This window comes from Pristiophorus japonicus, chromosome 2 (genome assembly GCF_044704955.1).
Source record: "Pristiophorus japonicus isolate sPriJap1 chromosome 2, sPriJap1.hap1, whole genome shotgun sequence".
NCBI classification, from domain to species: Eukaryota; Metazoa; Chordata; class Chondrichthyes; family Pristiophoridae; genus Pristiophorus; species Pristiophorus japonicus.
In genome coordinates, this window is record NC_091978.1 from 371,141,012 (window position 1) to 371,275,435 (window position 134,424).

The 134,424-nt window shown below is 50.8% G+C and overlaps 1 protein-coding gene across 1 annotated transcript; it reads right to left on the reverse strand.

Annotated features, from left to right (window-relative positions):
• Positions 1-60,123: 60,123 nt before the first annotated feature.
• rchy1 (ring finger and CHY zinc finger domain containing 1) lies at positions 60,124-119,105 on the reverse strand. Its single transcript, XM_070873121.1, has 9 exons — positions 119,002-119,105; positions 97,600-97,719; positions 89,557-89,672; positions 85,711-85,789; positions 75,972-76,016; positions 72,328-72,386; positions 67,194-67,223; positions 65,234-65,354; positions 60,124-61,578 (listed from the first exon to the last, which is right to left on the reverse strand). The coding sequence occupies exons 1-9, from the start codon at positions 119,074-119,076 to the stop codon at positions 61,450-61,452; spliced, it is 774 nt and encodes a 257-aa protein (XP_070729222.1). The 5' UTR covers positions 119,077-119,105; the 3' UTR covers positions 60,124-61,449.
• Positions 119,106-134,424: the final 15,319 nt, after the last annotated feature.

The window sequence follows — 134,424 nt, forward strand, 5'->3', positions numbered from 1 at the left end:
GCTCTGTGAGGTTATTGATACTGCCTGCCATGTTCCCTACTCTATCACCGATCAGCTTCCCTCTGAGGTTTTACATCCTCGTTGAATAATAGGCATCAAAACTTATTCAGACCAGTGAGGGAATGTTTGGGGAAAAATGGAACATTGTTGTAAATTCATTACTTTCTTTCATCCGCTGCTGAAGCCCTCACCCGTGCGATCGTTACCTCTAGACCCAACTCCAACACTCTCCTGGCCAGCTTCTCACCTTCCACCCTCTGTAAACTTCAGCTCATCCAAAACTCATCTACCCATGCCCTAACGCGCACCAAATCCCGCTCACCCATCACCCCCTGAGTCTGCTGCCCCGTGTCCTAACTCGCACCAAATCCTGCTCACCCATCACCCCCTGAGTCTGCTGCCCCGTGTCCTAACTCGCACCAAATCCTGCTCACCCATCACCCCCTGAGTCTGCTGCCCCGTGTCCTAACTCGCACCAAATCCTGCTCACCCATTGCCCCCTGTGCTCACTGCCCCGTGTCCGAACTCGCACCAAATCCTGCTCACCCATTGCCCCCTGTGCTCACTGCCCCGTGTCCTAACTAGCACCTGGTCCTGTTCACCCATCAACCCCTGTGCTCACTGCCCCGTGTCCTAACTCGCACCGAGTCCCACTCACCCATCACCCCCTGTGCTCACTGCCCCGTGTCCTAACTCGCACCGAGTCCTATTCACCCATCAACCCCTGTGCTCACTGCCCCGTGTCCTAACTCGCACCGAGTCCCGCTCACCCATCACCCCCTGTGCTCACTGCCCGTGTCCTAACTCGCACCGAGTCCTGTTCACCCATCACCCCCTGTGCTCACTGCCCGTGTCTTAACTCGCACCGAGTCCTGTTCACCCATCACCCCCTGTGCTCACTGCCCCGTGTCCTAACTCACACCGAGTCCTGTTCACCCATCACCTCCTGTGCTCACTGCCCCGTGTCCTAACTCGTACTGAGTCCCGCTCACCCATCACCCCCTGTGCTCACTGCCCATGTCCTAACTCGCACCGAGTCCTGTTCACCCATCAACCCCTGTGCTCACTGTTCGTGTCCTAACTCGCACCGAGTCCTGTTCATCCATCAACCCCTGTGCTCACTGCCCCGTGTCCTAACTCGTACTGAGTCCCGCTCACCCATCACCCCCTGTGTCTGCTGCCCATGTCCTAACTCGCACCAAATCCCGCTCACCCATCGCCCCCTGTGCTCACTGACCCGTGTCCTAACTCACACCCAGTCCCGCTCACCCATCGCCCCCTGTGCTCACTGCCCCGTGTCCTAACTCACACCCAGTCCCGCTCACCCATCGCCCCCTGTGCTCACTGCCCCGTGTCCTAACTCGCACCAAGTCCCGCTCACCCATCACCCCCTGTGCTCACTGACCCGTGTCCTAATTCGCACCGAGTCCCGCTCACCCATCGCCCCCTGTGCTCACTGCCCCGTGTCCTAACTCGCACCCAGTCCCGCTCACCCATCAGCCCCTGTGCTCGCTGACTTACATTGGCTCCCGGTCAAAGCCTCGATTTCAAAATTCTCATTCTTGTTTTCAAATCCCTCCCTATCTCTGTAATCTCCTCCAACCCCACAACCCTCTGAGATCTCTGCGCTCCTCCAATTCTGCCCTCTTCAGCATCCCCGATTTCCATCGCTCCACCATCGGTGGCCGTGCCTTCAGCTGTCTGGGCCCCAAGCTCTGCAACTCTCTCCCTAAAAACTTCTCCACCTCTGACTCCTCCTTTAAGACCCTCCTTAAAAACCGAACTCTTTGGCTCAGTGTCAAATTCTGTTTGATAATCGTGCCTGTGATGCGCCTTGGGGGATAGAAACATAGAAACATAGAAAATAGGTGCAGGAGTAGGCCATTCGGCCCTTCGAGCCTGCACCACCATTCAATATGATCATGGTTGATCATGCAACTTCAGTACCCCACTCCTGCTTTCTCTCCATACCCCTTGATCCCTTTAGCCATAAGGGCCACATCTAACTCCCTTTTTGAATATATCTAACGAATTGGCCTCAACAACTTTCTGTGGTAGAGAATTCCACAGGTTCACCACTCTCTGGGTGAAGAAGTTTCTCCTCATCTCGGTCCTAAATGGCTTACCCCTTATCCTTAGACTGTGACCCCTGGTTCTGGACTTCCCCAACATTGGGAACATTCTTCCTGCATCTAACCTGAGTTATCCCGTCAGAATTTTATATAATTCTATGAGATCTCCTCTCATTCTTCTAAACTCCAGTGAATATAAGCCAAGTCGATCCAGTCTTTCTTCATATGTCAGTTCTGCCATCCTGGGAATCAGTCTGGTGAACCTTCGCTGCACTTCCTTAATAGCAAGAATGTCCTTCCTCAGATTAGGAGACCAAAACTGCCCACTCACTAACCTGTCCAAGTCACCCTGCAGCCTCTTAGCATCCTCTTTACAGCTCACACTGCCACCCAGCTTAATGTCATCGGCAAACTTGGAGAGATTACATTCAACTCCTTCATCCAAATCATTAATGTATATTGTAAATAGCTGGGGTCCCAGCACTGAACCCTGCGGTACCCCACAAGTCACTGCCTGCCATTCTAAAAAGGACCCGTTTATTCCCACTCTTTGTCTGCCAATCAGTTCTCTATCCATATCAATACATTTCCCCAATACCATGTGCCTTAATTTTGCACACTAATCTCTTGTGTGGGAACTTGTCAAAAGCCTTTTGAAAGGCCAAACACACCACATCCACTGGTTCTCCCTTGTCCACTCTGCTAGTTACATCCTCAAAAAATCTAGAAGATTTGTCAAGCATGATTTCCCTTTCATAAATCCATGCTGACTTGGACCGATCCGGTCATTGCTTTTCAAATGCGCTGCTATTACATCTTTAATAATTGATTCCAACATTTTCCCCACTACCGATGTCAGGCTAATGGTCTATAATTCCCTGTTTTCTCTCTCCCTCCTTTTTTAAAAAGTGGTGTTACATTAGCTACCCTCCAATCCATAGGAACTGATTCAGAGCCCATGGATTGTTGGAAAATGACCATCAATGCATCTACTATTTCTAGGGCCACTTCCTTAAGTACTCTGGGATGCAGACTATCAGGCCCTGTGGATTTATCGGCCTTCAATCCCATCAATTTCCCTAACACAATTTCCCGCCTAATAAGGATTTCCCTCAGTTCCCTCTTCTCGCTAAACCCTCGGTCCCCTAGTATTTTCGGGAAGTTATTCATGTCTTACTTAGTGAAGACAGAACCAAAGTATTTGTTCAATTGGTCTGCCATTTCTTTGTTCCCCATTATGAATTCACCTGATTCTGACTGCAAGGGACCTACATTAGTCTTCACTAATCTTTTTCTCTTCACATATCTATAGAAGTTTTTGCAGTCAGTTTTTATGTTCCCTGCAAGCTTACTCACATACTCTATTTTCTCCCTCCTAATTAAACCCTTTGTCCTCCTCTGCTGAATTCTAAATTTCTCCCAGTCCTCAGGTTTGCTGCTTTTTCTGGCCACTTTATATGCCTCTTCCTTGGATTTAACACTATCCTTAATTTCCCTTGTTAGCCACGGTTGAGCCACCTTCCCCGTTTTATTTTTTACGTGACAGGGATGTACAATTGTTGAAGTTCATTCATGTGATCTTTAAATGTTTGCCATTGCTTATCCACCGTCAACCCTTTAAGTATCATTTGCCAGTCTATTCTAGCCAATTCACGTCTCATACCATCGAAGTTACCTTTCTTTAAGTTCAGGACCCTAGTCTCTGAATTAATTGTGTCACTCTCCATCTTAATAAGGAATTCTACCATATTATGGTCACTCTTCCCCAAGGGGCCTCGCACAACAAGATTGCTAATTAGTTCTTTCTCATTACACATCACCCAGTCTAGGATGGCCAGCCCTCTAGTTAGTTCCTCGACATACTGGTCTAGAAAACCATCCCTAATACACTCCGGGAAATCCTCCTCCACAGTATTGCTACCAGTTTGGTTAGCCCGATCTATATGTAGATTAAAGTCGCCCATGATAACTGCTGTACCTTTATTGCACGCATCCCTAATTTCATGAGCGTTTTCTGCCCTTTGGTGTTTCGCAGCTTTACCCATACAGATTCCATCTCATCCAAGCTAATGTTCTTCCTTACTATTGTGTTAATCTCCTCTTTAACCAGTAACGTTATCCCATCTCCTTTTCCTTTCTGTCTATCCTTCCTGAATATTGAATACTCCTGGATGTTGAGTTCCCAGCCTTGGTTACCCTGGAGCCATGTCTCCGTAATCCCAATGACATCATATCCGTTAACAGCTATCTGCGCAGTTAATTCATCCACCTTATTATGAATGGTCTTCGCATTGAGACTCAGAGCCTTCAGGCCTGTTTTTTTTAACACTCTTTGTCCTTTTAGAATTATGTTGTAATGTGGCCCTTTTTGATTTTTGCCCTTGATTTCTCTGCCCTCCACTCTTACTTTTCCCCTTCCTACCTTTTGCTTCTGCCCCCATTTTACTTCCCTCTGTCTCCCTGCATTGATTCCCATCCCCCTGCCATATTAGTTTAAACCCTCCCCAACAGCACTAGCAAACCTAGGACATCGATTCCGGTCCTGCCCAGGTGCAGACCGTCTGGTTTGTACTGGTCTCACCTCCCCCAGAACCGGTTCCAATGTCCCAGGAATTTGAATCCCTCCCCCTTGCATCTTTCATCAAGCCACGTATTCATCTGAACTATCCTGCTATTCCTACTCCCACTAGCACGTGGCACTGGTAGCAATCCTGAGATTACTACCTTTGAGGTCCTACTTTTTAATTTAACTCCTAGCTCCCTAAATTCAGCTTGTAGAACCTCATCCCATTGTTTACCTCTATCGTTGGTACCTATATGTACCACGACAGCTGGCTGTTCACCCTCCCCCTCCAGAATGCGCTGCAGCCGCTCCGAGACATCCTTGACCCTTGCACCAGGGAGGCAACATACCATCCTGGAGTCTCGGTTGCAGCCGCAGAAACATCTATCTAATCCCCTTACAATTGAATCCCCTATCACTATAACTTTCCCACTCTTTTTCCTGCCCTCCTGTGCAGCAGAGCCACACACGGTGCCATGATCTTGGCTGCTGCTGCCTTCCCCTGATGAGCCACCTCTCCCAACAGTATCCATAACGGTATATCGGTTTTGGAGGGAGGTGATCGCAGGGGACCCCTGCACTACCTTCCTTCCTCTGCTCTTCCTGATGATCACCCATTCCCTATCTGCATGTGTAACCTTTACCAGCGGTGTGACCAACTCACTAAACATGCTATCCATGACGTCCTCAGCATCGCAGATCCTCCAGAGTGAATCCATGCACAGCTCCAGTGCCGCAATGCGGTCTGACAGAAGCTGCAGCTGGACACACTTCCCGCACACATAGTAGCCTGTCCCACATAACACAGGAGGAGCATAACAAGGGTCTGGGCTCTCCTGCCATGACTTAACCCTTAGATTAACTTAATTTGGCAACAATGCCAAAAGTTTCCTACTGAAAAGAAAAGAAAAAGAAGAAGAAAAAATACGCACCAATCAACCAGCCAATCACTTACCTGCTTGGCTGTGCCGTCAAACTTCGATTTCTTTTTACTTCTATTTCACTTTTTGCTTTTTGACCCTGCACCAGCTGGCTCCTCCCGACTGCTGGGCCCTTTTATGGGCCTTGCTGCTCCCGTCCTGGATGTTTTACTACGTTAAAGGCTCTATAGAAATGCAAGTTGTTGTTGTATAAAATATTCCCGTGCTTCCTCCATGTAAACTCATCATCATCATCATCATCATAGGCAGTCCCTCGGAATCGAGGAAGACTTGCTTCCACTCTAAAAGTGAATCCTTAGGTGGCTGAACAGTCCAATACGAGAGCCACAGTCCCTGTCACAGGTGGGACAGACAGTGGTTGAGGGAAGGGGAGGGTGGGACTGGTTTGCCGCACGCTCCTTCCGCTGCCTGCGCTTGCTTTCTGCATGCTCTCGGCGATGAGACTCGAGGTGCTCAGCGCCCTCCCGGATGCACTTCCTCCACTTAGGGCGGTCTTTGGCCAGGGACTCCCAGGTGTCGGTGGGGATGTTGCACTTTATCAGGGAGGCTTTGAGGGTGTCCCTGTAACGTTTCCTCTGCCCACCTTTGGCTCGTTTGCCGCGAAGGAGTTCCGAGTAGAGCGCTTGCTTTGGGAGTCTTGTGTCTGGCATGCGGACAATGTGGCCTGCCCAACGGAGCTGATCGAGTGTGGTCAGTGCTTCGATGTTGGGGATGTTGGCCTGGTCAAGGATGCTAATGTTGGTGCGTCTGTCCTCCCAGGGGATTTGCAGGATCTTGCGGAGGTGGTATTTCTCCATCTGAACTGTTCCTACCCTGAATCACAGCCTGTTCCCCGGGTGCTTTTGCTTAAACTGTGACTGACAGTTTTAAAACGGTGAGGACGTGTATGTTATAAGATAATTGTGAGTCACTGTTAGCATAAGAATTAGGAGCAGGAGTCGGCCATTCGGCCCCTCGAGCCTGCTATGCCATTCAATGAGATCATGGCTGATCTTTGACCTCAACTCCACTTTCCTGCACTATCTCCATATCAATTCCCTTAATATCCAAACATCTATCGATCTGTGTCTTGAATATACTCAATGACTGAGCCTCCACAGCTCTCTGGGGCAGACAATTCCAAAGATTCACCACCCTCTGAGGGAAGAAATTCCTCCTCATCTCAGTCCTAAATGTTTCGCATTTCACGACCTCAGGATGTCCCAGAATGTTTTACAGCCAGTGAAATGCTTTTGGAGTGTAGTCACTGCTGTAATGTGGGAAACGTGGCAGCCAAATTGCGCACAGCAAGCTCCCACACACAATGTGATAATGACCAGATAATCTGTTGTAGTGCTGCTGGTTGAGGGATAAATATTGGGTCCAGGACACCAAGTGTCAGCTGTGGCTCAGTGGGCAGCACACTCGACTCTGAGTCAGAAGGTTGTGGGTTCAAGTCCCACTCCAGAGACTTGAACACATAAAACTAGGCTGAGAGTGCGCTGCACTGTAGGAGGGCAGTGCTGAGGGTGTGCCGCACTGTCGGAGAGGCAGTACTGAGGGAGTGCCGCACTGTCGGAGGGGCAGTGCTGAGGGAGTGCCGCACTGTCGGAGGGTCAGTGCTGAGGGAGTGCCACACTGTCGGAGGGGCAGTGCTGAGGGAGTGCCGCACTGTCGGAGGGTCAGTGCTGAGGGAGTGCCACACTGTCGGAGGGGCAGTACTGAGGGAGTGCCGCACTGTCGGAGGGGCAGTACTGAGGGAGCGCCGCACTGTCGAAGGGGCAGTACTGAGGGAGCGCTGCACTGTCGGAGGGGCAGCACTGAGGGAGCGCTGCACTGTCGGAGGGGCAGTACTGAGGGAGCGCTGCACTGTCGGAGGGGCAGTACTGAGGGAGCATTGCACTGTCGGAGGGGCAGTACTGAGGGAGCACCGCACTGTCGGAGGGGCAGTACTGAGGGAGTGCCGCACTGTCGGAGGGGCAGTACTGAGGGAGTGCCGCACTGTCGGAGGGGCAGTACTGAGGGAGTGCCGCACTGTCGGAGGGGCAGTACTGAGGGAGTGCCGCACTGTCGGAGGGGTAGTACTGAGGGAGCGCCGCACTGTCGGAGGGGCAGTACTGAGGGAGCGCTGCACTGTCGGAGGGGCAGTACTGAGGGAGCATTGCACTGTCGGAGGGGCAGTACTGAGGGAGTGCCGCACTGTCGGAGGGGCAGTACTGAGGGAGTGCCGCACTGTCGGAGGGGCAGTACTGAGGGAGCATTGCACTGTCGGAGGGGCAGTACTGAGGGAGTGCCGCACTGTCGGAGGGGCAGTACTGAGGGAGTGCCGCACTGTCGGAGGGGCAGTACTGAGGGAGCATTGCACTGTCGGAGGGGCTATCGTTTGGATGAACCTTGACCCCGTCTGCTCGCTCAGGTGGACATAAAACATCCCATTGCCAGTATGTTGAAGATCCCCATAATGCACCGGGAGCTTCCGTGCAGTGAGTTAACCCCACGTGACACATCGGGAACGGACACAGGACGGGTGGCCCTGGTGTAACAAGCAACGCTCAACCCTTTCCACCTTGTCCGCCTCTTTCCCACATCACGTCTGCCCCCACTTAGAACCCTAGAAAAGACGCAGGGCGACTTCTGGCCAAGTTTGGTCTTCAGTAAAGGAGCATGAGACCGCGTCAAAATCACCATGCTAAGTCTTTGAGCGTTGGCCTATACTTCTCTGACCAATCAAACATCTCCTCTTCACTTTTCAATTGGAAATATTCCTGCATCTGGTATTAAATTAAAATCAACTGCCCAACACTGCCAAGCACGCTGTTACTATTTATCATAGATGTACAAGAGGTCAGCCACATAGCCCTTCTAATCTTTGAACATTCTAATTTGATGCTTAACACGAACAAAATCCAGGTTTGCCGCCATTGATAAGGCCTCAACATTTCTCCAAAGGAAAATTCAGACCGTTGTGTGATCTAGCAGCAATTTATCGTATTTGAATAACCGTTTAGGGCGGATGAAGGAGCGGGGGGGACATTTTGTCTCCTCCTGTCTGTAACTAAGCGACCTGAGAATGTTAAGCCAGCCGAACCACATGTTCCGCCACTCAAGCTGCAATACGCACTGATTTACTCATAAACCCCTCATACATCTTTAACCTTTCTCGATCAGGCACTAAACCCGTCACCGCAAGGTGACATTTCAGTTCCCAGTAGCATGATCAGTTGCCATGGAAACCTATCTACCCTCGCACTGCACAGAATGACAGCGCCGTTCCACGGCCAATTCAAGGGGTGATGATCAGATTGGAAAATTCCAACAGCATGAAAGGGTGTTTTATCTGCGTGAGGAATAAATTAAACCAGAGCATCAGTCAAAAGTTCCATCAACACAGATTTGGAACAGGATAAGTCCAATACAGTCACAATTTTTTTCAGTCATAGAATCACAGAAATTTACAGCACGGAAGGAGGCCATTCGGCCCATCGTGTCCATGCGGAGCTATCCAGCCTAATCCCACTTTCCAGCTCTGGGTCCGTAGCCCTGTAGGTTACGGCACTTCAAGTGCAATCCAGGTACTTTTTAAATGTGGTGAGGGTTTCTGCCTCTACCACCCTTTCAGGCCGTGAGTTCCAGACCCCCACCACCCTCTGGGTGAAAAGATTTCCCTCAAATCCCCCCTAAACCTCCCCCCAATTACTTTAAATCTATGCCCCCTGGTTGTTGACCCCTTTGCCGAGGGAATCAGGTCCTTCCTATCCACTCTATCCAGGCCCCTCATAATTTTATACACCTCAATCAGGTCTCCCCTCAGCCTCCTCTGTTCCAAAGAAAACAACCCCAGCCTACCCAATCTTTCCTCATAACTAAAATTCTCCAGTCCAGGTAACATCCTCGTAAATCTCCTCTGTACCCTCTCCAGTGCAATCACATCTTTCCTGTAATGTGGTGACCAGAACTGCACGCAGTACTCCAGTTGTGGCCTAACTAGTGTTTTATACAGTTCAAGCATAACCCCCCTGCTCTTATATTCTATGCCTCGGACAATAAAGGCAAGCATTCCGTATGCCTTCTTAACCACCTTATCCACCTGGCCTGCTACCTTCAGGGATCTGTGGACCTGCACTCCCAGGTCCCTGTGTTCCTCTACACTTCTCAGTGTCCTACCATTTAATGTGTATTCCCTTTCTTTGTTAGCCCTCCCCAAATGTATTCCCTCACACTTCTCTGGATTGAATTCCATTTGCCACTGTTCTGCCCACCTGACCAGTTCATTGATATCTTCCTGCAGTCTACAGCTTTCTTCTTCATTATCAACCACACGGCCGATTTTAGTATCATCTGCAAACTTCTTAATCATACCCCCCCTATATTCAAGTCTAGGTCATTGATGTATATCACAAAAAGCAAGGGACCCAGTACTGAGCCCTGTGGAACCCCACTGGAAACATCCTTCCACTCACAAAAACACCCATCAACCATCACCCTTTGCTTCCTGCCACTGAGCCAATTCTGGATCCAACTTGCCCCTTTGCCCTGGATCCCATGGGCTTTTACTTTCTTGACCAGTCTGCCATGTGGGACCTTATCAAAACCCTTGCTAAAATCCATATACACCACATCATACGCACTGTCCTCATCAACCCTCCTGGTTACCTCCTCAAAAAATTCGATCAAGTTAGTCAGACACGACCTTCCCTTAACAAATCCATGCTGACTGTCGTTGATTAATCCATGTCTTTCTAAATGAAAATTTATCCTGTCCTTCAGAATTGTTTCCAATAATCTTCACAGCTCCAAGGTTAGGCTGACTAGCCTGTAATTACTCAGTCTACCCCTTTCTCCCTTTTTAAGCAACGTTTAAAAAGTTGTTCAACTTTAATTGGACTCTTGGGGATCCAAGACTCATTCCAGGATTTGAATATCTGATCTAAGCTATCACTCCAGTGCAGTGCTGAGGGAGAGCCGCACTGTCGGAGGGGCAGTACTGAGGGAGCACTGCACTGTCGGAGGGGCAGTACTGAGGGAGTGCCGCACTGTCGGAGGGGCAGTGCTGAGGGAGCGCCGCACTGCCGGAGGGGCAGTACTGAGGGAGCGCGCACTGTCGGAGGGGCAGTACTGAGGGAGTGCCGCACTGTTGGAGGGGCAGTACTGAGGGAGCGCCGCACTGTCGGAGGGGCAGTGCTGAGGGAGCGCCGCACTGTCGGAGGGGCGGTACTGAGGGAGTGCTGCACTGTCGGAGGGGCAGTACTGAGGGAGTGCCGCACTGTCGGAGGGGCAGTGCTGAGGGAGTGCCGCACTGTCGGAGGGGCAGTACTGAGGGAGCGCTGCACTGTCGGAGGGGCAGTACTGAGGGAGCGCTGCACTGTCGGAGGGGCAGTACTGAGGGAGCGCGTCCTGGCCGACATTTATCACTAAAACAGATTATCTGGTCATTATCTCATTGCTGTTTTTGGGAGCATGATGTGCGCAAATGAGCCCTTTTCATGAAGTTAACGGTGATGCGATGCAATTTGGACAGCAATGTTTGGATTTCCACGTTTAACACACATCGGGCCCCAGGCTGAAGCTGCTGTACCGTTTGTGAGTAATAACGGCAAGAGCCATTAGCCCCACCGCCATTTTGGACAGAAAAATCTGGGCCAACGCACTCAGACATTTCATGGCTGTGGGTCTGACGATATCATTCGCATTTACTTCATTTAAACAGGATACCATGATCATTCGTTCATTTAACGGAATCCTACAATATCATCATCGCTGAGCCGATAGGATCAGCACCCTGCAATATCGTACCGACATTTGTAAATAACGGGCAAGGCAAAGACCCACTGGTACATCGAACCCACCTCACGGCATGATGGCCGGAGCATTGTGGCCGGACATGTATCCCCCCATCCCCCCTTCTAACCCACCCTCCCCCCCACCTCCAACCCCTCCCCCACCTCCTCCCCCCTTCCTCCTACCCCCCTCCCCCTGTCCTCCACCTCCCTCTCCCACCTCTTCCCCCACCTTCTCCCCCTCTCGCCGAAGCCCCTCATTATCAAATAAGATTACCCTCTCATTCTTCTGAATTCCAATGTGTACAGGCCCAACCTACTCAACCTTTCTTCATAAGTCAACCTCCTCATCTCAGGAATCAACCGAGTGAACCTTCTCTGAACAGCCTCCAATGCAAGTATATCCTTCCTTAAATACGGAGACCAAAACAGCACGCAGTACTCCAGGTGTGGCCTCACCAATACCCTGTACAGTTGTAGCAGGACTTCTCTGCTTTTATACTCTATCCCCCTTGCACTAAAGGCCAACATTCCATTTGCACTTGCTGTACCTGCATACTAACTTTTTGTGTTTCATGCACAAGGACCCCCAGGTCCCTCTGTACTGCAACAATTTTGCAATTTTTCTCCATTTAAATTATAATTTGCTTTTTTATTTTTTCTGCCAAAGTGGATAACCTCACAGTTTCCCACATTATACTCCATCTGCCAAATGTTTGCCCACTCACTGAGCCTGTCTATATCCCTTTGCAGTTTTTTTGTGTGCTCCTCAAAACTTGCTTTCCCACCCATCTTTGTATCATCAGCAAACTTGGTTACATTACACTCGGTCCCTTCATCCAAGTCATTAGTATAGATGGACTAAAAAGTTTTCATTCTAAATATCAGAAAGAACACTCTGAAATCAAAAGCTATCTGTTCGAGCTGTCAAGGATAGTCTGCAGTTATGCACCTGTCTCATTACACATTGTGCCTTGTGAATCTGATTATAGTCATGTGTACTGGATTGATGTGAGTACCTTCATCATTTCAGCACCTTCCAGCTGTAGTCCATACAATCACAACGTTTCCTAGGCTGATTTGATAAGCGACAAGAAGTTACAGCGGGCATTAAAATCCAGTGTGTTTGAATGGAATGGAGGTCTACCGTGCTGATATATATTCATCATCATCATAGGGGCTCCCTCGGAATCGAGGAAGACTTGCTTCCACTCTTAAAATGAGTTTTCAGGTGACTGAACAGTCCAATATGAGAACCACAGTCCCTGTCACAGGTGGGACAGACAGTGGTTGAGGGAAGGGGAGGGTGGGACTGGTTTGCCGCACGCTCCTTCCGCTGCCTGCGCTTGGTTTCTGCATGCTCTCGGCGACGAGACTCGAGGTGCTCAGCGCCCTCCCGGATGCTCTTCCTCCACTTAGGGCGGTCTTTGGCCAGGGACTCCCAGGTGTTGGTGGGGATGTTGCATTTTATCAGGGAGGCTTAGAGGGTGTCCTTGTAACGTTTCCTCTGCCCACCTGGGGATCGCTTGCCGTGAAGGAGTTCCGAGTGGAGCGCTTGCTTTGGGAGTCTCGTGTCTGGCATGTATAGTCACCTCTTATGCAGTCAGGCAGAGGGAGCGGAAACTGGGGGGTGGGGCAGACCTGTTTAAAAAAAAAAAGGTGTCGAAATTCGGTTTCTTATGCCGCCCGTTACCACTGGAGAGTGACGGCTAACGGGCAGCTAAGTCCTTACCGTCAGCGGCGACCAGTTCCTGGACCGACGGTAAATGTAGTTGGGCAGTGGGGGCGGAACCAAGACTTCCTGCCGCGTGCTCGGTCGCCACCCACGTGGTGATGTCATCGAGCGGGCAACGCCCCCTTGCCGCCGCCGTGATATTCGGTGAGTGGGGTGACCTTACCGGCCAGCGTCCGTACAGCCGGAGATAGGTGGCGGGACATCAGGGGCCCCAGGGCCGGGGCGTAGGGGGTCCCGGGGCCGGATGCGGTGGTCCTGGGGCAGGGCATCGGGTGTTCCAGAGAGGGACGTCGGGGGTCCCGGGCTGGGACTTCGCGGTCCCAGGACAGGACTTTGTGGGTCCTGAGGGGGGGGGGGAAGGGGGGGCATCGGGTGTACCAGGGCGGAACATCGGGGGTCCCAAGGTGTCAGGGGTCCCGGGGCAGGGTGTCCAGGGATCAAGGTAAGTGCTTATGTTTATTTTTTTTAACATTTGGCTATTAACGGAAGCAGCGGGGAAGCGTGGCTGGGCCTCTGGCGTGCCGGCAGGTGACCGTGGGGAAATTGGGTGGTCCTGCCGAGCTCCCGCTCCGTGGGGCCCCCCGCGGGTGACACCACTTTTAGCGCTGTTCCCTCATCTTTGGGCGGTGAAACTGATTCTTGCCAGTTGAGGCAGCACCTACCGCCCGCCGGTAAAATCCGCGCTCAGCCGGTGTCACCGCCTCACAAACAGCGGGATTGAATTTCCACCCTAAATATAGATATATTTAGAACCTGAAAATTTTCTGTCTCTAAGCCTAGTAATTCTTTTCCAACATGAAGGAATACCTAATCAGAACACACTTCCTCCCACTCCCACTCTTCCTTAATTAAAGATGAAGAGAGGAATATCAGATTTGGAACTACACATAACTGCAGTATAAGTAGACTCTCTCTTCTTCCATACAGTAGCAGTGAATCAAATCAAACGTCAATATCTCAGTCGGATATCCAGAGCCAAAGCTCCCGGTGTAACAGCGTGGATATCCTGCAGGCTGCTTGTGAATTCCCTCTGAGGGCAATGCTCGATGATGTACTCCAGGGTCTGATTAGGAGCTCCACAGTCACAGGACGGGACATATCCCCTGAGTGTTATCGGCTGTGGCTCACGCAGAGTACGCTTGACCTAACCTGACCACAACCTGTTTCCCTGCACCCACCGGGATCTGCACTTGGTCAAAGGGCACAGAAATCCAATCACAGTCACCTTCAAAGGAAAGAAAGACTTCTATTTCTATAGCGCCTTTCACAATCACTGGAGCGCTTTACAGCCAATTAAGTACTTTTGGAGTGTAGTCACTGTTGTAATGTGGGAAACGCGGCAGCCAACCAGCGCACAGCAAGCTCCCACACACAGCAATTTGGTAATGATCAGATAATCTGTTTTTGTGATGTTAATTGAGGGATAAATATTGGCCCCAGGACACCGGGGAGAACTCCCCTGCTCTTCTTCAAAATAGTGCCGTGGGATCTTTTACGTCCACCTGAGAGAGTAGACGGGGCCTCGGTTTAACATCTCGTCCGACAGACGGCACCTCCGACAGTGTGGCACTCCCTCAGTACTGCCCCTCCGACAGTGTGGCGCTCCCTCAGTACTGCCCCTCCGACAGTGCGGCGCTCCCTCAGTACTGCCCCTCCGACAGTGCGGCGCTCCCTCAGTACTGCCCCTCCGACAGTGCGGCGCTCCCTCAGTACTGCCCCTCCGACAGTGCAGCGCTCCCACAGTACTGCCTCTCCGACAGTGCGGCGCTCCCTCAGTACTGCCCCTCCGACAGTGCGGCGCTCCCTCAGTACTGCCCCTCCGACAGTGCGGCGCTCCCTCAGTACTGCCCCTCCGACAGTGCGGCGCTCCACAGTACTGCCTCTCCGACAGTGCGGTGCTCCCACAGTATTGCCTCTCCGACAGTGCGGTGCTCCCTCAGTACTGCCCCTCCGACAGTGTGGCACTCCCTCAGTACTGCCCCTCCGACAGTGTGGCACTCCCTCAGTACTGCCCCTCCGACAGTGCGGCGCTCCCTCAGTACTGCCCCTCCGACAGTGCGGCGCTCCCTCAGTACTGCCCCTCCGACAGTGCGGCGCTCCCTCAGTACTGCCCCTCCGACAGTGCGGTGCTCCCACAGTACTGCCCCTCCGACAGTGTGGCGCTCCCACAGTACTGCCTCTCCGACAGTGCGGCGCTCCCTCAGTACTGCCCCTCCGACAGTGCGGCGCTCCCTCAGTACTGCCCCTCCGACAGTGCGGCGCTCCCTCAGTACTGCCCCTCCGACAGTGCGGTGCTCCCACAGTACTGCCTCTCCGACAGTGCGGCGCTCCCTCAGTTCTGCCTCTCCGACAGTGCGGTGCTCCCTCAGTACTGCCCCTCCGACAGTGCGGCGCTCCCTCAGTACTGCACTGGGAGTTTCATCCTGGATTTCGTGCTCAAATCCCTGGAGTGGGACTTGAACCCACGACCTTCTGCCCCACAGGTGAGAGTGCTGCCACATCTGACACTTTCCCACATTACAACAGTGACTACAATTCAAAAATTACTTCATTGGCTATAAAGCACTTTGGGACATCCTGAGGACGTGAAAGGCGCTATATGAATGCAGGACTTTCTTTCATTTCTCAGTGGCCTAGTTGTTATGGACCTGGACTAACAACTCTGAGGTGATGAGTTCAAATCTCAGTGTGGCAAAATATGATATTGAATTCAATAATTCTGGTAATTGCAGGATTGCTGTGAGAGCTCGGCTGGTTCTCTCGTGCCCCTCAGGGAAGGGACCTGCCCCCTATCTGCCAATTGGCTGCGAGCTTAAGGCCTCAACCCACAACCTGTTATTGAAATGGTGAGAGATTAGAAAATGTTGGTGTCCAGAGGGACCTTGTACACCAATCACTGAAAGTTAACCTGCAGGTACAGCAAGCAATTAAAGCAAATGGTATGTTGGCCTTTATTACAAGAAAATCTGGGTATGAGAGTAAAGGGGGGGGGAAATGACCCTTTAAGCGATGGCCGTTAAGAGGTGTTAACGGGGCACGAAATAGATTTTGGCCGGGCACGGCACAAGAAGCGTCCGGCGTGGAATTGGGCAGTTGTTTTGCGGCAGGGCAAGGAGGTAGCGCCGTGCTCCTGGTGTGAGCTCCCTGCTCCTGGTGTGAGCTCCCTGCTCCTGGTGTGAGCTCCCTGCTCCTAGTGTGAGCCGCACTCCTGGTGTGAGCTCCTTGCTCCTAGTGTGAGCCCCGCTCCTGGTGTGAGCTCCCCGCTCCTGGTGTGAGCCTCGCTCCTGGTGTGAGCCCCGCTCCTGGTGTGAACTCCCCGCTCCTGGTGTGAGCCCCGCTCCTGGTGTGAGCTGCTTGCTCCTAGTGTGAGCCCCGCTCCTGGTGTGAGCCCCGCTCCTGGTGTGAACTCCCCGCTCCTGGTGTGAGCCCCGCTCCTGGTGTGAGCCCCGCTCCTGGTGTGAGCTGCTTGCTCCTAGTGTGAGCCCCGCTCCTGGTGTGAGCTCCCCGCTCCTGGTGTGAGCTCCCTGCTCCTGGTGTGAGCTCCACTCGTGGTGTGAGCTCCCTGCTCCTGGTGTGAGTCCCACTCGTGGTGTGAGCTCCCCGCTCCTGGTGAGAGCACCGTGCTCCTGGTGTGAGCCCCACTCCTGGTGTGAGCACCGCTCCTGGTGAGAGCCCCGCTCCTGGTATGAGCTTCCTGCTCCTGGTGTGAGCTCCCCGCTCCTGGTGTGAACTCCTTGCTCCTGGTGTGAGCCCCACTCGTGATGTGAGCTCCCCGCTCCTGGTGAGAGCACCGTGCTCCTGGTGTGAGCGCCGTGCTCCTGGTGTGAGCCCTGCTCCTGGTGTGAGCACCGTGCTCCTGGTGAGAGCCCTGCTCCTGGTGTGAGCGCCGTGATCCTGGTGTGAGCGCCGTGCTCCTGGTGTGAGCCCTGCTCCTGGTGTGAGCGCCGTGCTCCTGGTGTGAGCGCCGTGCTCCTGGTGTGAGCGCCGTGCTCCTGGTGTGAGCGCCGTGCTCCTGGTGTGAGCGCCGTGCTCCTGGTGTGAGCCGTGCTCCTGGTGTGAGCCGTGCTCCTGGTGTGAGCGACGTGCTCCTGGTGAGAGCCCTGCTCCTGGTGTTAGCGCCTCATGCGGCAATGTGTGGTGATGATGTCATCGCTGTGCGCATCGCCCCCATAGCGCCCCGGATGTGAAATTGTCCTGCACAGCCTAGCTTAGCATTGGGAACCGGATGCACCAGCGCTATTTAATGGCAGGCACCATCTTGCCCTCGACCACCGGCTCCGATTTCACCATCACAGGATGTTTCGTCGATGACAAGGGCGCGGCTAATTACATGGAGAGAAAGGTGTCGAGAGGGGAGAGTGACTGGGTATGACTAAGAGAGGGAGCTTCCCCATGAGGATTGGCTAACTAACAGAAAACAGAGAGTCGGGATCAATGGTTCATTCTCGGGTTGGTAACCAGTAACTAGTGGGGTGCCGCAGGGATCAGTGCTGGGACCCCAACTATTTACAATCTATATTAACGACTTGGAAGAAGGGACTGAGTGTAACGTAGCCAAGTTTGCCGATAATATAAAGATGGGAGGAAAAGCAATGTGTGAGGAGGACACAAAAAAATCTGCAAAAGGACATAGACAGGCTGAGTGAGTGGGCAAAAATTTGGCAGATGGGGTATAATGTTGGAAAGTGTGAGGTCATGCACTTTGGCAGAAAAAAAATCAAAGAGCAAGTTATTATTTAAATGGAGAAAGATTGCAAAGTGCTGCTGTACAGCGGGACCTGGGGGTACTTGTACATGAAACACAAAAGGTTAGTATGCAGGTACAGCAAGTGATCAGGAAGGCCAATGGTATCTTGGCCTTTATTGCAAAGGGGATGGAGTATAAAAGCAGGGAAGTCTTGCTACAGTTAAACAGGGTATTGGTGAGGCCACACCTGGAATACTGCGTACAGTTTTGGTTTCCATATTTACGAAAGGATATACTTGCTTTGGAGGCAGTTCAGAGAAGGTTCACTCGGTTGATTCCGGAGATGAGGGGGTTGACTTATGAGGAAAGGTTGAGTAGGTTGGACCTCTACTCATTGGAATTGAGAAGAATGAGAGGTGATCTTATCGAAACGTATAAGATCATGAGGGGGCTTGACAAGGTGGATGCAGAGAGGATGTTTCCACTGATAGGGGAGACTAGAACTAGAGGGCATGATCTTAGAATAAGGGGCCGCCCATTTAAAACTGAGATGAGGAGGAATTTCTTCTCTCAGAGGGTTGTGGATCTGTGGAATTCGCTGCCTCAGAGAGCTGTGGAAGCTGGGACACTGAATATATCTTAAACAATAAAGGAATAAGGGGTTGTGGGGAGCGGGCAGGGAAGTAGACCTGAGTCCATGATCAGATCAGCCATGATCTTATTAAATGGCGGAGCAGGCTCGAGGGGCCGTATGGCCTACTCCTATTTCTTATGTTCTGATGGTGTAGAGTGCCATCGACTGCACCCATGTTGCTTTGCGGGCACCACATCACAGTTGTGAAATCTTCCGCTCCCACTCACACGCAGAACAATGTCCGTCAATGCCCGCTATTCTGGCACCAGCCACGATGCCTTCATCCTGTGCCAGACCGGTGTGCCAGCTCTCTTCCAGCCCCCAAATAAAGCTCGCGGCTGGCTGCTCGGTGACAAGGGCTACCCGCTATGCACCTGGCTCATGACTCCCCTCCGCAACCCCAACACTCCTGCCCAGTATTCGTACAATGTTTGACAGGGTAGATGCAGGGAGGATGTTTCCCCCGGGCTGGGGAGTCTAGAACCAGGGGTCACAGTCTCAGGATAAGGGGTCGGCCATTTAGGACTGAGATGAGGAGGAATTTCTTCACTCAGAGGGTGGTGAATCTTTGGAATTCTCTGCCCCAGAGGGCTGTGGAGGCTCAGTCTTTGAGTATATTCAAGGTTGAGATCGATAGATTTTTGGACTCTCGGGAAATCGAGGGATATGGGGATCGGGCGGGAAAGTGGAGTTGAGGTCGAAGATCAGCCGTGATCTCATTGAATGGTGGAGCAGGCTCGAGGGGCCGAATGGCCGACTCCTGCTCCTAATTCTTATGTTCATAAGTTGTTATTGATTTGGAGGCGAGACAAAGAGGTCAAACAGATACATGTCGATACATAAACAGGTACAGCAGTATTTCGCTTTTGTGGGAATCTTGAAGGTTGCTGAGAAAGTTAAATCCAAAAACATGAGATTCAACTTGTCCAAGACATGCGGATGTGGAGATCTCCTTGTCAATTTAGCCACGCACGGAGCTAATCGCAATTAAAGTAATTGATCTGCAGAGCACTGGAGCAAACGAGAGCTGGAGGTGTCGGGGTCACGGTCTGAAACAGCTGAGCACTTCTGCAAATTACAAGAACGCTCGCGGAATAAAACATCGAAACACGGGTTGAGTTCAGTGTCGTTTTTCCCCATTGCCTGCTGTAACTTGTACAAAGCTCTGCTCAGTCGCCGGCCAGAGTCACTGCGTCCAGTTCTGGGCCCCGCCCCTCAGGGAGGATATATCGGCCTCCGGGGCAGGGGGGGGGTGGGCAGCGCAGATTCACCAGAATGGTACCCGGGACTAAAGGGTTAAATCCCGAGGACAGGTCGCACAGACTGGGCTTGTATTCCTTGAGTATCATCATCATATGCAGTCCCTCGGAATCGAGGAAGACTTGCTTCCACTCTTAAAATGAGTCCTTGGGTGACTGAACAGTCCAATACGAGAACCACAGTCCCTGTCACAGGTGGGACAGACAGTGGTTGAGGGAAGGGGAGGGTGGGACAGGTTTGCCGCACGCTCCTTCCGCTGCCTGCGTTTGGTTCCTGCATGCTCTCGGCGACGAGACTCGAGGTGCTCAGCGCCCTCCCGGATGCACTTCCTCCACTTAGGGCGGTCTTTGGCCAGGGACTCCCAGGTGTCAGTGGGGGATGTTGCACTTTATCAGGGAGGCTTTGAGGGTGTCCTTGTAACGTTTCCTCTGCCCACCTGGGGCTCGCTTGTTGTGAAGGAGTTCCGAGTAGAGCGCTTGCTTTGGGAGTCTTGTGTCACCAAAATGATACCTGGGGGCTCAAAGGGTTAAACCTCGAGGACAGACTGGGCTCTGTTCCCTCGAGTGTAGAAGATTAAGGGCGATCTAATCGAGGTGTTTACGATGATTAAAGGAGTTGATGGGGTCGATCGAGAGAAACTATTCCCTCTGGTGGGGGGAGTCCAGAACAAGGGGGGCGTCACCTTAAAATTAGAGCCAGGCCGTTCAGGGTGATGTCAGGGAGCACTTCTTCACACAAAGGGTGCTGGGAATCTGGAACTCTCCCCCCCAAAACGCTGCTGGGGCTGGGGGGGGGAATTGAAAATGTCAGAACTGAGATTGATAGGTTTTTGTTAAACAGGTTTATTGAGGGTTACAGAACCAAGGCGGGTCAATGGAGCTTGGGCTCTGTCCTTGTCACCTTCTCAGTTGAGCAAGTTAAAGTCCCAAATGGAGAGCTCTCAGCCTCTCCAGGAAGGGTAAACTACATCGAGTGTACAGCCCAGACACAGGCCATTGGGCCCAAGCGGTCCGTACCGGTGTTTATGCTCCACACCAGCCCCCTCCCACCCCTCTTCATAAGAACATAAGAATTAGAAGCAGGAGTCGGCCATTCGGCCCCTCGAGCCTGCTCCACCATTCAATGAGATCATGGCTGATCCGATCATGGACTCAGCTCCACTTCCCTGCCCGCTCCCCATAACGCTTGACCCCCATATCGCTCAAAAATCTGTCTATCTCCGCCTTAAATATATTCAATGACCCAGCCTCCACAGCTCTCTGGGGCAGAGAATTCCACAGATTTACAACCCTCCAGGAGAAGAAATTCCTCCTCATCTCAGTTTTGAATGGGTGGCCCCTTATTCTGAGACTATGTCCCCTAGTTTTAGTTTCTCCTATGAATGGAAATATCCTCTCTGCATCCACCTTTTCGAGCCCCTTCATTAGCTTACACGTTTCAATAAGATCACCTCTCATTCTTCTGAACTCCAATGAGTAGAGGCCCAACCTACTCAACCTTTCCTCATAAGACAACCCCCTCATCCCCGGAATCAACCGAGTGAACCTTCAGGGCCTTTAGTCCCATTATTTTACCGAGTATTACTTCTTCAGTGATAGTGATTGTATTAAATTCCTCCCTCCCTATAGCCCCTTGATTATCCACTATTGGGATGTTTTTAGTGTCTTCTACCGTGAAGACCAATACAAAATATTTGTTCAATGTCTCTGCCATTTCCCTGTTCCCCATTATTAATTCCTCAGTCTCATCCTCCAGGGGACCTACATTTACTTTAGCCACTCTTTTCCTTTTTATGTACCTGTAGAAACTCTTACTATCTGTTTTTATATTTCGTGCTAGTTTACTCTCATAAACTATCTTCCCTCTCTTTCTTATTTTTTTAGTCATTCTTTGCTGGCTTTTAAAAGTTTCCCAATCCTCTGGCCTCCCATTAGTCTTGTTTAACTGCCCTCCCCCCCTCCACATCCCCCCCCCCCCCAGTTTCCGCTCGTTGGCCCCCCCAAGTATTTAAAAGCCGTTGACATATGTTGCAGGATTTGCTGGGTCCATTTACAGTGCCAAATGATTTATTTGATATCTTTGCAATCTATTTTCTGGGAGTGCGATAAAAATCTATTTGCCTTTTTAATGCCAAATGTGAGGACTCAGAACAGAGCCTCCTGTTGTAGTGAAGTTCTCCATTTTCCTAATGACTGAATTATGGGAGGTTGTTGAGCGGACTCTGTTCATTGTGTTCTGCCGTTTGACCTACAGCTTGCTTTACATCAGTGGGCCAGCAATGGGGGCCATTGTCTTAGCGAGACTCGAACTGTAGACTGGTTTCACTGGGACAGAAGTCCATTCAATGGTCAGTGAAGCAAATGAATTTTATTCAGATGAGGCACTGATTTACTATTTACAGTCCGTACCGTGTGTGCGGATTCTGCAGAAGAACATACGAAATAGGAGCAGGAGTCGGCCATTCGGCCCCTCAAGCCTGCTCCGCCATTCAATAAGATCACGGCTGATCTTCGACCTCAACTCCACTTTCCCGCCCGATCCCCATATCCCTCGATTCCCCTAGAGTCCAAAAATCTAGCGATCTCAGCCTTGAATATACTCAACGACTGAGCCTCCACAGCCCTCTGGGGCAGAGAATTCCAGAGATTCACCACCCTCTGAGTGAAGAAATTCCTCCTCATCTCAGTCCTAAATGGCCGACCCCTTATCCTGAGACTGTGACCCCTGGTTCTAGACTCCCCAGCCTGGGGGAAACATCCTCCCTGCATCTACCCTGTCAAGCCCCCTCAGAATCTGGTATGTTTCAATGAGATCACCTCTCATTCTTATAAACTCCAGAGAATATCAGCCCATTCTACACAATCTCTCAGAAGCCGTCCATTCAACAACTTGTATTTACATCGCATATTTAACGCAGTAAAACGTCCCAAGGTGCTTCTCAGGAGTGATTATCCAGCAATATTTGAATCTGAGCCACATAAGGAGATATTAGGACAGGTGATCAAAAGCTTGGTCAAAGAGGGAGGTTTTAAGGAGAGTCTTAAAAGGAGAAGAGAGAGGTTTCGGGAGGGAGTTCCAGAGCTTGGGGCCCAGGCAACAGAAGGCAAGATCGTTGATTGTCAGGGCAAAGAAACCCAGGGATACGCAAGAGGCCAGAATTGGAGGAGTGCAGAGATAGGGAGGGTTGTAATGACTGGAGGAGGTTACAGAGATAGGGAGTGGTGTAGGGGCTGGAGGAGGTTACAGAGATAGGGAGGGTTGTAGGGCTGGAGGAAGTTACAGAGATAGGGAGGGGTGTAGGGGCTGGAGGAGGTTACAGAGATAGGGAGGGGTTTAGGGGCTGGAGGAGGTTACAGAGATAGGGAGGGGTTGTGGGGCTGGAGGAGGTTACAGAGATAGGGAGGAGTTGTGGGGCTGGAGGAGGTTACAGAGATAGGGAGGGGTGTAGGGGCTGGAGGAGGTTACAGAGATAGGGAGGGGTGTAGGGGCTGGAGGAGGTTACAGAGATAGGGAGGGGTTGTGGGGCTGGAGGAGGTTACAGAGATAGGGAGGGGTGTAGGGGCTGGAGGAGGTTACAGAGATAGGGAGGGGTGTAGGGGCTGGAGGAGGTTACAGAGATAGGGAGGGGTGTAGGGGCTGGAGGAGGTTACAGAGATAGGGAGGGGTTGTGGGGCTGGAGGAGGTTACAGAGATAGGGAGGGGTTGTGGGGCTGGAGGAGGTTACAGAGATAGGGAGGGGTTGTGGGCTGGAGGAGGTTACGGAGATAGGGAGGGGTTGTGGGGCTGGAGGAGGTTACAGAGATAGGGAGGGTGTAGGGGCTGGAGAGATATGAAGACAACATCTGAAGATGAGGAGACCATTCAGCCACTCGAACCTTTTCCGCCATTAATTTGGATCATGGCTGATCTGTATCTGTAACTCCATTTACCCGCCTTGGTTCCGTAGCCCTTAATACTCTTGCCGAACAAAAATCTTATCAATCTCAGTATTGAAATGTTTAATTAACCCCCGGCCCCAGCAGCTTTTGGGGGAGAGAGTTCCAGATTCCCAGCACCCTTTGTGTGAAGAAGTGCTCCCTGACATCACCCTGAACGGCCTGGCTCTAATTTTAAGGTGACGCCCCCTTGTTCTGGACTCCCCCCACCAGAGGAAAGGGTTTTTCTCTCTGTCTACCCAATGAATCCTTTAATCACACAAGGATGAGAATTTTAAATTCGATGCATTGCCAGACCAGGAGCCACAGTAGGTTCATTCCTCATAAGGCACCATCGGGGCAGGCCGGGGAGCGGAAGGAGCAGTGTGGCGGTGTACCACTCCAGGGAGCAGCCCGTGCTGGAGCAGGAGAGCAACGGCAGTGAAAAGGGACATCACCAAGATCCAGGTCGGTGATTGGAGCGTGGTCAGGTACAGCAGGAGCGGCGAGGTCGGGGCGAAGGAGCGGTGAGAGATTGTCGAGGGACGTGATCGGGGGCCCAGGAGAGGTGCGAGTTCGGGGCCCAGGAGAGGCGAGGGCCCAGGGGCAGCACGGGCCCAGCCCACACTGCGATATGTGAGCGCACTGGGTCCGTGCAGCAGAGCCGGTCTCCAGTCGTCCTGGTTAACCCTTGTCACTGGACCAAGACCTTGCTCTGTCAAGCCCCGTGTGGTGGCTGGTGTGCAACGGTCACCCCACGTTAAAACAATCCACCCACAGGCATCTTCCACCCTTCAGGATGTAGTTCGGGATCTGGAATATCAGGTCCTTCATTGAAACACTTGTGAACTTTTTGACGTGGAAGCAAGTCATCCTCGACTCGAGGGACTGCCTACGATGATGATGGGTTAATGGGACTTGGTGTGAGTTAGGACAGCAGAGATTTCGATGACTTCAAGTTTATGGAGGGTAGAACGTGGGAGGCCAGCTAGGAGTTTTGTTGGAATGGTTAAGTCTCGAGGTGGCAAAGGCACGGATGAGGGTTTCACCAGCAGGTGACAACAGATAAGGGCCAGAAGAACATCTCGCAGGATGTCGATGGAGAATTAACCTCTCAATCTCCTGAAGTAGAAGAATTGCCATTTCTGAGTTTTGAGTCTGCAGCACAGAACCAGTCCATTCGGCCCAACTAGTCGGTGCCAGTGCTTATGGTCCACACCAGCCTCCTCCCACCCTACTTCATCTTCCTCGCTGCAATGCTCCATCTCACCCTCAGTAAGCTCCCCACTGGACTGGAGCTAATCTACAGAACAAACAGGAAACTGTTCAATCTCCGCTGCCTCCAGACCAGATCCAAGGTCGTCCCATCCTCCGTCATCGAACTACAGTACGCGGACAACGCTTGCGTCTGCGCACAGAGGCCGAACTCCAAGCCATTGTCAACACCTTCACCTAAGCGTATGAGAGCAATGGGCCTTACACTAAACATCCATAAGACAACCTGCCCCCGTCACACAGTACTGTCCCCGATGATCAAAATCCACGATGAGGCCTTGGACAATGTGGAGCATTTTCCATACCGCGGGAGTCTACTGTCAACAAGAGCAGACATTGACGACGAGGTCCAACATCGCCTCCAGTGCGCCAGTGCAGCCTTCGGTCGCCTGAGGAAGAGGGTGTTTGAAGAGCAGGACCTCAAACCCGGCACCAAGCTTGTGGTTGACAGAGCAGTAGTGATATCCTGCCCTCTTAAAAGCTTCGGAGACATGGACTATGTACAGCAGGCACCTCAAAATGCTGGAGAAATACCACCAACGCTGCAAGTGCAAGTTCCTGCAAACTTATCTGCGTTCTCTCTCAGGCCAACATCCCCAGCATCGAAGCACTGACCACGTTCGATCAGCTCCGTTGGACGGGCCACATCGTCTGCAGGCCAGACACGAGACTCCCAAAACAAGCGCTCTACTCAGAGCTCCAACACGGCAAGTGAGCCCCAGGTGGGCAGAGGAAACGCTTCAAGGACACCCTCAAAGCCTCCTTGAAAAAGTGCAACATCCCCACCGACACCTGGGAGTCCCTGGCCCAAGACTGCTCAAAATGGAGGAGAAGCATCCGGGAAGGTGCTGAACACCTTGAGCCTCTTTGCCGAGAGCAAGCTGAAGCCAAGTGTTGACAGCGGAAGGAGCGTGCGGCAACCCAGACTCCCCACCCACCCGCCCCTTCAACCACTGTCTGTCCCACCTGTGACAGATACTGGAGGTCCCGCATTGGACTGTTCAGTCACCTGAGAACACATGTCAGTGTGGGCACAGGTCATCCTCAGCTCCGGTGGACTGCCTAAGAGAAGAAGATTTCATCTCACCCGAGGTAGAATGGGACATGATAGGAGGGGTAGATCAAGCCGTGTGAGAGGGGAGGTAGGTGTGTGAGGAGAGGTAGAATGGAACCAGTTATAACACATTGGTTACGCCACTGCTGGAGTATTGTGTCCAATTTCTGGGCACCATAGTTTAGAAAGGATGTCAAGGCCTTGGAGAGGAGGTTTACTAGAATGGTACAAGATATGAGGACTAGAGAAACTGGGATTGTTCTCCTTTACACAGTTTTCCACATTACAACAGTGACTACACTCCAAAAGTACTTCATTGGCTGTAAAGCGCTTTGGGATGTCCGATGGTCATGAAAGGCGCTATATAAATGCAAGTTTTTCTTTGGCGCAGAGAAGGTTAAGAGGCAATTTAATAGGAGTGTTCAAAATCATAAAAGGTTTGGATATATTAAAAAGGGAACAGGTGTTTCCAGTGGCAGGAGGGTCGGTAACCAGAGGGACACAGATTGACGATAATCGGCGATTGAACCAGAGGGGGAGATGAGGAGAATGTGTTTACGCAGTGAGTTGTTGTGATCGGGAATGCGCTGCCTGAAAGGGCGGTGGGAGCAGATTCAATAGTAACTTTCAAACCGGGAATTGGATAAATACTTGAAGGAGAAAAAGTTGCCGGGCTGAGGGGAAAGAGCTGGGGGAGTGGGACTGATTGGATCGCTCTGTCACAGAGCCGGCACAGGCTCGATGGGCCGAGCGGCCTCCCTCTGTGCTGTAATACTCTGTGATTCTCTGTGAGAAGGGGTAGACTGGGACATATGAGGAGAGGTGTACTTCTAATTCAGGTTGTGTGAATTTCTATCTGCAAAGCTTGTATTTTAATATTAATAAAAGCAATTAGTTAGAAAAGTTTAAAGCCTGATTGATTCTCTGGATTACCCTTGAGAGCAAAGAGAATTAAAAAGCACTGCATCATCAGTGAACAAGTGGGAAACAGATTCTATATTCCTGCAGTAACCTAAGATGCCTTGCAGATAGCATTCAACAATCTACAGCAATGCATATTGATACTAAAACAGCACCAGTGATTACACAATAAATAGAGGTTATGAGTTATGGAAAAATATCTGTTGTTGGCTGTAACGTGAGCACCTGTGAGCATTCATTACATTGCGCAAATACTGAAATCACTCTTGCATGGCACAGCATCAATTGCAGGTCTGTCTGAAAAGTTAATGGCCCTGAAATTCCGGTCGGAGGCTTGTTTTGGACGAACGCCTGCGATCCAAGAACTTTTTGCGATAGTACCCGGTGGTTCCGGAGGTGGCTGCGTTTGCGGTCGTAGGCCTTCTATTCGCGTGCATCGCAGCACGCCCCTGTCTTCCAGGTACGCGCGGAGATGCAGGAGTCACGTATCCTGGGCAACCAATCACAGTACAGTATTCTCATTGATAGCGATGGGGACACCGTAACTCCCGAATGCACATCGCTATCAGAGAAAAAAACCCAAAACACCCAAACACAACACAACAAATAACACCTCATATTCTAAAACCAATTGAAATTAAAGTTAATCAAACATTTTATTAAAAAATATATATATTGGGGATTTATGTTTTATGTCTTTCAATAGGGTCCAAAAATAAACTTACCTTAATGGACAGGGTCCCCACTCTAAAAATGTGTGCTTAAATTTTATTTTTATGTGTTTTAAAACTCTTACGCTGGTAACATTAAGCTATGCGCCTGCTTTTACCAGGTGTAGAAGTTTGAAGGACATTTGCTGGGCTTGAATTGGGCAAACAGGACAATCTCTCCCGCGCAGATGTCCTTCTCCCGGGGATTCGGAGGATCTGTCAAGAGAAATGTTGACGGATCGGAAAAGCCAGTTTTCAGCGTGTGTACCTCAGCCCCGAGAACCGGCTTTTGCAAGGCCTGCCGGGTCCTTACGCATTCTGTACACACCCGGCAAGGCCGGAATTTTAGCCCCGTTGATTAAAGAGCAAAGAGCTGATTTTACAAAGTCACACTCTAGGGACAGAGCCTTAATTACTTTGTTTTATTAGTTCCTGGGATATTGGCGTTGCAGGCAAGGCCGGCATTTATTGCCCATCCCTAATTGCCCCTTGAGAAGGTGGTGGTGAGCCGCCTTCTTGAACCGCTGCAGTCCGTGTGGTGAAGGTGCTCCCACAGTGCTGTTAGGGAGGGAGTTCCAGGATTGTGACCCAGCGACGATGAAGGAACGGCCGATATATTTCCAAGTCAGGATGGTGTGTGACTGGGAGGGGAACGTGGAGGTGGTGGTGGTCTTGTCCTTCTAGGCGGTAGAGGTCGCGGGTTTGGGAGGTGCTGCCGAAGAAGCCTTGGCGAGTTGCTGCAGTGCATCTTGTAGATGGTGCACACTGCAGCCACGGTGCGCCGGTGGTGGAGGGAGTGAATGTTAACCTACCGACAGGAGCACACGGTGCACCTTGGATTACCAATCAACAGAAGTGTGGAATTTGATCAATCTTAGCTTCACACATGCCTATCAGTTCAGAATCTCATAGAATTATAGAACAGTACAGCATAGGAAGAGTCCATTCGGCCCATCGAGTCTGCACCGGCTCTTTCGAAGACCAATCCCATCAGTCCCACTCTCCTGCTCTTTCCCCAAATCCCTCCAATTTTTTTCTCCTTCGATGTACTTATTCAATTCCCTTTTGAAAGCCACGATTGAGTCTGCCTCCACCACCCTCTCAGGCAGCGCATTCCAGATCCTAACCACTCGCTGCGTAAAAACGTTTTCCCTCGTGTCGCCTTTGGTTCTTCTGCCAATCGCCTTAAATCTGTGTCCTCTGGTTCCCGACCCTTCTACCAATGGGAACAGTTTCTCTCGATCTACTCTGTCCAGACGCCTCATGATTTTGAACACCTTGATCAAATCTCCTCTCAACCTTCTCTGCTCCAAGGAGAACAACCCCAGCTTCTCCAGTCTATCCCCGTCACTGAAGTCCCTCATCCCTGGAACCATTCTCGTAAATCTCCTCTGTACCCTCGCTAAGGCCTTCACATCCTTCCTAAAGTGTGGTGCCCAGAATTGGACACAATACTCCAGCTGGGGCCGAACTAGTGTTTTGTACAGGTTCATCATAACTTCCTGCTTTTGGACTCCGCCTCTATTTGTAAAGCCCAGGGTCCTGTGTGCTTTATTAATTGCTTTGTTAACTTGTCCCACCATCTCAAAGATTTGCACACAAACCCCCCGAGGTCTCTCTGTTCTCGCACGCCTTTTAAACAGACATAACCTCATCATAGGCAGTTCCTTGGAATCGAGGAAGACTTGCTTTCACTCTAAAAGTGAGTCCTTAGGTGACTGAACAGTCCAATACGAGAACCACAGTCTCTGTCACAGGTGGGACAGACAGTAGTTGAGGGAAGGGGAGGGTGGGACAGGTTTGCCGCACGCTCCTTCTGCTGCCTGCGCTTGGTTTCTGCATGCTCTCAGCGATGAGACTCGAGGTGCTCAGTGCCCTCCCGGATGCACTTCCTCCACTTAGGGCGGTCTTTGGCCAGGGATTCCCAGGTGTCGGTGGGGATGTTGCATTTTATCAGGGAGGCTTTGAGGGTGTCCCTGTAACGTTTCCTCTGCCCACCTGGGGCTCACTTGCCGTGTAGGAGTTCCGAGTAGAGCGCTTACTTTGGGAGTCTCATGTCAGGCGTGCGAACGATTGGCCTGCCCAGCGGAGCTGGTCGAGTGTGGTCAGTGCTTCGATGCTGGGGATATTGGCCTGAGCGAGAACTCTGACGTTGGTGCGTCTGTCCTCCCAGGGGATTTCGGCTGTCCCCAAAAGTCTGTCACCATCCTCCGCCTGCTCCACGACGACATGCAGGCCGTGATCCTTACCAACGGATCCACCACAGACCCAATCCACGTCCGGACCGGGGTCAAGCAGGGCTGCGTCATCGCCCCAACCCTCTTCTTGATCTTCCTCGCTGCAATGCTTCATCTCACTCTCAACAAACTCACCGCTGGAGAGGAACTAAACTATAGAACCATGGGAACCTGTTCAACCTTCGTCGCCTCCAGGCTAGATCCAAGGTCGTCGCATCCTCTGTCATCGAACTACAAACAGATATAAACGGATATAAGGCTACTACTGTGTAGCATTAAATCCACAATCCACACTCCACTTCATGAACAGCTCCCTGCTGGGAGAGCAGGATCGCTGGATTGACCCTTCAGCCCTTAGCAAAAGGGATTGCTGGTGTTCAGGAGAGCCCTATAATTAGACTTGCTCACTGCGCAAACTTGCAACCTTGGTGTCATATTTGACCCTGAAATTAGCTTCCGACCACATATCCGCAGCATAACTAAGACCGCCTATTTCCACCTCCATAATATCGCCCGTCTCCACCCTTGCCTCAGCTCATCCGTTGCAGAAGCTCTCATCCGTGCCTTTGTTATCTCTAGACTTGACTATTCCAACACACTCCTGGCCAGCCTCCCACATTCTACCCTACATAAACTAGAGGTGATCCAAAACTCGGCTGCCCCATGTCCTAACTCGCACCGAGTCCCGCTCACCCATCACACCCTGTGCTCGCTGCCCCGTGTCCTAACTCGCACCCAGTCCCGCTCACCCATCACCCCCTGTGCTCGCTGCCCCTTGTCCTAACTCGCACCAAGTCCCGCTCACCCATCACCCCCTGTGCTCACTGCCCCGTCTCCTAACTCACACCGAGTCCCGCTCACCCATCACCCCCTGTGCTCGCTGACCCGTGTCCTAACTCGCACCCAGTCCCACTCACCCATCACCCCCTGTGCTCGCTGACCTACATTGGCTCCCAATTAAGCAATGCCTCGATTTCACAATTCTCATCCTTGTTTTCAAATCTCTCCATGGCCCTCGCACCTCCCTATCTCTGTAATCTCCTCCAGCCCCACAACCCCCCGAGATATCTGCACTTCTCTAATTCTGCCCTCTTGAGCATCCCTGATTATAATCGCTCAACCATCGGTGGCCGTGCCTTCTGTTGCCTGGGCCCCAAGCTCTGGAACTCCCTCCCTAAACCCCTCCGCCTCTCTACCTCTCTTTCCTCCTTCAAGACGCTCCTTAAAACCTACCTCTTTGGCCAAGCTTTTGGTCACCTGCCCTAATTTCTCCTTATGCGGCTCAGTGTCAAATTTTATTGCATAATACTCCTGTGAAGCACCTTGGGACGTTTCACTACGTTAAAGGTGCTATATAAATACAAGTTGTTGTTGTGCTTAGAATTCTGTGATCAGTAATTTAGCGAAGTCACTTAACCGTACCACATCCATCCTGTAACATAAAATACATCCCATGCCACCAGCTTGATAGGTCGTCACACTGGTTCAAATATGCATTCAATAATTACAATTAACTCACTATCGAGCCACCAGGACTGGTTGAGGCAAGTTGCATAGATGCATTTATGGGGAAGCTAGATAAACACACGAGGGAGAAAGGGATATAAAATTATGCCCAGCTCCCCTTCCCGTGCAAGCCCAGGAGATGCAACACCTGCCCTTTTACCTCCTCCCTTCCCACTGTCCAGGGCCCCAAACACATGGTGAAACAGCGATTTACTTGTGCTTCTCTCAATTCAGTATACTGTATTCGCTGCTCACGATGTGGTCTCCTCTACATTGGGGAGACAAAGCGGAGATTGGGTGACCGCTTTGCGGAACACCTCCGTTCAGTCCGTAACCGTGACACCGAGCTTCCGATCTTTACAGCCTCAACATCGAGTTCAACAATTTCAAATCATAACCTCTGCACCTATTTTTTCGGATGGCAGCTGTCGATGATTCTGCCATCTCCATTTGCACCCCGTCTAGACCCAGCTTTTGTTCCTTTACTTGTCCCATTACCATCTCCTTTTGCCCCGCACCATCATCCCGTTTGCCTCTCTAATCTCTCCTGCCTATCACAGACCTACCCTTTACATCTTGTCTCCCCTCCCCCCTTTCCCTATCCCGTGCACTTGTGTAAAACCCTGTTACATCTCCAACTTGTTCCAGTTCTGACGAAGGGCCATCAGACCTGAAACGTTAACTCCGCTTCTCTCTCCGCAGACGCAGCCCGACCCACTGAGTATTTCCAGCATCGTCTGGTTTTATTCCAAACATGCTGGTGTTGCAATGTACGGACTCATCTTTGCCGGTATATTGAGAGAATAACTTCCAGCTCACTCAGAAATGAATCTCTCTTTCTAGCAAATCGAAAGTGTAACTGATATATCACGAACATGATAGCGTGATTCTGAAGGCAGGCTTGTTTATATGACAGCTGTGAATTCCCACACCAGCGACCTTGAGAGTTACAGGGAATTGAAGACCTCAGCCAATGCAATAGTAAACATCCCTGGCACCGTGCACGTTCCCATCTCTGCCAGGTTTTTTTTTGCAGGACTTCCCTCCTGATTTACAAGAACCTGTTAATTATGCAAAGAAAAAAGGCAATTAAACAGATTTAAAAGTGTAAAAATATCAGAAATGATGGAGCGTTTGAATTGGCCGCTTTACCTTCTCAGATTTGATGCAAAAAAAGTTTTAAAAAGATAAAGAAAAAAGACTTGCATTTCTATAGCGCCTTTCATGACCACCGTACGCCCCAAAGCGCTTCACAGCCGATGAAGTATTTTTGAAGTGTAGTCACTGTTGTAATGTAGAAAGCACAGCAGCCAATTTGCGCACAGCAAGCTCCCACAACCAGTGCTTTTAGTGATGTTGGTTGAGGGATAAATATTGATCCCAGTACAGCGGGGAGAACACCCCTGCTCTTCTTCGAAATAAGAATGTAAGAAACAGGAGCAGGAGTAGGCCATACGCCCCCTCGAGCCTGCTCCGTCATTTAATACGATCATGGTCTCAGCTCCACTTCCCCGCCCGCTCCCCATAATCCCTTATTCCCTTATCGTTTAAGAAACTGTCTATCTCTGCCTTAAATTTATTCAATGTCCCAGCTTCCACAGCTCTCTGAATTCCAAGATTTACAACCCTCAGAGAAGAAATTTCTTCTCATCTCAGTTTTAAATGGGCGGCCCCCTTATTCTAAGATTATGCCCTCTAATTCTAGTCTCCCCCATCAGTGGAAACATCCTCTCTGCATCCACCTTGTCAAGCCCCCTCATAATCTTATACGTTTCGATAAGATCGCCTCTCATTCTTCTGAAATAGTTCCATGGGATCTTTTACATCCACCTGAGAGGGCAGAAAGGTCCTCGGTTTAACGTCTCATCCGAAAGACGGCACCTCCGACAGTGCGGCGCTCCCTCAGCACTGCCCCTCCGACAGTGCGGCGCTCCCTCAGTACTGCCCCTCCGACAGTGCGGCACTCCCTCAGTACTGCCCCTCCGACAGTGCGGCGCTCCCTCAGCACTGCCCCTCCGACAGTGCGCCGCTCCCTCAGTACTGCCCCACCGACAGTGCGGCGCTCCCTCAGTACTGTCCCTCCGACAGTGCGGCGCTCCCTCAGTACTGTCCCTCCGACAGTGCGGCGCTCCCTCAGTACTGCCCCTCCGACAATGCGGCGCTCCCTCAGTACTGCCCCTCCAACAGTGCGCCGCTCCCTCAGTACTGCCCCCCCGACAGTGCGGCGCTCCCTCAGTACTGCCCCTCCGACAGTGCGGCGCTCCCTCAATACTGCCCCTCCGACAGTGCGGCGCTCCCTCAGTACTGCCCCTCCGAAAGTGCGGCGCTCCCTCAGTACTGCCCCTCCGACAGTGCGCCGCTCCCTCAGCACTGCTCTGGGAATGTCAGCCTGGATTTTTTGTGCTCGAGGCCCCAGAGTGGGTCTTGAACCCACAATCTTGTGACGCAGAGGCAAGTGTGCTGCCCACTGAGCCACAGCTGACACACACCAACAATTAAACAAGACCCAACCTTCCCCTTTGGGGAATATTTCCAATCATTGTGAATTATAACTGCCAGCGCACCGTGGAAGATTAATGTGCTTGTTAAATTACTTTCATTTTTAATATTTGATCGACTCTTACAAGCCCAAGTGGAGTACGTGGCATAGATGGTGACAGCCCAAGCATTTCAAATTCTATTTACTGCCTCGAGGGTTCCAATTAGTACAGCATCACACAGCCTCCTCACAACTCAATGTCAAATATTCCTGTACGACTGGCCAAGTGTGGAGAAATGTGAAGTAGATTTCATAACCCTTGCTCCCTGCAGCAGAAATCGCTTACTATTCAGAGAAAGGAGAGAATTGAGGCATAGAATACAAGAGCAGGGAGGTTATGCTTGAACTGTATAAAACACTAGTTAGGCCACAGCTGGAGTACTGCGTGCAGTTCTGGTCACCACATTACAGGAAAGATGTAAAAACAGAAAGTGCTGGAAATCTCAGCAGGTCAGACGGCATCTGTGGAGAGAAACAGAGTTAACGTTTCAGGTCTGTGGCCCTTTGTCACCCCAGGAAAGATGTAATTGCACGAGAGAGGGTGCAGAGGAGATTTAAGAGTCTATCACCAGGACTGGAGAGTTTTAGTTATGAGGAAAGATTGGATAGGCTGGGTTTGTTTTCTTTGGAACAGAGGAGGCTGAGGGAAGACCTGATTGAGGTGTATAAAATTATCATAGAGTGGATAGGAAGGACCTATTTCCCTTTGCAGAGCGGTCAACAACCAGGGGGCATAGATTTAAAGTAATTGGGGGGAGGTTTAGAGGGGATTTGAGGGGAAATGTCTTCACCCAGAGGGTGGTGGGGGTCTGGAACTCACTGCCTGAAAGGGTGGTAGAGGCAGAAACCCTCACCACATTTAAAAAGTACCTGGATGTGCACCTGAAGTGCCGTAACCTACAGGGCTACGGACCCAGAGCTGGAAAGTGGGATTAGGCTGGGTAGCTCTTTGTCGGCCGGCACGGACATGATGGGCCAAATGTCCTCCTTCCGTGCTGTAAATTTCTATGATTATAATCTTGAACGAGCTTTTAAAAGTTATTTTGCACAAGGATTCAGTTCTCTAAGACTCACTTGCTCCCATAAGTGCTCAAATTTTGAAGACTGCTACATTTCAAGCTTTTTCTAATGCCATTTCTCATCTAAACAACCTGACGAACTTTATGCAGCAGATGTCATAGAAAGAAAGACTTGCATTTCTCGACAACCGGACATCTCAAAGCACTTTACAGCCAATGAAGTACTTTTTGCATTGTACTCACTGTTGTAATGGGAAATGCGTCACCCAATTTGCGCACAGCCCTCTCATCCAAAAGACGGCATTCCCTTAGTACTGCCCCTCCAACAGTGCGGCGCTCCCTCAGTACTGCCCCTCTGACAGTGCGGCGCTCTCTCAGTACTGCCCCTCCGACAGTACGGCGCTCCTCAGTACTGCCCCTCCGACAGTGCGGCGCTCTCTCAGTAATGCCCCACCGACAGTGCTGCACTCCCTCAGTTCTGCCCCTCCAACAGTGCGGCACTCCCTCAGTACTGCCTCTCCGACAGTGCGGCGCTCCCTCAGTACTGCCCCTCCGACAGTGTGGCGCTCCCTCAGTACTGCCACTCCGACAGTGCGGCGCTCCCTCAGTACTGCCCCTCCGACAGTAAAGCAATCCCTCAGTACTGCCCCCTCTCAGTACTGCCCCTCCGACAGTGCGGCGCTCCCTCAGTACTGCCCCTCCGACAGTGCGGCGCTCCCTCAGTACTGCCCCTCCGACAGTGCATCGCTCCCTCAGTACTGCCCCTCCGACAGTGCGACGCTCCCTCAGCATTGCCCCTCCGACAGTGCAGCGCTCCCTCAGCACTGCCCCTCCGACAGTGCGACGCTCCCTCAGCATTGCCCCTCCGACAGTGCAGCGCTCCCTCAGCACTGCCCCTCCGACAGTGCGGCGCTCCCTCAGTACTGCCCCTCCGACAGTGCGGCGCTCCCTCAGTACTGCCCCTCCGACAGTGCGGCGCTCCCTCAGTACTGCCCCTCCGACAGTGCATCGCTCCCTCAGTACTGCCCCTCCGACAGTGCAGTGCTCCCTCAGCACTGCCCCTCCGACAGTGCGGCGCTCCCTCAGTACTGCCCCTCCGACAGTGCGGCGTTCCCTCAGTACTGCCCCTCCGACAGTGCGGCGCTCCCTCAGCACTGCCCCTCCGACAGTGCGGTGCTCCCTCAGTACTGCGCTGGGAGTGTCAGCCTAGATTTCTGTGCTCAACTCCCTGGAGTGGGACTTGAACCCGCGACCTCCTGACCCAGAGGTGTGCGTGCTGCCCTATGGATCACGGAAGATGATAGATGTAAAACGTCATGAGTCATGCCCTTGGAATTCCACTTTGGGCTGAATTTGCGCCACCATCCTGCACTGTTTTTTTGGCCGACGCTGGTTTTTTTTGGAGCAGACTAAAACCTGCAAGTTTGGCCAAAGTTTCTGAGCCATTCTAAAGTAAGTACGGCCGATTTTTTAAATTCCCAATTTTTTTACATCCTGGGGCCGGAACCTGACGTATGCGCCATTCCTGGCCATTTAAGCGAGCTTGGCCAAGTGCAGATACTTTCTAAAATGGCGCACTGCAGCCTTCTGAAAAACCTTCCCTACATTTAAGGAAATCGGCGCAGAGAAGATAACATCGGCGGAGAGGAGAGGCCGTTTTTTCAGCGGCACTGAAGATACAGCGTGGGGTGGGGGAGTGGGGTCCTATCGGCCTGGGATTGCAGCGGGCCGGTGGTGTGGGGGGGTTGGGAGGGGGGGGCTTTCAGCCCGGGATCGCAGCAGCACCGGCACCGTGGAGGTGAAAAATATCTATAAATGCTAAAAAGGAATAAAGGAATTTCAGGTGGTTTTGATATATTGCGACTTCTGCCTGTTGTCCCAAGTCTCACTCGGTGATCTATTTTACGAAGGGGAAATGCTTTATTTGAGCCCCAGCCCGTCAGTGTGTCCCTCGTTACCCTGGCAAGCTCAGTTTTTCGGCGCAGACCTTAAGCTCCGCCCACAGAGGTTAAGGACAACCTGCGCCGCTCTAAGATGAAAGGTTACGAGGGCGAAACTTGCAACTTTTGTTTTTTCTGCCGCTGTCAGGCCACGACAAAGCCAGGACGTGCCGCTCCATCTGCAGCACAAAAAAGCCCATGTGGAATTTTGGGCCCGAAATGCTGGGAGGTAAGATCACCAACATTCAGTAACGCTGGAGCAGACAGAAAGTGCACCGACTATCAGGGCAGTCTGTTTGTCAAAGATCACTTTACAGACGCTCCCTTTTCTGAGTCACTACTTTCACTTTACTAGGAAGGCAGACTTCCCTTTTCTGCAGAATACGAAACTCAGCGTGGGTGTAGTTGCTTCAACTTCCTGGTCCCACCCTGTTGGATTGCTCTTGTCACCATTGCCTGACCTCGCTGCCATCATTTCACAACTAAGACAAAGATATCAGGCAGAATTGCAGGGCAGGGCATGACACAGCGATCAATAATGTACCTTTACAATCTGTGTCACTAAGCAAACACCTTTCACCTTTTATCCCGGTTATACCACACGCCAGCAGCTGTGAAATCCTTCAGGGTCTGCTTACTAAAGGCTTGAGCACCAAAAAAAAATCTATGAAAGACTTGCATTTATGTAGCGCCTTTCACGGTCATCGGACGTCTCAATGCACTTTACAGCCAATGAAGCAGTGTGGGAAACACAGCAGCCAATTTGCGCACAGCAAGCTCCCACAAACAGCAATGTGATCATGACCAGATAATCTGTTTTTGTTATGTTGATTGAGGGATAAATATTGGCCCCAGGACACCGGGGAAAACTCCCCTGCTCTTCTTCAAAATAGTGCCGTGGGATCTTTTACGTCCAGCTGAGAGGGCAGACGGGGCCTCGGTTTTTGGAGTGTAGGCACTGTTGTAATGTGGGAAATGCGGCAGCCAATTTGCGCACAGCAAGCCCCCACAAACAGCAATCTGATAATGACCAGATAGAGCCACGGCTAACACTAAGGTCATCAGATAAATTCCCCCCTTTTTCCATCAGAGAATTCGACTGGAGATTTACTATTCATGGCTAAGTTTGTAAGATGCTTAAACGAGCTGAGTGTTCAATCATCTTGCACCACTGCAAATTATATGAACAGTTGCAAATTCCAGAGCAATCACCCCATGGATGGCGTGTGACACCGAGTGTCGGAGACATTAATGATAAACCTGAGACACAGAGATACATTAACTAGCAGTACTTTGAAACTAAGACAGCACATAAGTAATATAACGAGATTAAACATTGAGGAGCACATAATGTACTTGAGTGGATATAATTAACCGAAATCGTTACAGGCACGAAAATAGCTTAAGTGGCAGAGTCTCAGTATTCAGCGGGTTTGCTTTCTAACAACATTACAGAGTGACCTTCACTGTCTAGGACTGCACTGCAGCTTAGTAAGGCAACATTTCTAATATGTATTCAACTGCACGCTGACATGATTCTGCATTCAGTTATTCTTCTGAAATTTGAACATAAGACGCGAGTCTTTGTGATGTGGCATTGCGTTCCTCTGGGAAGCTCGTTTTCTCTTTGACGATTTGAGTATAAGAGCAAAGTGGTCTTACTGCAATTATATCGGGCCCTGGTGAGACCACACCTGGAGTATTGTGTACAGTGTCGGTCTCCTTACCTAAGGAAGGATATACTTGCCATAGAGGGAGTGCAACGAAGGTTCACCAGACTGATTCCTGGGATGGGGGGATTGTCCTATGAGGAGAGATTGAGTAGACTAGGCCGGTATTCTGTCGAGTTTAGAAGAATGAGAGGTGATCTCATTGAAACATACACAATTCTCACAGGGCTTGACAGGGTAGATGCAGGGAGGATGTTTCCCCCGGGCTGGGGAGTCTAGAACCAGGGGTCACAGTCTCAGGATAAGGGCTTGGCCATTTAGGACGGAGATGAGGAGGATTTTGTTCACTCAGAGGGTGGTGAATCTTTGGAATTCACTGTCGGAGGGGCAGTACTGAGGGAGCGCCGCACTGTCGGAGGGGCAGTACTGAGGGAGTGCCGCACTGTCAGAGGGGCAATACTGAGGGAGTGCCGCACTGTCGGAGGGGCAGTACTGAGGGAGCGCCGCACTGTCGGAGGGGCAGTACTGAGGGAGCGCTGCACTGTCGGAGGGGCTGTACTGAGGGAGTGCCGCACTGTCGGAGGGGCAGTACTGAGGGAGTGCCGCACTGTCGGAGGGGCTGTACTGAGGGAGTGCCGCACTGTCGGAGGGGCAGTGCACAAATTGGCTGCCATGTTTCCCACATTACAACAGTGACTACACTCCAAAAGTATTTAATTAGCTGTAAAGTGCTTTGGGACATCTGGTGATCGTGAAAGGCGCTATAGAAATGCAAGTCTTACTTTTCTTTAATATTTGTTTATATATTTAATGGACGTGCCACACACTGCAGTCGTACAATTAAAATGCTCACCGATTCCTTCCAATCCAGAATTACGAACTATGAACTTGGAACTTCTTCCCTCCCATTCTCTCCTCCACCTGGATCCTCTCAGCTGCCTTGAATATACTCAAAGACTGAGCCTCCACAGCCCTCTGGGGCAGAGAAGTCCAAAGATTCACCCCCCTCTGAGTGAAGAAATTCCTCCTCATCTCAGTCCTAAATGGTCGACCCCTTATCCTGAGACTGTGACCCCTGGTTCTAGACTCCCCAGCCCGGGGGAAACACCCTCCCCGCATCTACCCTGCCAATCCCCCTCAGAATCTGGTATGTTTTACCATGGAACAGCCCGACAAGATATGATTAGGAACGTAACAACAGGCACCTGTTAATTTGATCATGGCCTCTCTCAGACAAATGGCCTCTAGCCATGCTGTTCTAGTACAGCTCATCATCATAGGCAATCCCTCGGAATCGAGGAAGACTTGCTTCCACTCTTAAAATGAGTCCTCAGGTGGCTGAACAGTCCAATACGAGAACCACAGTCCCTGTCACAGGTGGGACAGACAGTGGTTGAGGGAAGGGGAGGGTGGGACTGGTTTGCCGCACACTCCTTCCGCTGCCTGCGCTTGATTTCTGCACGCTCTCGGCAACGAGACTCGAGGTGCTCAGCGCCCTCCCGGATGCACTTCCTCCACTTAGGCCGGTCTTTGGTCAGGGACTCCCAGGTGTCGGTGGGGATGTTGCACTTTATCAGGGAGGCTTTGAGGGTGTCCCTGTAACGTTTCCTCTGCCCACCTTTGGCTCGTTTTCCGTGAAAGTGGTCCAAGTAGTGCGCTTGCTTTGGGAGTCTCGTGTCGGGGCATGCGGACAATGTGGCCTGCCCAGTGGAGCTGATCGAGTGTGGTCAGTGCTTCAATGTTGGGGATGTTGGCCTGGTCGAGGACGCTGATGTTAGTGTGTCTGTCCTCCCAGGGGATTTGCAGGATCTTGCGGAGACATCGTTGGTGGTATTTCTCCAGCGACTTGAGGTGTCCAATGTACATAGTCCATGACTCTGACCCATACAGGAGGGCGAGTATTACGACAGCCATGTAGACCATAAGTTTAATGGCAGTTTTGAGGGCCTGGTCTTCAAACACTCTTTTCCTCAGGTGGCCGAAGGCTGCACTGGCGCACTGGAGGCGGTGATGAATCTCATCATCAATGACTGCTCTTGTTGATAAGAGGCTCCCGAGGTATGGGCAATGGTCCATGTTGTCCAGGGCCGGGCCGTGGATTTTGATGACTGGGGGACAGTGCTGTGCGGCGAGGACAGGCCGGTGGAGGACCTTTGTCTTACTGATGTTTAGTGTAAGGCCCATGCTTTCGTATGGCTTAGTAAATACATCGACATTGTCCTGGAGTTCAGCCTCTGAATGTGCGCAGATGCAGGCATCGTCCGCGTACTGTAGCTCAACGACAGAGGTTGGGGTTGTCTTGGACCTGGCCTGGAGCTGGTCCTGACCTGTTCCAGTTCAGCTACAACACTGGCATCTATCCAACAATGTGGAAACTGCCCAGGTATGTCATGCCCACAAAAAGCAGGACAAAGCCAATCCGGCCAATTATCGCCCCATCAGTCTACTCTCAATCATCAGCAAAGTCATGGAAGGTGTCGTCGACAGTGCTATCAAGTGGCACTTACTCACCAATAACCTGCTCACCGAGGCTCAGTTTGGGTTCCGTCAGGATCATTCGGCTCCAGACCTCATTACAGCCTTGGTCCAAACATGGACAAAAGAGCTGAATTCCAGAGGTGAGGGGAGAGTGACTCCCTGGACAGCAAGGCAGCATTTGACTCAGTGTGCCATCAAGGAGCCCGAGTAAAACCGACGGCAATGAGAATCAGGGGGAAACTCTCCACTGGCTGGAGTCATACCCAGCACAAAGGAAGATGGTTGTGGTGGTTGGAGGACATCGCTGCAGGAGTTCCTCAGGGCAGTGTCCTCGGCCCAACCATCTTCAGCTGCTTCATCAATGACCTTCCCTCCATCATAAGGTCAGAAGTGGGGATGTTCGCTGATGACTGCACAGGGTTCAGTTCCATTCACAACTCCTCAGATAATGGAGCAGTCCGTGCCCACAAGCAGCAAGACCTGGACAACATTCAGGCTTGGGCTGATAAGTGGCAAGTAACATTCGCACCACACAAGTGCCAGGCAATGACCATCTCCAACAAGCGAGAGTCTAACCACCTCCCCTTGACATTCAATGACATTCCCATCGCCGAATCCCCCACCATCAACATCCTGGGGGTCACCATTGACCAGAAACTTAATTGGACCAGCCACATAAATACTGTGACCACAAGAGCAGGTCAGAGGCTGGGTATTCTGTGGCAAGTGTCTCACCTCCTGACTCCCCAAAGCCTTCCCACCATTAACAAGGCACAAGTCAGGAGTGTGATGGAACACTCTCCACTTGCCTGGATGAGTGCAGCTCCAACAACACTTAAGAAGCTCGACACCATCCAAGACAAAGCAGCCACTTGATCAACACCCCATCCCCCACCTTCAACACTCACTCCCTCCACCACCGGCACACCATGGCTGCAGTGTGCACCATCTACAAGATGCATTGCAGCAACTCGCCAAGGCTTCTTCGGCAGCACCTCCCAAACCCACGACCTCTACCTTTTGACAAGGTCCCGCACAAGAGATTGGTGTGCAAAATCAAAGCGCATGGTATTGGGGGTAATGTACTGACATGGACAGAGAACTGGTTGGTAGACAGGAAGCAGAGAGTCGGGATAAACGGGTCCTTTTCAGAATGGCAGGCAGTGACCAGTGGGGTGCCGCAGGGCTCAGTGCTGGGACCCCAGCTCTTTACAATATACATTAACGATTTAGATGAAGGAATTGAGTGTAATATCTCCAAGTTTGTAGACGACACTAAACTAGGTGGCAGTGTGAGCTGTGAGGAGGACGGCTGCAGGGTGACTTGGACAGGTTAGGTGAATGGGAAAACACATGGCAGATGCAGTATAATGTGGATAAATGTGAGGTTATCCATTTTGGGGGCAAAAACACAAAGGCACAATATTATCTGAATGGCGGCAGATTAGAAAAAGGGGAGGTGCAACGAGACCTGGGTGTCATGGTTCATCAGTCATTGAAAGTTGGCATGCAGGTACAGCAGGCGGTGAAGAAGGCAAATGGTATGTTGGCCTTCATAGCCAGGGGATTTGAGTATAGGAGCAGGGAGGTCTTACTGCAGCTGTACAGGGCCTTGGTGAGGCCTCACCTGGAATATTGTGTTCAGTTTTGGTCTCCTAATCTGAGGAAGGACATTCTTGCTATTGAGGGAGTGCAGCGAAGGTTCACCAGACTGATTCCCGGGATGGCAGGACTGTCATATGAGGAGAGACTGGATCAACTGGGCCTTTATTCACTGGAGTTTAGAAGGATGAGAGGGGATCTCATAGAAACGTATAAGATTCTGACGGGACGGAACAGGTTAGATGCGGGAAGAATGTTCCCGATGTTGGGGAAGTCCAGAACCAGGGGACATAGTCTTAGGATAAGGGGTAGGCCATTTAGGACCGAGATGGGGAGAAACTTCTTCACTCATAGAGTTGTTAACCTGTGGAATTCCCTGCCGCAGAGAGTCGTTGATGCCAGTTCATTGGATATATTCAAGAGGGAGTTAGATATGGCCCTTACGGCTAAAGGGATCAAGGGGTATGGAGAGAAAGCAGGAAAGGGGTACTGAGGGAATGATCAGCCATGATCTTATTGAATGGTAGTGCAGGCTCGAAGGGCCAAATGGCCTACTCCTGCACCTATTTTCTATGTTTCTATGTTTCTAGAAGGACAAGGGCAGCAGGCGCATGGGAACACCACCACCTCCACGTTCCCCTCCCAGTCACACACCATCCCGACTTGGAAATATATCGGCCGTTCCTTCATCGTTGCTGGGTCACAATCCTGGAACTCCCTCCCTAACAGCACTGTGGGAGCACCTTCACCACACGGACTGCAGCGGTTCAAGAAGGTGGCTCACCACCACCTTCTCAAGGGGCAATTAGGGATGTCCACATCCCGTGAATGAATAATAAAATCAATTCCCTTGCCATCTTGGCTTTGTTCTTTTTCCATCCCAGAATTCCAACACGTTCTTGCAGCACGTGAAAGTAATTTGAAGCTTTCACATAAGGAAACAAAGACTTGGATTTATATAGGGCCTTTCATGACCACCGGATGTCTCAAAGCGCTTTACAGCCAATGAAGTACGTTTGGAGTGTAGTCACTGTTGTAATGTGGGAAACACGGCAGCCAATTTGCACACAGCAAGCTCCCACACAGCAATGTGATAATGACCAGATAATCTGTTTTTGTTATGTTGATTGAGGGATAAATATTGGCCCCAGGACACCGGGGAGAACTCCCCTGCTCTTCTTCAAAATAGTGCCATGGGATCTTTTACATCCACCTGAGAGAGCAGACGGGACCTCGGTTTAACGTTTCATCCGAAGGATTGTGTGATTATTACTCATTAGCTGCTCTCTAGCAGCACACAACGACCTTCCTGCCGGAGCTGTCACTGCCTCTAAACACGATGAACTGCTGTGTAAGGTCTCAGGGTTCCTGATAAAACACAAAGAATGGCTATGCCACTGAATGGGTGTTAATGAGACTTGGCTGAATGGGTCCAGCTGATCACCATAGCTGCAGGATCACTAACGCTGGCTTTATCAAGAATGCACTTTAAATGAGCGACTTGGAACTGACTAATGGCAATTTGTGAACTTTGCGGTGGATTCTGAACATAAGAATTAGGAGCAGGAGTCGGCCATTCGGCCCCTCGAGCCTGCTCCATCATTCAATAAGATCATGGCTGATCTTCTACCTCAACTCCACTTTCCTGCACTATCCCGTGATTACCGTAATATCCAATAAAGCCAGTCTTTTGGTAGACAATGACACGGTGGTCCAGCAGTAGGACCAATGAGTCTGAGCAGTCTCAAGACTTCATCATCATCATAGGCAGTCCCTCGAAGCGAGGATGACTTGCTTCCATGCCAAAAAGGGATGAGTTCACAGGTGTTTCAATGAAGGACCTAATATTCCAGATCCCGAACTACATCCTGAAGGGTGGAAGATGAACTGTGTGTGGATTTTTTTAACGTGGGGTGACCGTTGCACACCAGCCACCACACGGGCTTGACAGAGCGAGGTCTCGGTCCAGGGGCAAGGGTTAACCAGGACGACTGGAGACCAGCTCTGCTGCACGGACCCAGTGTGCGCTCACATATCGCAGTGTGGGCTGGTCCGTGCTGCCCCTGGGCCCTTGCCCCTTCTGGGTCCCAGACTCGCGTCTCTCCTGGGCCCCAGTCACTTCCATCTACGGACTCTTGCTGCTCCTTCGCCCCTCCTGCTGTGCCTGCCCGCACTGCACTCAGCGACCTGGCTTCGCAGCCGTCGCCCTCCTGCAGCAGCACGCGCTGCTCTCTCTGATGGCCCCGGCCTGTTCCTAATGGGCACACATCTATCATCACAAAAACCGTCTCTAATTTGGCAACAATTTCAATCTTGTTCAGAGAGACCATAAGATCACAGTTGTGGGAAATGAAAAAAAAATTCACACTTGAAGTGAGGGCGGCTCGTCTGAGATCGGCTTTGAGGCACGAGCTTTGCCTCCATCTGACCTCAACAGGTGAGAGAAGGCTGGGTAAACGTTGGCTTTTCGTCCTTGAGAGAGGCGTCTGTGAGACAACCCCATCGAAATATCCGAGACAGTAAACAGTATGCAAAAGGATCATTTTGGAACACCACTTAAAACTAAGCAATGGCCACAGGACAAGATTACACAGATTCTAACTAGCGAAAGGCAAGTGTAGGACTGAAAGCAGGAGATTTTGCCACGCAGAGAGTAACAAAGACATGGGCGGGCCTCCTGGACAGAGGAGTTTAAAAAAAATTAGTTCCTGGGATGTGGGCATCGCTGGCATCAGCAGCATTTATTGCCCATCCCTAATTGCCCCTCGAGAAGGTGGTGGTGAGCCGCTGCCTTGAACCGCTGCAGTCCGTGTGGTGAAGGTGCTCCCCCAGCGCTGACTTTGTCTCGCTGGGCCATTTCAGAGGCAGTTAAGGAGTCAACCACATTGCTGTGGGTCTGGAGTCACATATCAGCCAGACATGGTAAGAACGGCAGATTTTCCTTCCCTGAAGGACATTAGTGAACCAGGTGGGTTTTTACGACAATCCGGTAGTTTCAAGGTCACCATTACTGACACTGGCTTTTTAATTCCAAATTTATTTAATTAACTGAATTTATATTCCCCAGCTGCCGTGGTGGCATTTGAACCCACATCACTGGATCATTCATCCAGGCCTATGGATTACTGGTCCCGTAATAAAACCACTGTGCTACCATACCCTTCAGGGAGGGAGTTCCAGGATTTTGACCCAGCAATGTTGAAGGAACAGCCGACATATTTCCAAGTCAGGATGGTGTGTGACTTGGAGGGGAAACTGGAGTGGAGGCGAAAATCGCGGGGTGCTTTTAAGGACCAAATGGTTGCAGAAAATGGGAGGACTTTAAGGTCATTTAGGATGAACAAACCAAGACTGGCCGAATGGCCCCATCTCATCCATAACGATCTTGTAATCTCATGAAATGGATACGGAAATTATTAATGCAGTACACTCAACTTGCAACTCTGTTTAATCTAATAATACATCACTTTCAATTTTATTGCTCTAATGTATGCATTAATATTGTATTAATTGCAACTGACTCAGTCTTGTAATTTTTCTGAAAGCTGTTGGATTGAAACCAATTAGTTGCTTTGCCATCACCTTGCGGAGATGAGTTCTGGACCTGTCAGTGCCAACAGAGCCTGTTAGACACATCGCAGCACACATTTGCCAACAGAGCAGCATAAATTGCTCTAATTTAATTTGGTTAAAGGAATTAGAATCACAGAACGGTTACAACAGAGGAGGCTGCCATTCGGCCCGTCGAGCCCGTGCCGGCTCTCTGCAAGAGCACCTCAGCCAGTCGCACTCCCCCGCCCTTTCCCCAGAGTCCTGTAATGTTTTTCCTTCAGGTACTTATCCAACACCCTTTTGAAAGCCATGATTGAGTCTGCCTCCACCACCCTCTCAGGCAGCACATTCCAGATCCTAACCACTCGCTGCGTAAAAAGGTTTTCCCTCGTGTCGCCTTTGGTTCTTCTGCCAATCGCCTTAAATCTGTGTCCTCTGGTTCCCGACCCTTCCACCAATGGGAACAGTTTCTCTCGATCTACTCTGTCCAGACCCCTCATGATTTTGAGCACCTCGATCAAATCTCCTCTCAACCTTCTCTGCTCCAAGGAGAACAACCCCAGCTTCTCCAGTCTATCCCCGTCACTGAAGTCCCTCATCCCTGGAACCATTCTCGTAAATCTTTCCTGCTCCATCTCTAAGGCCTTCACATCCTTCCTAAAGTACGGTGCCCAGAATTGGACACAATACTCCAGCTGGGGCCAAACCCGTGTTTTATACAGGTTCATCATAACTTCCACTTTTGTACTCTATCACTCTATTTATGAAGCCCACGATCCCAGAAGCCTTTTTAACCGCTTTCTCAACCTGCCCTGCCACCTTCAGCGATGTGTGCCCATATACCCCCGGGTCTCTCTGTTCATGCACCCCCTTTAGGATCGTACCCTTTAGTTTATATGTTCTCTTCTCATTCTTTCGACCAAAATGTATCACTTCACCACCTTTCTGCGTTAAGTTTCATCTGCCCCGTGTCCACCCATTTCACCAGCCTGTCTATATCTTCCTGAAGTCTATCACTGTCCTCCTAATGTACCCTTTAGTAAAATAAAAACAGAAAATGCTGGAAATCTCAGCGGGTCAGGCAGCTTCTGTTAACAGAGTTAACGTTTCAGATCTGTGACCCTTCGTCAGAACGTGTTGATTGAGGGATAAATATTGACCAGGACACAGGGGAGAACTCCCCTGCTCTTCTTCAAAATAGTGCCGTGGGATCTTTTACATCCACCTGAGAGAGCAGACGGGACCTCGATTTAACGTCTCATCCGAAAGACTGCCCCTCCGACAGTGCGGCGCTCCCTCTGTACTGCCCCTCCGACAGTGCGGCGCTCCCTCAGTATTGCCCCTCCGACAGTGCGGCGCTCCCTCAGTACTGCCCCTCCGACAGTGCGGCGCTCCCTCTGTACTGCCCCTCCGACAGTGCGGCGCTCCCTCTGTACTGCCCCTCCGACAGTGCGGCGCTCCCTCTGTACTGCCCCTCCGACAGTGCGGCGCTCCCTCAGTACTGCCCCTCCGACAGTGCGGCACTCCCTCAGTACTGCCCCTCCGACAGTGCGGCGCTCCCTCAGTATTGCCCCTCTGACAGTGCGGCGCTCCCTCAGTACTGCCCCTCAGACGGTGCTGCACTCCCTCAACTCTGCACTGGGAGTGCCAGCCTAGATTGCTGTGCTTAAGTCTCTAGAGTGGGGCTTGAACCCCCAACCTTCTAATTCAGAGACGAGAGAGCGACCCACTGAGCCACGGCTGACAAGGGGCATTTAAAAAAAGGTTTTTTAAAAAACATTTCTTTGAAAGCTTCCAGTAGTTATAAAAATAACAGACCTGGGAACAAAAGGCTGTTTGACTGAGTCAAGAATCATCCAATCAGATAATGAAGAGTCTATTTGCTTTCCGATCGGTGTGGGAAGCAGAGCGCCCCAAGGATGGACATATCGGGTGCCCAATGGCGGGTGAGGGAGCGGGTGATCATGTGATGACACCTCCAGGGATATGTCCAACCAGAGTTGGCAACCCCTACCCAAAGCTCAATCAGCTAAAACACCAAAGCATGCTGGCACAGCACACGGAGAAAGCTTCCCATTGACATCAAAGCCACCCTCACTCACTGGGGCATTAGTTTGCAAAGCTATCCAAGCGCCGGTGAGGAAGACAGATCCATGAGGAAAAGGAGGAGGATGATGATCCCAATAAATGTCCTCAAGCGAAATTGCAGTCGTCGTCCTCCCAATGACAGGTCCCAGCAACGAGCTGGGCAAGCTGGTCAGTTATCAGCAGTGTCGTGGAGTGCTGGTCAAGCAGTCGGGCTCAGCTATCAAAGTCACGAGTCCGCCACAGTTCCAATCTTTTGTTGACAGGTATGTCAAGTTGGGTGTCAAGTTGACCTGTTCATACTAGCAAGACAGCACCTTGTGTAAAATTCGCTAAATGCTTTATAGGATATTAGCGCCATCGAGTGGCTGAATACGTCAATGGAAGTGCAACGCACACCGCTGTCACACCAGACACCTTTCACAAAGAAAAACTTGCATATATATAGCGCCTTTCACAATCACTGGATGTCTCAAAACACTTTACAGCCAATGAAATACTTTTGGACTGTAGTTACTGTTGTAATGTGGGAAATGCAGCAACCAATTTGCACACAGCAAACTCCCACAAACAGCAATGTGATAATGACCCAATCATCTGTACTGCCCCTCCGACAGTGCGGGCAGGCCCTCAGCACTGCACTGGAGTGTCAAGTCTCTTCGAGTGGGACTTGAACCCACAACCTTCTGACTCAGATGCAAGTGCTACCCACTGAGCCACTACTGACACTGTTCCCCCTTTGTACAAGCCCTTGTACAAAAGAGGGCCCTGCTTATAATATCCACTGAAGTGAGATGAAAGTGCTAAACAAACTGTTCGCAACATTAAACGACGCTGTGCACCAATTCCTCAGTGGCTCCTCAACTGCGCAAAGAATAATTGAAGGACAGCTACCAATTGGCAAGCAAAGATAAGAACATAAGAACTAGGAGCAGGAGTTGGCCATTTGGCCCCTTGAGCTTGATCCGCTATTCAATAATATCACGGCTGATCTGATCATTGACTCAGCTCCACTTCCCTGCCCACTCCCCATAACCCTTTATTCCCTTATTGTTCAAAAATCTATCTCCACCTTAAATTTATTCAATGACCCAGCCTCCACAGCTCTCTGGGGCAGAGAATTTCACAGATTTACAACCCTCAGAGAAGAAATTCCTCCTTATCTCAGTTTTAAATGGATGGCCCCTTATTCTGAGACTATGTCCCCGAGTTTTAGTTTCTCCTATCAGTGGAAATATCCTCACTGCATCCACCTTGTCGAGCCCCCTCATCTTATATGTTTCGATAAGATCACCTCTCATTCTTCTGAACTCCAATGTGTATAGGTCAATCCTATAGATCAATACCCTCATCTCCAGAATCAACATAGAAACATAGAAAATAGCTGCAGGAGTAGGCCATTCGGCCCTTCGAGCCTGCACCACCATTCAATGAGTTCATGGCTGAACATGCAACTTCAGTACCCCATTCCTGCTTTCTCGCCATACCCCTTGATCCCCCGAGTAGTAAGGATTATATCTAACTCCTCTTTGAATATATTTAGTGAATTGGCCTCAACAACTTTCTGTGGTAGAGAATTCCACAGGTTCACCACTCTCTGGGTGAAGAAGTTTCTCCTCATCTCGGTCCTAAAATGGCTTACCCCTTATCCTTAGACTGTGACCCCTGGTTCTGGACTTCCCCAACATTGGGAACATTCTTCCTGTATCTAACCTGTCTAAACCCGTCAGAATTTTAAAAGTTTCTATGAGATCTCCTCTCATTCTTCTGAACTCCAGTGAATACAAGCCCAGTTGATCCAGTCTTTCTTGATATGTCAGTTCCGCCATCCCGGGAATCAGTCTGGTGAACCTTCGCTGCACTCCCTCAACAGCAAGAATGTCCTTCCTCAAGTTAGATGACCAAAACTGTACACAATACTCCAGGTGTGGCCTCACCAAGGCCCTGTACAACTGTAGCAACACCTCCCTGCCCCTGTACTCAAATCCCCTCACTATGAAGGCCAACATGCCATTTGCTTTCTTAACCGCCTGCTGTACCTGCATGCCAACCTTCAATGACTAATGTACCATGACACCCAGGTCTCATTGCACCTCCCCTTTTCCTAATCTATCACCATTCAGATAATAGTCTGTCTCTCTGTTTTTACCACCAAAGTGGATAACCTCACATTTATCCACATTATACTTCATCTGCCATGCATTTGCCCACTCACCTAACCTATCTAAGTCACTCTGCAGCCTCATAGCATCCTCCTCGCAGCTCACACTGCCACTCAACTTAGTGTCATCCGCAAATTTGGAGATACTACATTTAATCCCCTCGTCTAAATCATTAATGTACAATGTAAACAGCTGGGGCCCCAGCACAGAATCTTGCGGTACTCCACTAGTCACTGTCTGCCATTCTGAAAAGTCCCCATTTACTCCTACTCTTTGCTTCCTGTCTGACAACCAGTTCTCAATCCATGTCAGCACACTACCCCCAATCCCATGTGCTTTAACTTTGCACATTAATCTCTTGTGTGGAACCTTGTTGAAAGCCTTCTGAAAGTCCAAATATACCACATCAACTGGTTCTCCCTTGTCCACTCTACTGGAAATATCCTCAAAAAATTCCAGAAGATTTGTCAAGCATGATTTCCCTTTCACAAATCCATGCTGACTTGGACCTATCATGTCACCTCTTTCCAAATGCGCTGCTATGACATCCTTAATAATTGATTCCATCATTTTACCCACTACCGATGTCAGGCTGACCGGTCTATAATTCCCTGTTTTCTCTCTCCCTCCTTTTTTTAAAAATGGGGTTACATTGGCTACCCTCCACTCCATAGAAACTGATCCAGAGTCAATGGAATGTTGGAAAATGACTGTCAATGCATCCGCTATTACCAAGGCCACCTCCTTAAGTACTCTGGGATGCAGTCCATCAGGCCCTGGGGATTTATCGGCCTTCAATCCCATCAATTTCCCCAACACAATTTCCCGACTAAGGATTTCCCTCAATTCCTCCTTCTCACTAGACCCTCCGACCCCTTTTATATCCGGAAGGTTGTTTGTGTCCTCCTTAGTGAATACCGAACCAAAGTACTTGTTCAATTGGTCTGCCATTTCTTTGTTCCCCATTATGACTTCCCCTGATTGACTGCAGGGGACCTACGTTTGTCTTTACTAACCTTTTTCTCTTTACATATCTATAGAAGCTTTTGCAGTCCGTCTTAATGTTCCCTGCAAGCTTCTTCTCGTACTCCATTTTCCCTGCCCTAATCAAACCCTTTGTCCTCCTCTGCTGAGATCTAAATTTCTCCCAGTCCCCAGGTTCACTGTTATTTCTGGCCAATTTGTATGCCACTTCCTTGGCTTTAATACTATCCCTGATTTCCCTTGATAGCCACGGTTGAGCCACCTTCCCTTTTTTATTTTTATGCCAGACAGGGATGTACAATTGTTGTAGTTCATCCATGCGGTCTCTAAATGTCTGCCATTGCCCATCCACAGTCAACCCCTTAAGTATCATTCGCCAATCTATCCTAGCCAATTCACGCCTCATACCTTCAAAGTTACCCTTCTTTAAGTTCTGGACCATGGTCTCTGAATTAACTGTTTCATTCTCCATCCTAATGTAGAATTCCACCATATTATGGTCACTCTTCCCCAAGAGGCCTCGCACAACGAGATTGCTAATTAATCCTCTCTCATTACACAACACCAAGTCTAAGATGGCCTCCCCCCTAGTTGGTTCCTCGACATATTGGTCTAGAAAACCATCCCTTATGCACTCCAGGAAATCCTCCTCCACTGTATTGCTTCCAGTTTGGTTAGCCCAATCTATATGCATATTAAAGTCACCCATGATAACTGCTGCACCTTTATTGTATGCACCCCTAATTTCCTGTTTGATGCCCTCCCCAATATCACTACTACTGAGTGAACCTTCTCTGAACAGCCTCCAATGCAAGTATATCCTTCCTTAAAAACGGAGACCAAAACTGTATGCAGTACTCTCGGTGTGGCCTCACCAATACCCTGTACAGTTGTAGCAGGACTTCTCTGCTTTTATACTCTATCCCCCTTGCAATAAAGGCCAACAATCCATTTGCCTTCCTGATTACTTGCTGTACCTGCATACTAACTTTTTGTGTTTCATGCACAAGGACCCCCAGGTCCCTTTGTACTGCAGCACTTTGCAATTTGTCTTCATTTAAATTATAATTTGCTTTTCTATTTTTTCTGCCAAATTGGATAACCTCACATTTTCCCACATTATACTCCATCTGCCAAATTTTTGCCCACTTACTTAGCCTGTCTATATCCCTTTGCAGATTTTTTGTGTCCTCCTCACAATTTGCTTTCCCATTCATCTTTGTATCATCAGCAAACTTGGCTACATTACACTCCGTCCCTTCATCCAAGTCATTAATATAGATTGTAAATAGTTGAGGACCCAACACTGATCCCTGCGGCACGCCACTAGTCACTGTTTGCCAACTGGAAAATTACCCGTTTATCCTGACTCTCTGTTTTCTGTTAGTTAGCCAATCCTCTATCCATGCTAATATATTTCCCCCAAACCCGTGAACTTTTATCTTGTGCAGTAACCTCTTATGTGGTACCTTATCGAATGCCTTCTGGAAATCTAAATACACCACATTCATTGGTTCCCCCTTATCCACCCTGCTCGTTACATCCTCAAAGAACTCCACCAAGTTTGTCAAACCTGATTTCCCTTTCATAAAACTATGCTGACTCTGCTTGATTGAATTATTCTTTTCCAAATGTCCTGCTATTGCTTCCTTGATAATGGACTCCAGCATTTTCCCAACGACAGATGTTAGGCCAACTGGTCTATAGTTTCCTTTCTGTCTGCCTCCTTTTTAAAACAGGGGCATTACATTTGCGGGTTTCCCATCCATTGGGACCTCCCCAGAATCCAGGGAATTTTGGTAGATTACAACTAATGCATCCGCTATCTCTGCAGCCACTTCTTTTAAGACCCTAGGATGTAAGCCATCGGTCCAGGGGACTTGTCCGCCTTTAGTCCCATTATTTTACCGAGTATTACTTCATTAGTGATAGTGATTGTATTACGTTCCTCCCTCCCTATAGCCCCTTGATTATCCCGTATTGGGATGCTTTTAGTGTATTCTACCGTGAAGACCGATACAAAATATTTGTTCAATGTCCCTGTTCTCCATTATTAATTCCCCAGTCTCATCCTTAGGGGGCCAACATTCACTTTAGCTACTCTTTTCCTTTTTATGTACCTGTAGAAACTCTTACTATCTGTTTGTCATCTTTCAGCACTGCAAAAACGGAGGGAGGAGGTGGGGAGAGGCATTAACAGCAACAGATGAATCATGGGCAAAAGCAAAATATTGCAGATGCTGGAATCTGGAATAAAAACAGAAAATGCTGCAAATCTCAGCAGGTCAGACAGCATCTGTGTTGAGAGAAATAGAGTTAATGTTTTGGGTCGATGACCCTTCGTCAGAGCTGAAGAAAGTTCGAGATGTAACAGATTCTTAAGGAAGTGCAAGGGTAGGGAAAGGGGGAAGGGGAGGAAAGAACAAAGGGAAGGTCTGTGATAGGGTGGGAGGCAGGAGAGATCAGAGAGACAAAAGGGATGGTGGGCCGACTCAGGAGATGGCAATGGCACAAGTTAGGAAACTAAAGATGAGTCTAGATAGGGTTGAATGGTGGAATAATTACCGGCTGCCGTGGGAGAGAGAACAAAATAAAATTGGGTGGGGGAGGGGGTGCCAAAGAAAAGGAAACGGAAGAAAATATGGGCAGAGGTTACGCTCTGAAATTATTGAACTCGATGTTGAGACCAGAAGGCTGTAAAGTGCCGAAACGAAAGATGAGGTGCTGTTCCTCGAGCTTGCGTTGAGCTGCGTTGGAACAGTGCAGTGGAACTTTTGCCAGTTCTGACAACTTGACAAAGGGTCATCGACCTACGATGAATCCTGTGGATGAGCTGGGTCAGATTCTAAAATCTATTCTGATTTTTGTAAACTAAAGCACCCCAAAATATTGAATTAGCGTGTTCAATCCGTATTTCACATTGTTCCAGCTAGAATTCTCTAACATTCTTCTTCTTAGGCAGGCCCTCGGAGTTGAGGATGATTGGCTCCACACTAATGTGAGTTCTCAGGTGACTGATGAGTCCAAGGCGGGACCTGTAGTCTTTCTAACATTACCAGTGCACACGCGATCATTCCAAATTACTGTCAGACCATTTTACTTAAAACAAACAGTAACTCCTTTTAATATGCAGAGTGACAATGTGGTGATAAGATTTGACACAGATTGAGCGCTTCAGCATGCAAAACATTAATATTTTGTTTAGAAATGTAATTGTGGTGCAGTTGCAAAAATTCAAATTCCAGCCATGTGCAGCCAAATACATTAATGAGGTAAATTCCCTGATCTTTTCCAATTACAACTCTGATCTTGTACATTTGCATATGAAGCATCAGAAGATAAAGGATTAGATGCAAAGTTGCCCATAATCTATAAACTAATTACCGGTGTACCGCAGAAAGCAGCAGTTCTTTCATTAGTATAATTAATTCATGAGCAAATGGTCTTTCTAATGAAGTGTAAATAAGTGCTTTCAGTGTAGATATGAATACAATCCACCACACTTTAAATAATAAAGATGGAATGAGAACGAGAAAGGCCTTTCCTTTATGTAGCGCCTATTACATCCTTAGGACAACCCAAAGCATTTTACAGCCAAAGTGGTGCTTTTGGAGTGTAGTCACTGTTGTAATGTGGGAAACACGGCAACCAATTTGCGCACAGCAAGCTCCCACAAACAGCAATATGATAATGACCCAGATCATGTTATTTTAGCGATGTTGATTGAGGGATAAATATTGGCCCAGGACACTGGGGAGAACTCCCCTGCTCTTCTTCAAAATAGTGCCATGGGATCTTTTGCGTCCACCTGAGAGAGCAGACGGAGCCACGGTTTAATATCTCATTCGAAAAACGGCACCTCCGACAGTGCGGCGCTCCCTCAGCACTGTCCCTCCGACAGTACGGCACTCCCTCAGCACTGTCCCTCCGACAGTGTGGCGCTCCCTCAGTACTGCCCCTCCGACAGTGCGGCGCTCCCTCAGTACTGCCCCTCCGACAGTGTGGCGCTCCCTCAGTACTGCCCCTCCGACAGTGCGGCGCTGCCTCAGTACTGCCCCTCCGACAGTGCCCCAGTCCCTCAGTACTGCACTGGGAGTGTCCGCCTGGATTTATGTTTTCAAGTCCCTGGAGTGGGACTTGACCCACAACCTCCTGACTCAGAGGCGAGAGTGCTGCCCACTGAGCCACAGCTGACACTGTTCAGCCTTTGTACAAGGCCATAAGAGGCGAAAAGAGGGCGGGACTGACATATCAAGAAAGACTCGATCAACTGGGCTTGTATTCACTGGAGTTCAGAAGAATGAGAGGGGATCTCATAGAAATGTTTAAAATTCTGACGGGTTTAGACGCAGGAAGAATGTTCCCAATGTTGGGGAAGTCCACAACCAGGGGTCACAGTCTAAGGATAAGGGGTAGGCCATTTAGGACTAAGATGAGGAGAAACTTCTTCACCCAGAGAGTGGTGAACCTGTGGAATTCTCTACCACAAAAAGTTGTTGAGGCCAATTCACTAAATATATTCAAAAAGGAGTTAGATGTAGTCCTTACTACTAGGGGGATCGAGGGGTATTGCGAGAAAGCAGGAATGGGGTACTGAAGTTGCATGTTCAGCCATGAACTCATTGAATGGCGGTGCAGGCTCGAAGGGCCGAATGGCCTACTCCTGCACCTATTTTCTACGTTTCTATGTTATAATGGCCACCGAAGTGAGATTAAAGTGCTAAATAAACTGTTCAGAACATTAAACGATGCTGTGCAACAATTCCTCAGTGGCCCCATCAACTGCACAGATAATCATTGAAGGATGGCTACCAGGTAGCAAGCAAAGATCAGACCGCTTTGGTCAGAGTGTTGCTTTGTCATTGTCATGGAGGGAGGAGGTGGGGAGAGGCTTTAACAGCCACAGATGAATCATGTGCAAAAGCAAAATACAGCAGATGCTGGAATCTGAAATTAAAACAGAAAATGCTGAAAATCTCAGCGGGTCAGGCAGCATCTGTGGAGAGAAACAGAGTTAACGTTTCGGGTCGATGACCCTTGGTCAGAAGTGGAAAAGTCCGCAAAGGAACAGATTCTTAAGTGCAGCTGCAGTGAAAGGGGGAGGGGAGGAAAGAACAAAAGGGAAGGTCTGTGATAGGGTGGAAGACAGGAGAGATTAGAGAGACAAAAGGGATGATGGGCAAAAACGAGACGGTAATGGCAGAAGTTAGGAAACTAAAGATGAGTCTAGATAGGGTGTGAATGGCAAAATAATCACCGGCTGCCGTGGGAACGAGAGAGAAAAAGAAAAAAGGGGTGGGAGGTGGATGTTAAAAAAAAAGGGAACCAAATATGGGCAGCGGTTACGCTCTGAAATTATTGAACTCGATGTAAAGACCAGAAGGCTGTAAAGTGCCTAAACGAAAGATGAGGTGCTGTTCCTTGAGCTGCGTTGGAACAGTGCAGTGGAACTTTTGCCAGTTCTGACGACTTGACAAAGGGTCATCGACCTACGATGAATCCTGTGGATGAGCTGGGTCAGATTCTAAAATCTATTCTGATTTTTGTAAACTAAAGCACCCCAAAATATTGAATTAGCGTGTTCAATCCGTATTTCACGTTGTTCCAACTATAATTCTCTAACATTCTTCTTCTTCTTAGGCAGGCCCTCGGAGTTGAGGATGATTGGCTCCACACTAATGTGAGTTCTCAGGTGACTGATGAGTCCAAGGCGGGACCTGTAGTCTCTCTAACATTACCAGATCATTCCAACTTACTGTCAGACCATTTTACTTAAAACAGTAACTCCTTTTAATAGGCACAGTGACAATGTGGTGATAAGATTTGACACAGATTGAGCGCTTCAGCATGCAAAACATTAATATTTTGTTTAGAAATGTAATTGTGGTGCAGTTGCAAAAATTCAAATTCCAGCCATGTGCAGCCAAATACATTAATGAGGTAAATTCCCTGATCTTTTCCAATTACAACTCTGATCTTGTACATTTGCATATGAAGCATCAGAAGATAAAGGATTAGATGCAAAGTTGCCCGTATTCTACAAACTAATTACCGGTGTACCGCAGGAAGCAGCAGTTTTTTCATTAGTATAATTAATGCATGAGCAAATGGTCTTTCTAAAAAAGTGTTTTCAGTGTAAATATGAAGACAATCGACCATGTTTTAAACAAGGATGACAGAATGTGCAATGCACACTGGAAAGAAAAGGACTTGCTTTTATATAGCATCAGTTATGTCCTCAAAACGTTCCAAAGCACTTTAAGGCCAATTAAGTATTTCTTGATGTGTAGTCACTGTTGTAATGTAGGATACACGGCAGACAACTTGCGTACAGCAAGCTCCCACAATCAGCAACGTGATAATGACCAAGATCATGTGTTTGCGTTATGTTGTCTGAGGGGTAAATATTGGCCCCAGGACACCGGGGAGAACTCCCCTGCTCTTCTTCAAAATAATGGCATGGGATCTTTTACATCCCACCTGAGGGGGCAGACGGGGCCTCGGTTTAACGTCTTTTCTGAAAGACGGCACCTCCGACAGAGTAGCGCTCGCTCAGCACTGCCCCTCCGACAGTGTGGCGCTCCCTCAGTACTGCCCCTCCGACAGTGCGGCGCTCCCTCAGCACTGCCCCTCCGACAGTGCGGCACTCCCTCAGCACTGCCTCAGTACTGCCCCTCCGACAGTGCGGCGCTCCCTCAGCACTGCCCCTCCGACAGTGCGGCACTCCCTCAGCACTGCCCCTCCGACAGTGCGGTACTCCCTCAGCACTGCCCCTCCGACAGTGCGGCACTCCCTCAGCACTGTTCCTCCGACAGTGCGGCACTCCCTCAGCACTGTTCCTCCGATAGTAAGGCACTCCCTCAGCACTGCACTGGGAGTGTCAGTCTGGATTTTTGTGCTCAGGTCTCTGGAGTGGGTATTGAACTGACTTCTGACTCAGTGGCGAGAGTGCTGCCCGCTGACAAATTTGTTTGCTGCACAAAAAAAAGATCCATCACGGCTTTCTGTTCGACTAACATAAGCTGTTCAAGATAAACAGGAATGCTACCATTTACAGACTAGCAACTCTCTCACACCACCCAATTCACTCAATCAGCAAAATTTGACTACTACCAAACATCCCAATTATATTGCTCAAACTATTTTCTCTGATATTATTTATTGTTTAGTGTTTATTATTACTGAAACCAGTAACCTATATACAGCTCAAATGTAAGATTTATACCATCAAATATGAAAACTTAATTTAAAAACAATGATTTAAACTTACCCGTACAATTGCACATGCCTTGCTTAAAATCCGTCCAACAAGATGTTGTTCGCAAAGGCCCAAGACTTGAGTTTTGCTCCACGCCTAGAGTTTGAGTTCCTCTCCTGGGCCACTGTGCATCACTGACCTTCCCAGACTCTGCACGTACATGACCTCAATGACCTGCAACTTCACACTTTAGCCTCCGCGTCGGGCACACTCTCCAGCTCCAGTCTCGCCCCGAGTCGAAAGCCTCTGCTCCCGCTGTTATTCTTGTGACAATACATTGAGCGCGCTCAGTCTCCTTGCTAACTCTGGCGGCACTCCCTCCCCCCCCCCCCCCCCACCCCAGATTCCTTCCACCCCGCTCGCGCCCCACAGAGCAAATCCAGCGCGTTATTCTGCACTCCACTTGCTCTCGGGGGCAGTAACCTCAGTATCGCGAGCGGGGCGAGACGTCCGCACCCGGAAATCCCGCATCGTGGTTGTTTCCCCCTCCCCCCACAAAGTATTAAAAGTAAATACTGAAATAAAGCTCAATAAAACAAAATGGTATAATTTTCAATTGAGCAGAGGTACAAACACTGGAAGGGATCACTATAAACACAATTACAGGTAGAAAGAGTCAGAAAAAGCCAGTGGTACTTTGGGTTTTATGTACAGTTGCATTAAATACAATCCAGAGATTGCGATGAGGGCCAGGTTGGGATTTGGTGAACCACAGTTGCATTGGTTCCTGGATTCATATCAAATTACTCTGTTACCATGAGTGACTGAATAATATCCGGGGATTGGGGTATCCAACCATTACACACATTTTAGACCCAAATTCAGCGTATGTATGCCCTTTATGTTGCCAGGGTATAAACATTTGTCATGTGTGGTAATGAAGTATCCACAGACATATTAAAGAAATAAAGACTTGCACTTCTATAGCGCTTTCCACAACCTCACGTCCCAAAGCGCTCTGCAGCCAATGAAGTACTTTTGGAGTGTAGTCACTGTTGTAATGTGGAAAAAGCAGGAGCCAATTTGCGCACAGCAAGCTCCCACACACAGCAATTAAATAAATGGCCAGATAATCTGTTTTTGTTATGTTGATTGAGGGATAAATATTGGCCCCAGAACACTAGGAGAACTCCCCTGCTCTTCTTCGAAATAATGCCATGGGATCTTTTGCATCCACTTGAGAGAACAGACGGGGCCTCGGTTTAAAGTCTCATCTGAAAGGCGGCACCTCCAACAGTGCGGCGCTCCCTCAGTACTGCCCCTCCGACAGTGCGGCGCTCCCTCAGTACTGCCCCTCCGACAGTGCGGCGCTCCCTCAGCACTGACCCTCCGACAGTGCGGCGCTCCCTCAGCACTGACCCTCCGACAGTGCGGCGCTCCCTCAGCACTGACCCTCTGACAGTGCGGCGCTCCCTCAGTACTGCCCCTCCGACAGTGCGGCGCTCCCTCAGTACTGCCCCTCCGACAGTGCGGCGCTCCCTCAGCACTGACCCTCCGACAGTGCGGCGCTCCCTCAGCACTGACCCTCCGACAGTGCGGCGCTCCCTCAGCACTGACCCTCCGACAGTGCGGCGCTCCCTCAGCACTGACCCTCCGACAGTGCGGCGCTCCCTCAGCACTGACCCTCCGACAGTGCGGCGCTCCCTCAGCACTGCCCCTCCGACAGTGCGGCGCTCCCTCAGCACTGCCCCTCCGACAGTGCGGCGCTCCCTCAGCACTGCCCCTCCGACAGTGCGGCGCTCCCTCAGCACTGCGCTGGGAGGGTCAGCCTAGATTTTTGTGCTCATGTCCCTGGAGTGGGACTTGAACCCACGACCTCCTGACTCGGAGGCGAGAGTACTACCCACTGAGCCACGGCTGATACTTACTAAGCGGGTAACCTGTGATCATCATGGGTTGCACCCAATGCAAGCATTATTTCCCTCTGGGAGTGCCAGATTAGAGATTGATCCTTTTAGAATTAGAGAGATGAAAAAGACAGTGAAAACTATGGAACTACATAACAAAATAGTAAAAGTCATTAAAATGTTCCTGTGAAAATGATGTAGAAGATTGCAGAAACTATTCAAAGCAGTTAAAATGTCATGAGAGAACATGGACATGAAAATGTCAAGTGTAAACTCAATCCAGTTTTCCACAATCTACCATTATTTTCATGCTTGAATGACATTTTAAGAATGTACGATTTGTATTCTAGTGATCAATGGGGCGTTTTGGCCAGAGGAATTACATCTTGCACAAACATACAATTCTCACACTGCCGTTTATTATTAGCAGCGAACCCAGTGTCTGAGGAGGAAATTGCCTGAAGAGGGTGTTAACCACACTGCACTCGGTTTTAAACACACTGAATTCGCTCCGAATATGGTCACGGAGAAGATGAGTGTTGTAGCACTGGCTTTCATCAAGCAGCCATTGACAGGAGAAGCCAGGGGTTTAAGCATAGAATGTTCCCAACCCTCGGGCTCTTGAAAATACTGAAGCCAAGATAAAATCCATTTGAGATGTTGAGTCACAGGACAGCACACAGATTTTCTTGCAACCACAATGGCAGGATGCGGAGATGTGCCCCCACTTGTAAAAGTAAGCTGGCATCTCCGCAACACAATTGGTTGAACAGAAAGATTGTTTTTTTTCTAGATTGGCCAGTTTGCCCTCGGCCGGAAAATTGTTTCAAGGTTGTCAGGCATGCACACGGTAAATGGGGAAAATTACAAAACACAGGCATCCTCTTCGCATAAAACTATTACGCTATATGGACGGCAATTTAAAATGACAAAGGTATGGTTGTTTTCAGCTTGCCAGTTAGAGAATTGTCAAAAGGAAGCCAGCCAGAGATCTGCAGCCCACTTTCAAGAGGTTTAATTGAGAACGCTATAGGGCGGCGGCTGTGCATCACTGCTGTCCCTGCGTTGCGATCAGCCCTCCATCCTGGGCGGTGTTGTAAGACCCACATCCGCTGCACTTCAGACCCAGCACGTGGAACGGCGAGGTGCTATGGAGCTGGCAGTCATTACACATGATCTACAGAAGTAATCACACAATCACATACAATTAATTTGAGGCTTATGACTGAACACGCTATGCACACTAGCAGGAAAGGACTTGCATTTATACGGCACCTCTCGCACCCTCGCGATATCATAAACATTTTACAAGAAATAAAGACCTGCATTTATATAGCGTCTTTCACAACCTCAGAACGTCCTAAAGCGCTTTACAGCCAATGAAGTACTTTTGGAGTGTAGTCACTGTTATAATGTGGGAAACGCGGCAGCCAATTGGTGCACAGCAAGCTCCCACAAATAGCGATGTGATAATTACCCATATAAACTGTTTTAGTGATGTTGATTGAGGGATAAATATTGGCCCCAGCACACCGGGGATAACTCCCCTGCTCTTCTTCAAAATAGTGCCAAGGGATTTTTTACGTCTCAGGGCTTTGGTTTAACTTCTCATCTGAAACACGACACCTCCGACAGTGCGGCGCTCCCTCAGTACTGTCCCTCCGACAGTGCAGCACTCCCTCAGTACTGCCCCTCCGACAGTGCGGCGCTCCCTCAGTACTGCCCCTCCGACAGTGCGGCACTCCCTCAGTACTGCCCCTCCGACAGTGCGGCACTCCCTCAGTACTGCCCCTCCGACAGTGCTGCGCTCCCTCAGTACTGCCCCTCCGACAGTGCAGCACTCCCTCAGTACTGCCCCTCCGACAGTGTGGTGCTCCCTCAGTACTGCCCCTCCGACAGTGCGGCGCTCCCTCAGTACGGCCCCTCCGACAGTGCGACACTCCCTCAGTACTGCCCCTCCAACAGTGTGGTGCTCCCTCAGTACGGCCCCTCCGACAGTGCGACACTCCCTCAGTACTGCCCCTCCGACAGTGCGGTGCTCCCTCAGTACGGCCCCTCCGACAGTGCGACACTCCCTCAGTACTGCCCCTCCGACAGTGTGGCGCTCCCTCAGTACTGCCCCTCCGACAGTGTGGCGCTCCCTCAGTACTGCCCCTCCGATAGTGCGGCGCTCCCTCAGCACTGCACTGGAGTGTCTGCCTGGATCATTTGCTCGAGTCCTGGATAGGGACTTGAACCCATGATCTTCTGACTTAGAAGAGAAACCAACTGACACTGCTTTCAGAACTGAAGTTCCATCGCATGATGACAACCCAAAAAGTCCTAGACGAGCAGGATTTACGTTTATTTGTTTGCAGGATTGTGGGCAAAAATGGCAAAGCTGCATTTAATTACCCCAACCGTATTCATTGAACGACTTGTTAGACCACTTCAGCGGACAGCACTCGCCATGCATGTAGTGTGGGTGCCATCAGCGACAGGTCAGGGCCATAACAGGAGCAGCGAGCGGCAGTCCTGGGAGCAGCTGTGGGGTATACCACGGCAAGGTACAGCGCGAGCTGGTGCAGGAGGGTGCCGGCAGCGAAGAGGGCGACTGGATTGGACGTCACCAAGGTCCAGGTCGGTGATTGGAGCGTGGGCAGGTACAGCAGGAGCGGCGAGGTCGGGGAGAAGGAGCGACGAGAGATTGTCGAGGGACGTGATCGGGGCCCAGGAGAGGCGAGAGTTCGGGGCCCGGAGGAGCCGAGGGCCCAGGGGCAGCACGGGCCCAGCCCACACTGCGATATGTGAGCGCACTAGGTCCGTGCAGCAGAGCTGGTCTCCAGTCGTCCTGGTTAACCCTTGCCCCTGGACCAAGACCTCGCTCTGTCAAGCCCGTGTGGTGGCTGGTGTGCAACGGTCACCCCACGTTAAAAAAATCCACCCACAGGCATCTTCCACCCTTCAGGATGTAGTTCAAGATCTGGAATATTAGGTCCTTCATTGAAACACCTGTGAACGCATCCCTTTTTGGCCTGGAAGCAAGTCATCCTCACTTCGAGGGACTGCCTATGATGATGAGTGTGGGACTGAAGTCACATGTAGACCAGACCAGGTCGGGGCAGCAGATTTCCTTTCCTGAAGGACATTAATAACAATCCAGCAACTTTTCCTGGGGAAGGTCCACCAATGACAAGATCTATTGAATGAATTAGTGGGATGTGAACTCCCGATCTATGGGCAGCTGGACCATTACTATAATCACTGTACTGTTGTATGCTCAATGTCCTCAGTGTGACAGTGCTGGTAAACAAACAGCTTTCTCACCACAAGCTAAGACAATCTTTTCTACTCCAGCCATTACAGTGCTTTGTTTATGCAGTGTACTTTTCATAGACTCATACGGCCCAGGAGGAGGCCATTGGGCCCATCGAGCCTGTGCTAGCTCAGTAACAGAGCGATCCAATCAGTCCCACGCCCCTCCGCTCTTTCCGCCATAATCCTGCAATGATTAAATGAATCATCCACCCAGCCATTCCCATTCCTGAGGTTGGATTTGATCACTGAATACAATTTTCACTTGATAAAGTGCAACATCCCCACTGACACCTGGGAGTCCCTGGCCAAAGACCGCCCTAAGTGGAGGAAGTGCATCCGGGAGGGCGCTGAGCACCTCGAGTCTCGTCGCCGAGAGCATGCAGAAACCAAGCGCAGGCAGCGGAAGGAGCGTGCGGCAAACCAGTCCCACCCTCCCCTTCCCTCAACCACTGTCTGTCCCACCTGTGACAGAGACTGTAATTGCTGTATCGGACTGTTCAGCCACCTGAGAACTCACTTTTAGATTGTGGGGGACTGCCTGTGATGATGAGTGAATTGACTACGATTCCAAGTTGGCAAGGCCATTGGTGAAATCATAAAGACGTCTTCTGACATCCGACAGCGATAATGCAACCGTTTTGTCCACTTGCAGGTTGCTTGGCGACGCACATCACCATCCAGCTGCAAGGACGCGATGCCTTGGGCTGAAGTGGCTGAGCATTATTGTGAACAACTCCTTTGCTGTTGCGTATGTTTCACAGTGACATTAGTAAATTAGTAAGTGTGACCCTGAGCTTCCGGTCACCTGTCACTTTAATTCCCCGCTCCACTCGCACTCTGACCTCTCTGTCCTCGGCCTCCGACACTGTTCCAACGGAGCTCAACGCAAGCTTTCGTTTCGTCACTTTACAGCCTTCTGGATTCAACATTGAGTTCAACAATTTCAGAGCGTAACCTCTGCCCAGATTTCTTCTTCCTTTCCTCCTTTTTTTAAACAAACCCCCTCCCTTTTTTTCTCGTTCCCACGGCAGCCGGTGATGATTCCGCCATTCACACCCTATCGAGACTCATTTTTTGTTTCCTGACTTGTCCCGTTACCATCTCATTTTTGCCCACCATCCCATTTGTCTCTCTAATCTCTCCTGCCTCCCACCCTATCACAGACCTTCCCTTTTGTTCTTTCCTCCCCGCCCCCTTTCCCTGCCCCTGGCACTTGTTTAAGAATCTGTTACATCTCTAACTTTTCCAGTTATGACGAAGGGTCATCGACCTGTTTCTCTCCACAGATGCTGCCTGACCCGCTGAGATTTCCAGCATTATCTGTTTATATTTCAGATTCCAGCATCCGCAGTATTTTGTTTTTGTAGTAGTAAATTAGATCCAGTTCACAGAAGGACAAGGCCACAATAGCACCTTCACTGAAGTATTTTCAGTCCAACCCAGGCTTTAAGTTTGCACTTTTAAACACTTCTTGGGATTATTGCAAGTGCTGGTGCACTGGCTGCTTAATATTGGAAGTTGAATTCAACTCTTACCTTAACAATCATATTCTGATAGTCTGTTGGCATCGGGGTCTGGGCTATTTCTGCGTCTAGTTCCTCCCAGTATTTAGTCATGTCAACAGCGGACTGCATACATAAAGGACACCGATAGGCTCTGAAACAACAGGGTTACAGATCAGCTTGCTTTGGAGGAGAGTCAAAAGACAATGGGCCGGATTTTTCTGCAAAATTAATGGCGAGGCTCACAGCGCCCGCCGTTATTAACGTGCAAATTGTACAGCAGCTTCAGCGAACGTGCGCAGTTAAACACGGAAATCCGGGAGCTGCTGTCAGAGATGTGCTGCTCCTCCGTAAGCTGCACAAAAACGGTGTATCACCATCTGGCTCCCCAAGCAAATATACAGAACGATGTGAAGTTCATCTCCTGACATTGCAGAGACGGACTAAACTCGCCACAGAACGTTAGGGCTCGTCCATTCCAGTCTGCCTGCTGTTGTGATAAGTGATAAGTCTTAATTCCTGTCTAACAACCTCTCTGGCACTGAAAATTTACCGTAACAAATGTGGAGGAGTCCCATTTCATTAGTTTTTAAATGATATTGTAGATTATTTTTTAATTAAATGTTTAAAAAATTTACTTTTTCTTTCAGTCTCTATTATCTTTCTCGTTTAATCCAATCTTTATTTCGCTTTCTATACCTGATTTGACATTGAATTCGAACTTACACTTCCTGGTTTAGACACTGCACTGCTCATTAACGATTTTTCAATCTGATTGGTTATGGAAATAAATTTTATTAACTCGGATATACGGCCCAGAAACAGGCCATTGGGCCCAACCAGTCCATGCCGGCGTTTATGCTCCACTCGAGCCTCCTCCTGTCTTTCCTCATCTAAATCTATCAGCATAACCCTCTATTCCCTTCTCCCTCATTGGCTTGTCTTGCCTCCCCTTAAATACATCGATACTATTCGCCTCAACCCCTCCCTCTGGTAGTGACACGACAGCATTGCTGGACAGTTTAACTGAATTTTAATAGCAGTTCTTCACACTTTATCTTTAACCATCTTTTTACACCCCTGTTCTATAACTCTATTCATTCCCTGGCCATCAATGTCCTCCCTTAATTTAGTCTTTCCTATGTTCTCCTTTCATGTTTTGTTTAAATTTAGGCTGGTTTCTTTTCTTAAAGATCCCTCCCCACCGTCTTAAAGCCTTTGCCACCTTTAAAAAAAAAAAAATCTCCAACACTAATTAAATTCTGAAGGGAATGAGACTCCACACTTGTAAAATTAAATTTTCAGTACCAGAGAGGTTGTTTGGCAGTAATTAGGACTTATCACGCCGTTAAAGATTCACTTACTCCTGAATGCACCAGCCCTAACTTTTCTCTGCCCTGTTTAGTGGGTAACTAGGTACCCAAACGTCACACCCCTCATGTGTTTCAATTGCGACCCATCGGTGAGATACGTTACAGCGGAGGAGCAGGTTAACTCAGACCTCAACTTCTGGATTTCCGCGTTTAACTGCGCACGTGCGGACTCTGGAAGCTGCTGTTGGATTTACTCCGCAATAACGGGTGAGCGCTGATATAGCCACACCATTATTCCCAACGTAAAATCTGGGCCACAGTTGCTTGCCCTGTTCACAGATCCCAGATGTCTTGTAGAGGACGACACGCTGTTTGGATGTCCTGCTAACAGCAACTTGCTATGCGAAACCCCATAGAAAGTCTATGGGCAAGCGCAGGTCTAACAAACAGTAGGACTGCTCGGTCTCCACTCACAGCAAAATCTGGCCCAATATATTAAAAAAATTTAAAGACTCCATTGTCAATTGTGACTAAAACGTCATTAGTGAAGCAATAAATAATGACTGCAAGATTTTGCTATAATTTGTGGATTAACAATTGTACCCTAAATATTTTTTTAACCATATTAATTATATTCCTTCCGCGACCATACAATAATACCCGCATGTCAAAACACTTACCCTTTATTAAACAGCATTTCATAGCATGTCCTGGGGGAAGAGTAATAAGAACAAGTGATTCTTGGTTAACATTTAGACCTAGTGCTTTTCATTTTTTCTTCTTGCACTCAACAACAACAACGTGTATTTATATAGCACCTTTAACGTAGTGAACCATCACAAGTAGCTTCACAGGAGTGTATGAAATCAAAAATTTTACACCGAGCCACCCAAGTAGAAATTAGTGCAGGTGACCAAAAGCTTGGTCAAAGAGATATGTCTTAAGGAGCGTCTTAAAGGAGGAGAGAGAAGCGGAGAGGTTTAGGGAGGGAGTTCCAGAGCTTGGGGCCCAGGCAACAGAAGGCATGGCCACCGATGGTGGAGTGATTATAATCAGGGATGCTCAAGAGGGCAGAATTAGAGGAGTGCAGAGATCTCGGGGGGTTGTGGGGCTGGAGGAGATTACAGAGATAGGGAGGGGGCGAGGGCCATGGAGGGATTTGAAAATAAGGATGAGAATTTTGAAATTGAGGCGTTGCTTAACCGGAAGCCAATGTAGGTCAACGAGCACAGGGGGTGATGGGTAAGGGGGACTTCGGGTTAGGGCAAGGGCAGCCGAGTTTTGATCACCTCTAGTTTACTTAGAGCAGAATGTGGGAAGCCAAAAGATTGAGTGAAGTCATCAGCGAATAAATGCATGCCTTTTCAGAATAAAACAGGTGGTTTCAAAATCAGAAAACTTCAGGTTTATTCAGCAACACAATTTTGGAACAGGTAAGATACTTCAAATGAATAAACTGCGTAGCACAGTACAATGCTAAAAGCAGCCGAGCATATCTTCAAAGCTTTCTCTCCCTCCCCTCCTGTGGAACTTTGTGCAACTACCTGTGCACAATCCTCAAATCTCTTTGGTTAAGGAGATAGACTGGTGGTGCCATCGTTCGCTGAGGTCCCGGCTGGCCGTTCTCAGCACACACTGCCCGCATCGTACGCAGCTGAAGGGCGAGGAATTAAAGCCAGCTGATGGGATCACCCCGAGAGATGCCCCACTCCAGCAAACTCTGGGACATTACTGCGCTCCAATCTGTTTCTCTCCCTCCCTTCACCCTGCTCCCCCACAGATCATTAACTTTCACATGATCTGCTAACTAGTGGCCTGACCTAACCTCACTCAGCTGAGCTAAAGGTTCATGTCATGAGCAGCCCTGTGACTCCAACTCATGACCTTCAGTCTGCTGAGCAACAAAGCTCCTGGTAATTCAATTAATACTCCTCATTCCTACCATAGCACTAGCCCAATTAATTTCAGCGAAAAATAACGAGGAATTTCAGCTATTAGACACGCCACTAAAACATGCATTTAAAGCAACATATACTAATCTGAGTTGCTTCCGTATTCATGTAGGGTTTCTGTTTGGGGGCGGGGGATCAGATGGAGTGTAAAAACAAGCTGCCAATTTGCTATTACCAATGCTATTGCCTGCTTTGAGCCACTGCCCGAGATTAATTTTGCCTCCATGGACACGGATCAAGGACCTGGCCGTGATCGCTTACCTTCTCTTCCAACCCACTTCCTCATTTCAAACTCACTGTTCCAGACACTCAATTTTTTCATCAGTACCTGGATTACCATCTCTTGAACCAGTACCTGGATTACCATCTCTTGAACCAGTACCTGGATTACCATCTCTTGCACCAGTACCTGGATTACCATCTCTTGCACCAGCCATCTCTTGAACCAGTACCTGGATTACCATCTCTTGCACCAGTACCTGGATTACCATCTCTTGCGCCAGTACCTGGATTACCATCTCTTGCACCAGTACCTGGATTACCATCTCTTGCACCAGTACCTGGATTACCATCTCTTGCACACCAGTACCTGGATTACCATCTCTTGAACCAGTACCTGGATTACCATCTCTTGCGCCAGTACCTGGATTACCATCTCTTGCACCAGTACCTGGATTACCAGCTCTTGCACCAGTACCTGGATTACCATCTCTTGCACCAGTACCTGGATTACCATCTCTTGCGCCAGTACCTGGATTACCATCTCTTGCACCAGTAACTGGATTACCATCTCTTGCACCAGTACCTGGATTACCATCTCTTGCACCAGTACCTGGATTACCATCTCTTGCACCAGTAACTGGATTACCATCTCTTGCACCAGTAGCTGGATTACCATCTCTTGCACACCAGTACCTGGATTACCATCTCTTGCACCAGTACCTGGATTACCATCTCTTGCACACCAGTACCTGGATTACCATCTCTTACTCACGAGAGCCTGGATTACCATCTCTTGCACCAGTACCTGGATTACCATCTCTTGCACCAGTACCTGGATTACCATCTCTTGCACCAGTACCTGGATTACCATCTCTTGCACCAGTACCTGGATTACCATCTCTTACTCACTAGAGCCTGGATTACCATCTCTTGCACCAGTACCTGGATTACCATCTCTTGCACCAGTGCCTGGATTACCATCTCTTGCACCAGTGCCTGGATTACCATCTCTTACTCACTAGAGCCTGGATTACCATCTCTTGCACCAGTACCTGGATTACCATCTCTTGCACCAGTGCCTGGATTACCATCTCTTGCACCAGTACCTGGATTACCATCTCTTGCACCAGTACCTGGATTACCATCTCTTGCACCAGTACCTGGATTATCATCTCTTGCACCAGTACCTGGATTGCCATCTCTTGCACCAGTACCTGGATTGCCATCTCTTGCACCAATAACTGGATTACCATCTCTTACACCCGTACTTGGATTACCATCTCTTGTACCAGTACCTGGATTACCATCTCTTGCACCAGTACCTGGATTACCATCTCTTGCACCAGTACCTGGATTACCATCTCTTGCACCAGTACCTGGATTACCATCTCTTGCACCAGTATCTGGATTACCATCTCTTGCACCAGTACCTGGATTACCATCTCTTGCACCAGTACCTGGATTACCATCTCTTGCACCAGTACCTGGATTACCATCTCTTGCACCAGTACCTGGATTATCATCTCTTGCACCAGTACTTGGATTACCATCTCTTGCACCAATAACTGGATTACCATTTCTTGCACCAATAACTGGATTACCATCTCTTACACGAGTACTTGGATTACCATCTCTTACTCACTAGAGCCTGGATTACCATCTCTTGCACCAGTACCTGGATTACCATCTCTTGCACCAGTACCTGGATCACCATCTCTTGCACCAGTACCTGGATCACCATCTCTTGTACCAGTACCTGGATTACCATCTCTTGTACCAGTACCTGGATTACCATCTCTTGCACCAGTATCTGGATTACCATCTCTCAATCACTAGAGCCTGGATTACAACTTTAACATTGCTGCAAAGCAGTTTCTGCTTCACACTGATGTTCATTTTACACTGAAGACAGGCCCTGACCTCGCTTTGCAGCCACACATTGAAAAGATGCAGTCTCACACCACTCATGCAATGATGGGGAGGGTGCAGTATCTCACTGTGTGGGTTATGATGGGGAGGGGGCAGTATCTCACTGCGTGGGTTATGATGGCGAGGGGCAGTCTCTCACTGCATGGGATATGATGGGGAGGGGGCAGTATCTCACTGCGTGGGTTATGACGGGGAGGGGGCAGTATCTCACTGTGTGGGTTATGATGGGGAGGGGGCAGTATCTCACTGTGTGAGTTATGATGGGGAGGGGGCAGTATCTCACTGCGTGGGTTATGATGTGGAGGGGCAGTCTCTCATTGCGTGGGATAGATGGGGAGGGGGCAGTATCTCACTGCGTGGGTTATGACGGGGAGGGGGCAGTATCTCACTGTGTGGGTTATGATGGGGAGGGGGCAGTATCTCACTGTGAGGGTTATGATGGGAAGGGGGCAGTATCTCACTGTGTGGGTTATGATGGGGAGGGGGCAGTCTCTCACTGTGTGGGTTATGATGGGGAGGGTGCAGTATCTCACTGTGTGGGTTATGATGGGGAGGGGCAGTCTCTTACTGAGTGGGTTATGACGGGGAGGGGGCAGTATCTCACTGCGTGGGTTATGATGGGGAGGGGCAGTCTCTCACTGCGTGGGATATGTTGGGGAGGGGGCAGTATCTCACTGTGTGGGTTATGATGGGGAGGGGGCAGTATCTCACTGTGTGGGTTATGATGGGGAGGGGGCAGTGTCTCACTGTGTGGGTTATGATGGGGAGGGTGCAGTATCTCACTGTGTGGGTTATGAAGCCAAGAGTGACCAAGGAATTTAAAAAGTGCAAGCTTTTTAAGGCCTTAAATTAACCCAAATGTTCAGACAGTGCGCCTACTGCCACCCATGTACATTTTGACTTTGGGAGAGGAGCTGTGAGTAGCAGTGTAACCATGCCTGCCTAGTACAGTTAGTTCCAGCCAGCCATGTGTTGCCGAGCTGGAACCCACATTCTACCGACAGGTCTCAGAGTGCCGCTGTAAGGAAGATGAACTGAGTCCGACGTTCAAACGCTTAATCTGTGCTGTGATTTTCACTTCATTCTTCACTTTGGGTGCTGACAAATGGGCAAGGGCTGCTCCTGAAGAAATGTCCTTTTTTTTTTAATGCACAGAACGTGGGTGTCACCAGCATTTATTGCCTGTCTCTATTTGCCCTTGAGAAGGTATTGGCGAGCCATTTTCTTGAATAAGTGTCTCGCTGGGCCATTTCAGAGGGCAGTTAAGAATCAACCACATTACTGTGGGTCTGGAGTCACACATTGGCCAGACCGGGTAAGGGCGGCAGATTTCCTTCCCTAAAGGGACATCAGTGACCCAGATGGGTTTTTACGGCAATCCGGTACTATTACTGATGCTAGCTTTTTTATTAAATTCCAGATTTATTTAATTAACTGAATTTAAATCCCCAGCTGCCGTGGTGGGATTTGAACTCATGTCTCTGGATCATTGGTCCAGGCCTCTGGATTACTGGCCCAGTCACATAACCACTGTGCTACCGCACTCCCAGTAACAATCGCTGGATCAAGCACTGCATTTTAACAAACTGGTCTAATGAACGGCTGCAGCTCTGGGACTCGCATCAATTCCTCTCCACCTTGGTTGCACTCCAAATTGCGGCCGTGATCTTGAGCGGCCCGTTTGGCTGAAGTTAGAGTTTAGTACGCTTACTTGTGAAGGAGATGGCCACAGGTCAGCACGTGAGCCCCAATGCGAGAAGTGTGAATGTCCTATTGCAAGAAAAATGAAAGCAGCAAAGCATTAAAATGCAGTAAAACAGAAGGTAAAAGGTAAAGAAAGACTTGCAGTTATATAGCGCCTTTCATGACCACCGGATGTCTCAGAGTGCTTTACAGCCAATGAAGTACTTTTGGAGTGTAGTCACGGTTGTAATGTGGGAAATGCAGCAGCCAATTTGCGCACAGCAAGCTCCCACACACAGTAATGTGATAATGATCAGATAATCTGCTTTTTTTTTTAGTGATGTTGATCGAGGGATAAATATTGGCCCCAGGACATCGGGGATAACTCCCCTGCTCTTCTTCGAAATAGTGCCATGGGATCTTTTACATCCACCTGAGAGAGCAGACAGGGCCTCGGTTTAACGTCTCATCCGAAAGACAGCACCTCTGACAGTGCAGCGCTCCCTCAGTATGTAAGTAAGTAGAAAGCAGGGAATTTGAGACTAAAGGATAAGGTCACCAGCCCCAGCCAAGAACTACACTCAACATAAGAACATAAGAAATAGGAGCAGGAGTCGGCCATTTGGCCCCTTGAGCCTGCTCCGCCATTCAATTAGATCATGGCTGATCTGATCATGGACTCGGCTCCACTTCCCTGCCCGCTCCCCATAACCCTTCACTCCCTTATCGCTCAAAAATCTGTCTATCTCCACCTTAAATATATTCAATGACCCAGCCCCCACAGCTCTCTGGGGCAGAGAATTCCACAGATTTACAACCCTCAGAGAAGAAATTCCTCCTCATCTCCATTTTAAATGGGCGACTCATTATTCTGAGACTATGTCCCCTAGTTCTAGATTCCCCCACGTGGGGAAACATCCTCGCTGCATCCACCCTGTCAAGCCCCCTGAGTATAGGCCCAACCTGCTCAACCTTTCTTCATAAATCAAGCCCCTCATCTCCGGAATCAACTTAGTGAACCTTCTCTGAACTGCCTCCAATGCAAGTATATCCTTCCTTAAATATGGAGACCAAAACTGTACGCAGTACTCCAGGTGTGGCTTCACCAATACCCTGTACAGTTGTAACAGGACTTCTCTGCTTTTATACTCTATCCCCCTTGCAATAAAGGCCAACATTCCATTTGCCTTCCTGATTATTTGCTGTACCTGCATACTAACTTTTTGCGTTTCATGTACAAGGACCCCCTGATCCCTCTGTACCACCACATTTTGTAATCTCTCCCCATTTAATTAATAATTAGCTTTTTTATTTTTTTTCTACCAAAGTGGATAATCTCACATTTTCCCACGTTATACTTCATCTGCCAAATTTTTGCCCACTCACTTGGCCTGTCTATATCCCTTTGCAGATTCTTTGTGCCCTCCTCACAACTTGCTTTCCCACCCACCTTTGTATCATCAGCAAACTTGGCTACATTACACTCAAGACCCTTCACCCAAGTCGTTCATATAGATTGTAAATAGTTGAGGTCCCAGCACTGATCCCTGTGGCAACCCACTAGTTACAAGGGAAGCATGGGCCAAAGAATCTGAGCAACACTCAGGGCCCTAGGAGGAGACTGGTGTGGAGCATAAACACCAGCACTGACTAGTTGGGCCGAATGGCCTGTTTCTGCGCTATAATGTAATGTAGTAACCCACCGAGAGCCTGAGATCAATGAAATTACCTGTATATTTAGAGTCTAATTCTTTATCCAAGGAAAAGACTGTTATTTAATACTGGCATACTTTGGTACCCCAGAAATCGGCACGGTCCGGGCCTGCAAGACCATCAGCAGGCCGGGGCCATCAGAGGGAGCAGCGTGCAGCGACATACCACTGCAGGAGGGCGACGGCTGCAAAGCCAGGTCGCTGATTGCAGTGCGGGCAGGCACAGCAGGAGGGGCGAAGGAGCTGCAAGAGTTTGTAGAGGGAAGTGACCGGGGGCCCAGGAGAGGCGAGGGCCCAGGGGCAGCACGGGCCCAGCCCACACTGCGATATGTGAGCGCACTGGGTCCGTGCAGCAGAGCTGGTCTCCAGTCGTCCTGGTTAACCCTTGGCACGGGATAAAGGCCGAGCTCTGTCAAGCCCGTGTGGTGGCTGGTGTGCAACAGTCACCCCACGTTAAAAAAATCCACCCACAGGCATCTTCCACCCTTCAGGATGTAGTTCAGGATCTGGAATATTAGTTCGGGATCTGGAACATTGAAACACCTGTGAACTCATCCCTTTTTGGCGTGGAAGCAAGTCATCCTCGCTTCGGGGGGAGGAGAAACAGATAAAAATAAACATTTACACAAAAAAAACTCCACTGGAAAACCTTCAAGGGACCCCATCCACCTGAATCGCTGTAAAAAAAAAAATAAAGAAAAGACGTTTACCAACTTTTTTGCCGGTTTTCGTCCTTACCGTTGAGGTTAGACCCGCCTCCACGTGGCGGCCCTCCCCCCTGCTGGCGCCGACTCCCGCCCGGACTAAACCGGCAGCTCGGCGGGCGGGAGGACACTTACACACATTGCATGTCAGCGGGTGGTTCCTAGCGACCTTCCCTCCCCGCCGGCGGGAGGTCTCCGCCAAACTCACTTGGGAGGGGAGACCCGCCCAGAGGCAGTAAGTCCACCAAGTTCAGCCCCTCGGCCCCTTCCCGTCACACTCGGCTTATTTTTACCCAAATCACTATCGCTACACTGCTCTATTGATTGACCTTTCTCTTTATAGAGTTCTAAATTTCCCCCCCCCCCCACCACTTCCCCCCCCCCCCCCCCCACCCTCCTCATTTTTTTTTAGTTTAAAGCCCTATCTACAGCCCTAGTCACGCGATTCGCCAGGACGCTGGTCCCAGCTCGGTTTATGTGAAGCCCGGCCCGACGGAACAGCTCCCTCTTTCCCCAGTACTGGTGCCAGTGCCCCATGAATTGAAACCCCTTCTTCCCACACCACTCTTTGAGCCACGCATTTAACTCTCTGATCCGCTTAACCCTAAGCCAATTTGCGCATGGCTCAGGTAGTAATCCAGAGATTATTACCCTTGAGGTTCTGCTTATTAATTTACACCCGAGCTCCTCATACTCCCTCAGCAGAACCTCAATCTTAATTCTATCGATGCCATTGTTTCCTACATGGTCCATGCCAACTGGATCCTCCCCTGCCCACTTCAAGTTCCTCTCCAGGTGTGAGGAGATATCCTTAATCCTGGCAACCTCTGGAACTCCGTTGCAGAGAACAATATCTATCCCCCCGACTATACTGCCCCCTATCACTATTGCATCCCTTCCTTCTCCCCCCACTTGGATGGCACCCTGTACCACGGTGCCATGGTCAGTTTGCCCTTCCTCCCTGCAGTCCTTTTCCTCATTAATACGGGGAGCAAATGCCCCGTACCTGTCAAGGGCTTAAGCTCCTCCATCACTGCTTCCTAGGACCCATACCTTCTCGACTCATAGTCTTCCCGAAAGGACATTAGACATCACAAGTATGCAAACTGCCCAACGCATCCAACGTAAAATGGGTAATATGACCCACACGTGGTTTGCTTTCACAGGACAGCTCCAGAACGAGATTAATAGACAAACACGTGTACCCAGCAATAAACTGAACATCAATTTCGCAGTCTTGGTGGTTGGAATCTTACCTCCATACACACTGGACAGTTCTGCCGTGAAACATTTTCAACACACTGTAGAAGAAGGGAACCCAGTGTCAGTATTCATACACCATTAACCATATATAAATATATATTTATTTTTAAATCACATAAGCTGTAGCAATGACCAGCAGAGAAAGGTTAAACACATTGGAAAAAAACATACTGGTGTAATTCTAACCATTACTGAAACTGCTTTCAAAAAAAATGAACATAACTTTGACAAAAAACTCTAAACTAGCAGTAACATACAAGTTAAATCTCTTTAGCACGCCCTGGGTACAGAGGAGCTTGGCGCTGCATTTTACAGGGCAGTGCACATTGAACAGGAGGGAGAATGACAAGGGCGGGCTGAGAACAGAGTGCAATCACGATCAAAGGGTTGGATCACAGGAAGGCAGGAAAGGGGGTGACAAGAGAGATGTCAAGAGACGGAATTGCCGAAGAATAAATTACTGAGTGAAGCAAGTAGAGAACAATGAACGGAAGAGCTGAGGGTATAATGCAGGGGCGCACACCTGGGGAAGCTCACAAGGATTTGGGGGCGGGGGGGGAAGGTCAAAACCACGGAGGGATTCGAAGGCGAGGACAAGAATCTTAGTCAGTTTTGCGCATTGACGATTTTCTTTGTTCCACCACTGGCAGCCGTGCCTTCTGTTGCCCGGGTCCTAAGCTCTGGAACTTCCTCCCTAAACCTCTCCGTCTCTCTCTCCTCCCTTAATACGCTCCTTAAAACCTACCTCCTGGACCAAGCTTTTGGTCGCCCATCCCAATATATCTCGTTATGTGGCTCGGTGTCAAATTTTGTTTGAATAATCGCCTTGGGACATTTTCCCAATTCACACTCCATAGCCTTACCGCTGACACCATCCCCTCCCAGCTGTTACCTTAGGGCAGACCAGACTGTCTATAATCTCAACATCCTGGTCAACCCCTAACCTCATTGGCTGTAAAGCACTTTCTTTCTTCCACGCCTGTGTGAAGCACCTTGGGATGGCGATGTACTGCGATGGCGCGAGTTATATAGTCTGTGTGTTACAGTCCATACGTTACAGTCCATGCAAGGAGAGGTGTGAGTTCGGGGCCCAGAAGGCGCGAGGGCCCAGGGGCAGCACGGACCAGCCCACACTGCGATATGTGCACGCACTAGGTCCGTGCAGCAAAGCAGGTCTCCAGTCGTCCTTGCCACTGGACCAAGACCTCGCTCTGTCGAGCCCCGTGTGGAGGCTGGTGTGCAACGGTCACCCCACGTTAAAAAAATCCACCCACAGGCATCTTCCACCCTTCAGGATGTAGTTCGGGATCTGGAATATTAGGTCCTACATCGAAACACCTGTGAACTCATCGAACTTATCCCTTTTTGGTGTGGAAGCAAGTCATCCTCGATACGAGGGACTGCCTATGATGTATATAAATGTAAATAGTGGCTGTTTTCATCTTCTCAGTTCACCAATCATTAGCAGGCACCAGCTTGCACTCTTGTGCCATTTACAGCTCCTTTTGCTCTCATCTTGATTTCCATTAAGCACAGCACTGGATTGGAGCTATGACGTTTAGTTACACCAGCGCTTTAGCTGGCCTTTGCCTTCAGCTGCAGGTTTGATTAAAAGCAAAGGAACCGGAGTATTTTTGATGACAAAATTTATTCGGTTTGTATAACCGACGTTAGGGTTTCAACTTTTCCCCTTTCTGGGTTTGATGCCCATTTGTTAACACTGCTTTCCAGAGGCTGAAGGTGGCTACAAATGTCTGCAACAAAATAGTTTTTTTATATATAACAAATGAGAAGAAAAGTCACGTTTTGATGGGTTTTGACAAAGTAAATAAGGAGGAAGAGTTTCCAGTGGCCGGAGGGTCGATAACCAGGGGATTTAAGGTAATTGCCAAAAGAACCAGAGGGAGAGAGGGGGAGAATGCGTTTATGCAGCGAGTTGTTGTGATTGGGAACGCGCTGCCTGAAAGGGCGGTGGGAGCAGATTCAATAGTAACTTTCAAACCGGGAATTGGATAAATACTTGAAAAGGAAAACAAATGATCGGGTTATTGGGAACGAGCAGGGTTGTGGGATTAATAGGAGAGCTCTACAGGTCTATATCCAATTCCCTTTCAAAGTGGAATCATCTGAAAAAATATGGGCAGCGGTTACGCTCTGAAATTGTTGAACTCGATGTTGAGTCCGGAAGGATGTAAAGTGCCGAAACGAAAGATCAGGTGCTGTTCCTCGAGTTTGCAATGAACTTCGCCGGAACAGTGTAGGAGGCCGAGGATGGAGAGACCAGAGTGGGAGTGGAGTGGAGGATTAAAGCAATGATTGTAAGATGATGGCCAAGTGTAAAGTCTTTGGGGTGAAAATTCGGTTGGGGTAGCGAGGGGCGGTACAGGGTTAGCCCCAGCGACCGTCGACAGTAGTGCTGCTCGGCGACTTCAGTGTGCAGTTACCGGCGGCGCTGAGGAGTATCGCCCGGGAGCACAGCGCCGGTGTGCAACGCCCCCGGTAGCGACACGGAGCAGACTTTGGTTGGTTTGCCACCCATAGCAACCCCGCCAGAGATAACCTGGCGTGCGGAGCTGTCCCGGGACGCTACAGGAAGGCAGGACTGCATCGGGTAAGTGTGAGTGATTGCTGGAATTATTTTTTGCGATTTAACTTTATTTGGGGTGAGTAATGTAGAGGGAATGTTTTTGTGAATTTTGGTCTGTTGATTTTGATTTGCAGGGAGACCTCTCTTGGGGCGCTACGAAGCCGGCCCTGTAGCAAGGTAAATTCAGTTGCTCACCAGGCCTAGTGCCGCGAGAGAGGTGTGGAATGCCTCCCTTAGCGCTCCGCCATACTCTGAGCGCTGAAACGGAATCTCACTTGGCCCGGCGCTAAAGATCTTTGGTGCTAAATTTAGCACCCGGGCGATATTTGCGCCTTAGGAACCTGCCGACTGAATTTCTAGCCCTTGATATTTGATGGGTTTAATTGCGGTCGGAGCTTATTCATCATTAAGTAAGCCCACTCCTGTCGTGTAGTCTAATTACTTAATGGGGCAAAAATCACCATCTCTACGGGCAAGTACGACGTGCGCACACACCCGCACAGGCCCCACAAGTGTCGGCGTTCAGCGCACGATGTGCATGTGGCGAAATCTGCCACTTGCGGACTGTCAGAATGTCTTCTGACCGTTCCAACGCATCCCCGAGAGAAGGACCTCTGCGGGCGTGGAGATTTGGGCTATTTGCCCAACTCCTGCCCAGCGAATGTCCTGCAAACTCTGACTCCTGGTAAAACCAAGAGCAAGGCCTGCTTTTACCAGCGTAAGAGTTTTAAAATACAGAAAAATAAAATGTTATCAGTAATTTTTATATGTTAAAAACCCTGTCCATTAAGGTCAGTTTATTTTTACCCCTGTTAAAACAAGTTGAAAAATGTAAAAAAAAAAAAATATTTTTGTCCTAAATCATTTAATTTCAATTTCAATGAATTTTAAATATGTGAAGTGTTTTTCTTATTTATTTAAAATGTGTGTGTGTTTTTTGGGGGTATCCCCATTCATAGAAATGGTGACCTCTGTACTACCGGAACGCACCATTACTGTGAATGGGGATACGCCATTTTCATTGGTTGGTCCGGGTCATGTGATCCCAGGCTGCGCACACGCTCCTGGGATACGTGGGCCCCCCCACGCTGGGCCGTGCATCGGGGCCTCGGAGCGCACGCGTTCGTTCCTCCGGGACCGCCGCGTATATTCAGCAATGTTTCGTCCGACCGCAGTTTCTGGGCCAATGACGTTGTTATGCTGCATTAATGCTGTGACAACGCTGGTGCTGAGGAAGCAAAGGAGCATTTAAACCGCAGCCCCTCTAGGCTGTACCTGCAGCATTTTAAGTTTCATCCCAAAATCCAAGTGTGCTGGATCATTGTTGCAAGCTCTGGTCTGCTAGTCAGGGGAGGGACCGGAAGGGTGTAGATAGGGTGGATGGCGTAAGCTCGAATGGGAGGGTTTTGACCATAAATAAGGGGTATTCTGCTGCTGAAGCCCTCATCCATGCCTTTGTTACCTTCTGACTTGACTATTCCAGCACACTCCTGGCCGGCCTCCCACATTCTACCATGCGTAATCTAGAGGTGATCCAAAACTCGGCTGACCCGTGTCCTAACTCGCACCAAGTCCCGCTCACCCATCACCCCCTGTGCTCGCCGACCTACATTGGCTCCCGGTTAAGCAACGCCTCGATTTCAAAATTCTCATCCTTATTTTCAGATCTCTCCGTTGCCTCGCCCCTCCCCATCTCTGTAATCTCCTCCAGCCCCACAACCCCCCCGAGATGTCTGCGCTCCTCTAATTCTGCCCTCCTGAACATCCCTGATTATAATCGCTCCACCATCGGTGGCCGTGCCTTCTGTTGCCTGCGCCCCAAGCTCTGGAACTCCCTCCATAAACTTCTCCGCCTCTCTCCATCTCTTTCCCCCTTCAAGACGCTCCTTAAAGCATACCTCTTTGATCAAGCTTTTGGTCACCTGCGCTAATTTCTACTTATGCGGCTCAGTGTCAAATTTTTCATCTCATAATACTCCTGTGAAGCGACTTGGGACATTTCACTATGTTAAAGGTGCTATATAAATACAAGTTGTTGTTGTAAATGCAGCATCACATTGACAGGTTGACCATTTATTCCTTTGGAATCTACACCTTTTTGCTTCCTTCCCGACTTCCTGTCAAAAATGAGGATTAAATGCGTTTTGAAGTGATCAGCTCCAGCAACAGCAGCTTCAAAGAACAATTAATTGCCAGAGTTATCCTCTCAGTATCAGTGTACAAACGTCCAGACCCATCCTTTGTTTCTTTGCTTGTCCCATCACCTTTCGCCTCGCACCATCATCCCTTTTGTCTCTCTAATCTCTCCTGCCTCCCACCCTATCACAGACCTTCCCTTTTGTTCTTCCCTCCCCAATGTTGGGGAAGTCCAGAACCAGGGGTCACAGTCTGAGGATAAGGGGTAAGCCATTTAGGACCGAGATGAGGAGAAACTTCTTCACCCAGAGAGTGGTGAACCTGTGGAATTCTCTACCACAGAAAGTTGTTGAGGCCAGTTCGTTGGATATATTCAAAAGGGAGTTAGATGTGACCCTTACAACAAAGGGATCAAGGGGTATGGAGAGAAAGTAGGACTGGGGTACTGATCAGCCATGATCATATTGAATGGTGGTGCAGGCTTGAAGGGCCGAATGGCCTACTCCTGCACCTATTTTCTATGTTTCTATGTTTCCCCCCTTTCCCTGCCTCTGCACTTGCTTAAAACCTGTTACATCTCTAACTTGTTCCAGTTCTGACGAAGGGTCATCGACCTGAAATATTAACTCTGCCCGACCTGCTGGGCATTTCCAGCATTGTCTGCTTTTATTTCAGATCTCCAGCATCTGCAGAATTTCGCTTTTGTACAAAAGCCATATTCTGCACGATACCAGCTCTTATCTACACGTCAGCACTCTCGCTCGAGTCAGAAGGCTGTGGGTTCAAGCCCCACTCCAGAGACTTCAGCACGAAATCTAAGCTGACACGCAGTTAATAGGATATTGTACCATATTATAAAATGGAGAACCGCGCAAGGAAATTATTATAACCTTGTGCTACATATATCAATTTGAGAAAGGAGGATGTAGGTTGTGGTTGTTACAGCTTGAATGACATTGCTGTAAATTCACATCTTTAAATTCTGATACTGTAGGTACTGACTCCCTTTCCACCATCTACAAGGCACAAGTCAGGAGTGTGATGGAACACTCCCCACTTGCCTGGATGAGTTGCAGCTCCAACACTCGAGAAGCTCGACACCATCCAGGACAAAGCAGCCGCTTGATCGGCCCCCCATCCACCACCTTCAACATTCACTCCCTCCACCACCGGCGCCCCCTGGCTGCAGTGTGCACCATCTACAAGATGCACTGCAGCAACTCGCCAAGGCTTCTTCAGCAGCACCTCCCAAACCCGCGACCTCTACCACCTAGAAGGACAAGGGCAGCAGGCGCATGGGAACACCACCACCTCCACGTTCCCCTCCCAGTCACACACCATCCTGACTTGGAAATATATCGGCCGTTCCTTCATCGTCGCTGGGTCACAATCCTGGAACTCCCTCCCTAACAGCACTGTGGGAGCACCTTCACCACACGGACTGCAGCGGTTCAAGAAGGCGGCTCACCACCACCTTCTCAAGGGGCAATTAGGGATGGGCAATAAATGCCGGCCTTGCCAGCGACACCCACATCCCAGGGACGGATAAAAGAGAGCAAATATCTGCCCTCAGATAGAATTCAATCAACGCGTCAAAATAATGAATTGCTGAACGATAATAATAATTATTAGTCAATTCTTTAGAGGATAGTCCAGTTGGGCCCATGTAGAGTTTACACACTATCACAGCCAGGGCTAATCGAATGTGCTCATTATACAATCAGCAAGTCATTGTAGTATTTATTTGGTTCAGCTTTTAACCAGGAAAGATTTGTCGTGCAGATGAGGTGTCCAGTTTGTTTTTAAGTGTAAACATTTACAATCTATATTTGGAAGAAGGGACCGAGTGTAACGTAGCCAAGTTTGCTGATGATACAAAGATGGGAGGAAAAGCAATGTGTGAGGAGGACACAAAAAATCTGCAAAAGGACACAAAAAATCTGCAAAAGGACATAGACAGGCTAAGTGAGTGGGCAAAAATTTGACAGATGGAGTATAATGTTGGAAAGTGTGAGGTCATGCACTTTGGCAGAAAAAAAATCAAAGAGCAAGTTATTATTTAAATGGAGAAAGATTGCAAAGTGCTGCAGTACAGCAGTACCTGGGGGTACTTGTGCATGAAACACAAAAGGATAGTATGCAGGTACAGCAAGAATCTTGGCCTTTATTGCAAAGGGGATGGAGTATAAAAGCAGGGAAGTCTTGCTACAGCTATATAGGTATTGGTGAGGCCACACCTGGAATACTGCGTGCAGTTTTGGTTTCCATATTTATGAAAGGATATACTTGCTTTGGAAGCAGTTCAGAGAAGGTTCACTCGGTTGATTCTGGGGATGAGGGGTTGACATGAGGAAAGGTTGAGGAGGTTGAGCCTCTACTCATTGGAATTCAGAAGAATGAGAGGTGATCTTATCGAAACGTATAAGATTATGAGGGGGCTTGACAAGATGGATGCAGAGAGGATGTTTTCACTGATGGGGGAGACTAGAACTAGGGGGCGTAATCTTAGAATAAGGGGCCGCCCATTTAAAACTGAGATGAGGAGGAATTTCTTCTCTCAGAGGGTTGTAAATCTGTGGAATTCTCTGCCTCAGAGAGCTGTGGAAGCTGGGACATTGAATAAATTTAAGACAAAGATGGACAGTTTCTTAAACGATAAGGGGATAAGGGGATAAGGGGCATGGGCAGGGAAGTGGAGCTGAGTCCATGATCGGATCAGCCATGATCGCATTAAATGGCGGAGCAGCCTCGAGAGGCCAAATGGCCGACTCCTGCTCCTATTTCTTATGTTCTTAAAAAGGTGCTGCCCCAAAAGGAACATGCAGTGAAGTCGCTGCCAGTGATTTACACACAATGCACGACACACAAACAGGCCATTCGGCCCAAATGGTCTGTGCTAGTGTTTAACCTCGGCACAAGTCCCTACTTTATCTCACCCTATATCCTTCTATTCTTTTCTCCAGCTTCCCCTTAAACGTTCCATTGAATTGTCGGCTATTTATAGCAATCTGGGAGATTTGCTTTCTGTAATGTATGCACCTGTGAGTATGCTGGCAGGTTTGTAGAGCTGTTGCGATTGGTTAAGGTTCCCCTTAAAGTTTTATTTGGTAATTTTGTGGGTTCTAGTGCCCCTTTAATAAGGGGGCACTCGGCTTTATCTGTTAATTTAAAATAGTTGCAGAGTTGTTGCATTGTGAGTGGCTTAGCCAGGTCACGTGATGCTCACAAGACTCAATAAAACCCCAGCCAGTTGGGTCTGGGTCATCCACGATGAGGTATGTGGCTGTGAGCCGGGTGGATGAAGTGGTAACATGTAGTGTGATTGTTAAACCTTTGCTAATAAATCAACTGGTTCTTAATAGCAATGTGTTGCTATGAATTCATAAAACCCATGAAGCAAACACATTACACTTTCAACCAAATTTCAACCTCTAGACATGACTACTCCAACTCACTCCTGGCCGGCTTTCCATATCCCACACTACGTAAACTTGAAGTCATCCAAAACTCTGCAGCCCGTGTCCTAACTCGCACCGAGTCCTGCTCACCCATCACCCCCTGTGCTCGCTGCCCCGTGTCCTAACTCGCACCGAGTCCCGCTCACCCATCACCCCCTGTGCTCGCTGCGCCGTGTCCTAACTCGCACCAAGTCCCGCTCACCCATCACCCCCTGTGCTCGCTGCCCCGTGTCCTAACTCGCACCGTGTCCCGCTCACCCATCACCCCCTGTGCTCGCTGCCCCGTGTCCTAACTCGCACCGAGTCCCGCTCACCCATCACCCCCTGTGCTCGCTGCCCCCGTGTCCTAACTCGCACCGAGTCCCGCTCACCCATCACCCCCTGTGCTCGCTGCACCGTGTCCTAACTCGCACCGAGTCCCGCTCACCCATCACCCCCTGTGCTCGCTGCCCCGTGTCCTAACTCACACCGAGTCCCGCTCACTCATCACCCACTGTGCTCGCTGACCTACACTGGCTCCCAGTTAAACAACGCCTCGATTTCAAAATTCTCATCCTTGCTTACAAATCACTCCATGGACTTGCCCCCCCCCCCTATCTTTGTAATCTTTGTCAGCCTCACAACCCCACGAGATGTCTGCGCTCCTCAAATTCTGGCCTCTTGAACATCCCTCATTATAACTGCTCAACTATCGGTGGCCGTGCCTCCAGCTGCCTGGGCCCTAAGCTCTGGAACTCCCTCCCTAAACCTCTGCGCCTCTCTTTCCTCCTTTAAGACGCTCGTTAAAACCTACCAAGCTTTTGGTCATCTGCCTTAATTTTTTCTGTGGTGTCGAATGGTGTCAAATTGATCTGTTTGTCTGTAACACGGTTGTGAAGTGCCTTGGGACGTTTTACTACCTTAAAGACGCGTGTGCCTCTGCTCTCCTGTTTAGCCAGGGGTGCGTGCGGTCTGGGTAGCCAGCATCGGCTCAGTGCACGGCCAACAAGGTCGAGCACTCCAGCAGCACGCCGATACATTCGGTCTTTTTCTCTCCACCCACACTCACAAGATAAAAGATAAGCGACCCACTGCGAAGCCCCGATGAGATTGAGCAGACTAGGCCGATATTCTCTCGAGTTTAGAAGAATGAGAGGTGATCTCATTGAAACATACACAATTCTTACAGGGCTCGACAGGGTAGAAGCAGGGAGGATGTTTCCCCCGGGCTGGGGAGTCTAGAACCAGGGGTCACAGTCTCAGGATAAGGGGTCGGCCATTTAGGACTGAGATGAGGAGGAATTTCTTCACTCAGAGGGTGGTGAATCTTTGAAATTCTCTGCCCCAGAGGGCTGTGGAGGCTCAGTCGTTGAGTATATTCAAGGCCGGGATCGATAGATTTTTGGATATTAAGGGAATCGAGAGATATGGGGATCGGGTGGGAAAGTGGAGTTGAGGTCGAAGATCAGCCGTGATCTCATTGAATGGCGGAGCAGGCTCGAGGGGCCAAATGGCCGACTCCTGCTCCTAATCCTTATGTTCTTATCCTAGTACATATCAGGGCCAACTTACCTTGTGGTTGCCACGGAGATGAGTTGCTAGGCACAGGTTACATTTCACACAGTGGAAAAAATTATCTTTTGGTCCAATCCTGTTAGGAAAATTAAAAAAATATATCTATTTAAAAAAACAGAATTAATTAATTTAATACAAAGACTTGATTAATTTGCTATAATTGGTAACCACCACTCCCTCCAAGAACATGTTTGTCCCATTGCATGGATCCCTTTTAATAGCACCAGAATGTGATGGAACTGCACCTGTCTACATAACAAAACAGATTATCTGCTCATTATCACATTGCTGTTTGTGGGAGCTTACTGTGCACAAATTGGCTGTCGCGTTTCTTACATTACAACAGTGAAGACACTTCAAAAAGTACTTCATTGGCTGTAAAGCACTTTAGGATGGTTGTGAAACATAGAAAATAGGTGCAGGAGTAGGCCATTTGGCCCTTCGAGCCTGCACCACCATTCAATATGGGTGGCAGTGTGAGCTGCGAGGAGGATGCTAAGAGGCTGCAGAGTGACTTGGATAGATTAGGTGAGTGGGCAAATGCATGGCAGATGAAGTATAATGTGGATAAATGTGAGGTTATCCACTTTGGTGGTAAAAACAGAGAGACAGACTATTATCTGAATGGTGACAGATTAGGAAAAGGGGAGGTGCAATGAGACCTGGGTGTCATGGTACATCAGTCATTGAAGGTTGGCATGCAGGTACAGCAGGCGGTTAAGAAAGCAAATGGCATGTTGGCCTTCATAGCGAGGGGATTTGAGTACAGGGGCAGGGAGGTGTTTCTACAGTTGTACAGGGCCTTGGTGAGGCCACACCTGGAGTGTACAGTTTTGGTCTCCTAACTTGAGGAAGGACGTTTTGCTATTGAGGGAGTGCAGCGAAGGTTCACCAGACTGATTCCCGGGATGGTGGGACTGACATATCAAGAAAGACTGGGTCAACTGGGCTTGTATTCACTGGAGTTCAGAAGAATGAGAGGGGATCGCATAGAAATGTTTAAAATTCTGACGGGTTTAGACAGGTTAGAAGCAGGAAGAATGTTCCCAATGTTGGGGAAGTCCAGAACCAGGGGTCACAGTCTAAGGATAAGGGGTAAGCCATTTAGGACCGAGATGAGGAGAAACTTCTTCACTCAGAGAGTTGTTAACCTGTGGAATTCTCTACCACAGAAAGTTGTTGAGGCCAATTCACTAAATATATTCAAAAAGGAGTTAGATGTAGTCCTTACTACTAGGGGGTTCAAGGGTTTTGGCGAGAAAGCAGGAATGGGGTACTAAAGTTGCATGTTCAGCCATGAACTCATTGAATGGTGGTGCAGGCTAGAAGGTCCTGCACCTATTTTCTATGTTTCTAATATGATCATGGCTGATCATTTTTGCAACTTCAGTACCCCATTCCTGCTTTCTCTCCATACCCCTTAATCCCTTTAGCTGTAAGTGCCACATCTAACTTCCCTTTGAATATATCTAACGAACTGGCCTCAACAACTTTCTGTGGTAGAGAAATCCACAGGTTCACAATTCTCTGAGTGAAGAAGTTTCTCCTCATCTCGGTCCTAAATGGCTTACCCCTTATCCTTAAGACTGTGACCCCTGGTTCTGGACTTCCCCAACATCGGGAACATTCTTCCTACATCTAACCTGTCCCGTCCCATCAGAAGTATATAGAAATGCTATAGAAATGCAGGTCTTTCCTTCCTATAATTCTCTATGATTTGCAGCATCTGCAGTATTTTGCTTTAGTCGAAAGGGAAGATTTACTGTAATAAAAAACTATCTTGGGTAAAACTTAACTTTGAACAGCATCCAAAATGAGTTAATTAAATGAGGATTTAATGAGAAACATTATTCAGCAACGATCTTTCAAAGCATGACACACTTCACTACGTCAGTAGCTGACCTGGTGACACAATGAAATCAGCAAGTTTTAAGTGCAGACTGAATTCTGCAGTCGGTCACAAAGAACAAGCAACCTTCAGTTTGCTGAATTTGAAATTGAGGACACTGCCTGGCTTCTTCAGCATGATCCAAAACAGACTACGAGTTTGCAGAAAATACCGCCATCTGAAAATCACTTTTCGTATATTGTCCGGGATAAACACTTAAAAGAAAAGGTTTAAATTTAAAATTCGGTCAGGGCTCAGTGTTTTGATATTTTCCGTCACTGAGGGTTCTGCAACCAGACATATGCGCTGTGAAAGATTCCCGCTCCGAGTTAGAACCTTCTCGTACAGAGAGCTGTGAAGTGATCGACGAGAGTCAGGGGGGCCGAAATTCAGCCCCCCGAAAAGGCGGAGGGTGGCGGCCGCCGCCCAGCGAGAGTCACCCCGGGGGTTTCCCCGGTGGTCCCCACTTCTGCCCCGCCGCTACCAACCCCTCCTCAGTGCGTCGTCAAAGCGCGCATCGCCAATCTCCCACACCTTCACCTAAATTCACCAGCAGAAATCTTCCTCTCGCCGCGCGGTGCCCCCCCCGACAGATTTTTCTGTCGGTGCGCTGCGTTGCAGTGTGCGCGCCGCTCATTCAAGGGGAGGGCGCACTGCCATGGCAGCCATGTTTTTTTTTTTTTAAACGGCCGACTGCCAGGTCGGGTCGACAATTATGCCCCTGGGTTCGGCCGGGCCACCAACAGGCAGCTTGTCACCGCCCCCCACCCCCCCGCCCCTCTTGGGCACCTGGCCGCTGGCCCGGCCGAAACCCTCCCTGGTGGCCCAGTGGACCGAAGTTTTAAAATGGCGAAGGTTCTCCCCTTTAAGTGAAGGGGGCAGTCGCGGTGACGCACACACGTCGTGACGTCATCAGCGCCACGCTAACGACGGATAGCGGCAGTGACTCCGCCCCCCGGCCCCACTGTGACCGACTTCTGGCCCGCTCAACAAAAAAAATTGCCAAAGAGCTGAATTTCGCACAGGAGGTCACCTCATCCACAGCCACGGAAAAAACAGCTCAACAGCGGTCCTTGCGACCCGTTCCGGGTGGGCCTGAATTTCTATCCCAGTGACTGAAACAGAGACAACGTCAACGGTTAAGAATAGGTTAGAGGCGTGGTTGAAGGAAGGGTGGGGAGTACCAGGAATATAGGAGCAGGGCAGGCACAAGGATAGATTCATAGTTGTTTCCCTGATGCTCTGCACTTGCAGTACCTCATCCAGCCTGCAAGTGGCAACCAAACTCCAAAATTAAACAGGAATGAGGCAAATTTGTAAACCTCTCACAGCACAGGAGGAGGCCATTCGGCCCATCGAGCCTGTGCCGGCTCTGTGACAGAGCGATCCAATCAGTCCCGCTCCCCCTGTCCTTTCCCCACAGCCCGGCAAAAGTTTTTTAATCCAGTATTTATCCGATTCCCTTTTGAAAGTGACTATTGAATCTGCTCCCACCGCCCTTTCAGACAGCGCGTTCCCGATCACAACGTAAAATAAATTCTCCTCGCCTTCCCTCTGGTTCTTTTGATAACGTCAACCAACTTTCACTTATATGACAACCGAACAAAATTCCGATCTCTAATCTGTCCTCAAACACTTCTGCTGCTGCTCCATTTGGACAGCAGACTGGTTCAGGAGCTCGTCAGACTAACATAGAAACATAGAAACGTAGAAACTAGGTGCAGGATAGGCCATTCGGCCCTTCGAGCCTGCACCACCATTCAATATGATCATGGCTGATCATGCAACTTCAGTACTCCACTCCTGCTTTCTCTCCATACCCCTTGATCCCTTTAGCCGTAAGGGCCACATCTAACTCCCTTAGCAATGCACTTGCTGCTCTAACTCTCGTCGAGTTAGTTCAAATACAAAATGTACTGAAACCAGATGCTACAGTGGGCACTGGTAATGCTCACCTGCAAATTCCACACGGTGGGCAGTGGTACTGTTTCTTGTCTACATCAAAGAGATGACATGTGTCACAGTAATATTCTCCAAACACGGTTTCACAGTTTTCACACGTCCTTTGCACCTACAGGGAAAAGCGTCATAGTATTCGAGAGAGCATGTGACTTTCATACAGCACGGACAAGACAACAATGCAGTGTGATGCCATTAGCATACAATAAAAGGATCCAATTAGGAAACAAGTGATTACACAAATAGATGAAAATGTTGCTAATAGAAAAAAAAACCTTCAGTCTCTCCTTATTTTTATTGTGCTAATCAATAACGTTGATGAAAACAATCAATTCACACACACTCGCACCTCGCACAAACACACACATGCATTTGCACAAGGACAAGGACACACACATGCACACCCACACACTCCTCGCACAAACACACACATGCACACCCACACACGCACACATATGCATGCATCTCACACAAACACACACATGCACACCCACACACACACACATACAAGCATGCATGCACACACCTCGCTAGCACCACACAATTTAAAAACTCTGAATGTTCAGTAACCTAGTGGGGCTGGTAAGCTATCTTGGCAGTTGGCGATACGGACCATTCCCTTTTGTGTGATGAGCTAAATTACAGATTCAAAATTTGGACTAAATTATATTATTAATATTTGTGCTATATGTTTGTATGATAAAAATGTTTATTTTGAGCATTCTAATATTCACCTTCTAATAAACGTGTTCAGTAAATCAAGAGGCAATGCACATTTAATGAAGATTTAGCAGCGATGTTTATTCAAACGATACATGGTATCGTTAGCTTTTGGAGAGCACGTAAAAGGTCAAATCCAAACTGAAACGAACATATCAAATGAATGCCATAGCACGTAGTATTCACTAATAACCATGCTCATTACAGTTTATTCCATTGATTTATGTTCAAACAGCAACTATTTCCGGGAAGCTGCCCACTCTTTCAAACAATGCATATTTTTCTCCCAACCTGGAAGCTGAGAACCCGATTCAAAAGCAATTTACAGAAGAAAATGTTCCTTATTTTAAAGCCTCGATTTTAAAATTCTCATCCTTATTTTCAAATCTCTCCATGGCCCTCGCCCCTCCCTATCTCTGTAATCTCCTCCGGCCCCACAACCCCCCCCCCCCCCACTCAGAGATGTCTGTGCTCCTCTAATTCTGCCCTCCTGAACATCCCTGATTATAATCGTTCCACCATTGGTGGCCGGGCCTTCTGTTGCCTGGGCCCCAAGCTCTGGAACTCCCTCCCTAAACCTCTCCGCCTCTCTCCCCTCCTGTAAGACGCTCCTTAAATCCGGCCTCTTTGACCGTGATCACCTGACCTAATATCTCCTTATGTGACTCAACATCAAATTGTGAAGTGCCTTTGGACATTTTATTTCATTAAGGGCGCCATATAAATGCAAGTTGTTGTTGTTATTCAACACTGCAGCCATGAACATCAATAAGACATTTGTTAATATTTTTTTAAAAAGAGAAATTCTGCAGACGCATTGAGCATATGATCCAGGACCTTAACATTTATATAGAAAATAGGTGCAGGAGTCGGCCATTTGGCCCTTCGAGCCTGCACCACCATTCAATAAGATCATGGCTGATAATTCCCTCAGTACCCCTTTCCTGCTTTCTCTCCATACCCCTTGATCCCTTCAGCCGTAAGGGCCATATCTAACTCCCTCTTGAATATATCCAATGAACTGGCATCAACAACTCTCTGCGGCAGGGAATTCCACAGGTTAACAACTCTCTGAGTGAAGAAGTTTCTCCTCATCTCAGTCCTAAATGGCCTACCCCTTATCCTAAGATGTGTCCCCTGGTTCTGGACTTCCCCAACATCGGGAACATTCTTCCCGCATCTAACCTGTCCAGTCCCGTCAGAATCTTATACGTTTCTATGGGATCCCCTCTCATTCTTCTAAACTCCAATGAATAAAGGCCCAGTTGATCCAGTCTCTCCTCCTATGACAGCCCAGCCATCCCTGGAATCAGTCTGGTGAACCTTCACTGCACTCCCTCAATAGCAAGAATGTCCTTCCTCAGATTAGGAGATCAAAACTCAACACAATATTCCAGGTGAGGCCTCACCAAGGCCCTGTACAACTGCAGCAAGACCTCCCTGCTCCTATACTCAAATCCCCGAGCTATGAAGGCCAACTTCTTCACCGCCTGCTGTACCTACATGCCCACTTTCTGTGACTGATGAACCATGACACCCAGGTCTCGTTGCACCTCCCCTTTTCCTAATCTGCCGCCATCCAGATAATATTCTGCCTTCGTGTTTTTGCCCCCAAAATTGATAACCTCACATTTATCCACATTATCCTGCATCTGCCATGCATTTGACCTAACCTGTCCAAGTCACCCTGCAGCCTCTTAGCGTCCTCCTCACAGCTCACACCGCCACCCAGCTTAGTGTCATCCGCAAACTTGGAGATATTACACTCAATTCCTTCATCTAAATCATTAATGTATATTGTAAATAGCTGGTATCCCAGCACTGAGCCCTGCGGCACTCCATAGTCACTGCCTGCCATTCTGAAAAGGACCCGTTTATCCCGACTCTCTGATTCCTGTCTGCCAACCAGTTCTCTATCCACGTCAGTACATTACCCCCAATACCATGCGCTTTGATTTTGCACACCAATCTCTTGTGCGGGACCTTGTCAAAAGCCTTTTGAAAGTCCAAATACACCACATCCACTGGTTCTCCCTTGTCCACTCTACATCCTCAAAAAATTCAAGAAGATTCATCAAGCATGATTTCCCTTTCATAAATCCATGCTGACTTGGTCCAATGCTGTCAACTGCTTTCCAAATGCGCTGCTATTTCATCTTTAATGATTGATTCCAACATTTTCCCCACTACTGATGTCAGACTAACCAGTCTATAATTACCCGTTTTCTCTCTCCCTCCTTTTTTTTTTTAAAAGTTGTGTTACATTAGCTACCCTCCAGTCCACAGGAACTGATCCAGAGTCAATAGACTGTTGGAAAATGATCACCAATGCATCCACTATTTCTAGGGCCACTTCCTTAAGTACTCTGGGATGTAGACTATCAGGCCCTGGGGATTTATCGGCCTTCAATCCCATCAATTTCCAGCCTGATAAGGATATCCTTCAGTTCCTCCTTCTCATTAGACCTACTGTCCCCTAGTACATTCGGAAGGTTATTTGTGTCTTCCTTTGTGAAGACAGAACCGAAGTATTTGTTCAATTGGTCTACCATTTCTTTGTTCCCCATTATAAATTCACCTGAATCCGACTGCAAGGGACCTACGTTTGTCTTCACTAATCTTTTTCTCTTCACATATCTATAGAAGCTTTTGCAGTCAGTTTTTATGTTCCCTGCAAGCTTCCTTTCGTACTCTATTTTCCCCCTCTTAATTAAACCCTTAGTCTTCCTCTGTTGAATTCTAAATTTCTCCCAGTCCTCAGGTTTGTTGCTTTTTCTAGCCAAATTATATGCCTCTTCCTTGGCTTTAACACTATCCTTAATTTCCCTTGTTAGCCATGGTTGAGCCACCTTCCCCGTTTTATTTTTACTCCAGACAGGGATGTACAATTGCTGAAGTTCCTCCATGTGATCTTTAAATGTTTGCCATTGCCTATCCACCGTCAACCCTTTAAGTATCCTTTGCCAGTCTATTCTAGCCAATTCATGCCTCATACTGTCGAAGTTACCTTTCCTTAAGTTCAGGACCCTAGTTTCCAAATTAACTATCACTCTCCATCTTAATAAAGAATTCTACCATATTATGGTCACTCTTCCCCACGGGGCCTCGCACAACAAGATTGCTAATTAGTCCCTTCTCATTACACATCACCCAGTCTAGGATGGCCAGCTCTCTCGTTGGTTCCTCGACATATTGGTCTAGAATACCATCCCTAATACACTCCAGGAAATCCTCCTCCACCGCATTGCTACCAGTTTGCTCAATATGTAGATTAAAGTCGCCCATGATAACTGCTGTACCTTTATCGCACACATCCCTTATTTCTTGTTTGATGCTGTCCCCAACCTCACTACTACTGTTTGGTGGTCTGTACACAACACCCACTAGCGTTTTCTGCCCCTTGGTATTCCGCAGCGCCACCCATACCGATTCCACATCATCCAGGCTAATGTCCTTCCTTACTAGTGGCATCCCACAAAACTCCTGCTGCTACGATAGACTTGATTATTTCAACACTCTCCTTGCTTGCCTCCATGGGCCCAAGTTTCCGTTCTCTGGAAAAACGGATCATCTCGATAAGCTGCGCCGACCTTCTGGAAGAAAAGGGCGCGCCGAAAACTTACCTTGTGATTCTCAGGACGCCTTCGTGCTCGGCGTGGCACAGCACAAGGGGTCGGGGGCGGAGCCAAGTCCCAGCGCTGAAAACAGTGCCGGGACCTCTGCACATGCGCGCTAGAGTGCGCGCGCATGTGCAGTAGCTCCTCCCCCCAGAGGCTGTGAGGGAGGGGCCCGAAGCTCGCCGCCCCTAGCCCTGGCCGAATGGGCTCCCAGGTATGATGAAGATCGGACTCGAGCCTCCCTCCTCTTCAGCTTCAGCTCTTGCTCCCCCACCTCCCCCCGTCCGTTCAGGTCCTGCTCCAGCTCCACCCCCCCCGCCCCCACCTCCCCCCCGCAATCCCCCTGCGCCTCCCCCTCCCCCCCCAATCTCCCCCCCCCCCCACCGATAGAGAGAGAGACACCGACAGAGAGAGAGAGGGAGACACTGGGGGGGCCCCGTCCCAGCACGCTGTTGGAGGGCTCCCGGTGCTGCAGTTGGTGAGTAGAAACGTAATTTTTTATTTATTGGATTTTTAAAATTTTTTATTTGGGTTGATTTATTGATCATTTATTATTGATGATGGCTCTTTACTTGTAAAAGTGAAGTGTTTAATGTTTGGAAACCTCCCTTCCCCCCCCTCCCCCCATCATCTCTCGTTCCCTACGCCTGATTTATAAGTGTAGGCAAGATTTTTCTGAGCGTACAAAAATCTACACTTACTCCAATGTAAGTTAGTTTGGAGTAAGTTTTCGCTGCCTAAACTTGCAAAACAGGCGTAAGTGGCTGGACACACCCCCTTTTGAAAAAAAAATCTGTTCTAAAATGAAACTATTCTAACTCACTAGAACTGGAGCAAACTAAATGCCGAGAATTGCAATTTCTAAGATGCTCCATTCTAAACTAGTTGCTCCAAAAAATAGGAGTAATTCAGGCTGAAACTTGACCTCTTGTTCCATAAACTCTTAACTGGTCCATATCCTGTTTCACACAAAGTCCAATTTGTTCATCATGGAGCTACACTGATTCCCTGTTCTCCCCCCCCCCCCCCCCGCCAACGTCTGCGTCTTCAATCCCTCCACGCCCTCGTTCGACTCTACCAGTTAATGGGACGAAAAGCCAAAAAATTCCCTGGACCCGACGGTCCACATGCTCGGGTTCTAAAAGAGGTGGCTGCAGAGACAGTGGACGCATTGGTTGTGATCTTCCAAAATTCCCACGATTATGGAATGGTCCCAGTGGAAAGGAGGGAGAGAGAAAACAAGAGAACTACAGGCCAGCTAGCCTGACATCAGTCGTTGGGAAAATGCTGGAATCCATTGTTAAGGAAGTGGTATCTGGGCACTTAAGAGTCAACATGGTTTTATGAAAGGGAAATCGGGTTTGACAAATTTGTTAAAAGTTTTTTAAGGATGTAACTAGCAGGGTAAAGGGGAACTAGTGGATGTAATATATTTGGATTTCCAAAAGGCATTCGATAAGGTGCCACATGTAACTCTGCTATTCAAGAAAGATGGGAGTAAACAGAACTACAGGCCAGTGAACCGGACATCAGTTGTCGGGAAAGGCAGGTTGGGCTCGAGATGCCGTATGGTCTGCTCCTGCTCCTAATTCTTACGTTCCCTCCTGCAGGTTTCAGTCACCCAACTAACCAGCTGTGCGCACTCCTCCCTCCCTCCCTCCCTTCGCCCCACCACTGACAGCACACCTCAGCCCTGCTGTCTCGGTCTCCCTCCCTAAACTCATACAGCCTCTCTTTTTATTTTCTCATCTTACAAAATCATACTTATAATCCATTCTTTTCACCCAAGCCTTCAGCCATCCCTCCAAAACACTTTGCTCCCTCGCTCAGCTTTTCCCCGAATCTTACTGCTACTCTGTAAAGTGCCTCGGGTTGTTTTGTACGTTATTTTTGGGCATTAAGGGAATCAAGGGATCGGGAGATCGGGCGGGAGGTGGAGTTGAGCTTGAAGGTCTATCATGACCTTATTGAATGGCGGAGCAGACTCGTGAACTGTATGGTCTACTCCTGCTCCTAATTCTTATGTTATATTCTTACTGTAACCAGCAGGGTAGACAAGGGGGAACCAGTGGCTGCAATGTATTTGGATTTTCAAAAAGCATTCGATAAGGTGCCGCATAAGAGGTTATTAAACAAAATTAGGACTCATGGGATTGGGAGTAATATACTAGCATAGATTGAGGAGTGGTTAATGGACAGAACACAGAGTAGGAATAAACGGGGGGTCACTTTCGGGATGGCAGGCTGCTACTGGTGGGGTGCCGCAAGTATCAGTGCTGGGGCCTCAGCTTTCTACAATCTATATTAATGACTTCAATGAGGGGACCGAGTGTTATGTATCCAAGTTTTCTGATGATACAAAGCTAGGTGGTAAAGTAAGCCGCGAAGATGATGCAAAGAGGCTGCAAAGGGGTGGAGACAGTTTAAGTGAGTGGGCAAGAACATGGCAGTCGGAATTTAATGTGGAGAAGTGTAAAGTTATCTACTTTGGAAGGAAAAACAGAAAAGCAGAGTATTTTTTAAATGGTGATAGATTGGGAAATGTCGGTGTTCAGAGGGACCTGGGTGACCTTGTACACCAATCACAAAGTTAACCTGCAGGTACAGCAAGTAATTAAAGCAAATGGTATAGAATCACAGAAATTTACAGCCTGGAAGGAGGCCATTTCGGCCCATCGTGTCCGTGCCGGCCGACAAGAGGCTATCCAGCCTAATCCCACTTTTCAGCTCTAGGTCTGTAGCCCTGCAGGCTACAGCACTGCCCTCATTGACCCTCTTTGTTACCTCCTCAAAAAATTCAATCCAGTTATTCACACAACCTTCCCTTAACAAATCCGTGCTGACTGGCCTTGATTAATCCGTGTCTTTCTAATGTTGGCCTTTATTACAAGAGGATTTGAGTATTAGAGTAAAGACGTATTACTGAAATTATATCGGGCCCTGGTGAGACCACACCTGGAGTATTGTGTACAGTTTGGGTCTCATTACCTAAGGAAGGATTTACTTGCCATTGATGGAATGTTCACCAGACTGATTCCTGGGATGGGGGGATTGTCCAATGAGGAGAGATTGAGCAGACTGGGCCGATATTTTCTAGAGTTTAGAAGAATGAGAGGTGATCTCATTGAAACATACAACATTCTTAAGGGTTTTGACAGGGTAGATGCAGGGAGGATTTTTCCCCCGGGCTGGGGAGTCTAGAACCAGGGGTCAGTCTCAGGATAAGGGGTCGACCATTTAGGACTGAGATGAGGAGGAATTTCTTCACTCAGAGGGTGGTGAATCTTTGGAATTCTCTGCCCCAGAGGGCTGTAGAGGCTCAGTCATTGAGTATATTCAAGGCTGAGATCGATAGATTTTTGGATATTAAGGGAATCAAGGGATATGGGGATAATGCAGGAAAGTGGAGTTCAGGTCGAAGATCAGCCATGATCTCACTGAATGGCGGAGCAGGCTTGAAGGGCCGAATGGCCGACTCCTGTTTCTAATTCTTATGCTCTTATTAATGGTGCATTATAAATACAAATTGTTGCAGAATTGCTAAGAGCAGCACACTCTCTAGTTCCAGGAAAGTGCTATTATCGCACTGCAACGGATTATGCCGTAGGGATGGTTATTGCCCCACACACATACACACACTGTGCACCCGTTACATTATCCACACCTGTATGTTGTGGAACATGTTGCTGATTATTCACCTACCTGCTGGACCGTCTCGCACTTTGCACATTGAACCTGCGTGACCTTGAAGCGATCCAGCTGATGATTTTCTATGTCATCATGACACAGTCGACAGATGTAAAGCTTGCCACAGCACGGTGCCTGAAAGATCAAAAACTGAGGTTCAAAAAAAAAAGCCCTTCTCGACTCAACGCTGCCTCAATTTTATTGCTACATTAGGTACGCTGTTATACAAGGGCAGGATCATGCTGTGAAGTAGAATGTAGGTGTGTCTCCCTTTCAGGCTAGAGTACATCATTAAGCGACATTGTGGAGTTCAGTTTGAGGTCAAGCTGCAGATCTGAACCCTGACTTTGTTTGATTGAAGTACTCACCTTTCCCAACCTCCGGACGTCCCAAAGTACTATTGAAGTGTAGTCACTGTGGTAATGTAGGAAATGCAGCAGCCAATTTGTGCACAGCAAGCTCCGACAATCAGCAATGTGATAATGATTAGATTTTTTTTGTGATGTTGATTGAGGTATAAATATTAGCCCCAGGACACAGGGGAGAACTCCCCTGCTCTTCTTCGAAATAGTGGCCGTGGGATCTTTTACGTCCACCTGAGGGGGCAGACGAGGCCTCGGTTGAAAGTCTCATCTGAAAGATGGCAACTCCGACAGTGCGGCGCTACCTCAGCACTGCCCCTCCAACAGTACGCCGCTCCCTCAGTACTGACCCTCCGACAGTGCGGCACTCCCTCAGTACTGACCCTCCGACAGTACGGCGCTCCCTCAGTACTGCCCCTCCGACAGTGCGGCGCTCCCTCAGTACTGCCCCTCCGACAGTGCGGCGCTCCCTCAGTACTGCCCCTCCGACAGTGCGGCGCTCCCTCAGTACTGCCCCTCCGACAGTGCGGCGCTCCCTCAGTACTGCCCCTCCGACAGTGCAGTGCTCCCTCAGTTCTGCCCCTCCGACAGTGCGGCGCTCCCTCAGTGCTGCCCCTCCGACCGTGCGGCGCTCCCTCAGTACTGCCCCTCCGACAGTGCAGCGCTCCCTCAGTACTGCCCGTCCAACAGTGCGGCGCTCCCTCAGTACTGCCCCTCCGACCGTGCGGCACTCCCTCAGTACTGCCCCTCCGACCGTGCGACGCTCCCTCAGTACTGCCCCTCCGACCGTGCGGCGCTCCCTCAGTACTGACCCTCCGACAGTACGGCGCTCCCTCAGTACTGACCCTCCGACAGTGCGGCGCTCCCTCAGTACTGACCCTCCGACAGTGCGGCGCTCCCTCAGTACTGCCCCTCCGACCGTGCGGCACTCCCTCAGTACTGCCCCTCCGACCGTGCGGCACTCCCTCAGTACTGCTCTGGGAGTGTCAGCCTGGATTTTTTGCACTCAAGGCCCTGGAGTGGGACTTGAACCCACGACCTCTGACTGAAGGTGAGGGTGCAGCACACTGAGTCATGGCTGATGCTGTTCACACCTTATATGGATAGTCTCAGTCATTGGGAACAGATTTAAAATTGAAAAATTAAAAGTTAGGGTATTTGCGGACGAGTATAGATGGTACTGCACTATTGCAGCTGCCATAGCTACGACGCTGACTGAATGGGGTATGACGCAGAATACACTCCAAACGTGTTTGTTTAATAGTGTGATCTCACCTCCGCGGTAATTCTATGCACATGTGTTCTTTTCAGTGCTGTGTGTCTGTACAACTGTTAAAATATAGGCTGCTAAAAGTGTTTCTCTCCTTACACTGCACAACCTACATTTTCCGTCGTGACCACTTTGCTGCTCCCCCGCCCTGTGAGTCCCCGGGTTTGGTTTATAAAATATGGTCACCCGACTTTAACCATTACCCTTTCAGCCACCTCTGTTAAAACATCAGAACCAGACAGTGATTGTCTCAGGATTTGATGGGTGACATGCACGGACAAAGATATTTTAAGACCATAAGGAGGGAATAAAACAACACATTAAATCTAAAATTAAAAAAAACAAATAAAAGTTTAAAATAAACCCAACATTGACCTGCAGGTAAAGCAAAACAACAACGGAGAGAACATTCACAGATCTGTTCCACATTGCACTCAGTGACCAGATTGTACAACTGCTCAATGTGGCACGTTTACATCCGACAAATCCATTATCAACAACTTGTCTTTATATAGCGCCTTTAACGTAGTGAAACGCCCCAAGGTGCTTCGCAGGAACGATTATCAAACACAATTTGACACCGAGCCACGAGAGATATTAGGGACAGGCGAACAAAAGCTTGGTCAAAGAGGGAGGTTTTAAGGAGCGTCTTAAAGGAGGAGATGGAGGCGGAGAGGTTTAATGAGGGAGTTCCAGAGCTTGGGGCCCAGGCAGCTGAAGGCACGGCCACCGATGGTGGAGCGATGGAAATTGGGGATGCACAAGAGGCCAGAATTAGAGGAGCACAGACATCTCAGGGGGGGGAAAGTGGGGCTAGAGGAGATTACAGAGATAGGGAGGGGCGAGGGATTTGAAAACAAGGATGTGAATTTTAACATCGAGACGTTGCCGGACCAGAAGGTCATTGAGCACAGGGGGTGATGGGTGAGCGGGACTTGGTGCGAGTTAGGACACGGGGCAGCGAGCACAGGGGGTGATGGGTGAGCGGGACTTGGTGCGAGTTAGGACACGGGGCAGTGAGCACAGGGGGTGATGGGTGATCGGGACTTAATGCGAGTTAGGGCACGGGGCAGTGAGAACAGGGGGTAATGGGTGATCGGGACTTGATGCGAGTTAGGACACGGGGCAGCAAGCACAGGGGGTGATGGGTGAGCAGGACTTGATGCGAGTTAGGACACGGGGCAGCGAGTACAGGGGGTAATGGGTGAGCGGGACTCGGTGCGAGTTAGGACACGGGGCGGTGAGCACAGGGGGTGATGGGTGAGTGGGACTGGGTGCGAGTTAGGACATGGGGCAGCGAGCACAGGGTTGATGGGTGAGCTGGACTTGGTGCGAGTTAGGGTATGGGCAGCAGAGTTTTGGAAGAGGCGTTATTGGAGTACTTTTAAAGTGTAATCACTATTGTAATGCAGGAAACATGGCAGCCAATTTGCGCACAGCAAGCTCCCACAAACAGCAATATGTTAATCATCAGACAATCCGTTTTTTTCCGAGATGTTGATTGAGGGATAAATATAGGCCAGGACACCAGGGAGAACTCCCCTGCTCTTCCTCGATATAGTGCCATGGGATCTTTTACATATATCTGAGGGCAGACGGATATAACTAGGTTTAACTTCTCATCCAACAGATGGCACATCCGACAGTGCAGCGCTCCCTCAGTACTGCCCCTCCGACAGTGCAGAACCCCATCAGTACTGCATCTCCGACAGTGCAGTGCTCCCTCAGTACTGCCCCTCCGACACTGCGCCGCTCGCTCAGTACTGCCCCTCAGACAGTGCAGCACTCCATCAGTACTGCCCCTCCGACAGTGCAGAACCCCATCAGTACTGCATCTCCGACAGTGCAGCACTCCATCAGTACTGCCCCTCCGACAGTGCGGCGCTCCCTCAGTACTGCCCCTCCGAAAGTGAGGCGCTCCCTCAGTACTGCCCCTCCGACAGTGCGGCACTCCCTCAGTACTGCCCCTCCGAAAGTGAGGCGCTCCCTCAGTACTGCCCCTCCGACAGTGCGGCACTCCCTCAGTACTGCCCCTCCGAAAGTGAGGCGCTCCCTCAGTACTGCCCCTCCGACAGTGCGGCGCTCCCTCAGTACTGCCCCTCCGACAGTGCGGTGCTCCCTCAGTACTGCGCTACCTCAGTACTGCCCCTCCGACAGTGTGGTGCTCCCTCAGTACTGCCCCTCCGACAGTGTGGTGCTCCCTCAGTACTGCCCCTCCGACAGTGCAGCGCTACCTCAGTACTGCCCCTCCGACAGTGCGGCGCTACCTCAGTACTGCCCCTCCGACAGTGTGGTGCTCCCTCAGTACTGCCCCTCCGATGCTCCCTCAGTAGAACACACAAAAGCTCAGTGGGACTACTGAGTTCGGAGTAGCGTAAACAGATTAGATCTACATGTTTAGGACTCTTCCTGATGAGTCCAAACGTGAGAGATAATCGGTCCCAGTAATGTCATGGTCAGTGTATGTAGCGGGCTGTGCAATAACAATATAAAGCACAGACCAGACGTTGCATTTCTAGCTCTCGAGCTTATTAAAGGGGTTTGGATCTGGGTTATCCTCCGAATACCCATATATATTTAGCCTGTTCGGAGGCAGACCAAGAGTTCCTATGTGGATTTTGTGGGGAGATGATCGAGTGCAGGAAAGAATAGGCTCGCTGCTCGGAAACATAGTGATTTGGACAGAGATGGAAAGTGTTTGAATCAATAAAATCTTTTCCTAAATAGCTGTTGAGTAATTCAAAAAGTGTTTCAGCCCCGCAGGTTGAGGAAGTGCATGTCATGGTTTTTAATAACAGTTTATAGCTCTTTTAATGGCTGTTTCCTAAATGAGATTCCGGGTAATTAACTACATTTTCTCTAAGTCTTTTTATGGTCTAAATGATCATTGCAATCAATTATGAGACACCTGTCCTTGTTACAATTGCTTCTGCTTTTGCACATATGTATTGGGGGGGGGGGCGAGATTCAGGGTCTCAGAGACCTGTGAATGCCTGTTTGTGACAGCCATTCTTAAAAATCAAATGGCCGCCGCTTTGGGGGTCAACAGGCCAATCGGACCTAAATTCAGGTTGGGGATTTTTCGGCCTAGACCCGATCCGGCCCGATTCTGGTGACCAGCGAAAGCGAGCAGATATTGATGACGAGATTCAACACCGCCTCCAGTGCAGCCTTCGGCCGCCTAAGGAAAAGAGTGTTTGAAGACCAGGCCCTCAAATCTGCCACCAAGCTCATGGTCTACAGGGCTGTAGTAATACCCGCCCTCCTGTATGGCTCAGAGACATGGACCATGTACAGTAGACACCTCAAGTTGCTGGAGAAATATCACCAATGATGACTCCACAAGATCCTGCAAATCCCCTGGGAAGATAGACGCACCAACATTAGTGTCCTCGATCAGGCCAACATCCCCAGCATCGAAGCACTGACCACACTTGATCAGCTCCGCTGGGCAGGGCCTCAATGTCCGCATGCCAGACACGAGACTCCCAAAGCAAGCACTCTACTTGGAACTCCTTCACGGCAAACGAACCCCAGGTGGGCAGAGGAAACGTTACAAGGACACCCTCAAAGCCTCCCTGATAAAGTGCAACATCCCCACCGACACCTGGGAGTCCCTGGCCAAAGACTGCCCTAAGTAGAGGAAGTGCATCCGGGAGGGCGCTAAGCACCTCGAGTCTCGTTGCCGAGAGCATGCAGAAACCAAGCGCAGACAGCGGAAGGAGCGTGCGGCAAACCAGTCCCACCCACCCCTTCCCTCAACGACTCTCTGTCCCACCTGTGACAGGGTCTGTAATTCCTGTATTGGACTGTTCAACCACCTAAGGACTCATTTTTAGAGTGGAAGCAAGTCTTCCTCGATTCCAAGGGACTGCCTATGGTGATGATGCACTGCCAATTTTATTACACAAAAATACTTACCTTCCGATATTCAGCTCCATCTGTCAATCCCCCGTCGCGCGGTGCCCCCCGACAGGTTTCCCTGCCGGTGCACCCTCTCCGCAGCACAGCGGCCCGATGGGGAGGGACAACTGCCGCGGCCACCTTCCCGATCGGCCGGCAAAATATTGCCCCCGGGTTCGGCCGGGCCGCTAACGGACACACACCCGCTCTTGGCCCGGCCGAAACTCTCCCTGGTGGCCCAGTGGCCGAAGATAAAACAATAACAGAATCTCTCCCCTTTAACGGAGGGGCAAGAATGTGGTGACGTACACGCGCTGTGTCATCACCACGCTGACTGACAGCAGCCGGGTTTCTGTCCAACCAATTTTTAGCCCCTCAGCCTGGCTTTAAGTCAATGGCCTGCCCTCATTTTGAGTCATTTCCTGTGAGACTTTAAAAAAATGTCAAAGTCCTGAATATGGCTCTTCCCACCGCATCTAAATCGCAATCTAAAAACCATAGGTGCACCAGATTTCGTGCACACCTGAATTTCGGCCCCAGTGTATATAAACTTATATCTGCGCACAACTTGAATTGCACTGGTTATATTTTCTTCATGCTTTCTGTGTCACCATTTCCATTATAAATTTATATTTCCATGTTGACTCCCATCACACCCCAAGCTCGCTGACCTACATTGGCTTCCTGTCCGACAAAGCCTCGATGTTAAAATTCTCATCCTTGTTTTCAAATCCCTCCATGGCCCTCGCCCCTCCCTATCTCTGTAATCTCCTGCAACCCCCCCCCCACCCCCCTCCGAGATCTCTGTGCTCCTCTAATTCTGGTCCCTTGAGCATCCCCGATTTCCATCGCTTCACCACTGCCGGCCATGGCTTCAGCTGCCTGGGCCCCAAGCTCTGAAACTCCCTCCCTAAACCTCTCCGCTTCCCTTTCCTCGTTTAAGACGCTCCTTAAAACCTCCATCTATGACCAAGCTTTTGTTCGCCTGTCCCTAATATCTCTCGTGGCTCGGTGTCAAATTGTGTTTGATAATCGTTCCTGCGAAGCACCTTGGGGCGTTTCACTACGTTAAAGGCGCTATATAAAGACAAGTTGTTGATAATGGATTTGTCGGATGTAAACATGCCACATTGAGCAGTTGTACAATCTGGTCACTGAGTGCAATGTGGAACAGATCTGTGAATGTTCTCTCCGTTGTTGTTTTGCTTTACCTGCAGGTCAATGTTGGGTTTATTTTAAACTTTTATTTGTTTTTTTTAATTTTAAATTTAATGTGTTGTTTTATTCCCTCTTTATGGTCTTAAAATATCTTTGACCGTGCATGTCACCCATCAAATCCTGAGACAATCACTGTCTGGTTCTGATGTTTTAACAGAGGTGGCTGAAAGGGTAATGGTTAAAGTCGGGTGACCATATTTTATAAACCAAACCCGGGGACTCACAGGGCGGGGGAGCAGCAAAGTGGTCACGACGGAAAATGTAGGTTGTGCAGTGTAAGGAGAGAAACACTTTTAGCAGCCTATATTTTAACAGTTGTACAGACACACAGCACTGAAAAACACATGTGCATAGAATTACCGTGGATAAGACCCCCGTATCGTTACTTCTGGTGCAACCCAGGATCTATCCTTGGCCACCTTGACATGAGGAAAGGTTGAGCAGGTTTAAATAAGATCACCTCTCATTCTTCTAAACTGATTGGATTCTGAGGGGGCACGACAGGGTAGAAGCAGAGAGGATGTTTCCCCTCGTGGGGCAATCTAGAACTAGGGGGCGTAGTTTCAGAACAAGGGGCCGCCCATTTAGAACTGAGATGAGGAGGAATTCCTTCTCTCTGAGGGTTGTAAATCTGTGGAATTCTCTGCCCCAGAGAGCTGTGGAGGCTGGGTCATTGAATATATTTAAGGTGGAGATAGACAGATTTTTAAACGATTAGGGAGTCAAGGGTTATGGGAAGTGGGCAGGGAAGTGGAGTGGATACCAGGATCTTATTGAATGGCGGAGCAGGTTCGAGGGGCCAGGTGGCCGACTCCTGCTCCTATTTCTTAAGACATCATCCGGGAACACAGCGTCAGTTTCCATGTGTACGCTGACGACATCCAGCTCGACCTCACCACCACTTCTCTCCACCCCGTCATGGTCTCTAAATTGTCAGACTGCTTGTCCAACATCCAGTTCTGGAAAAGCAAATATTTTCTCCAATTAAATCTTGGGAAGAGCGAAGCCATTGTTTTCGGTCCCGGCCACAAACTCCGTTCCCTAGTCACTGACTCCATCCCTCTCCCCAACTTCTGTCTGAGGCTGAACCACACTGTTCGCAACCTTTGTCATATTTGATCCTGAAATGAGCTGTCGACCACACATCCGCAGCATAACTAAGCCCGGCTATTTCCACCTCCGCAACATCGCCCGTCTCCACCCCCCGCCTCAGCTCATCCACTGTTGAAGCCCTTATTCCATGTCTTTTGTTACCTCTAGACTCGACTATTCCAACGGTCTCCTGGCTGGCCTCCCACATTCTACCCTATGTAAACTAGAGGTGATCCTAAACTCGGCTGCCCCGTGTCCTAACTCACACCGAGTCCCACTCACCCATCACCCCCTGTGCTCACTGACCCGTGTCCTAACTCACACCCACTCCCGCTCACCCATCACCCCCTGTGCTCACTGCCCCGTGTACTAACTCGCACACAGTCCCACTCACCCATCACCCCCTGTACTCACTGACCCCGTGTCCTAACTCGCACCCAATCCCGCTCACCCATCACCCCTGTGCTCACTGCCCCGTGTCCTAACTCGCACCCAATCCCGCTCACCCATCACCCCTGTGCTCACTGCCCCGTGTCCTAACTCGCACCGAGTCCCACTCACCCATCACCCCCTGTGCCCCTTGTCCTAACTCGCACCAAGTCCCACTCACCCATCACCCCCTGTGCTCACTGCCCCGTGTCCTAACTCGCACCCAGTCCCACTCACCCATCACCCCCTGTGCTCACTGCCCCGTGTACTAACTCGCACCCAGTCCCGCTCACCCATCACCCCCTGTGCACTAACTCGCACCCAGTCCCACTCACCCATCACCCCCTGTGCCCCGTGTCCTAACTCGCACCGAGTCCCGCTCACCCATCACCCCCTGTGCTCACTGACCCGTGTCCTAACTCGCACCGAGTCCCACTCACCCATCACCCCCTGTGCCCCGTGTCCTAACTCGCACCAAGTCCCACTCACCCATCACCCCCTGTGCTCACTGCCCCGTGTCCTAACTCGCACCCAGTCCCACTCACCCATCACCCCCTGTGCTCACTGCCCCGTGTACTAACTCGCACCCAGTCCCGCTCACCCATCACCCCCTGTGCTCACTGCCCCGTGTACTAACTCGCACCCAGTCCCACTCACCCATCACCCCGTGTCCTAACTCGCACCCAATCCCACTCACCCATCACCCCGTGCCCACTGCCCCGTGTCCTAACTCGCACCAAGTCCCACTCACCCATCACCCCCTGTGCTCACTGCCCCCGTGTCCTAACTCGCACCAAGTCCCACTCACCCATCACCCCCCGTGCTCACTGCCCCGTGTCCTAACTCACACCCAGTCCCGCTCACCCATCACCCCCTGTGCTCACTGCCCCGTGTACGAACTCGCACCAAGTCCCACTCACCCATCACCCCCTGTGCTCACTGCCCCGTGTACTAACTCGCACCCAGTCCCACTCACCCATCACCCCGTGCCCACTGCCCCGTGTCCTAACTCGCACCCAGTCCCACTCACCCATCACCCCCTGTGCTCACTGCCCTGTGTCCCACTCACCCATCACCTACTGTGCTCACTGACCCGTGTCCTAACTCACACCGTGTCCCACTCACCCATCACCCCTTGTGCTCACTGCCCCGTGTCCCACTCACCCATCACCCACTGTGCTCACTGACCCGTGTCCTAACTCACACCGTGTCCCACTCACCCATCAGCCCCTGTGCTCACTGCCCCGTGTCCTAACTCGCACCCAGTCCCACTCACCCATCACCCCCTGTGCTCACTGCCCCGTGTCCTAACTCACACCCAGTCCCACTCACCCATCACCCCCCGTGCTCACTGCCCCGTGTCCTAACTCACACCCAGTCCCGCTCACCCATCACCCCCTGTGCTCACTGCCCTGTGTCCCACTCACCCATCACCCCCTGTCCTAACTCGCAACGAGTCCCACTCACCCATCACCCCCTGTGCTCACTGCCCCGTGTCCCACTCACCCATCACCCCCTGGGCTCACTGCCCCGTGTCCCGCTCACCCATCACCCCCTGTGCTCACTGCCCCGTGTCCCACTCACCCATCACCCCCTGTGCTCACTGCCCCGTGTCCCACTCACCCATCACCCCCTGTGCTCACTGACCCGTGTCCCACTCACCCATCACCCCCTGTGCTCACTGACCCGTGTCCCACTCACCCATCACCCCCTCTGCTCACTGCCCCGTGTCCCACTCACCCATCACCCCCTGTGCTCACTGCCCCGTGTCCCACTCACCCATCACCCCCTGTGCTCACTGCCCCGTGTCCCACTCACCCATCGCCCCCTGTGCTCACTGACCCCGTGTCCCACTCACCCATCACCCCCTGTGCTCACTGACCCCGTGTCCCACTCACCCATCACCCCCTGTGCTCACTGACCCAGTGTCCCACTCACCCATCACCCCCTGTGCTCACTGCCCCGTGTCCCACTCACCCATCACCCCGTGCTCACTGCCCCGTGTCCCACTCACCCATCGCCCCCTGTCCCACTCACCCATCGCCCCCTGTGCTCACTGACCCCGTGTCCCACTCACCCATCACCCCCTGTGCTCACTGCCCCGTGTCCCGCCCACCCATCACCCCCTGTGCTCACTGACCCCGTGTCCCACTCACCCATCACCCCCTGTGCTCACTGACCCCGTGTCCCGCACACCCATCACCCCCTGTGCTCACTGCCCCGTGTCCCACTCACCCATCACCCCCTGTGCTCACTGCCCCGTGTCCCACTCACCCATCACCCCCTGTGCTCACTGCCCCGTGTCCCACTCACCCATCACCCCCTCTGCTCACTGCCCCGTGTCCCACTCACCCATCGCCCCCTGTGCTCACTGCCCCGTGTCCCACTCACCCATCACCCCCTGTGCTCACTGCCCCGTGTCCCACTCACCCATCACCCCCTGTGCTCACCAACCCCGTGTCCCACTCACCCATCACCCCCTGTGCTCACTGCCCTGTGTCCCACTCACCCATCACCCCCTGTGCTCACTGTCCTGTGTCCCACTCACCCATCACCCCCTGTGCTCACTGCCCCGTGTCCCACTCACCCATCACCCCCTGTGCTCACTGCCCCGTGTCCCACTCACCCTTTGCCCCCTGTGCTCACTGCCCTGTGTCCCACTCACCCATCACCCCCTGTGCTCACTGACCCCGTGTCCCACTCACCCATCACCCCCTGTGCTCACTGACCCAGTGTCCCACTCACCCATCACCCCCTGTGCTCACTGCCCCGTGTCCCACTCACCCATCACCCCGTGCTCACTGCCCCGTGTCCCACTCACCCATCGCCCCGTCCCACTCACCCATCGCCCCCTGTGCTCACTGACCCCGTGTCCCACTCACCCATCACCCCCTGTGCTCACTGCCCCGTGTCCCGCCCACCCATCACCCCCTGTGCTCACTGACCCCGTGTCCCACTCACCCATCACCCCCTGTGCTCACTGACCCCGTGTCCCACTCACCCATCACCCCCTGTGCTCACTGCCCCGTGTCCCACTCACCCATCACCCCCTGTGCTCACTGCCCCGTGTCCCACTCACCCATCACCCCCTGTGCTCACTGCCCCGTGTCCCACTCACCCATCACCCCCTCTGCTCACTGCCCCGTGTCCCACTCACCCATCGCCCCCTGTGCTCACTGCCCCTTGTCCCACTCACCCATCACCCCCTGTGCTCACTGCCCCGTGTCCCACTCACCCATCACCCCCTGTGCTCACCGACCCCGTGTCCCACTCACCCATCACCCCCTGTGCTCACTGCCCTGTGTCCCACTCACCCATCACCCCCTGTGCTCACTGTCCTGTGTCCCACTCACCCATCACCCCCTGTGCTCACTGCCCCGTGTCCCACTCACCCATCACCTCCTGTGCTCACTGCCCCGTGTCCCACTCACCCTTTGCCCCCTGTGCTCACTGCCCTGTGTCCCACTCACCCATCACCCCCTGTGCTCACTGCCCCGTGTCCCACTCACCCATCACCCCCTGTGCTCACTGCCCCGTGTCCCACTCACCCATCGCCCCCTGTGCCCACTGCCCCGTGTCCCACTCACCCATCACCCCCTGTGCTCACTGCCCCGTGTCCCACTCACCCATCACCCCCTGTGCTCACTGCCCCGTGTCCCACTCACCCTTTGCCCCCTGTGCTCACTGCCCTGTGTCCCACTCACCCATCACCCCCTGTGCCCACTGCCCCGTGTCCCACTCACCCATCACCCCCTGTGCTCACTGCCCCGTGTCCCACTCACCCATCACCCCCTGTGCTCACTGCCCCGTGTCCCACTCACCCATCGCCCCCTGTGCCCACTGCCCCGTGTCCCACTCACCCATCACCCCCTGTGCTCACTGCCCTGTGTCCCACTCACCCATCACCCCCTGTGCTCACTGCCCCGTGTCCCACTCACCCATCACCCCCTGTGCTCACTGCCCCGTGTCCCACTCACCCATCACCCCCTGTGCTCACTGCCCCGTGTCCCACTCACCCTTTGCCCCCTGTGCTCACTGCCCTGTGTCCCACTCACCCATCACCCCCTGTGCTCACTGACCCCGTGTCCCACTCACCCATCACCCCCTGTGCTCACTGACCCAGTGTCCCACTCACCCATCACCCCCTGTGCTCACTGCCCCGTGTCCCACTCACCCATCACCCCGTGCTCACTGCCCCGTGTCCCACTCACCCATCGCCCCCTGTCCCACTCACCCATCGCCCCCTGTGCTCACTGACCCCGTGTCCCACTCACCCATCACCCCCTGTGCTCACTGCCCCGTGTCCCGCCCACCCATCACCCCCTGTGCTCACTGACCCCGTGTCCCACTCACCCATCACCCCCTGTGCTCACTGACCCCGTGTCCCACTCACCCATCACCCCCTGTGCTCACTGCCCCGTGTCCCACTCACCCATCACCCCCTGTGCTCACTGCCCCGTGTCCCACTCACCCATCACCCCCTGTGCTCACTGCCCCGTGTCCCACTCACCCATCACCCCCTCTGCTCACTGCCCCGTGTCCCACTCACCCATCGCCCCCTGTGCTCACTGCCCCGTGTCCCACTCACCCATCACCCCCTGTGCTCACTGCCCCGTGTCCCACTCACCCATCACCCCCTGTGCTCACCAACCCCGTGTCCCACTCACCCATCACCCCCTGTGCTCACTGCCCTGTGTCCCACTCACCCATCACCCCCTGTGCTCACTGTCCTGTGTCCCACTCACCCATCACCCCCTGTGCTCACTGCCCCGTGTCCCACTCACCCATCACCCCCTGTGCTCACTGCCCCGTGTCCCACTCACCCTTTGCCCCCTGTGCTCACTGCCCTGTGTCCCACTCACCCATCACCCCCTGTGCTCACTGCCCCGTGTCCCACTCACCCATCACCCCCTGTGCTCACTGCCCCGTGTCCCACTCACCCATCGCCCCCTGTGCCCACTGCCCCGTGTCCCACTCACCCATCACCCCCTGTGCTCACTGCCCTGTGTCCCACTCACCCATCACCCCCTGTGCTCACTGCCCCGTGTCCCACTCACCCATCACCCCCTGTGCTCACTGCCCCGTGTCCCACTCACCCATCACCCCCTGTGCTCACTGCCCCGTGTCCCACTCACCCTTTGCCCCCTGTGCTCACTGCCGTGTCCCACTCACCCATCACCCCCTGTGCTCACTGACCCCGTGTCCCACTCACCCATCACCCCCTGTGCTCACTGACCCAGTGTCCCACTCACCCATCACCCCCTGTGCTCACTGCCCCGTGTCCCACTCACCCATCACCCCGTGCTCACTGCCCCGTGTCCCACTCACCCATCGCCCCCTGTCCCACTCACCCATCGCCCCCTGTGCTCACTGACCCCGTGTCCCACTCAGCCATCACCCCCTGTGCTCACTGCCCCGTGTCCCGCCCACCCATCACCCCCTGTGCTCACTGACCCCGTGTCCCACTCACCCATCACCCCCTGTGCTCACTGACCCCGTGTCCCACTCACCCATCACCCCCTGTGCTCACTGCCCCGTGTCCCACTCACCCATCACCCCCTGTGCTCACTGCCCCGTGTCCCACTCACCCATCACCCCCTGTGCTCACTGCCCCGTGTCCCACTCACCCATCACCCCCTCTGCTCACTGCCCCATGTCCCACTCACCCATCGCCCCCTGTGCTCACTGCCCCGTGTCCCACTCACCCATCACCCCCTGTGCTCACTGCCCCGTGTCCCACTCACCCATCACCCCCTGTGCTCACCGACCCCGTGTCCCACTCACCCATCACCCCCTGTGCTCACTGCCCTGTGTCCCACTCACCCATCACCCCCTGTGCTCACTGTCCTGTGTCCCACTCACCCATCACCCCCTGTGCTCACTGCCCCGTGTCCCACTCACCCATCACCTCCTGTGCTCACTGCCCCGTGTCCCACTCACCCTTTGCCCCCTGTGCTCACTGCCCTGTGTCCCACTCACCCATCACCCCCTGTGCTCACTGCCCCGTGTCCCACTCACCCATCACCCCCTGTGCTCACTGCCCCGTGTCCCACTCACCCATCACCCCCTGTGCTCACTGACCCCGTGTCCCACTCACCCATCACCCCCTGTGCTCACTGCCCCGTGTCCCACTCACCCATCACCCCCTGTGCTCACTGCCCCGTGTCCCACTCACCCATCACCCCCTGTGCTCACTGCCCCGTGTCCCACTCACCCATCACCCCCTCTGCTCACTGCCCCATGTCCCACTCACCCATCGCCCCCTGTGCTCACTGCCCCGTGTCCCACTCACCCATCACCCCCTGTGCTCACTGCCCCGTGTCCCACTCACCCATCACCCCCTGTGCTCACCGACCCCGTGTCCCACTCACCCATCACCCCCTGTGCTCACTGCCCTGTGTCCCACTCACCCATCACCCCCTGTGCTCACTGTCCTGTGTCCCACTCACCCATCACCCCCTGTGCTCACTGCCCCGTGTCCCACTCACCCATCACCTCCTGTGCTCACTGCCCCGTGTCCCACTCACCCTTTGCCCCCTGTGCTCACTGCCCTGTGTCCCACTCACCCATCACCCCCTGTGCTCACTGCCCCGTGTCCCACTCACCCATCACCCCCTGTGCTCACTGCCCCGTGTCCCACTCACCCATCGCCCCCTGTGCCCACTGCCCCGTGTCCCACTCACCCATCACCCCCTGTGCTCACTGCCCTGTGTCCCACTCACCCATCACCCCCTGTGCTCACTGCCCCGTGTCCCACTCACCCATCACCCCCTGTGCTCACTGCCCCGTGTCCCACTCACCCATCACCCCCTGTGCTCACTGCCCCGTGTCCCACTCACCCTTTGCCCCCTGTGCTCACTGCCCTGTGTCCCACTCACCCATCACCCCCTGTGCCCACTGCCCCGTGTCCCACTCACCCATCACCCCGTGCTCACTGCCCCGTGTCCCACTCACCCATCACCCCGTGTTCACTGCCCCGTGTCCCACTCACCCATCGCCCCCTGTCCCACTCACCCATCGCCCCCTGTGCTCACTGACCCCGTGTCCCACTCACCCATCACCCCCTGTGCTCACTGCCCCGTGTCCCGCCCACCCATCACCCCCTGTGCTCACTGACCCCGTGTCCCACTCACCCATCACCCCCTGTGCTCACTGACCCCGTGTCCCACTCACCCATCACCCCCTGTGCTCACTGCCCCGTGTCCCACTCACCCATCACCCCCTGTGCTCACTGCCCCGTGTCCCACTCACCCATCACCCCCTGTGCTCACTGCCCCGTGTCCCACTCACCCATCACCCCCTCTGCTCACTGCCCCGTGTCCCACTCACCCATCGCCCCCTGTGCTCACTGCCCCGTGTCCCACTCACCCATCACCCCCTGTGCTCACTGCCCCGTGTCCCACTCACCCATCACCCCCTGTGCTCACCGACCCCGTGTCCCACTCACCCATCACCCCCTGTGCTCACTGCCCTGTGTCCCACTCACCCATCACCCCATGTGCTCACTGTCCTGTGTCCCACTCACCCATCACCCCCTGTGCTCACTGCCCCGTGTCCCACTCACCCATCACCCCCTGTGCTCACTGCCCCGTGTCCCACTCACCCTTCGCCCCCTGTGCTCACTGCCCTGTGTCCCACTCACCCATCACCCCCTGTGCTCACTGCCCCGTGTCCCACTCACCCATCACCCCCTGTGCTCACTGCCCCGTGTCCCACTCACCCATCGCCCCCTGTGCCCACTGCCCCGTGTCCCACTCACCCATCACCCCCTGTGCTCACTGCCCTGTGTCCCACTCACCCATCACCCCCTGTGCTCACTGACCCCGTGTCCCACTCACCCATCACCCCCTGTGCTCACTGCCCCGTGTCCCACTCACCCATCACCCCCTGTGCTCACTGACCCCGTGTCCCACTCACCCATCAGCCCCTGGGCTCACTGCCCCGTGTCCCACTCACCCATCACCCCCTGTGCTCACTGCCCCGTGTCCCACTCACCCTTTGCCCCCTGTGCTCACTGCCCTGTGTCCCACTCACCCATCACCCCCTGTGCTCACTGACCCCGTGTCCCACTCACCCATCACCCCCTGTGCTCACTGACCCAGTGTCCCACTCACCCATCACCCCCTGTGCTCACTGCCCCGTGTCCCACTCACTCATCACCCCGTGCTCACTGCCCCGTGTCCCACTCACCCATCGCCCCCTGTCCCACTCACCCATCGCCCCCTGTGCTCACTGACCCCGTGTCCCACTCACCCATCACCCCCTGTGCTCACTGCCCCGTGTCCCGCCCACCCATCACCCCCTGTGCTCACTGACCCCGTGTCCCACTCACCCATCACCCCCTGTGCTCACTGACCCCGTGTCCCACTCACCCATCACCCCCTGTGCTCACTGCCCCGTGTCCCACTCACCCATCACCCCCTGTGCTCACTGCCCCGTGTCCCACTCACCCATCACCCCCTGTGCTCACTGCCCCGTGTCCCACTCACCCATCACCCCCTCTGCTCACTGCCCCGTGTCCCACTCACCCATCGCCCCCTGTGCTCACTGCCCCGTGTCCCACTCACCCATCACCCCCTGTGCTCACTGCCCCGTGTCCCACTCACCCATCACCCCCTGTGCTCACCAACCCCGTGTCCCACTCACCCATCACCCCCTGTGCTCACTGCCCTGTGTCCCACTCACCCATCACCCCCTGTGCTCACTGTCCTGTGTCCCACTCACCCATCACCCCCTGTGCTCACTGCCCCGTGTCCCACTCACCCATCACCCCCTGTGCTCACTGCCCCGTGTCCCACTCACCCTTTGCCCCCTGTGCTCACTGCCCTGTGTCCCACTCACCCATCACCCCCTATGCTCACTGCCCCGTGTCCCACTCACCCATCACCCCCTGTGCTCACTGCCCCGTGTCCCACTCACCCATCGCCCCCTGTGCCCACTGCCCCGTGTCCCACTCACCCATCACCCCCTGTGCTCACTGCCCTGTGTCCCACTCACCCATCACCCCCTGTGCTCACTGCCCCGTGTCCCACTCACCCATCACCCCCTGTGCTCACTGCCCCGTGTCCCACTCACCCATCACCCCCTGTGCTCACTGCCCCGTGTCCCACTCACCCTTTGCCCCCTGTGCTCACTGCCCTGTGTCCCACTCACCCATCACCCCCTGTGCTCACTGACCCCGTGTCCCACTCACCCATCACCCCCTGTGCTCACTGACCCAGTGTCCCACTCACCCATCACCCCCTGTGCTCACTGCCCCGTGTCCCACTCACCCATCACCCCGTGCTCACTGCCCCGTGTCCCACTCACCCATCGCCCCCTGTCCCACTCACCCATCGCCCCCTGTGCTCACTGACCCCGTGTCCCACTCACCCATCACCCCCTGTGCTCACTGCCCCGTGTCCCGCCCACCCATCACCCCCTGTGCTCACTGACCCCGTGTCCCACTCACCCATCACCCCCTGTGCTCACTGACCCCGTGTCCCACTCACCCATCACCCCCTGTGCTCACTGCCCCGTGTCCCACTCACCCATCACCCCCTGTGCTCACTGCCCCGTGTCCCACTCACCCATCACCCCCTGTGCTCACTGCCCCGTGTCCCACTCACCCATCACCCCCTCTGCTCACTGCCCCATGTCCCACTCACCCATCGCCCCCTGTGCTCACTGCCCCGTGTCCCACTCACCCATCACCCCCTGTGCTCACTGCCCCGTGTCCCACTCACCCATCACCCCCTGTGCTCACCGACCCCGTGTCCCACTCACCCATCACCCCCTGTGCTCACTGCCCTGTGTCCCACTCACCCATCACCCCCTGTGCTCACTGTCCTGTGTCCCACTCACCCATCACCCCCTGTGCTCACTGCCCCGTGTCCCACTCACCCATCACCTCCTGTGCTCACTGCCCCGTGTCCCACTCACCCTTTGCCCCCTGTGCTCACTGCCCTGTGTCCCACTCACCCATCACCCCCTGTGCTCACTGCCCCGTGTCCCACTCACCCATCACCCCCTGTGCTCACTGCCCCGTGTCCCACTCACCCATCGCCCCCTGTGCCCACTGCCCCGTGTCCCACTCACCCATCACCCCCTGTGCTCACTGCCCTGTGTCCCACTCACCCATCACCCCCTGTGCTCACTGCCCCGTGTCCCACTCACCCATCACCCCCTGTGCTCACTGCCCCGTGTCCCACTCACCCATCACCCCCTGTGCTCACTGCCCCGTGTCCCACTCACCCTTTGCCCCCTGTGCTCACTGCCCTGTGTCCCACTCACCCATCACCCCCTGTGCCCACTGCCCCGTGTCCCACTCACCCATCACCCCCTGTGCTCACTGCCCCGTGTCCCACTCACCCATCACCCCGTGCTCACTGCCCCGTGTCCCACTCACCCATCGCCCCCTGTCCCACTCACCCATCGCCCCCTGTGCTCACTGACCCCGTGTCCCACTCACCCATCACCCCCTGTGCTCACTGCCCCGTGTCCCGCCCACCCATCACCCCCTGTGCTCACTGACCCCGTGTCCCACTCACCCATCACCCCCTGTGCTCACTGACCCCGTGTCCCACTCACCCATCACCCCCTGTGCTCACTGCCCCGTGTCCCACTCACCCATCACCCCCTGTGCTCACTGCCCCGTGTCCCACTCACCCATCACCCCCTGTGCTCACTGCCCCGTGTCCCACTCACCCATCACCCCCTCTGCTCACTGCCCCGTGTCCCACTCACCCATCGCCCCCTTTGCTCACTGCCCCGTGTCCCACTCACCCATCACCCCCTGTGCTCACTGCCCCGTGTCCCACTCACCCATCACCCCCTGTGCTCACCGACCCCGTGTCCCACTCACCCATCACCCCCTGTGCTCACTGCCCTGTGTCCCACTCACCCATCACCCCCTGTGCTCACTGTCCTGTGTCCCACTCACCCATCACCCCCTGTGCTCACTGCCCCGTGTCCCACTCACCCATCACCCCCTGTGCTCACTGCCCCGTGTCCCACTCACCCTTTGCCCCCTGTGCTCACTGCCCTGTGTCCCACTCACCCATCACCCCCTGTGCTCACTGCCCCGTGTCCCACTCACCCATCACCCCCTGTGCTCACTGCCCCGTGTCCCACTCACCCATCGCCCCCTGTGCCCACTGCCCCGTGTCCCACTCACCCATCACCCCCTGTGCTCACTGCCCTGTGTCCCACTCACCCATCACCCCCTGTGCTCACTGACCCCGTGTCCCACTCACCCATCACCCCCTGTGCTCACTGCCCCGTGTCCCACTCACCCATCACCCCCTGTGCTCACTGACCCCGTGTCCCACTCACCCATCACCCCCTGGGCTCACTGCCCCGTGTCCCACTCACCCATCACCCCCTGTGCTCACTGCCCCGTGTCCCACTCACCCATCACCCCCTGTGCTCACTGACCCCGTGTCCCACTCACCCATCACCCCCTGGGCTCACTGCCCCGTGTCCCACTCACCCATCACCCCCTGTGCTCACTGCCCCGTGTCCCACTCACCCATCACCCCCTGTGCTCACTGCCCCGTGTCCCACTCACCCATCACCCCCTGTGCTCACTGCCCCATGTCCCACTCACCCATCACCCCCTGTGCTCACTGACCCCATGTCCCACTCACCCATCACCCCCTGTGCTCACTGACCCCATGTCCCACTCACCCATCACCCCCTGTGCTCACTGACCCCGTGTCCCACTCACCCATCACCCCCTGTGCTCACTGCCCTGTGTCCCACTCACCCATCACCCCCTGTGCTCACTGCCCCGTGTCCCACTCACCCATCACCCCCTGTGCTCACTGACCCCGTGTCCCACTCACCCATCGCCCCCTGTGCTCACTGACCTACATTGGCTTCCAGTTAGGCAACGCCTCAATTTCAAAATCCTCATCCTTATTTTCAACCCCCTTCACCCACCCCCGAGATGTTTGCGCTCCTCTAATCCCTGATTATAATCGCTCCACCATCGGCGGCCGTGCCTTCTGTTGCCTGGGCTCCAAGCTCCAACTCCCTCCCTAAACCTCCTCTCTTCCTTCAAGATGCTCCTTGGTCACCTGCGCTCATTTCTGTTCATGTGGCTCGGTGTCAAATGTTTTTATCTCATCATCTTCCTGTCAAGCGCAGGGTTATATTGACGGGGTCAGGGGGCAGGGGTCAGGGGTCAGGGGGCAGGGGTCAGGTCCGAGGGGGTGGGACTGCAGGCTCCGGGCCTCGCTCTCTCTCTCTCTGGGCCCGCCCGCCCGCTCATAGCCCGAGGCCCCGCCGCCTCCCCACGGCCGGGGGTCGGAGATGGGGTCGGGGGGGGGAGATGGGGTCGGGGGGGGAGATGGGGTCGGGGGGGGGGGAGATGGGGTCGGGGGAGATGGGGTCGGGGGGGGGAGATGGGGTCGGGGGGGGGAGATGGGGTCGGGGGGGGGAGATGGGGTCGGGGGGGGGAGATGGGGTCGGGGGGGGAGATGGGGCCGGGGGGGGAGATGGGGGCGGGGGGGGGGAGATGGGGTCGGGGGGGGGAGATGGGGTCGGGGGGGGAGATGGGGTCGGGGGGGGGAGATGGGGTCGGGGGGGGAGATGGGGCCGGGGGGGGAGATGGGGTCGGGGGGGGGGGAGATGGGGTCGGGGGGGGGAGATGGGGTCGGGGGGGGGGGGAGATGGGGCCGGGGGGGGAGATGGGGGCGGGGGGGGGGAGATGGGGTCGGGGGGGGGAGATGGGGTCGGGGGGGGAGATGGGGTCGGGGGGGGAGATGGGGTCGGGGGGGGGGAGATGGGGTCGGGGGGGGGGGAGATGGGGTCGGGGGGGGAGATGGGGTCGGGGGGGGAGATGGGGTCGGGGGGGGGGAGATGGGGTCGGGGGGGGGGGAGATGGGGTCGGGGGGGGAGATGGGGGCGGGGGGGGGGAGATGGGGTCGGGGGGGGGAGATGGGGTCGGGGGGGGGGGAGATGGGGTCGGGGGGGGGGGAGATGGGGCCGGGGGGGGAGATGGGGCCGGGGGGGGAGATGGGGGCGGGGGGGGGGGAGATGGGGTCGGGGGGGGGAGATGGGGTCGGGGGGGGAGATGGGGTCGGGGGGGGAGATGGGGTCGGGGGGGGAGATGGGGCCGGCTATCCCCGTGCCCCCTGACCTCCCCCCCCGGTCACTCACCTTGAGCCGGCAGGAGCGCGAGTAATGCGCGCAGCTCAGGAGCGGCGCCCCAGGCCCAGCCTCCGCCGCCGCCATCAGCCCACAACCGGGACAGCCACCGCGCACGCGCAGTGCCGCATCACGGAACCGCGCACGCGCAGCCGCCAGCGCTGCTCGTGGGCGCAGGCGCAGTGCCGCCGCCAGGTGGGAGGCCGGGTGCGGCGCAGGTGCAGTGCCGCCGCCAGGTGGGCGGCCGGGTGCGGCGCAGGCGCAGTGTCGCCGCCAGGTGGAAGGCCGGGTGCGGCGCAGGCGCAGTGCGGGGGCAGGGTTGGAGTGAATGGTGCAAATTCCCAGAGAGTGAGGCAGCACCTGTGGGCACAGCAAGACTTAGGGCCAAGGCACCTGTATATGGAGTTGGGTCACACATCAGCCACGATCTGATTTGGCACAAACCAAAGAAAGACTTGCATTTCTATAGCGACTTTCACCACCACCGGACATCTCGAAGCGCTTTGCAGTTGAAGCGAATATGTTTCGATGCACTTAAGGGAAGGCGAGACAAGCATATGGGGGAGAAGGGAATAGGGGGTTGTGCTGATAGAGTTAGATGAGGAAAGGTGGGAGGAGGCTCGAGTGGAGCATAAACGCCGGCCTGTTTCTGGGCCGTATATCCGATGCAATCTGGTGTAATCCTACAAGATTTGAACACATGAAGTGCCGACAAAACATAGAAACATAGAAAATAGGTGCAGGAGTAGGCCATTCGGCCCTTCGAGCCTGCACCGCCATTCAATAAGATCATGGCTGATCATTCCCTCAGTACCCCTTTCCTGCTTTCTCTCCATATCCCTTGATCCCTTTAGCCGTAAGGGCCACATCTAACTCCCTCTTGAATATATCCAATGAACTGGCATCAACAACTCTCTGCGGCAGGGAATTCCACAGGTTAACAACTCTCTGAGTGAAGAAGTTTCTCCTCATCTCAGTCCTAAATGGCCTACCCCTTATCCTAAGACTATGTCCCCTGGTTCTGGACTTCCCCAACATTGGGAACATTCTTCCCACATCTAACCTGTCCCGTCCTGTCAGAATCTTATACGTTTCTATGAGATCCCCTCTCATCCTTCTAAACTTCAGTGAATAAACACCCAGTTGATCCAGTCTCTCCTCATATGACAGTCCCCCCATCCCGGGAATCAGTCTGGTGAACCTTCGCTGCACTCCCTCAATAGCAAGGACGTCCTTCCTCAGATTAGGAGACCAAAACTGTACACAATATTCCAGGTGAGGCCTCACCAAGGCTCTGTACAACTGCAGTAAGACCTCCCTGCTCCTATACTCAAATCCCCTAGCTTTGAAGGCCAACATATCATTTGCCTTCTTCACCGCCTGCTGTACCTGCATGCCCACTTTCAATGACTGATGAACCATGACACCCAGGTCTCATTGCACCTTCCCTTTTCTTAATCTGCCGCCATCCAGATAATATTCTGCCTCCGTGTTTTTGCCCCCAAAATGGATAACCTCACATTTATTCACATTATACTGCATCTGCCTTGCTTTTGCCCACTCACCTAACCTGTCCAAGTCACACTGCAGCCTCTTAGCGTCCCCCTCACAGCTCACACCACCACCCAGTTTAGTGTCATCTGCAAAAAACGTGGAGATATCACACTCAATTCCTTCATCGATATCGTTAAAGTATATTGTAAAGAGCTGGGGTCCCAGCACTGAGCCCTGCGGCACTCCACTAATCACTGCCTGCCATTCTGAAAAGGACCCGTTTATCCCGACTCTTTGCTTCCTGTCTGCCAACCAGTTCTCTATCCACGTCAGTACATTACCCCCAATACCATGCGCTTTGATTTTGCACACCAATCTCTTGTGCGGGACCTTGTCAAAAGCCTTTTGAAAGTCCAAATACACCACATCCACTGGTTCTCCCTTGTCCACTCTGCTAGTTACATCCTCAAAAAATTCCAGAAGATTCGTCAAGCATGATTTCCCTTTCGTAAATCCATGCTGACTTGGACCGATCCTGTCACTGCTTTCCAAATGCGCTGCTATTTCATCCTTAATGATTGATTCCAACATTTTCCCCACTACTGATGTCAGGCTAACCGGTCTATAATTACCCGCTTTCTCTCTCCCTCCCTTTTTAAAAAGTGGTGTTACATTAGCTACCCTCCAGTCCATAGGAACTGATCCAGAGTCAATAGACTGTTGGATAATGATCACCAATGCATCCACTATTTCTAGGGCTACTTCCTTAAGTACTCTGAGATGCAGACTATCAGGCCCCGGGGATTTATTGGCCTTCAATCCCATCAGTTTCCCTAACACAATTTCCCGCCTAATAAGGATATCCTTCAGTTCCTCCTTCTCACTAGACCTACTGTCCCCTAGTACAATCGAAGGTTATTTGTGTCTTTCCTTCGTGAAGACAGAATCAAAGTATTTATTCAATTGGTCTGCCATTTCTTTGTTCCCCATTATAAATTCACCTGAATCCGACAGCAAGGGACCTACGTTTGTCTTTACTAATCTTTTTCTCATCATATATTTAAAGAAGCTTTTGCAGTCAGCTTTTATGTTCCCTGCAAGCTTCCTCTCGTACTCTATTTTCCCCCTCTTAATTAAACCTGTCGAAATTAAATCTGTCGAATTCTTAATTTCTCCCAGTCCTCAGGTTTGTTGCTTTTTCTAGCCAAATTATATGCCTCTTCCTTGGATTTAACACCATCCTTAATTTCCCTTGTTAGCCATGGTTGAGCCACCTTCCCCATTTTATTTTTACTCCAGACAGGGATGTACAATTGCTGAAGTTCATCCATGTGATCTTTAAATGTTTGCCATTGCCTATCCACCATCAACCCTTTGAGTATCCTTTGCCAGTCTACTCTAGCCAATTCACACCTCATACCATCGAATTTACCTTTCCTTAAGTTCAGGACCCAATTTCCAAATTAACTGTGTCACTCTCCATCTTAATAAAGAATTCTACCATATTATGGTCACTCTTCCCCAAGGGGCCTCGCACAACAAGATTTTGAAATAGTCCCTTCTCATTACACAACACCCAGTCTAGGATGGCCAACTCTCTAGTTGGTTCCGCGACATACTGGTCTAGAAAACCATCCCTAATACACTCCAGGAAATCCTCCTCCACCACATTGCTACCAGTTTGGTTAGCCCAATCAATATGTAGATTAAAGTTGCCCATGATAACTGCTGTACCTTTATCGCACACATCCCTTATTTCTTGTTTGATGCTGTCCCCAACCTCACTACTACTGTTTAGTAGTTTGTGCACAACTCCCACTAGCATTTTCTACCCTTTGGAATTCCGCAGCTCCACCCATACCGATTCCACATCATCCAGGCTAATGTCCTTCCTTACAATTGCATTAATTTCCTCTTTAACCAGCAATGCCACCCCGCCTCCTTTTCCTTTCTGTCTATCCTTCCTAAATGCTGAATACCCTTGGATGTTGAGTTCCCAGCCTTGGTCACCCTGGAGCCATTACCGTGATGCCAATTACATCATACCCGTTAACTGCTATCTGCGCAGTTAATTCATCCACCTTATTCTGAATACTCCTCGCATTGAGGCACAGAGCCTTCAGGCTTGTCTTTTTAACACACTTTGCCCCTTTAGAATTTTGCTGTAAAGTGGCCCTTTTTGTTTTTTGCCTTGGGTTTCTCTGCCCTCCACTTTTACTATTCTCCTTTCTATTTTGTAAACTGCGTTACACTCTGAAGAAATTTTACTCCGCTCTTAGATTGAGTTTTAAGTTAAAGTAGAAAAGTAAAGACTATATGAACTCTTTACTACTCAACTGAACAACAGAAGAGTGTTTAAAACAACATAATTTCAAGATCTTTGTTTACTAAAATGCTACTAAGAAACTTGTATCAGAACATTTTAGGCAATCATATACTTAGTAAGGTTAAATCAAAGGTGCTGGTATCTGTATTTATTAGTGCTGAAAGTAATTTGTGAAATTGTAAGGCTATTCGCCTTGCCTGTGACTTGCTCTAGCACTGTGGGACAGTCTTCAGCTTGAGCCTGAAGCGGCACTGGAGAAGGTGCAGAGAGGATTTACAAGGATGATACCAGAAATGCGAGGGTATACATATCAGGAAAGGATGAACAGGCTGGTTCTCTTTTCTCTCAAAAAAAGTATGGCTGAGGGGTGACCTAATAGGGGTCTTTAAAATGATGAAAGGTTTTGATAGAGTGGATACAGAGCGAGTGTTTCCACTTGTGGGGAAGAGCACAAATAGAGGCCATCAATATAAAATAGTCACGCAGAAATCCAATGGGGAATTCAGGAGAAACTTCTTTACCCAGACAGTGGTGAGAATGTGGAACTCGCTGCCACAGGGAGGGTTGAAAGAAATAGTGTAACTGCATTTAAGGGGAGGCTGGATAAACACATGAGGGAGAAGGGAATAGAGGGTTATGCTGATAGATTTAGATGAGGAAAGACGGGAGGAGGCTCGAGTGGAGCATAAACACCGGCATGGACTGGTTGGGCCGAATGGCCTGTTTCTGGGCCGTATATTATATGTAATCCTGTGTATTCCTATAAAACTTATGACTGCTTTGAGAATTCTGACTCTCTACCTCTAGAGGGTGTTTGCGGCTCATGGAACAGAATAAACCACTGCTTACTGCAACACAGATTTACAGATGGCACAATTGCATTCAACCATTTTTCTTAAAGATCACAAAGATAGAAACATAGAAAACATAGAAACATAGAAAATAGGTGCAGGAATAGGCCGTTCGGCCCTTCGAGCCCTTCAATGAGTTCATGGCTGAACATGCAACTTCAGTACCCCATTCCTGCTTTCTCGCCATGCCCCTTGATTCCCCCTCATAGTAAGGACTACATCTAACTCCTTTTTGAATATATTTAGTGAATTGGCCTCAACAACTTTCTATGGTAGAGAATTCCACAGGTTCATCACTCTCTGGGTGAAGAAGTTTCTCCTCATCTCGGTCCTAAATGGCTTACCCCTTATCCTTAGACTGTGACCCCTGGTTCTGGACTTCCCCAACATTGGGAACATTCTTCCTGCACCTAACCTGTCTAAACCCGTCAGAATGTTAAACGTTTCTATGAGATCCCCTCTCATTCTTCTGAACTTCAGTGAATACAAGCCCAGTTGATCCAGTCTTTCTTGATATGTCAGTCCCGCCATCCCGGGAATCAGTCTGGTGAACCTTCGCTGCACTCCCTCAATAGCAAGAATGTCCTTCCTCAAGTTAGGAGACCAAAACTGTACACAATATTCCAGATGTGGCCTCACCAAGGCCCTGTACAACTGTAGTAACACCTCCCTGCCCCTGTACGCAAATCCTCTCGCTATGAAGGCCAACATGCCATTTGATTTCTTAATCGCCTGCTGTACCTGCATGCCAACCTTCAATGACTGATGTACCATGACACCCAGGTCTCGTTGCATCTCCCCTTTTCCTAATCTGTCACCATTCAGATAATAGTCTGTCTCTCTGTTTTTACCACCAAAGTGGATAACCTCACATTTATCCACATTATACTTCATCTGCCATGCATTTGCCCACTCACCTAACCTATCCAAGTCGCTCTGCAACCTCATAGCATCCTCCTCGCAGCTCACACTGCCACCCAACTTAGTGTCATCCGCAAATTTGGAGATACTACATTTAATCCCCTCGTTTAAATCATTAATGTACAATGTAAACAGCTGGGGCCCCAGCACAGAACCTTGCGGTACCCCACTAGTCACTGCCTGCCATTCTGAAAAGTACCCATTTACTCCTACTCTTTGCTTCCTGTCTGACAACCAGTTCTCAATCCACGTCAGCACACTACCCCCAATCCCATGTGCTTTAACTTTGCACATTAATCTCTTGTGTGGGACCTTGTCGAAAGCCTTCTAAAAGTCCAAATACACCACATCAACTGGTTCTCCCTTGTCCACTCTACTGGAAACATCCTCAAAAAATTCCAGAAGATTTCTCAAGCATGATTTCCCTTTCACAAATCCATGCTGACTTGGACCTATCATGTCACCTCTTTCCAAATGCGCTGCTATGACATCCTTAATAATTGATTCCATCATTTTACCCACTACTGAGGTCAGGCTGACTGGTCTATAATTCCCTGTTTTCTCTCTCCCTCATTTTTAAAAAAGTGGGGTTACATTGGCTACCCTCCACTCCATAGGAACTGATCCAGAGTCTATGGAATGTTGGAAAATGACTGTCAATGCATCCGCTACTTCCAAGGCCACCTCCTTAAGTACTCTGGGATGCAGTCCATCAGGCCCTGGGATTTATCGGCCTTCAATCCCATCAATTTCCCCAACTAATAAGGATTTCCCTCAGTTCCTCCTTCTTACAAGACCCTCTGACCCCTTTTATATCCGGAAGGTTGTTTGGGTCCTCCTTAGTGAATACCGAACCAAAGTACTTGTTCAATTGGTCCGCCATTTCTTTGTTCCCCGTTATGACTTCCCCTGATTCTGACTGCAGGGGACCTACGTTTGTCTTTACTAACCTTTTTCTCTTTACATATCTATAGAAGCTTTTGCAGTTCGTCTTAATGTTCCCTGCAAGCTTCCTCTCGTACTCTATTTTCCCTGCCCTAATCAAACCCTTTGTCCTTCTCTGCTGAGTTCTAAATTACTCCCAGTCCCTGGGTTCGCTGCTATTTCTGGCCAATTTGTATGCCACTTCCTTGGATTTAATACTATCCCTGATTTCCCTTGATAGCCACGATTGAGCCACCTTCCCTTTTTTATTTTTACACCAGACAGGGATGTACAATTGTTGTAGTTCATCTATGCGGTCTCTAAATGTCTGCCATTGCCCATCCACTGTCAACCCCTTAAGTATCATTCGCCAATCTATCCTAGCCAATTCACGCCTCATACCTTCAAAGTTACCCTTCTTTAAGTTCTGGACCATGGTCTCTGAATTAACTGTTTCATTCTCCATCCTAATGTAGAATTCCACCATATTATGGTCACTCTTCCCCAAGGGGCCTCGCACAACGAGATTGCTAATTAATCCTCTCTCATTACACAACACCAAGTCTAAGATGGCCTCCCCCTAGTTGGTTCCTCGACATATTGGTCGAGAAAACCATCCCTTATGCACTCCAGGAAATCCTCCTCCACCATATTGCTTCCAGTTTGGTTAGCCCAATCTATATGCATATTAAAGTCACCCATGATAACTGCTGCACCTTTATTGCATGCACCCCTAATTTCCTGTTTGATGCCCTCCCCAACATCACTACTACTGTTTGAAGGTCTGTATACAACTCCCACTAACGTTTTTTGCCCTTTGGTGTTCTGCAGCTCTACCCATATAGATTCCACATCATCCAAGCTAATGTCTTCCTAACTATTGCATTAATCTCCTCTTTAACCAGCAATGCTACCCCACCTCCTTTTCCTTTTATTCTATCCTTCCTGAATGTTGAATACCCCTGGATGTTGAGTTTCCAGCCCTGATCATCCTGGAGCCACATCTCTGTAATCCCAATCACATCATATCTGTTAACATCTATTTGCACAGTTAATTCATCCACCTTATTACGGATACTCCTTGCATTAAGACACAAAGCCTTCAGGTTTTTTTTTAACACCCTTTGTCCTTTTAGAATTATGATGTAGTGTGGCCCTTTTTGTTTTTTCTGCCTTTGTTTACTCGGCCTTCCACTATTGCTTTTTACCTTTCTACAATCTGTTTCTGACTCCATATTACTTCGCCCTATCTCGCTGCATAGGTTCCCATTCCCCTGCCATATTAGTTTAAACACTCCCGAACTGCATTAGCAAATGTTACCCCCAGGACATCATTTCCAGTCCTGCCCAAGTGCAGACCGTCCCTTTTGTACAGGTCCCACTTCTCCCAGAACTGGTTCCAATGTCCCAGGAATTTGAATCCCTCCCTCTTGCACCACTGCTCAAGCCACATATTTATTCTAACTATCCTGCTCCCTCGACTCTGATTAGCACGTGGCATTGGTAGCAATCCAGAGATTACTACCTTTGAGGTCCTACTTTTTAATTTAACTCCTAGCTCCCTAAATTCAGCTTGTAGGACCTCTTCCCGCTTCTTACTTATATCGTTGGTACCTACATATACCACGACAACTGGCTGTTCACCCTCCCTCTCCAGAATGCTCTGCAGCCGCTCCGAGACATCCTTGACCCTTGCACTAGGGAGGCAACATACCATCCTGGAGTCTCGGTTACGGCCGCAGAAACTCCTATCTATTCCCCTTACAATAGAGTCCCCTATCACTATAGCTCTCCCACTCTTTTTCCCGCCCTTCTGTGCAGCAGAGCCACCCATGGTGCCATGAACCTGGCTGCTGGTGCCTTCCCCTGGTAAGTCATCTCCCCCAACAGTATCCAAAACGGTATATCTGTTTTGGAGGGAGATCACCGCAGGGGACTCCTGCATTACCTTCCTGCTCTTGCCTTGTCTCTTGCTCACCCATTCACTATCTGTCCTAACCTTTACCTGCAGTGTGACCAACTCACTAACTGTGCCATCCACAACATTCTCAGCATCGCGCATGCTCCAGAGTGAGTCCATCCACAGCTCCAGTGCTGTCATGCGGTCTGTCAGGAGCTGCAGCTGGACATACTTCCTGCACACATCGTAGTCAGAGACACTGGAAGTGTCCCTGATTTCCCACATAGCACAGGAGGAGCATGGCACGGGTCCGAGCTCTCCTGCCATGACTTAACCCTTAAATTAATTTACTTACTAAAATTTACTTAAACACCAAATAGCTACTTAGTGGTTCGCTGTCAATTAAACCAATCTAAAAGTCAGTCTAAAACAAGACAAAACAGAACCTACCACCCCCACTTGCCCTTAAAACTCACCCATTTACCAAACTCACGAATGCCACTCTATGCTGCTGCACTCCGTGCTCTGCTTGAGCTGCCTCTTTTTAAACTGTATCTCGGTCAGATGACTCACTACTGGTCAGTCGTTTACAGAACTGGTTTTAACTCGCTGCTAATTGCCTCCTACTGGAGAGTTACCTTGTTTTTCTCTGCCTAAACCTGAAAGATTCCCAATTATTTAACTTTTCCTCTTTAAATTAAACTGCTACTTACTTAGAAGCTACTGGCAATTGCCACTAACAATTTACTCCAGCCTCCAAGTGGTTTAAAGAAAATAACCCATAAAACTCACCCACTTACCAAACTCACGAATGCCACTCTATGCTGCTGCACTCCCAAAGTCAAAAGTCAACTCATCCATCCACAAAAGGACTAGCGACTCCCCCTTCACATGATCTAACTGCACCTTGAATGAATCGTGGTTTTCACTCTCACTAGCCCTCCGAACATAGAAACATAGAAAATAGGAGCAGTAGTGGGCCACTCGGCTCTCCGAGTCTGCACCGCCAGTCAATTGATCATTGTTGATCCTCTATCTCAACACCATATTCCCGCTTTTTCCCCATACCCCTTGATGCCGTTTGTGTCTAGAAATCTATCTATCTCCCTCTTAAATATATTCAGTGATTTGGCCTCCACAGCCTTCTGTGTAGAGAATCCCACAGGTTCACCACCCTCTGAATGAAGAAATTTCTCCTCATCTCGGTCCTAAATTTCCTACCCCGCATCCTGAGACTGTGAGCCCTTGTTCTAGACTTCCCAGCCCCGGGGAAACATCCTCCCCGCATCCAGTCTGTCCAACCCCGTCAGAATTTTATACGTTTCAATGAGATCCCCTCTCATTCTTCTAAACTCGAGTGAATACAGGCCTAGTCGACCCAATCTCTCCTCATACGGCAATCCCCCCATCCCAGGAATCAGTCTGGTGAACCTTCGCTGCACTCCCTCTATGGCAAGTATATCCTTTCTTAGGTAAGGAGACCAAAACTGCACACAATACTCCAGGTGTGGTCTCACCAGGGTCCTGTATAACTGGAGTAAGACATCCTTGCTCCTGTACTCAAATCCTCTTGTAATGAAGGCCAACATACCATTTGCCCCTAACTGCTTGCTACACCGGCATGTTTGCTTTCACTGACTGGTGTACAAGGACACCCAGGTCCCTCTGTACATCGACACTTCCCGAGCTATCACCATTTAAATAATACTTTGTCCTTATGTTTTTCCTACCAAAGTGGATAACTTCACATTTATCCACATTATACTGCATCTGCCATGTGTTTACCCACTCACTCAACCTATCTAAATCAGCTGCTTAAAGAACTTCTCCCCGACAGGTGGATAGTTCCTTCAAAGAGCCAACGCAGGCTCGATGGGCTGAACGGCTTCTTTTTGTATCGTGTCGCTCTCGGATCGTTCCTCACTTTTCACCTGAAGCGCGTCAGTCGCAGAAGCCGGTCGGAAAAACATTTAACAACCTGGGGGTCATTTAACGGCTGCGGTTATATTGCGGATGGATATCTGTGGAAAACGATGCGCAGGTGGCAGACTGTAGATATACTGCTGTCTGAGACCTTACTGTGGTAGCACGGTGCTCTCTTCCTGTGTGCTTGGACATATGCTGAGCTCTGTATAGGGGCAATTAACTCTCAGCGTTGGGGGAAGAGCGGGCAGGAATGTCTGCAACAACAACAACTTGTATTTATATAGCGCCTTTAATGCAGTGGCGCATCACAGGTGTGTTATGAGATTTTAAAAATATGACAACGAGTCTCATAAGTAGAAATTAGCACAGGTGACCAAAAGCTTGGTCAAAGAGATAGGTTATAAAATAAGGGGCTACCCATTTAAAACTGAGATGAGGAGAAATTTCTTCTCTCAGAGGGTTGTAAATCTGTGGAATTTACTGCCTCAGAGAGCTGTGGAGGCTGGGTCATTGAGTATATTTAAGACAGAAATTTCTTAAACGATAAGAGGATAAGGGGTTATGGGGAGCGGGCAGGGAAGTGAACCTGAGTCCATGATCGGATCAACCATGCTCGAAGGGCCGTATGACATACTCCTGTTCCTATCTCTTATGTTCTTATGTTTTAAGGAGCATCTTGAAGGAGGAAAGAGAGGCGGAGAGGTTTAGGGAGGGAGTTCCAGAGCTTGGGGCCCAGGCAACAGAAGGCACGGCCACCGATGGTGGAGCGATTATAATCAGGGATGCTCAGGAGGGCAGAATTAGAGGAGCGCAGACATCTCGGGGGGGTTGTGGGGCTGGAGGAGATTACAGAGATAGGGAGGGGCGAGGCCATGGAGGAATTTGAAAATAAGGATGAGAATTTTGAAATCGAGGCGTTGCTTAACTGGAAGCCATTGTACGTCAGCGAGCACAGGGGGTGATGGGTGAGCGGGACTCGGTGCGAGTTAGGACACGGGGCAGTGAGCACAGGGGGTGATGGGTGAGCGGGACTCGGTGCGAGTTAGGACACGGGGCAGTGAGCACAGGGGGTGATGGGTGAGCGGGACTCGGTGCGAGTTAGGACACGGGGCAGTGAGCACAGGGGGTGATGGGTGAGCGGGACTCGGTGCGAGTTAGGACACGGGGCAGCGAGCACAGGGGGTGATGGGTGAGCGGGACTCGGTGCGAGTTAGGACACGGGGCAGTGAGCACAGGGGGTGATGGGTGAACGGGACTCGTGCGAGTTAGGACACGGGGCAGCGAGCACAGAGGGTGATGGGTGTGTGAGACTCGGTGCGAGTTAGGACACGGGGCAGTGAGCACAGGGGGTGATGGGTGTGTGAGACTCGGTGCGAGTTAGGACACGGGGCAGTGAGCACAGTGGGTGATGGGTGAGTGAGACTCGGTGCGAGTTAGGACACGGGGCAGTGAGCACAGGGGGTGATGGGTGAGCAGGACTCGGTGCGAGTTAGGACACGGGGCAGCGAGCACAGGGGGTGATGGGTGAGTGGGACTGGGTGTGAGTTAGGACACGGGGCAGTGAGCACAGGGGGTGATGGGTGAGCGGGACTGGGTGCGAGTTAGGACATGGGGCAGTGAGCACAGGGGGTGATGGGTGAGCGGGACTCGGTGCGAGTTAGGACACGGGGGCAGTGAGCACAGGGGGTGATGGGTGAGCGGGACTCGGTGCGAGTTAGGATACGGGGCAACCGAGTTTTGGAACAACTGTAGTTTACGTAGGGTAGAATGTGGGAGGCCGGCCAGGAGTGCGTTGGAATAGTCAAGTCTAGAGATAACAAAGGCATGGATGAGGGCTTCAGCAGTGGATGAGCTGAGGCAGGGGCGGAGACGGGCGATGTTACGGAGGTGGAAATAGGCGGTCTTAGTTATGCTGCGGATATGTGGTCGAAAGTTCATCTATTCATAATAAAAATATAATGTTTTAAACATTTTAAATGTTTTAAAAGGAAGAAATAACTTACATTTACATAGCGCCTATAAAGTGCTTCCCAGCCAATGAATTACTTGAAGCCACTTGTTATGCAGTCAAACGCACCATGAGATCCGACAGATAGCAATGAGCGAAATGAGCAGTGAATCAGGTTTAGGTGATGTTAGTTGAGCGAAGATTATTGGACACTAGGCCACCAGGGGAATTCTCTGCTCTTTCTTAAAAAGTGCCATGGGGCTCTTTAACGTCATTGAAAAGAGAAGGCAGAGGGCTGATCTATTAGAGTTCTTAAAAATTCTGAAAGGTTTTGATCGAGGGGATGCAGTGTTTCCACTTGTGTCAGCCGTGGCTCAGTGGGCAGCACACTTGCCTCTGAGTCAGAAGGTTGTGGGTTCAAGTCCCACTCCAGGCACTTGAGAACCAAAATCTAGGCTGACACTCCCAGTGCAGTACTGAGGGAGCGCCACACTGTCTGAGGGAGAGGGGCAGTACTGAGGGAGCGCTGCACTGTTGGAGAGACAGTACCGAGGGAGCGCTGCACTGTCGGAGGGACAGTACTGAGGGAGCGCTGCACTGTCGGAGGGGCAGTACCGAGGGAGCGCTGCACTGTTGGAGAGACAGTACCGAGGGAGCGCTGCACTGTCGGAGGGACAGTACTGAGGGAGCGCTGCACTGTCGGAGGGGCAGTACTGAGGGAGCGCTGCACTGTCGGAGGGACAGTACTGAGGGAGTGCAGTACTGAGGGAGTGCTGCACTGTCGGAGGTGCCGTCTTTTGGATTAGATGTGAAACCGAGATGTTGTCTGCTCTCTCGGGTGGAAGTAAAAGATCCCACGACACTATTTTGAAGAAGAGCAGGGAGTTCTCCCCAGTTCTGGCCAATATTTATCCCTCAACCAATATCCCAAAGAAAAGCCCAGATTATCTGGTCATTATCACATTGCTGTGTGTGGGAGCTTGCTGTGCACAAATTGGCTGCTGCATTTCCCACATTACAATAGTGACAATACTTCAAAAAGAGCTTCATTGGCTGTAAAGCGCTTTGGGACGTCTGGTGGTCGTGAAAGGCACTATATAAACGCAAGTTCGTTCTTTGTATGCAGGTGGGAATCGGATCTTTCACAATGGTGCCTTCCTGAACCTGCTGTGCACCAAAACAAGTGCAGCCAAGCTCTCACAGCAAACAGTTTTGTTTTTCACCTTCGAGCCAGCTGAAAAGTGTTGAACAATAAAGGCTGGAGAAATCCGATGTCACTCGCCATTTTATCCAGGCGGGATATTAACACTTTCGATGCTGAATCTAATTTAACTTTGTAGAACTGAGCAAACATATGGCAGGCTCATTTCCACACCGTACCACATACCTTTTTTCAAATCCTGCTTATTTTATCCTTCTGATCAATGTAGCTTGCTTAGTGGCAATTACACAGGATTCCATTGGTTATACGGTCCAGAAACAGGCCATTGGGCCCAACCAGTCCATGCCGGCGTTTATGGTCCACTCGAGCCTCCTCCCGTCTTTCCTCATCTAACTCTATCAGCATAACCCTCTATTCCCTTCTCCCTCATTGGCTTGTCCAGCCTCCCCTTAAATGCATCGATACTATTATATGTGTGGACTTGTATTTACTCTGTACAGCCACCAGAGGGCTCATGCCCTGGAGTCCCAAGGGATCCCATAATCCCTTGGAAGCACAGGTATTTAAGGAGGCTTCACAGGTTGGAGAGGCACTCTGGAGACCTGCAATAAAAGACTACGGTCACACTTTACTTTGAGCTCACAGTGTTCAGTCTGACTCTCTCCATACACAACATATACTATTCACCTCAACCTCTTCCTGTGGCAGCGAGTTCCACATTCTCACCGCTCTCTGGGTAAAGAAATTTCTCCTGAATTCCCCATTGGATTTCTTGGTGACTATCTTGTATTGATGGCCTCTAGCATTGCTCCTCCAACTAATATACCCTTGGCAACAACAACGTGCACTTATATAGCACCTTTAATGTAGTAGAATATCCCATGACACCGAGCCACATAAGGAGAAATTAGCGCACGACCAAAAGCTTGACCAAAAAGGTAGGTTTTAAGGAGCATCTTCAAGGAGGAGAGAGAGGTAGAGAGGTTTAGGGAGGGAGTTCCAGAGCTTGGGGCCCAGGCAGCTGAAGGCACAGCCACCGATGACGGAGCGATGGAAATCGGGGAATGTGCAAGAGGGCAGAATTGGAGGAGGGCAGAGATCTCGGAGGGTTGCGGGGCTGGAGGAGATTACAGAGATAGGGAGAGGGCAAGGAGGGATTTGAAGATGAGAATGAGAATTTTAAAATCGAGGTAAACCAGGCTTGGGAAATCATACCCCTGTTCCTTCGGAACAATTTTGCTGATGAATTACTGCGGTTTTAGGTAATCCTTCTACCCACTCATGAGATACATTCCTGAACTAAGGCTTTCCCTCTAATTACATTGGGCAGTCCTGCTGACAGAGAACTATTTTAGGAACGCAGGCATGTTTCTAAATGGGATGGTTTTAGCTACCTGTAGCATTTTGGTGAGACTGTTGTCAAATTGCTACCTTGCAGATACTACATTAGTAATCCCTACATTATTACTGTGCACTCAGCTGTTCCACAGAGAGGAAATGCATCTCCAAAATGGCTCATGCAACAAATATTTGTGCTAACACCAAATTACTGAACGTGTGGGATTTGATGTTCAATCTGTGGAGTAAATCATGCAAAAAGGAGAACATTTTATAACAAAACTTACGGGATCCTGGGCTTCATAAATAGGGGGTCGAAATTCGGTCCTGCCGTATTTGGGCCGGTGTCATCGCCCGAGTGCTGATTCTACCGCCGGGCGTTAGGCGCAGGCCCAAACATCCAAATTCGTTCTTTGTGGTTAAAGACGAGAGAGCGGCGCTAAAACGTGGCATTGCTCACTCACCCTCGCGCAGGAGCTCAGAAGGCCGACTGAATTTCACCGCGCTCGCTGGGAAACCGGAAGAAAAACAAGCCCTGAAACTTCTCTGACCCACACACTCGCACACACTCAATACACACACACACTCAATACACACACACACTCAATACACACACACACACAATACACACACACACACAATACA

Excerpts from the sequence above, each read along its gene's own strand:
- rchy1 (XM_070873121.1), bottom strand. The coding sequence starts at position 119,076 with ATGGCGGCGGCGGAGGCTGGGCCTGGGGCGCCGCTCCTGAGCTGCGCG. Across the intron at positions 97,720-119,001 it reads CGCGCTCCTGCCGGCTCAAG|GCACCGTGCTGTGGCAAGCT; the intron begins GTGAGTGACCGG and ends TTGATCTTTCAG. Across the intron at positions 85,790-89,556 it reads CCACCGTGTGGAATTTGCAG|GATTGGACCAAAAGATAATT; the intron begins GTGAGCATTACC and ends TTTTCCTAACAG.